The 144,179-nt window shown below is 42.2% G+C and overlaps 1 protein-coding gene, 8 non-coding genes and 1 pseudogene across 9 annotated transcripts; 6 read left to right on the top strand and 4 right to left on the bottom strand.

The window, feature by feature from the left end:
* Positions 1-36,957: 36,957 nt before the first annotated feature.
* trnar-ucu (transfer RNA arginine (anticodon UCU)) lies at positions 36,958-37,047 on the bottom strand. The gene is given in 2 exon segments: positions 36,958-36,993; positions 37,011-37,047. It is a non-coding gene; the product is annotated as a tRNA-Arg (tRNA).
* Positions 37,048-49,769: 12,722 nt separating this feature from the next.
* LOC132896137 (U5 spliceosomal RNA) lies at positions 49,770-49,883 on the top strand. The gene has a single exon (XR_009655944.1). It is a non-coding gene; the product is annotated as a U5 spliceosomal RNA (small nuclear RNA).
* A 145-nt stretch (positions 49,884-50,028) lies between these two features.
* Positions 50,029-50,202, top strand: LOC132898876 (U2 spliceosomal RNA; annotated as a pseudogene).
* A 4,822-nt stretch (positions 50,203-55,024) lies between these two features.
* Positions 55,025-55,097, bottom strand: trnaf-gaa (transfer RNA phenylalanine (anticodon GAA)). Its single transcript has one exon. It is a non-coding gene; the product is annotated as a tRNA-Phe (tRNA).
* A 5,162-nt stretch (positions 55,098-60,259) lies between these two features.
* Positions 60,260-60,332, top strand: trnat-agu (transfer RNA threonine (anticodon AGU)). Its single transcript has one exon. It is a non-coding gene; the product is annotated as a tRNA-Thr (tRNA).
* A 15,770-nt stretch (positions 60,333-76,102) lies between these two features.
* Positions 76,103-76,175, bottom strand: trnar-acg (transfer RNA arginine (anticodon ACG)). The gene has a single exon. It is a non-coding gene; the product is annotated as a tRNA-Arg (tRNA).
* Positions 76,176-93,325: 17,150 nt separating this feature from the next.
* LOC132887048 (uncharacterized) lies at positions 93,326-95,366 on the top strand. The gene is made up of 2 exons (XM_060922375.1): positions 93,326-93,533; positions 93,809-95,366. The coding sequence occupies exons 1-2, from the start codon at positions 93,341-93,343 to the stop codon at positions 95,293-95,295; spliced, it is 1,680 nt and encodes a 559-aa protein (XP_060778358.1). The 5' UTR covers positions 93,326-93,340; the 3' UTR covers positions 95,296-95,366.
* Positions 95,367-103,275: 7,909 nt separating this feature from the next.
* trnas-gcu (transfer RNA serine (anticodon GCU)) lies at positions 103,276-103,357 on the top strand. The gene has a single exon. It is a non-coding gene; the product is annotated as a tRNA-Ser (tRNA).
* A 31,656-nt stretch (positions 103,358-135,013) lies between these two features.
* Positions 135,014-135,086, top strand: trnat-cgu (transfer RNA threonine (anticodon CGU)). The gene has a single exon. It is a non-coding gene; the product is annotated as a tRNA-Thr (tRNA).
* Positions 135,087-141,020: 5,934 nt separating this feature from the next.
* trnaf-gaa (transfer RNA phenylalanine (anticodon GAA)) lies at positions 141,021-141,093 on the bottom strand. Its single transcript has one exon. It is a non-coding gene; the product is annotated as a tRNA-Phe (tRNA).
* Positions 141,094-144,179: the final 3,086 nt, after the last annotated feature.

Here is a 144,179-nt window from a genome sequence, read left to right as displayed (position 1 = left end):
TATCTATCCTCTGCCTCCTTAGTTTTCTGCTTTATGAACTCTCTATACAATGTATTTTTCTTTTTACAGGCATTTTGTAAACCCCTTGTAATCCATGGGCATACTGTATATTTGACTTTTTTACTGTATTGAACAACTGGGCAATTTTTATTATATAATGATATAAATATTCTCAATAATTCCTCATATGCTTTATTTATGTCTTCAGTATATTTCATCCCAATTTTGTGCCAGCAAGTCATTTCTAAAAGTGTTAATTGATTCCTCTGATCTAAGTCATCTGAAAAGTTTTGTGTTTTCTGGTTTATTATTCCCAAATTTTGTTTCATAAACTGAGAAACTGGTAAATGATCACTGATATCATTTATCTATAGTCCACTTACTAAATTGTCATTAAAACTGTGAGTGAATATATTGTCTATGAGGGTGGCTCCGTGTGAGGTGATTCTGCTGGGTCTAGTAATTTTCGGGAAAAAGGCCATACTGTACATTGTGTTGATAAAATTGTCTGTCATTTTGTGTTTATTTGGATTGAGCAGGTCAGTATTGAAGTCTCCGCATATGAAGACTGTTTTGTGACTCACTTCTGAAAACATTTCCTCTATCCAGTTATTGAAGACCTCAATACTAGAATCTGGAGCTCTATATATACAACTAACAATTACATTTTTATGTTTCTCTCTGCAAATTTCAACTGTTATACATTTCAGTGTGTTGTCAATTACTGTTGATATACTTTCCATCACATTGAATTTCAAGTCCCTATCCACAAATATGGCCACGCCCCCTCCACTCTTGTTTTGTCTATTTATGTAGTTGAATTCATAGCCCTCCAGCTCAAAGTCCGTGCCTTTGACATTATGTATCCAAGTTTCAGATATTGCTATGATGCTGAACGGATGCGAAAACTGATGTAGATATTCCTTGATGAGATTTAAATTTGCATACATGCTTCTGCTATTGAAGTGGATAATTGAGAGTTTGCCATCTGCTGTAATGCTCCGATTGAACTGTTCATCAGTGTAATAACAGCAGTTCTTGTTAATGGCGGAGAAGAAATTATTGTCCCGGTCTATGTCATATTCCAAATCCTGTGATTTGTAATCAGTGTACTCAAACGATTTTAGCTCCAGTAAATCCTGTTCTGTAATCCTCTGAGATGTGTGGCTTATGGTCCCGCTCATGTTGGTCACTGATACTTTTCCAGGTCCTCAATGTTTTTCACAACCAATATTTTGGCCTCCTCAGATGTACCGTTTAGTTTAATAAACACTTTACAGTTTGTAGTCCAAGTGTTCTGAATTTTCCTCTGTTTCTTTAAAATGCGTGCACTCGTGGCTATACCCGCATTTTGTTTGATCAGATGCTCATTTATGTAGACGCTGGATCCCTTCAGCTTGTACCCCTGCTTTAATAGTGCGGTCTTATGTTTCCTGCTGACAAACCTCATGATGATGGGCTGCTTGTCGCTGGTGTTCCTCCTTGGTAGCGTGTGGCAAGCCTCAATGTTATCGCAGTCCAGGTGAATTCCCTTGGACTGCAGGAAAGCAGCTACCTGTTGCTCCGTGGAGCTCACATCCAGCTCCCCGGGCTCCTCCCCGCTGATAGCGGTCACCGCCCGAGCGTATGACCGAGGTTTTACCTGCAGCCCGGTGACGACAACGTCATTCATTCTGGAATATTGCTCCAGGTCGGCCACTCGGCTTTCCAGGTCGGCAATCCACTTGTCTTTCTCTGCATTCTGGATCCGCAATGTTTTCACTTCCTCCACCAAGTCCAATATGCTCTTCTGCTGCAGCCTGAAAACAGAAACTTCTTCGGTTATGAAGTTGAGTGACTTTTTTATGTCTTCGACTTCCTCAGCAGTGGGGATCTTCTTTGGGCCCATGTAGCCCGGTAGCAAGTTGCTGGGACAACCAGCTTTTGCCGTCAGCTGTTAGCACAGCCAGCTGTTCGCCTCACTGTCTTTCTGCAGTACAGTGAGCGGCTGCTCGCTAGCAAACTGTCCTTGAGGAATGTAGCGTTAGATTAGCTTGTAAAATGAATCAGTGAACAACAGTTCAGATTCAGTGTGTGAAAACGACAACATGCGAATATGACTGTTTTCTAAGTTTGTGTGGCCTGTAAATAACAATCCGACTTGATACCGACAACAACTGGAGTTCAATAAGGTCACAAAGACATTATTAAATCATATCAGATTGTGCTAATGTTGGCTAATATTGCACCGAGTCTTGCTTGTGAAGTGCCTGCAAACTTTAGCAGCCCGCTAACCCTGAATTTGAAGCGCTTCAGTTAAGACCTGCAGAGCCCTGACCAAGTTCCTGTAACATGACACATGTAAACAACAACAACAAACCGATAGTGATGTGGACATTGTTCGCGGCCCAGACACCTTTTAATCAAATCAAACATTTTCACGGAATCAGCAAAACAGCCTCGGCCTTCTTGATCAGAAATGTTTAGTTCCTCCGCCTCTCTTTTGAAAACTTTTTTAAGCGTGTTCTGAATTGAAGAAACACATTTTACACAATTTCCCTCGACCAGAACACTATGTGTGCGCTTCAGCAGAACCCTGTCCCTCCCTCCCCCCTCTGCTCTGGGCTCAAGGAAACAATAATGTAACAACAACCAATCAGAATTCAGATGCACTCTGTTGCCAAGTAAAATTGCAACCTTTCAACGTATCAAAAAAGTTCTCGAGCGCTCGTGCTGTTTTACCATTAGACCAATCACATCTCAGCTTAAACTAGCATTCTAACCTAGTTGCAGCTCCCACAGAAGAGAGCGACTCCCCCTGCAGCCTCATGGAACGCGGTGTTTTAGGCTCCGGATGGGCTTGACTTCCGTTTATGAGGGAAAGGAACATACACCCTCCTGACAGTCAATGCGTTATTCGCTTAAAACACATCTGCAAATTGGTAGAATGAGTTAATCATCGCATACAAGATTTGCAATTAATCAAATGAATTGCATATTATTATCTCATCTCATTATCTGTAGCCGCTTTATCCTGTTCTACAGGGTCGCAGGCAAGCTGGAGCCTATTCCAGCTGACTACGGGCGAAAGGCGGGGTACACCCTAGACAAGTCGCCAGGTCATCACAGGGCTGACACATAGACAACCATTCACACTCACACCTACGGTCAATTTAGAGTCACCAGTTAACCTAACCTGCATGTCTTTGGACTGTGGGGGAAACCGGAGCACCTGGAGGAAACCCACACGGACACGGGGAGAACATGCAAACTCCACACAGAAAGGCCCTCGCCGGCCACGGGGCTCAAACCTGGACCTTCTTGCTGTGAGGCGACAGCGCTAACCACTACACCACTGTGCCACCCAGCATATTATTATTATTATTATTATTATCAGGGGTCTCAAGTTTTGACGTTTGCTTGGAGTGAGATTTTTTTGTTTGTTTGTTTTTTGGTGGGGTGGGGGGTCCCTCCTTGTGTCCCATCGACCCTCCCTCCCTCCCAGTGTCCCATCAACCCAGCTACTTAAAAAAAGAACAAATTCGATTAGACCAATTACACTGTTTGTTTATTCTATAACAAATAATAATACAGTAAAATATGTTTTGTTCTTTATTGTGCATGAACATTTGCATTTCAAATTAAATAAAGGCAAAAAACACAAATATAGCCCCAAACAGCCCCACTGAACAATGGTGGATATTGTGTGTGTGTGTGTGTGTGTTTATGAGTGATGCTGTGTGTTGTAAGTGTTTGTGGCAGATTTAGATGCCTTAATTACTGACACTGGGGGCTCCCATTTAAAGCAATGAGGCTCAATGCCAGCCATTTTCACTGTCATGATTGCTGAGAGGGTTCCGTCCAGGGCCAAGGCGTTTCTTGTTTTGGTCTTGTTCAAGCCCACCATGGGAAAAAACCCTCTCAGCATCTGCATTGGAGTGGGGGAGAATTAAAACTAATTTGGCAATTGCAGACAGCCTGGGAAATCTGCTCATTCCAGTCACCTTTGGGGGAAAAAAAACAAGGAAGCCTAATTACACCCCTACATATTTTACACTTATTAAATTGGTCATGTCAGTGTGTGTGCGCTGGATATTTATTACCCTATTCGTAAGTGAACTCATGCCTTCCCAGAAAGCCTCAAGGTCAAATTCCGTTTGGTGTTCGGGCATTGGGACCTCCATTAACTGGTAGTCCTGAAACTCCTCTGCAAGTTGGTCTTGGTCTTGGGGTTCATGATATGGAAGCAGTTTGGTGAATCTAAAGAATACAATGTGTACTTAACCAGGAGAAACAAAGGGCTAGTTTTTCAACAAATGTGATCAAACTTTGCAATAGATTTGAAATGTTAAACCCTTACCGATCCACAAAGTATGCAGCATCATTGACTTCACAGTCTGCCCTCTGCTGCACATCCACAAACCTGGCGTGTTTCAGGAGACTCTCTTTAAGGGGCAGTTTTGCCATGGCATATTCAACTGCCCCTATCAAAAATGCCAAGACAGCCTGGTGGAATCTTTCCACCTGCTGTGGAGTGACATCTCCAGCCTATAGGAGCCGGTTGAGGGTTGCCCTGGTTGTAAAACCCACATTCAGCTTTTGTCCTATTAGAGTTATGAATAGAATAGAAAGCCTTTATTGACATTATACAGAGTATAAAAACATTTAAAGCTGCTCCATAAAGTGCACAAATAAATATACTGTTCAATAAAACTACTAACTACTGTACATAGACTGCAAACATACAGTAAACATCAGACACTTAAACCACAAAGGCAAACACCTCCCACAGTTTTAACAGAATCTTCACAGACAAAGTATCATAAAGTATCTCTGCTTTCACATTGGTGACATCCTCACTGTCAAAACTGAATAAGTCATTTGTGGTCAGTAAACAGAGAGTTTATGTATTTGCATATAGGGAGAAACTTGGGGAGCATTACCAGACAGTTGGTTGGATGAATCTGTGTAATTGATGTCCTCCACCGCTCTGCTCTGCAGTGCCTGAACTTGCAGGAAACTTCCGCAGAACTTGCGAATGAACTTGGTCATCTACAAAGTTGCAATCCATTACATTACACTGAAGAGACGGTTTTATCCCAAGCGAGTACACAAGCATAACAAGGCTAGTGAAGATGAGTAGGGTTAGTAGTTATGAAGGAAAAATTCACTGAAGATGTTAGTGACAGCAGATGAAAAACCAATGGCATAAACAAAGCTGAACCCTCATATATTTTACCTCTTCATAGAGAAGGAAGACAGATTATTTCTCTCTCTGAAGGAGGAGATTAAGGGAGGAGAAGGCTGGCAACGTTGCCTGATAGAAAAGCAGGTAGACTTCTGTTATTGGGTTGAAGAATGCATGCACAAGCCATGTGAAGTGTGGTTGTTTCTCATCTGAAAAGGAAAGAAAACACAATTATACATAGTATTCATTCACATGGCAATCTCTTAAAGAACCTCAAATTCATGTTAGTAAAATATGCAACTTACTTGCTGACTTGAAATAGCTGGAGAGTGCCTTGTATTGCTGCAGAATCCGATTCAAGCAGCGTTCCAGGCTCAGCCAACGGATGGAGATATGTGAAAGTATCTCCATATACTCCGACTTGTGCAAGTCACAGAATTCTGCAATGTGAATATTACATTTCAGTGTCATGAAAGTTTTTGCATTGCATTCACACACTATAGTACTGCTGAAAATCACAAACCTGTTAGGTAACCTTTATGGTTCGTACTGCCTCTGAACCAGTGCCCAACATCTACTGCCAGATCTTCGGGGTCAAATCCAGTCGCCTACAGATTAGATTATGTTACAATTTGGTCACAAATTCATTACACCACAGCACAACAAGCTATCTAAAGGTTACTGAAAGAATACAAACTTACTTCCAAAAAACCCTGCCCAGCATGTTTTGCTGTGTTATGCAGAATATGGCATGGGCACCCATGGATGTACACGCTGGGATTCTCTGCCAGTATCCTAGAGGCAATCGAGTTTCTTGCCCCCATATTGACTGGGGAATTGTCAATAGACAAAGCAACACAGTTACTCCAAGGTATGTTGTGTTTTTCGAGGACATCATTGATCTTCTGGAAAATGGCTTCGGCAGTGCCACAGCGTTGCCCGCTTGTTGTGCACATGTCCAGAAATCGGTGAACAACCTTGCCGTCAAACACCCTGACAGTGAGGGGGTTCATTTTCTTACGTCCTGCAAGGTAAAGGTTTAAGCATCACATTAGAAACATTACACACATAGCCTAAACCACTGATGTGTAAAAAATGTGTACTGGAAAATGAGGATGTCTTAATTGGTTGTCAATACAACACCTGTATCATTTGAGCCGTCTGTTATGAGAGTGAAGGGACTGGTCTTCATTTTGGTGACCAGCTCCTCTCTGAAATGCGGTGCCACAGCTTCATTTATTATGCAAGTTGTTTTTGTGCTGGCACACTTATATTGCTGTGCTGTGGGGGAGTCGCTAAAGCAATTCCTTAACAAAGGACTAAAATGTTCTGCCGTGGCAAATGGCATATTGTGCTGCACCATGGCCACAGCCACTTTCACCTCAGCTCTCCTTGTCTTAAACAGAAAAGAATGATAACCATGTTATCAGCAGAAAGGACATTCAAGACAAATTTATTTGTAGAGGTAATTTATGGTAAACACAGACACAACTCAATCAGCTACTGGGTAATTGTTCATAATTATTTAAAATATATGGTAATTTTTTTTTTTTATATTCGGAAATTATGAAAAACAAGATTTCATGCAAGAATCTGAGCTTCATGTAGTCCTTTTGACCAGGACAATACCTTGGATTCTTGTGCAGTCATACCACCAACAGTCACTGGGGGATAAAACTGTCCAATCCTACTTGTGGACTGAAGTGCCTGCTCTTTAGACTGGTGTGCTTTACTCTTAATGTGTCGCCGCACATCTGCGACACCTTGATGGCCACAGGAATTTTCCTGCCTACATACTGAGCACCAGTAGTAGGAGTTGGTGGTGCCTACAGTTATAAATGGCCATTTTGCAGTCCATTCACTTTTGAATGTGGATCGGCAGGTGGCAGCTCCAGTTAAGGCCTTTTTTTCACCACTACCCTGACCTCTGCACTGTCTTCCTCGGTCACCCTGCCTTCTTCCGTCACCCTGTCCTCTTCTGGCACTCCACCTTCTGCATTCACCTCCATTCTTTCTTCGTCTTCCACTGTCTCTTTGTCCACCTCCCCTGTCTCCTCTTCTGTCACTTCCTGCACATTCACTATCTCACCTGATGTCACAGTCTCCCTCTCAGTCTCTGGCACATCAACTGACCTCCCTGCCTTTGTTTTCTGAGCCTTGGCTTCCCAGAAGGAAAGGAGGCTCTTCTGTTTCTTCCCTGACATGCTAAAATAAATGACACAAACAATTAAAAAAAAAGAAAAACGCCTCTCTGTTCATGACAGCTCCTAGGTGACTTAACCAAAGTTATTCATTCTATAATCCCCAGAAAAACGGTCTTTGACTAAACGAACATTTAAATCGTCGTCAGCACAGTATGCTATTTTAGCTGGTTTACATCTAGCTTGCTAGTTAGACAGTTATCTACGATAGCTTGAAATGGACAGGTTTTCGATACTGAACAAGGTGTAGACCAGAAATATTGGTCTATCGAGTAAAACTACAAAGTAACTAAGTAAATATTGGTATAAATTAAGTTATTACCTGATGGTCCTGAGTCCCAACAGTTCTCCAGGTCTTTCAGTTCTCCCGTTCGCTCCAGGTCGCTCTCTAGTTCACTCACAATTTTGCAGGTGCAGCGCGCGCTTGTAGCTGAAACTCACGTCTCCTTGACAACAGAACAATCTATTTTCTGATTGGCTGATGCTGCTCCGAGCACACGGGCGGGTTCAAGACACATGAAACGTTTCAACACAGTTGCAGAACGGTGCACGTTTCGGCCAATCAATAAGGAACAATTCTGTGGCCCCATGCATGAACCTGATAACCCACATATTTTTATCTGTATTTTTCTTAGCTGTTTAAAATTTTCACCAGTGCAATTTTCAGACTAACTGGAGACATGTTAATGAAACCCTTCAAACCTCAACTCTATGTCTGGTTGACTGATATCAAATTTACGCATTATTATATTCAGATTCAATTTTCTCATTTTTAAAAATATGTGGGTTATCAGGTTCATGCATGGGGCCACAGAATATAGAAAAATGTAGCAAACCGTTACAGCGGTTGAACTCGTCCCAGGAGCGCTGTGACGTTTGTAGATAGCTTGATGGAATTTCTGTGTGATTATTGGAGAAGCTCAGAGTGAGAAATGCCATGTGTGGCGTGTGAACTCGTTGAAATGAGTGTGTCTCACTCTCAATGCGTGAGGCTTGAGAGCCCTAGCACTACATCATAACCACCCATTTCATAATTCTTCAATTTTATTTGATAATTCCATGCACTCCCAATTCAGGCTGACTTGGATTCGCCCAACGACTCCATCTCTGCATAGTGTTTCCACCTGTCCCGGTTTTTCCTGATTGTCCCAGATTTTCATAGTCTGTCCCAGAAAAAAAAATAAAAATCCGGGACACTGAATGTCCCGGTTTTTTGTACATGATGGGCAAAATGTGCATTTCAGTTTAATCAATACTAAATTGAAGCGTGCCTACGTCCATAAACTTATGCACAGCCTTATTGGCTCTAGAAAAATGACGTAGCATACTCATGTGTGGTGGGGCTGGCGGCTCATTCGGAATGGTGAGGTGGAGAGTGTGTTGGGACAAGGACAACGAAAGGATCCAGTAACTAAAATCAGAGAAGTTTTAACGTGAAAATGGGTGGAGAGACCGAAGACGAGGGTGCTACAGGAGGTGATGACAGTGACAGGCCAGTAAAGAAAAAATGTAAAAGGTCGACATGCTTTAACAATGAGTGGTTAAAACAGGAGAAATATGCTATGTGGCTAAGACCATGTCCAGGCGATCCATTTTATGCTAGTTGCTCCCTGTGCCCTCCAAACAATTTCCACGTTCTTTTACCCGACCCTTCTGATAGAGAGAGGATAACGAGGAAGAATTATGCTACCAGGTATGTACAAAAGTTTAAGACCGCAAAGGGTTAGAGATTATTTCAGTCAAAGATCATTTGAGTAAAATCTCCAACGGAGTGGAGATTCTGGTAAACTTAAATCTAAAACTAAACATGGGGGAAAAAAAGGCTAAGGCTTGGGACACCTTGCACAATCTCCAGATGGCTAATGCTAATTGCCTTTGCTGCTATGGTATGCGGTACATGTTCGCCTTATGTGGTAACCTCGCATGATTTATTGTACACAGCTAATTACATTTTATACATGCATATGCTGTCTTTTGTTGGCAACGGTCAGGCAGAATAGCAGCGTGAATCCCTTAGAATAAGCTCTAGGTTTTGCCTTTGGTCTGCATGTTAGCGAGTTAGGGACCCATCTGAATGACACGTGACTTCAATCCGCTAGTTTCCCCACACACACACACACACGGACATCACTCCGCTCAGAGACGGACTCTGCTCTCGGGTTTGCAAATGGTGCTCCACTGGTCAGTTTTATAGTAGGCCTATATATAGTGAGTGTTGTGTTCGTGCCTTATTACAAGTAATTGTTCTTAAGCAAAATGGTAAATTCCTAGACTAATTTTTGTGCTTACAGCATGCTAAGCGGAGATTTATGTCCCATGTCCCATGTTGACAAACCAGAGCCATTCTGTGATTACCTACAATAAACATGTTAATATCACGTTGAGAGCAAATTAAGCCAGTTCATGGCGAAACTTCTTCAGCATCCTTGACCACGCTTTGGTCGTTTTCGGTCTGAACATACAATTGATTGTTTTGAGTAACTGTACGTATACACCAGAAATGACCAAAGCGACCAAGTAGCTGAGGTTGTTGAAGAAGTTTTGCCATGAATTTGCTCTGGATGTGATATTGACATGTTTGATTTAGCTAATCAGCTCTGGCTTGTCAGCCTGGGACATTCGAAGATATGAACATTCCAATTGGGTTTCGCTGAACCGTGTCATAGTTCATTACATAATATTAACTGACTTTTAACTTCTGAAATTCGCTCTGGTCGCCCATTTCGCTTCGCCCCCGGCGAATTCGCTTTGGTTGCTGAGTTCGCCGGTCCTCCATAGAGAAATAATAACTTCCGTCGCTTTGGTCGTTTCTGGTGTACAGTAATGCGGCTATACTCCGACTTACAGACATGCTGTATGTGTCAAGTGCTAATTGGATACTTTCCCCAAACAATAATTCTGCCTGGTTAAAAATCTGATAGGGTGACTTTGCATTATTCTCCGCCCAATGTATGGCTTGCATGTTTTGAAAAAGATGGTAAATTAGTGTCTAAAATGAGTTGTCGAAAATAAACTGCTTTGCTCACAACAGGAATATGGGTGTCATGGAAAAATTAGACAGTGTGGCCATCAACATCTTAAAAGGTAAGAATGATAATGCTTGAATGTAAATTAAGTTAATGTGGTGTAGCTTTACTCATCTCTGTACCTGCTAATTTCATTTAAAATTAATGTTCATTACAATTATAGCTCTGTATGTTAAAACATGAGTTGTGTTTACCCACGTTTTTTGCAATAAAATGCCTAGGTTCTTGATGAGCTGCGACGAATAGTTGCGAAGGACAACATGCACTACGTGAAAGAGCTGAGGAAGCGTTGGGCAGACTTCAGAACCAAACTCACCTTTTATGGGGTCTACAAGAAGGCACTGAAGCCCCCGCTGGGACTTCCTGCTGGTAAGGGTTTGGAATCCTTCTGAAATGGCCAATTTCATGATGATGGCTTGCCACTGATTATTGTTGAGTAATTGTGAGTAATTCAAATTACTTCCCCCCCCATAGATGAGCAAGCCATCTAATCATCTCACTGCCAGCTATGTTCCCTTCCGGTTACCCCACACCAAAGAAGATGGCATCTTTATCAGAGGCACTCATTCATGTTCTACCGGTAAATAAAATTTATTCCATAACCTTCTGCAACTTTCTATTTGTTATTTCTATTTGCAGGTTTGAGTTAATCCAGTATGTGTCTGGAGGAGGTTGGATTTAAGTAATACTGTGTGTTAATGTTCAGCCCACAGAGGACCCAGGCGTATACCTAAGAAGACGGCCACTTGCCACACCGTTTGTCCTAGTGGGAGAGGGAGACTGCTTTTTCTGCGCTGGAAATGCTCCTGTCACATCATTCCCTAGGAGCAGTCTTGAGGAATCCGTCCTATACATCATGGCGTACTACTACGCTTTTCATATGACGTACCCGAAATGTGTGGCATCTGTTCTTTCGATCCTTCAGACCGAGGTCTTGGGTGATAAGATTCATGAGAAAGACCAAACCACGGCCTTTAAATGTGCCAAAGCTGACTGGTAGGCCTTTCTTAGCTAGTGCATGTGAGTGAGGTGTGCGTGCCTGAGACATTCATTGTGTGAAACAGAACAAAGTTTTATTTTTGTGTTCATTGAAGGCCCTCTTCTAATTCCTTGCTGCCCCACAGCCTGCTATGCCTCTCATGCCAACTTGTGTTTTGCACCATTTTGTTGATATAATAAAAATAAAAATGCAGATCTGAAGTTCTTGTCCAGTCTATTTTTCCCCTACATTCATCACACCTATACAGGAAATTTATTCTAGATAAGAAAATAAGTATTCTAGCTAAGAAAAACCAACTTGTTTTGAGCCTTTAAATAAGCTGGAATCAAGCACATTTGCCTTGTTTTTAAGCCTATTAAATTCTAATTTTGAGCAATATTTGCTCAGATGAAATTGGTTTCTAAGCAATAATTACTGAAAATCAGAAGAAATGGCTTAGAATAAGAGAGAAAATCTTAACAAGTAAAATAAAAACTAGCTTTTTATGCTTAATTTAAGATTTTTGGTATGCTTACTACTTGCATATGTTTTTCTTGTTTTAAGAAATCTTACCAAGTCCCATTATCTTGCTGCACTGGCAGATTATTTTGCTTAAAATAAGTGATTTTCCCCCTAAAACACTATATATTTTTCTTATTTTTTAGAGGGCATTTTTTGCAGTGCTGGGCCTCAAATACAGAAGCAATGGCACTTAGGCATGTGTCCCCAGGGTAGGCCTGCAGCGTTGGTGGTATAGTGGGTGGTATAGTGGCTGGCATAGCTGCCTTCCAAGCAGTTGACTCAGGTTCAATTCCGGGCCAACGCACACCTGTTCACGCTTCGTTGCTCTGATGAAAGGCAGATAGTGTGGCGAGGCACTTGGGAGGAAACAGCAGGAACAGATTGGGAGCTGACTGAGGGCTGCTCCTTCTGCTTTCCGCTCGCATTGCATGTAGTCGAATAGCATCAGTTTGCGCAAACCTGGGTGTGTTTGAAGGATATGGGCACCTGCGTGTTTGTCTTTTGTTGGCAACAAGCTACTTTGCCTGTTTTCCACAAACGGAGAACTGCACAGTCACGGCTTTAGAGTTAATAAGCAAATGTGTCTGAATGTTGGCTGGCAAATACTCGTTGATACATGATGAAGCATTCCAGAGTCAGTGCCACTTTTCAGCGTTCTGATGCCGTGTGCAGCCCTGTTGACCTGACCTCACTCCGTAAACGAGCAACCAAGTGGTATTTGAGAACACCACCTCCTTGTGACCAATTGCAACGTCCATGCTTCCACAGTCAACAGAAATGTAGATTTAATGCTCGACTGTGTTTTTAAAGCAGCCGTCACGGACCTTGACGGAAAACCAGAGAGGCAGGGAAACCGTTCAAATGAGGTTTTGTCCCGACGGTCGTCTGCACGTAGGAGAACATGACAACCACTAATCCACAGAAAGCAATCCGGTCACATTAAGGGTCTGTCTTTCTGGCTGTTTCGAGAGTACCTGATTTTAGCAAGGCGATAACTGGATGTTAACGAAAGCAGAGCTCAAAAGGCAAAGCATGGCTCTGCCAGGTTTCTCAGGAGTGTCTATTTGCTTGTCAGGTGAAAGGGGAAACCACTGCACAGCAGAAAACACGCAAAGCTTTTTCAGCGTCTCGGTCTGGGATTGTTCCAAAAGGCATGGACGGAGCAGAGATGGCAGCTTGACATTTGTTCGCTGCCAAGTTCAAGAAAATCAGCACCGTTTCCGCCCAGTTTCGAATCGCGGACCGCTCTCGTGTTAAGCAAACGTGGTAACCAATACAATACGGAAACCACGCGTGTGTTAGCTCTTGCCTGGGCCTCAAGAAGAACGCGGGTCACACTTAAGCAATTGTCACAAGAATAGGGGCACGGCCTTGGCATCGTAGAGATGAGCTGGTGGTTGAGTGTGACGAGGTTCAGCATCAAAAAGCGCTGCAACAACATCACGGTAAGAAATCGAATGCCTTGTTTGGATGGGCCAAGGAGGTGATTGAGGACTGTTCCTTCCGCTTTCCACGAGCAACGTACCGTAAGTAGTTGTTTGCAGGTTTGAATGACATCAGTTTGCCCCTGCGCACGGTCGACCCATGAAGCCGTGAACAACACAGGCTCCTGTGTGTTTTCCTTTCGTTGGCAACAAGCGACAGGTGTATGTTTGTCCACAAACAGAGAACTGGAGAGTCACTGTGTAAGATTTGTTCAGCAAATGTGTCCATACCTTGGCTGGTGAAAAGCAAACACTTGCTTCTGTAGTTGGCACGGTCAGAGCAGAGATCACAGCTCAGCAGTCGCTCAAAAAATTAATAAACCAACCCACTGCTGTTTCTGCCCGGTTTCAAACCGGGGACTTTTCGCGTGTGAGATGAATGTGATAACCACTACACTACAGAAACCTCAGCTCTTGGGCCGATCAGCTGTTGCCTGGGCCTCAAATACAGAAGCAATGGCACTTAGGCATGTGTCCCCAGGGTAGGCCTGCAGCGTTGGTGGTATAGTGGCTGGCATAGCTGCCTTCCCGGCCAGGCGAGGGGCATAATGGACTGGAAGAAGGGGGGAAGAAAAGAAAAATAAGAAAATGGGGGAAAGAAGGGGGAAAAGAAGAGAAAAAGAGGAAAAAATAGTGTCAAGTGTCTTGTCCCCTTTCTCCACCCCTGACCCAATGTTGATGTACAGTTGCACTCCTGGTGGATCCTGGATGCAGGCAAGGTGTTTCTGCTGTATATCCCACACTCGAGGCATGCTCTTGTGATTGATGAGGTGCAGTCCAGTGCTGTCCACCAGCTGCCACATGGAGTCAAGCAGACTTTTGATGAGTGCACGGGTCTCTTCTACCCCTCGGGTTCTCCTGCGGCAGTGCCTCGCTAGCTCACTTGTGCTGATGGTTGCCAACACCTGAGCATCTGTTGGCTCATAGCCAGGATGTTTCTTCTTCAGCTCTGCCTGCTTGGCCTCCTTCAGATGACAGATATCCTGCTTGTCCCACTCAAAAATTGTGCTTGACAATTTAGAACAGAACGTACCATACAGTGGATGGTGTTCTGTGGTGAGACCGTCCGCGAACCACCTCATGAAGTGGAACATATTCAAACGCACAGTGGAGGTCCACGGCCGAAACCATCCTTGGCATGCACTTCCTCAAACCACTGGGCCAGGGGCAGGGGATGGAAGGCTGGTGGTGGCGCACAAACATCCTGGGGCTGGCTGAGGCAGGATTTCTTGTGTAGCTGGCAATCTGTTAAATAATCAGAACATCTCCTTGCCCACTCCTCGCCTGCAATAGCTGTCTTCTGGAAAACATTGGAGTAATAAGATCACTAGCTAGCAGAGGATGGTTTCGATCCATCAGCCTCTGGGCCCAGCACACTCCCACTGCGCCACTCTGCTGATCTCACATGCCAGATGGGACTCAAACATACAGTCCCTGGCTTAGGAGACCAGTGCCTTATCCATTAGGCTACTGGGTCTCTGCCACAACAGGATGAAAAAGGGCAGCCACTCAAAAATAGCTAGGCTCGTTCCTCGGCCGTCTCTCATCTCTGCGACAGAAACTTCTTTTGTGTTTGCTCAGTTTGAAATAATTTGCTGGGTCTGCACCAAAGTCAAATGCTTGCAACGTCCGGCTTTAATGTCAGCACGTCCTCATTCCAGTCACAAATTGCTCACAAGGCATTTTACCCTGACTTAAGTAAGTAGACTTTTCTTTGGAAGCATGTACACTGCCAGTCGTAGCCAAGCAATTTTACACTGGAAAGCACAGCTTTGTACTGAATTTACATAGGCCGCATAATGTTGTGGTGGTTAGCAGTGTCAACTCACACCGAGCAGGGTCTGGGCTTGAGCCTAGTGGGTGACCGGCAGCCTTTATGCCTGGAGCATGCATGCTCTCTTTGTGCCTGTGAGGATTGGCACCGGGTGCTCCGGGTTCCTGCCCCAGTCCCTAGACCTAGAGAAGGTCAAGCAAAAACTCTGAATAGCCCAGAGGTGTTAATGTATCTGGGTTACCCCTGAGATAGCTCATGGGTACAGAAAATGAACGACTGTATGTGTACAATTCAGGGCATTTGATTAATTACGTTTTATGTCTTGTGCTTAAGAAGAACATGTGGAAAAAAGTTAGAAAACCATGAAATCACTCTGATTTTTCCTGATTCACTGACCAGGATCTTTGCTGCCCAAAGAGCTCTGATCTGTGAGTTGTAGACATGGTTAACATACTGTGACAACAATTGGTAGATGCGGTGGGCCTTATTTCACTCCCATAATGCCTATGTGCCTGTCTGCGTGATACAAAGCACTGACCAGTGGCAAACTAGTGACAGAGCATTGAAAATCAGGCCTCCTGATGGACAATTTTCGAGGCCAGCCACCAAATTTCTAGTAAGACAGATAGATGACATTTATTGCCTCTGCTGGGAATTTTGGGAAGAAAAGTGGCTAGAAAGAGCAGCGGACTCTGTCGGCGTCTGAGCTCTGGGCCCAGCGTGCTTCTGGTGCACCACTCTGCACACCCCACACGGGTCTCGAACCCACAATCACTGGGTCACGGAAAACGTTGGAGTAAAATTTGGCAGACTTGCCAGAAGATGGTTTCGATCCATCGACCTCCGGGCCCGGCATGCTCCCGCTGCTGACCTCTCACTTTCTGTGGGTCTGGAGCCTGCAATAGCTGTCTTCTGGAAAACGTTGGAGTAAAAAGACCAACAGCTAGCAGAGGATGGTTTCAATCCATCAGCCTCTGGGTTATGGGCCCAGCACGCTCCCGCTGCGCCACTCTGCTGATCTCACACCCCAGATGGGACTCGAACCCATAGTCCCTGGCTTAGGAGGCCAGTGCCTTATCCATTAGGCCTTCCTGGTGCCTTTTCACGACAGCAGCTTGCTTTTCACCAGCAGCTTTAAGAATACAAGCAGGTAAGCATCATATTTTCAGTTTGTAAAAGCTGTCTCAGCTGACTTTGCACTCGAGTGAGAGTTAGAATTTCATAGTGGATGGTGGGACTATGACAAGCCTGTTGAAAAATGTGAGTTGGAGATTCTGAGGTCAGTGGGCAATTCAAGAAATAAAGCCAAGCAAACTGAAAGGAATCTGTGATAGCTCACCTTCAGAGCTCATCAGAGGAGCATATCAGCAGAAAAGCAGTGTGCAGTTAGTTGATTTGGTCATTGTTGCAAACAGTGCCAAGGTTGTGGGTTTAATCCAAATAGTGGCTGTTTTCACAGATGTGCTGCCTTTGAATGTGGCGAAAGAAATTTGATCTTGACTTGGCTGAAAGTGCAGATGATTCGGCTGGTTTGCAAGATGACAAGAATGTTTTTCTCTGTAAAATGCAAGTAAGCTGGCGGCTTTGGAGAATGTGGGCATCAATCCCACTACCTCTTACATGCGAAGCAAGCGCTCTACCACTTGAGCTAACTCCCCTGCTGTGTTTGAGGGTTTGTCCAACTAACTATGGCAAGCCCTCCAAACTGCCCTTCCTGGCCTGCTCGCTGCTGTCTGGAACCATGCCTGAGTTTCCATTGGTTTGTGCAAAACCTGCACACTTCTAAAACAATATTTTCATCTTTTACAAACAATCTATAACTTTAGAAAACTCTTTAATGGTCTTTCTAGTTTCATCACAAAATTTCTTAATATTCGTTTGCTGATAATGCCGATGCTGAGTGTTTTAAATATTTCCTCAATTGCACTTTTTTTTTTAAACAAAACCTCGATCATCTTTTCAATGTTAAAGCTCGAATCCCCAGAGCTACATTTGCTGCATTCGGACAAGGAGTCTGTTCCCGGGAGGTTCTAATCCCACTGGGGGTTTATCCCGAGGTTTCGTACCAGGCAGCGGATTCATTGTATTATATTTAATTTTCAAAATGATATTATTTTTCCAAAATGTTATTTTTTTGTATTCTTGTCTCAGCAATGGTGAAATCGAATTTGTAAATAAAATCACTGCCCTGACTCTACTCATCAGGCCAGAGCTATTCTCTTTCTGTGTATGTTTTGTACAACATAAGGAAACAGTATAGTAACTATAACGGTAAAGAAATAAAACAAAAGAGGCTGGCTCTGATATAAGAAAATTCTACAACCCAGAAACAGATGGAGCCAGGCCCATTTCAAGCTCTTTGGGGGCCCTAGGCAAAGGGGGATCTGGGGCCCATAATTATTCCCCCCCTCGACGAAAGGCCTTATGGCCACCTACCTACTGAAGGCTTAATAAATAAACATCACACATATTGTAATCATTCTTACGATTTTTACTTAATAAATGAACTCTTTACATTATTATAAATAATTATCAAACCCAATTAAACACAAGAATAGACAAAATATACACATACACATACACACATATATATCAAATATGAAAATAAGACAAAGTAATATAAAATGTGCAAATAACACAACAGTAAATATGTACAGTATATACACAAGTAGAAATAACTTCAAATGGCGATTAAATGATTACAAACATGAATAAGAATCTTAATAAGAACCAGCACACACAGAAAAGTGCAAAATGTATAGAAAAACACAAAAATTTAAGAATACACAACTAGAATCATGGACAAAATGTCTAAAACTGCTGCTTGCGGGCTTTGGCTTCAGCAAAGGCAGCCAAAATACCCTCCATGTCCAAAGACCTGCGGACATCACATTCAATTGACATCAATGCCAGTCCGGAGAGCCTCTCTTGGCCCATGGCGGACCTCATATAGTTCTTAATAAGCTTCAGAGCTGAAAAGCTCCTCTCACTTGAGGCAACTGACACAGGAAGTGTAAGAAGTAAACGTAGTGCAATGCTTAAATTGTTGGCCGCTTGGTATTAATGAGTGTGTACATTCTCACTTACCAGTGTCTTGTTTTTTTTTGTCTTCCTCTTCCCTTTTCTTCTTTCTCTTCTGGCTCCCTGAGGGGTAATTTCGCTTCATATTTGATTTTGTTTTATTTTTTTGCCGCGGAGCTCTGCAACCACTTGACTGGACGGAGATGGGCATTGAGGGGTTGACAACAGACTGTCATTGCACTTTTCAGCCAAAGCATGTAGGGAGGCGCTGTTGTGCATTAGGGGGCCCCCCTCGGAACTTGGGTATTTCAACAAGTGTCATTAGGCGCTGCGCTGCTGCGCTCAAAAAGTTGTCATTGCTATTGAATACATAACCAGTCATTCGGCAGCGGGGGCCCTTTGAGGGCTGGGGCCCTAGGCAATTGCCAAGTCTGCCTACCTTGTTGCAACGGGTCTGCTGTATGTGATGCAGTGCCGTCTCAGGGCCCGAAGATCACGGGCACACAGTATGGTTTTCCGGCCTTGACCCTTACGCACAGAGATTCTTCCAGATTCTCTGAATCTTTTGATGATATTCTGCACTGTAGATGATATGTTCAAACTCTTTGCAATTTTACACTGTCGAAGTCCTTTCTGATATTGCTCCACTATTTGTCGGCGCAGAATTAGGGGGATTGGTGATCCTCTTCCCATCTTTACTTCTGAGAGCCGCTGCCACTCCAAGATGCTCTTTTTATACCCAGTCATGTTAATGACCTATTGCCAATTGACCTAATGAGTTCCAATTTGGTCCTCCAGCTGTTCCATTTTTGTACCTTTAACTTTTCCAGCCTCTTATTGCCCTTGTCCCAACCTTTTTGAGATGTATTGCTGTCATGAAATTTCAAATGAGCCAATATTTGGCATGAAATTTCAAAATGTCTCACTTTCGACATTTGATATGTTGTCTATGCTCTATTGTGAATACAATATCAGTTTTTGAGATTTGTAAATTATTGCATTCTGTTTTTATTTACAATTTGTACTTTGTCCCAACTTTTTTGGAATCGGGGTTGTATTTTTTACAATCTTTTTTTTAACTTCCTTCTCCAGAGTTCATCGGGTTTCTTTGAAACTTGCTTGGAATAAACTTCACACACATGTAATGATAAATTGCAAAGGAATAGTGGATATCTCGAACAAAGACACAGTTGTGGGAAATTGATTTCCACGAGATGCCAATCCAAAAGAGGAAGCAGACATTACTTGGTGATGCTTGGTTTGATCAGCCTCAAATTGTGAGAATGGCACTACATTGAGCATTGTTCAAATGTATCATGTTTCAGATTTACTATTTTATATTTTGCACTTTCATATGTGTTGTAAATAGATATTTTTGCCTCCTAAATTCATTGGGACAACAGTGCTGACAATGTTTTCCCACCTTGAAATCCACTTTGTCGGCACTTTCACTCACTGTTAGCAAGGTAGATTTAATGACGATTGAAAGACTGTTGTACCTGCTGGAGCAATATTCCCTCAATGTTGGCCAAGTGGATTTAAATGTAGTGTAACCAGGGTTCCCACTAGCACTCGTCACGCTTGTCACTGATGAAAACAATCCATCAATGACGAAGAGAAAATTACTAGCAGTCATCACTGTGACAAATGTATTTGCCATCATTATCATATTTCATCTTTTCTAGAACTCCCTCCACAAATCCCTCCGTTTGCCAAAATCCAACCCCAGTGAAGAGACGGCGGGAAGCCAGAGTGTAAACAATGAGCACATGCTTGTGACCAATAAAAATCGACAACACATAATGCCCAAATAAGCTCCAAGCTTTTGACCAATCGCAGTGTGTCTTAATCGGTCTGGTGTTTTGGTGGGATTATCTCTGCGTGAACCAAACAATGGCATAGTCGAAGCTGATAAAGTTTTTTGGGTGGGCTTCATAAAGCACTGAAGATGATTTAAGGACTAAAACAGCCATGAGGGAAGCACACTCGGAGTCCCTACTGTCCCCCAACACATCAGACAGTGTCAGTAATAGAGGAGTCAGTTAAAAAAAATGCCAAAGTGAAATTGCTGTCAGCTACAGCAAGAGACTGGAGGGAGCTACATTTTGGGGTGGCATGGCATGTTGACCTCATGCATGGGCCATGCGCTTGGCTAACTACTGCAATACTCTGTATTGGCAGTGCTTTTACAAGCAACCTCTGCAAACATTTTACGACAGTGCTTTGACTCAACCTGCCAACCGTTTGTGGGCAGTGCTGCTAAATAAAGCCAGTGTTGTAAAATGAACCCTAGAATGGACTGCAATGACCAGTTTTCATCTATCGTATAGCAAAGAGAATCTCAAACTTACTCGTAAGCATTCTAAATTACATAGGGGAACATCAAGGCATCCATTTCAGTACCTTAAGATGCAAAACTGGAGTTCAGCATGGTATCAGTACACCATCCCAAACATCAGTAAACAGGACTCAACAAACATCAAGATCAAGATTGAAGAACGCATCTCCACTGGATACCACAAGCCAAACACTGCTCCTTAGTCCGCTTGGCCAGACCGACAGCCAGGCACCAAAGCGAGATGCATTGTTCACCATACGCAGGTCTTATGCTGACCACATGAGTTGGCAAAGCACACTGTTCAAATACCTATGTGCAGTGACCAAAAGAAGACTGCCACCCTGCTTATCTTCACCAAGAGCGAAAGGCTAAATGCAAGCTTGACACTTACTGCGCGTTGAGCTCTTTGGGATGGCACGTCTGACTTTTGTTTCTAGATCGTAGGAACTGCTCCACGTCACTCAAATCCTTCTATGTGAATCTGCCTCACAACTGTAACTTTTTCAAAATGTATGGAGCAGACACCAAACCGTCCTGTTGGCTTGAAGTTACCTCTCTTTGTTGGTACCAATCAAACCCATTCATTCTGCAAGTGTCCTGCCGACTTTGGGCTACAACAGATCAAAATTCTGCCTTTTTTTTAATGGCTACACTTGAACAGCTTTGAAGGACACACCCCTTAGGAGCCATGCTTTGGTTTTAGTTTTGTTGCGGAATAAAAAAAAAAATTGTTGAAAACGTGCTACAGTTTGCAAAACAGACGAAGCCAGAAATGCCAACAAACTTTTAAGCATTTTGCATACTGTATGATGTCAATTCTTTGAATGAACAGTAACTTACAGTACCAGGAACGTGTTCGTGTAATGGCGGACTCAAAGAGCCAAACTTTACCAAATAAATAGAACATGTTCCTGGTCTCGTAGTAAAATACAATTTAGACAGTAAACTATTAAACATGTCTAGTTTTATCAGGTATAATTCCCAGGGGTAATGTAATTTTCGGAAGACTGGCACTTTAATGGAAACAAAGGGTTTGGGACGTGACAGCTTGCTTGACCAAAAGGAGCATGCAGTTGAGTTCAGAAACCACAAACAAAGGCTCCACTGAGATTTAACCTCAAATCACTGGAGTCAAAGTCCAGGGTGTTAGCCATTACACTATGAAACCAAGACAGAGCTAAAAGGGTTGTTTTTACTATTAAACCTTTGAATGCTATAATGAAATTCCAGCAGCACATAAACACGATTGAAGGTTTTACCTTAAATCGTCACCCTGTTGGAAAAAAAAAAATTAAAGGAACCCTGGACTGCTGGCTACATGGTTAATCATTCATTGTTGTTTGTATTAATTTCTAGTTTTGTAGTTTATCAATCAATGTCAACAGGCAATTGGCATTGTAGCCACATGAAAATCCAGGTCAAAGGTCGCATGCCGTTCCACGAACTAAAACTTTATATTTTCTCATCTCATTATCTCTAGCTGCTTTATCTTTCTACAGGGTCGCAGGCAAGCTGGAGCCTATCCCAGCTGACTAGGGGCGAAAGGCAGGGTACACCCTGGACAAGTCGCCAGGTCATCACAGGGCTGACACATAGGTGGTGTTTACATTAGACCGTATCAGCGGATCATCAGATTAACGTTTTTAAAACGATTCGTGTGCACACAGCAATGCCAATACACGATTCGCATGCACACAGCAACGCCAATACACGGATACGCTAATCACATGACTAATTAGACGGCATGTCACATGATCCCAGTGCATACTGGGCATGTGCAAGTCACTCACCACTTGCAAGTGGAAGGATGGCAAGCGAACACCTTCTCCAGCAGATAAACACACCTGGCTGTGATGTTCATGTTCTCACTGAGTTTAAGCGCCTGAAGGAGGTAAATAAGTTGAAATGTGTAAATAAACCTCAGTGCGGCTCAGCGCTTCCTCCTGCGCTCCAAATCACTCCACCCTGAACAGCGAGTGCCCTCTGGAGGGTGCACACTCCGGCCCTGCGCAGCTCACAGAGCGCGCGAGTGAAGCGCACGAGCAGTGATTTGGGACTGAGCTGCTGTGTGCGTGATCCCAACGCCAGCGAATCAGGAAGGTGGATGTCACAGTGACGTTGTCTAATGACGACGTCAGCTAGAGCTCAGCACTGCGTTTCCTCGTTCCTCAATGTTTACACAGCACCGGATCAGATACGAACTGGGTTGAATACGTGGGCCCTGGCGGATTCAAGTTGTTCCACCTGTGGAGTCGTTTCTATGTGCACGGACAGTGCATCTGCGACGAAAACGGTCTAATGTAAACACCACCATAGACACAGATAAACATTCACACCTACAGTCAATTTAGAGTCACCAGTTAACCTAACCTGCATGTCTTTGGACTGTGGGGGAAACCAGAGCAAACCCACGCAGACACCGGGAGAACATGCAAACTCCGCACAGAAATGCCCTCACTGGCCACAGGGCTCGAACCCAGACCTTCTTGCTGTGAGGCGACAGCGCTAACCACTACACCACTGTGCCACCCCACTTTATAGTTTTACATCTAAAGACATAAAATACCTACTGATATTGTAATATGTGGCAGATATTTACAACAAACTGAAAAAAAAATTATCTGAAAAGAATTTAAAAATCTGAATATTTCAAGCATGCAATTTTTTACAGGTTAAGAACTTAATTCTGATCTAATTTTATTTATTGCAGTAGGATTCCAAATACTTTCAAAGCATTTTATTCCAAAAGTTTTCAAGCTTATTTTTGCAAAGGCATGCTAGCTGAAGCTTCCATTTTCACTCACATGCTAGCAAAGCTCCTTACAAGCTTTTACCAAACACAGACCATGAGTATAGAACCCATAGCTCATTAATAAACCACAATAACAAACATCAGAAGTGGGATTCAAATCTACACCCCCAGAAAAAAACTGCAATTTAAACACAGCACCTTAAACCACTCAAAATCTAAGTTACACTGAATCAGGTTAGTGACATGACACTGTATTAGAGGTGCAGAAAGCTGGTATAGGGTAAGGTGGCCTGGGCCAATCTCTTCCACCTTTACAGCTTTATTAGCCATTGCACACAGGCAGAGAAATGTCTGACCAACGAGCATTTTTGATAGAAAGAAAGAAAGAAAGAAAGAAAGAAAGAAGGGGTGGGGTGTTGTGTGATCTGTCTAAGGAGAAAGCAGGGGAAAGAATTAGTGCAGATTAACGGTCCAGTTGCTTGTTGAGCATGGAGGAAAATGGGGAAAAGAAAGGCCAAGCAAAGAAAGAAATGTTTTATTCTTTACTTATTTTTTTAACAAGACAATTCCTAGAGCTACTACAATGCCATGTGAACAGATAAAACAGAAAAAGCTCTATTCCAGCTCATTTCTTTAGAAAGTTCATTCATCATCTTTATTTAAAGAATACATCAAATAAGAAAGCCTCCTTATTGTTTTTAGAATAAGGCACAATTCCTGGAAATACAATCCCGATTCCAAAAAAGTTGGGACAAAATACAAATTGTAAATAAAAACAGAATGCAATGATGTGGAAGTTTCAAAATTGCATATTTTATTCAGAATAGAACATAGATGACATATCAAATGTTTAAACTGAGAAAATGTATCATTTAAAGAGAACAATTAGGTGATTTTAAATTTCATGACAACAACACATCTCAAAAAAGTTGGGACAAAGCCATGTTTACCACTGTGAGACATCCCCTTTTCTCTTTACAACAGTCTGTAAACATCTGGGGACTGAGGAGACAAGTTGCTCCTCCTACATCTACATTCAACATTTCAAATTAACCTTTTGTTATGCAAATAAAATTACCTAAAATAATACTAAATGACTTACCAACATTGATAACAACCATGAAAACAGAGAGGAAGAGTAACATGGTTGTTCTGAGTGTGTCTCTTGCAGTCGATATGAATGGGAGTGTTGTCTCTGTGAAACTGTGTAAACTGTATCTTACACATCTCGCTCCACCCACTGAGGATTAGATGGAGTCCTACAGATTGTGTTATCAGTCCCTTAACTAACAATATTGTAAACTCAAACCTCATTTTATCTGATATTGCTTATGTGGTGCAACAAATCCATTAAAGAAAGTAATTAATTAAAATCCTGATAATGTAGTTAATGATGCTTTGTGTTGTTAATTGTGTTTATGTTGACTTTGCTGAATTTGATAATATTACACTGTTCGTTAATATAAGGTTTTCTGAGCACATCCCTTAATTTATTCATTTATCTTCAGTAAGTGCTTTATCTTGGTCTGACTGCTGTGGATCTGGAGCCTAACACTACGTGTGAGGAATTCACCCAGGAAAGGACACCACTCTGGTGTGTGTGACACCACTTTGTATGTGACACCACTTTGGCCTCTGATCAGGGCCGTCTCCTATGGGGTGCCAAGTGTCACCGGGCCCATTTCATGGACGAAATGCATTTTGTCTGACGAAATGCGTTCTGTGATGGACGAAATGCATTTTGTCCACGAAATGGGCCCGGAGACACTTGGCACCCCATACGCACAGTTCCCCCAATTCATTCCTGACATGATGCCCCAACTCCCCTACATGCTGCTCAAATGCTCTGCATGTTTGGTAGTACAAACCTGTGTGAGCAACTTTTCTCTGTGATGAAGATGAACAAAACCACACAAAGAAGTCACTGATGCACATCTCCACTCCATCCTAAGAGTTTCCACAGCTCAGAGCCGAACTCCAAACATAAATGACCTTGCAGTCAGGAAAAGATGCCAAGCATCTGGCTCAGAGAAATGAAATAAGAGAGAAAACTAAATAGCTTTTTGTTGCTTGTTTCTGGACTTTTTGCTGATACCACATCACAGTTTTTATATGAAAAAAATTGCAAATTTTCATCAGCTTACAATATTCTTATTTAGCCTGATGTCATTTTTGAAGAAAAATATAATTTTATATTTTATTTAATGTGTTGAGGAAAAAGTTGTATTCTGGCTATTCTAATTCATATTGCTGATTAAAATATTGTCAGTTTTAGACTGTTCAATAAATGTTAATCCTGTTTGGCCTGTGACTGAGACTGTGTTTTCAATTTTGGCTTGTTCTGTGATTGGGTTTGACACCCCTGCCCTAGACCAACGAGCCAAACAACCCAAAAAATAAAAATAAATAAATAAATAAATTTGTCCGCCTCTTTCTCCATGGCTATAGGTTCTAAATCATCCTCAAACAAAAAAAAACAAAACAAACAAAACAAATAACGTCATGCGTGCAGCCCCGCCGACGCTGCGATCTAATAATGATGGACAAGCTTTTAGTGATTTTTGGAACAGAATTCAGATGCAAGAAAGCATTTTTCAAACCAATTTTCTATTTATACGCCAACTTTACAGTGTATCTGAGCACATCACACACAGAAAACCAGGGATTTTCTGATGTATCTTGCATGAAACAAGCATTTTAAGAACAATGCAGCTCGGTGAAATCCATCTAGCCAGCAGTCCAGGTTGACCATTAAAGGTAAAACCTGGGCTCATTGGGGATTTGAACCCAGAACGCCCCACACCTAACGCAAGAATCATACCCCAAGACCAATGAGCGCAGCAGCAGCAAAAAATAAATAAATAAATAAATAAATCCACCTCTTTCTCCATGGCTATAGGCTCCAAGTCATCTTCAAACAAAAAAACAAAGATTGAGGATGAATTTGAAGAGCTTTCATGTCTTCTTCAAAAGAATTGGTATCAAGAACCGACACACCACTGCAGAGAATAGTATTAGAGTCCGTGTGGAAACAAAAGAAGGTACTGGCGCAAATAACGTCACGCGTGCAGCGCCGCCACCTGTGGCGATCTACAGTTATTTTCAGTTGCTAACAAGCGTTCGTCCACTCATTTGGCACATTTTCAAAACTCTTCACACAATCACCACACCACCACACTTTTGTGGCCATACCATTCAGACGTTTCATGACATTTTCACACAATTTGCAGTCAGTAAACACATTTCCTCATTGCTTACATTTTCATAACAGACAAGATATGCCTCTTAACAAAATGATAGACTATTTTTGTATTATTTACAATTGTTAACACACAACTTCCCAAAATAGCAAAAACAATATTCCAAACTATACATACAGCATAAATACACTTCCCTCAGCAATGATATCAGTTCAAAAACTATATATCTCAGCTGATTGACAAATATGTAATTGAATAATTGACAGCAGATATTTACTGGGTAAATTGGACCAACCACAGCTGATCATAGTATGGCTCAAATGTAGACACTTACAAAAGGAGGCCTTTGTGGAGTAATGCTTGTAATCGAGTAAGCAGAAAGAGAATGTCTGGATGAGGAAGACTAAGAGTGAGGGGCCAAGGGAGAGGTGCAGGCCCAGGAAGGGATGCAGGAAGAGGGGTAGCTGCAGGAAGAAGGGCAGATGTTGCAAGGTGCCGGTGCAGTGAGAGGTGCAGCCCCGGTAATAAGTGTGGGCCCAGTAAGAGGAGCAGGCCAGAGGAGAGGGCATGGTAGAGGGGTCAGGATGCGTGGTGGAGGCATTAGAAGAGCTGCACGAATGGTGGTGACTGATGAAATCCGTGCCACTGTCATTGACCATGTGGTAAATCATGGTCTGTCCCTAAGAGAGGCAGGTGAAAGGGTGCAGCCCAATGTGCCAAGGTCAACAGTTGCCAGTATTGTTCGCATATTTCAACAAACCAACAGGTACGTATTTACATGGATTGTGTCTATTTTCATTGGTAAATTACTGTATACAGTAAGTATTTGTGGTAATTTTGTGTTTTTACATGCTGTGTTTTCCCTTTACTGTATTTTACTGTAAAGGATGGAATGCCTTCCTCGCTCTGGGGGAAGAGGAAGGCTCCTGAACAATGACCAAGAGCTGGCCATTGTGGCAATGGTTGTTGCAAACAACGAAATCAGACTGCGCGAAATTCAGGCCAGAATTGTTGACGAAAATGAAGTGTTTGAGAACATCAACAGCATCAGTCTCACTACCATTGCACGCACACTATCAAAACACAGAGTGAGAATGAAGCAGCTCTACACTGTACCGTTCGATCGGAACAGTGATCGAGTGAAGGATCTACGAAGGCTGTATGTGCAGGTATACTGTATTTTCAATTCTATATTCAATTCTGTTTGCTGACCACTACTGTAATCATTACAATACAGTATGGTATACAGTAATACTGTAATTTGACTTACGTAAATGAACTTTGTTTCAGAGAGTCATGGAATTGGAGGCCAACCAGGTCCCTCACGAATTTATCTTCATCGACGAGGCTGGCTTCAATGTGTCAAAAAGGCGTCGTCGCGGAAGAAATGTAATAGGAAAAAGGGCTACAGTTGATGTACCAGGGCAGAGGGGTGCCAACATCACTATGTGCGCAGCAATAGCACATACAGGCTTACTTCTGCACAGGTCTCAGGTCGGGCCTTACAACACAGAGCGCCTCATTGCATTCATGAATGACCTTCACCAGCAACTGGTTCCAAAACAATATGATGAGGGTGACAACATCAGCACCTTCGTGATCACGTGGGATAACGTTGCTTTCCACCACTCACAGGCAGTGACGGCATGGTTCAGGGACCACCAAAGATTTGTACGCCTCTTCCTTCCACCATATTCACCATTCCTAAATCTGATAGAGGAATTCTTCTCGGCATGGAGGTGGAATGTGTATGACCATCGGCCACATGATCAAATGACCCTCCTGGATGCCATGGATGCTGGCTGTAGGGACATAACAGCGGAAGACTGCCAAGGCTGGATCCGGCACTCAAAGCGTTTTTACCCTAGGTGTATTGCCTTGGAAGACATAAGATGTGATGTAGATGAAAACATGTGGCCAAACCCAGATGATAGAAGAGATTAGAGACGGATTTTTTTGCTGTATTGTTTGATTGTTTCTCTGCTTTACGTATCTGGGCATTTTTATTTGGAAGTATTGATCTTTTGTGTTATTTTTTTGTTTGTTTGTTTTTTTCTGTTCTGTTACAGCAGGGGTTCTCAACCTTTTGCAACCTGGGCCCCACCAAAGCTGGTTCATTGCAGTTGGGGGCCCCTCTTCTCGCCCCGCCCCCATCCCCCCCCCAAACACACTCACCCGCAGTGACACCACCCGACCTACAGCACCTTATATCGACCGATAGATAGATAGATAGATAGATAGATAGATAGATAGATAGATAGATAGATAGATAGATAGATAGATAGATAGATAGATAGATAGATAGCCCTGGGCTAGATTATTATTATTATTATTATTATTATTAGTAGTAGTAGTAGTAGTAGCAGCAGTAGTAGCATTATCCATTCCATAGAAATACATAGGCCTATTATCATTATTAGGCTATTGTTATAATTGGCAGTAGCACCACATTTCTAATCTGCTTTCGGGCATTATTATAATTATAATTATTATAATTATTATAATTATTATTATGGCCTATTATCATTACTAAGCTGTTGGCAGTAGTACAAGACTTATGTTCTTTCAGGCATTATTATTATTATTAGGCCTATTATTATTATTATTATTATTATTATTATTATTGCTGTTGTTGGTTGTTGATATTATTATTATTATTATTATTATGCTATTATTATTAATAGGCATCATCATCATTATTATTATTATTATTATTATTATTATTATTAGTGGTTTTATTAGGTATTTTATTAGGCTTATCATTAGCTGGCTATTGATATCATTGGGAATTGGGACCAGGCGTGAATTTAGGTTTTACTTTTTACTGTACCTTTGTGATCTGCATTTGCGTTAATGCGAGACCTGAGCCTGCTTTGCCTTACAAAGATCCTCGATTCTTGGCGAAATGTTTGACAAGCACAGTCTCAAGTCATCCTCAATTTGCGCACGATTGCGATATTTCGTTTTGAGCGCAGTCATTTTTGAAAATCCTGCCTCACACAAGTAGGTTGATGCGAATGGGATGAGCAGTTTCAAGGCTACGTCACACAGTTGCGGGTACTCCTGCATCAATACTGCCCAGAATGTCGAAAGAGGGCATGAGGTGAAGACTGCCTTAAGTCTACTGTCACTCTTCAGCTCAATAAGCTGTTCCTGCATGTCAACTGGAAGTTCGTCAGCAGTACACACAAATGGATCTCGAACCCACGCAAAAGAGCGATAATCCTCTGTGAAGTATGCCGCAAACTGTTTTCTCATTACCGACAGGTGCTCTGACGCTGCTTGAAAGACAGATGAGAAATCGTGGGAAGTGCCTGCATTACTGATAAAGTCTGCAAGGCTTGGGAACATATCACAGTTCCCCCGACTGATGCGGCCACACCAGAGGTCAAGTTTTTGCTTGAAGGCATCCACTTTCTCTGCGAGAAGCAAAATGTGAGTTTCTCGGCCTTGCAAAGACAGGTTCAAGCCATTCAAGCGGTCAAATATATCGACCAAATAGGAGAGACACGCCAGCCACAAAGGGTCATCCAGATTTTTCGCCAGGTCTGAATTGATTTGTGTCAAAAACCGCTTCACCTCATCTCACAGCTCATACAAACGTTGTAACACCCGCCCCCTGGACAGCCAGCGAACCTCAGTGTGCAGAAGCAGCTGTTCGTGCTCTGACCCCATCTCCTGACAGAGGACCTCAAACAAGCGAGAGTTTAGCGGCCGTGACTTGATGAGGTTGATCATTTTTACTGATTGGTTCAGCACGGATTCCAACAGAGACGGCATTTTTTTTGCAGCGAGTGCTTCGCGATGAACCATGCAATGGGTCCATTTTACAAGTGGAGCTACCTGCTTAACGCGAGCAGCTAGACCTTGCTCACGGCCCATCATTGCTCGTGCGCCATCCGTGCACAAGCCAACGCATCGGTCCCACGCCAACCCATTCTCGCGAATAAATGAATCAAGGACATTGAAGATGGCCTCTCCAGTTGTGTGTGACTGAAGAGGGCGGCAAAAAAGGACATCCTCCTCAATTAATTTATCCCTGACATACCTGACATATGTAAGAAGCTGTGCCTGTCCAGCAATATCGGTAGACTCATCCAACTGCAAGGCATAGTATGGACTATTTTTAATAAACTGTATTAATTGCTCTCTGATATCATTGGACATATCAGCAATTCTCCGAGCAACTGTGTCATTTGAAAGTGGCACGGTGCCTAATTTGGCTGCTGCACTATCCCCGAAGAATATTCTGCACATGTCCTGCGCAGCTGGCAAAATGAATTTCTCGGCATCAGTGTGCGGTTTGCCTAGCTTACCTATTCTTTTTGCCACCACATATGATGCCTCCAGGCACTGCTTAGATACAGTGCTGTGCACGGAAATTGTTGCCTGTTGCTGATGCAGGCCATCACACTTTCTTTGAAAGTATTCAAGCGGTTTGTCCTTCAGGCCAGCATGCTTCGTTTCGAGGTGCCTTTTAAGTTTGCATGGCTTCATGCTTTCGTTTGCCAGCACCTCGGCACACACGACACACTGAGGACGAAGATCAGAGGTGACAGTAAAACCAAACTGCAGGTATGATTCATCGTACCTCCGAAGCTTTCTCGCAGCTGGTGGTAGACCTACGTCAGTTGTCTTGGGTTTTTTGACAAGAAATCTATCCATTTTGTTAAAGTATTTGTGAATAAACGTGTGTAATAAAGTTGTAACGATAAGTCTGTAGTAGGCTAAGTCTGTAGTAGGCTAAGGGGGCTAACCAGAGGGAACGTATGGGGCTTATCAGTGAGAAACACGATCGATATCTTTATTCGGGGATTTTATAGTTGCAAATTTTAACAAGGTGTGAATGGTGTACTTACTCGTGTGAGTGTGTGTGTGTGTGTGTGTTAGTGTGTGTGTGTGTGGGACAGTTGGATTTTTCACACGCAGGGTGAAAAAGGCAAAGGGGTAGTAGACTAGCAGTAAGAAAACAACAAAAACAACAAATTATTTGGGTAGAGCTGAAATGGGGAAAGCAAAAATACAGTGTGGGGTAGTAGTCTTTAAAAAGACTGTTTGGGTTTTGCGCTGTATCGATGGATTGATGATAGTAGACTAACGAGAGTCGGCACGAGTTAACTCGGCAAGAAACCAGACTAGTGTGTGTGTGGCAAGCACTCACACGGTGGCCACGGTATGCAGACTCACTCACGTGATGTTGCGTCATGTTCGCGTCACGGGCTTAAAATAACCTACACACAAGATTTTATGATAGATTGACGATAGATTTTATAATAGTATTGATTTGTATGTAATAGTCCAATGTCCTGCATTTTGACATGGGTAAATGTGTTGCATCTGCTTAGCTACTATAGCCTGTTAGCCCCAGATTTTTTTTTTCCTCCATACATGAAGCCTACTCGCGACCCCCCTGGAGTACCTCCGTGCCCCACCAGGGGGGCGCCCCCCCCCCGGTTGAGAACCACTGGTTTAAAGTGATCTTCATTGAAAAGAACAGTGCTTTTCTTTCAAAAATAAGGACATTTCATAGTGACCCCAAACTTTTGAATGGTAGTGTGTGTGTGTATATATATATATATATATATATATATATATATATATATATATATATATATATATATATAACATATATATATACACACACACACACACACACACACATATATATATATACAAAATGGAATCATTTGCTGACAGCTCAGTCCCCCCCAGTTCAAAAATCCTATCTGCGCCCCTGAGTATACATTTAACAAGGAAAACGAAGATCTATGTTATAAGATATACACACAAGATCATGTTGGTTAAGAAAAATAAAACTAAAATTTGGTTTCTGAGATGGCTGATGTCAGAATCCGATGTCATTACTGTGTAACTTTGAGTGTCTTTGACATAACATTTGTGCTTGGTAATTGCTCTTGATAGCTGTGTAGTCACTCAGTACGTTTACATGCCCGTCCAAATCGAGCTGCTGTCGGTAATCGAGCAAAGGGTCCCAGCAGGGGTGCCAGAGAAATCCAATCCTACATGCACAAGTGAAATCGGGCTATTGTGCAAGGTGCATTGTGCACCCGAGCCACACGTGGCGCTACACGCCCCATCGTGTTGGTACACTTCCGGTTGTCGTCATGAAGAAGAGCTTATAGTGTTGCCAGATACTGCTGACGTTTTCCAGCCCAAAACATGTTCAAATCCGCTAAAATGCACTTAAAACCCCCAATCTGGCAACACTAGCAGTTCCGTGCTCAAGCTGTTAGGCTTTTTTTTTTTTAGACTATGGCTACAAACTGTCCGGCGCAGACCACTGTTTTGTAAGACAACTTATTTTGCACAATAATATTTTTCTAAAGTCCATTTTTTGCTTACAATTTAACTTATGTCTTAATAAACACACAAAAAGTTCAATTGTTTTGTTTTTATTGACATTCTTCAGATGTTGGACATATAAACACACACACACAAATACAATGACTTGTTTATGTACACAATTCACAGCTATGCAACAGCTGTACAGATGTATTTGGTGATACAGTAAGTGAGCTAAATTTTAACAGTGCAAACAATGCCACAAAAAGAATCGATTCATGCCGTTGTCATGATTCGTTGTCATGCCGACCGAGGCTGTTGCGTTTCCCGCTTGTGGTCTCGTCACTCGTCACTTCCGGAAGTAGCTCGACAACTAGCTCGATAGGGTATACATGCACAAAGTGGCTCGGCAGAAATCGCATAAACTAGGTCGTGTAGCTCGATTCCGAGAAATCAAGTTCGGTTCAATTTCAGCCGAATTAAGGTGTATACATGGCATTTTGAACTTCGATTTCAGTCGAGCAACGGCAGAAATTCGATTCTCTCTATGTGCATGTAAACGTAGTGACTGTAGTGTGTTTGTCTGTATGGTGACTGGTGAACCATTTTGCCTCACAGAATATGCCGCAGCGGTGCAGCCACATGGACTCTGGGGCCTGTGATTGTATTGCCCAGACCAGTTGGTCTCCTAGTGGAAAATCCTTTAAAAAATGCTCTGGATCATGATATGTTACCGCTTAAAACTATTCCTATGCCATTGTAGAGGTCTCAAGGCATTTAAAAACAAAAAGTGAGGCCATGGTTCTGCATATCTCCTTGAAGTACCTTGCTCAAGGGCACTTCAGCCCAAGACCAGCCTATGTTAACTTAACTACAGAGCTGACACAGGGAGAACATGCAAACTCCACACATGCCCCTTTTCCACCAAAGCAGTTCCAGGGCTGGTTCGGAGCCAGTGCTTAGTTTGGAACCAGGTTTTCTGTTTCCACTGACAAAGAACTGGCTCTGGGGCCAGAAAAAACGACCTGGCTCTATTTCTAATAGCATGGCTGTGGAGCATGGGTTGCATAGTATCAGAACGAACTGGTGTTGAGGTAATTACTCTTCTGTTTTTATTTTTGGGCCTGCCACCCATCGTGTGCCAGTTTTCTGTACTCACATTTTGCTCTGTTAGATTGATGTATTCATCCACTCAATCTGCAATGCCATCGGCCTGTCGGGGTGCAATCTCTGCATTCTCAGCCACTGTTTCTGTACTCCTTTCGTGAGATATCACTCTTAGTTTGTCCGTCTTTGGCAGGGCATCAATCTTTGATTCCAGGATAGAAATCCTCTGTTCTAGTTCTGTGCATTTTCTGCAGGATCTCTTGGATTTTTTGCCAGCTGGCATTTTGTTTTAAAAGCTAACTTATCTTGTAAAGGTGAAAAATAAAATGAAGAAATAGTGGAAATTAAGTGAAAAAGTAAAATAAAATAAAGATCAAGCAGAAGCAAAGCAAAGAAGCATCCTACTCGCTTGAGTAGGCTCTTCATGTGGGGCCATCCTCAGCAGCAGCCAGTGGTTTTCAGGTGATGAGAACTCCAACCAAAAAAAAAAATGACCAGTGGTTTTGGTTCTTAAAAAAAATGTAATTTTCTCAACCTCATGCTTTTTCCATGCATATCTCATAGTCGTCTTGTCCCAAGTTTCCTAGCACTACATAGTCCAAAATTTTAATTGTGTCACCAGGAACTTACAAATATGTGCAGCATGATAAGAATCCATTAGAGTTTTAGCTGTAGTCTTTTTTTATATCAACTGGCTCACTGATAGAGAATTGAGCAGAACTGTTTTGAAGAAACAGTGAGAACTCACAAGCAATGAATGATACAGGCACCACTTTTCCTCAGTCCCAATATCTCAGATCAGAACTCTCTACCTTCAGAAGGAAGGTCAAAGGCCCCAGTAAGAATTGAAATCACCACCCCTGGTTTACAAGACCAGTGCTCTAAACAGGCACCTATCTATTGTAGAGTCAGCCTAAAGCAGAACCTTGAGGACCCTTTGCTGATCCTCAAATACCACTTGTCCACCAAGTCACCACTTTTCCACTGAGGGCTGGTTCTGAGCTGGTGCCTAATCTTGAGCCAGTTCTTGAAGTTTCCACAGCCAAAGAACCAGCTCTCAGCCAGGAAAACTGGTCACAGTGTGCCACCAAATCCTTGCTGGTTTAGAACCAAGAACTGCTTATGTCAGTGGCTAGGACTTGTTTTGCTGGGAAACAATCTTGAAGGAGTTTTTTTTTTTTGTACAACATTTAAGGGTTCATCTCTGAGAAACAACCAAAAACTCCATGAGATGACATGAGTAAGAAACCTTGAGAACAACCAGACTCAAAAGAGAACCAATCCTCATCTGGGTCACACCAGATGCTGAGATTATAAATACGTTCCCTTCAATAACTTTGTGCCACATTGCCAAAATTTGCAACAGACCCCTTGCACCGATGTCACACTTACATTCGCAACCGTTACTGCCCTTGTCCTGGGGGACAAGCGAGCTTTGTTTACATACTGAAGGCAAGCGATATTGAAGATGTCAAACATCTTCATGGAAGGAATCGGTCTTGCACCGACAGAAGACTTTTGTCTCAGGCACTGCTGGGATACCATGGCTCCTGTTTACTGGCAGTCCCTTTTGGGCCAGATTCATCATCTTGGCATGGCTTTTCATCTCACGCTCTTCCACAATTATGGGCGGCATACTGCTTGCCTGTACTTCTTGATTGTAGAGGTGCATTTTTGTCAGCAATTGAAAGAAACCTTCAAGAGAGTCTCGAGAGCAAAGACCTGTGGCAGGACCTGAATCGGCAAGCCTTTAAATGCAACAAGCCTTCTCTGTGAGCAACTGAAATCAACATTCAGTAGAGTCTTGCATCAGGCGCTGCTGGGTTTTCTCCCACATGGAGAATGCAAGTGTTGGCTTTGGAGGTGTAAGCACAAATTATGGCAGGAGTGAATGTCATGAGTATTGTGTGGAACTGGAATTTCAGGTACAGCTTCCTTTTGGCCAAATTCGTAGGAAGAGGTGGAACATGGTGATATTTCTGTTTGACTGGGGTCAAGAAAGAATTGCATCTCGGATGGAAAAGAGGGAATGGCCATATCCAAAGGATTTCGCCTCAGGTCGACGATTTCGGTTGGAAGAAGCTTCCCTGCAGAGCGTATGCAAAAGGAAGTGACTCTAGTGGGACTTGAACCCACAACGTTTGAATGGCTTCTCTGATGACCCTAGAAGTCCAATACACTATCCATTGCGCCACAGAGCCCATTTTGCCCTATCTGTGTGGTGTTTCCTCTCAGATTCTTTCAAATTCCTGGCTGGCCTCACGTTTCCTGTTCTGTTCCAGGGACAAGTCCTTTTCTCGTCATAACAGTTGAAATGAACATGCAGTAAACCTCAAAACCAATGAACTCTGGGAGGATCTCAACCCACAAGCATCAGCGCAAGGCCTGCAATTCAACATCCAGTGTGCCACCATGCCGTCTTCGCTCGTTTTTCAGCTCAGAAAGTAAGATGGGCACGGAAGGAATCGGTCTTGCACCGACAGAAGACTTTTGTCTCAGGCACTGCTGGGATACCATGGCTCCTGTTTACTGGCAGTCCCTATTGGGCCAGTTTTATCATCTTGGCATGGCTTTTCATCTCATGCTCTTCCACAATTATGGGCAGCATACTGCTTGCCTGTACTTCTTGATTGTAGAGGTGCATTTTTGTCAGCAATTGAAAGAAACCTTCAAGAGAGTCTCGAGAGCAAAGACCTGTGGCAGGACCTGAATCGGCAAGCCTTTAAATGCAACAAGCCTTCTCTGTGAGCAACTGAAATCAACATTCAGTAGAGTCTTGCATCAGGCGCTGCTGGGTTTTCTCCCACATGGAGAATGCAAGTGTTGGCTTTGGAGGTGTAAGCACAAATTATGGCAGGAGTGAATGTCATGAGTATTGTGAGGAACTGGAATTTCAGGTACAGCTTCCTTTTGCCCAAATTCATAGGAAGAGGTGGAACATGGTGATATTTCTGTTTGACTGGGGTCAAGAAAGAATTGCATCTCAGAAGGAAAAGAAGGAATGGCCATATCCAAAGGATTTCACCTCAGGTTGACGATTTAATTTGGAAGAAGCTTCCCTGCAGAGCGTATGCAAAAGGAAATGACTCTGGTGGGACTTGAACCCACAACCTTTGAATGGCTTCTTTGATGACCCTAGAAGTCCAACACGCTATCCTTTGCGCCACAGAGCCCATTTTGTCTTGCCTTTGTGGTGTTTCCTCTCAGATTCTTTCATATTCCTGGCTGGCCTCACGTTTCCTATTCTGTTCCAGGGACAAGTCCTTTTCTCATCATAACAGTTGAAATGAACATGCAGTAAAGCTCAAAACCAATTAACTCTAGGAGGATCTCAACGCACCAGCGCAAGGCCTGCAATTCAACATCCATTGTGCCACCATGCCATCTTTGCTCATTTTTCAGCTCAGAAAGTAAGATGGGCACGGAAGGAATCAGTCTTCTGGGTAGTCCCAGAAAGAGTTATTTTGTTCAAAAAGTAAAGAAAAAAATTCTTTTTTTTGCCTTGTCTGACTCTTTCTTGTTTTCTCCATGTTTAACAAGCAACTGGACTGTTAGTCTGCAGTAATTCTTTTTCATGAGACAGATCACACAATATCTCCTACCTTCTGCTTTCTTTCTTTTTATTTACTTACTGGCTTATTTATTTCTCTGCCTGTTTGCAATGGCTAAGAAAGCTGTAAAGATGCAAGAGATTGGCCCAGGCCACCTTACCCTAGACCAGCTTTTTGGACTTCCAATAGTGTTTTCACCAACATCACCAAAGCATGAAAGTTCTAGATGTGTACCATATTGGAGGTTTTGATTCCGGTAAACAAACAGTGCTTTTATTTCACCCAAGAAACCCCCCCCCACACAATTTTTGTAATGGAATTGGTTAATGAAATCAACTTATTTTTGCAGGCTTTGCTCTGGTAGAGCTGTACATTTTTGGTAGTCAAACATTAGGAATATCAAGCTTTTTGCATGGACCCCCCAACACACACACACACAAAAGCCCCTTTCACCGTAAATTTTTATTTATACGACTTTGATCTATAGCTCTCAAAGGCTTCGGCCTTAAAACCAGTTACCGCTGTGACGTCACGAACTCAGGGCGAGCTAGCTCAACAGGGCAGCTTGAATGGCAACTTTGTGGTCAATTTTAATTCTCAAAAAGAGGTTTTTTTTAATTCCCATTTTTGCAGTATACAAGAGTCAAGGATGGATATATTATCCACTCAGAAATTTATTTAAAAATAAAGGTTCTGCATATCTTCTTTAAACATGGTAGAGGATATATATATTTTTTAAAATTAATATGAAGACCTCGAGGGCAGTACGGTGGTGTAGTGGTTAGCACTGCCACCTCACAGCAAGAAGATCTGGGTTCGAGGCCGGTGAGGGCCTTTCTGTGTGGAGTTTGCATGGTGTCCATGTGGGTGTGCTCTGGTTTCCCCCACAGTCCAAAGACATGCAGGCTAGATTAACTGATGACTCTAAATTGAGTGTGAATGGTTGTCTGTGTCTATGTGTCAGCCCTGTGATGACCTGGCGACTTGTCCAGGGTGTACCCTGCCTTTTGCCTGAAGTCAGCTGGGATAGGCTCCAGCTTGCCTGCGACCCTGTAGAACAGGATAAAACAGCTAGAGATAATGAGATGAGATATAGATTTAGGCACTGCCTAAAAGCGGAACTCCCATCTGTTTCTGGGTTGTAGAATTTTCTTATGTCATAGCCAGTCTCTTTTGTTTTATTTCTTTACTGGCCAGCACTGGTGGTGTGTGACTGGTAATTACTAACACTGGCCACTAGGTGGTGTGTATGACTGGTAATTACTAACACTGACCACTAGGCGGTGTGTATGACTGAGGGGGTGTCAGTATATGGCAGTAATTTGGTGTTGAAAACAATCCACTAGCGACAGCTGGGTTCCATGGTTTAATGGCTAGCACTCTGAGTTCAAATCTCAGTGGAACCACTGAAGTCTTTGTTTGAGGCTTCTGAACGAACATGCACAGACTGTCTCAACTGCATGCTCATTTTGGTCAAGCAAGCTGTCACGTCCCAAACTCTCTGAGTCCAATCTCAAACTCCAATCTCTCCAATGTCACAGCCAATCGCTATGCTTCTGTCCAATCTCACAAGCCAATCGCTATGCTGCTTTCCAATCTCACATTGGATTGCGTTGCTAGCTTCTGCCTGCGTACCTAGCAACGGAAAGTGCAGATGATTTGGCTGGTTTGCAAGATGACAAGAAAGTTTTTCCCTGTAAAATGCAAGCATTGGAGCAGTTGGTGTTGTGGAGAATGTGGGCATCAATCCCACTACCTCTTACATGCAAAGCAAGGGCTCTACCACTTGAGCTAATTCCCCTGCTCTGTTTCAGGGTTTGTCCAACTAACAACCGCAAGGCCCCCAAACTGCCCTTCCTGGCCTGCTCGTTGCTCTCTGGAACCATGCCTGAGTTTCCATTGGTTGTTTGTTTATTTTCAAGTGGGCGACTGCCCGGGTGGCATGGTGGTGTAGTGGTTAGCGCTGTCGCCTCACAGCAAGAAGGTCCGGGTTCGAGCCCCGTGGCTGGCGAGGGCCTTTCTGTGCGGAGTTTGCATGTTCTCCCCGTGTCCACGTGGGTTTCCTCCGGGTGCTCCGGTTTCCCCCACAGTCCAAAGACATGCAGGTTAGGTTAACTGGTGACTCTAAATTGACCGTAGGTGTGAATGTGAGTGTGAATGGTTGTCTGTGTCTATGTGTCAGCCCTGTGATGACCTGGCAACTTGTCCAGGGTGTACTCTGCCTTTCGCCCGTAGTCAGCTGGGATAGGCTCCAGTTTGCCTGCGACCCTGTAGAACAGGATAAAGTGGCTAGAGATAAAGAGATGAGATGAGGGCGACTGCCCAGAAGTGGACTTTTGTTCTGGGGGAGTGTATTCTGACTCCCATTTGCATGAATACTAGTCAGTGAGCTTCAAGGGTTTTGCCACTAAAACAACTCAATCTCCTCACATGGAGTCCCTGGCATGCTTCTCACACTTTTGGGACATGCCTCAGGAAGCATTTGTTGCTTCATTGTTCAATGAGAGCAGTTGGGTGGAAGGTGGTGAAAAGTGCCTTTTCAGGACAGCAGCTTGCTTTTCACCAGCAGCTTTAAGAATACAAGCAGGTAAGCATCATATTTTCAGTTTGTAAAAGCTGTCTCAGCTGACTTTGCACTCGAGCGAGAGTTAGAATTTCATAGTGGATGGTGGGAATATGACAAGCCTGTTGAAAAATGTGAGTTGGAGATACTGAGGTCAGTGGGCAATTCAAGAAATAAAGCCAAGCAAACTGAAAGGAATCTGTGATAGCTAACCTTCGGAGCTCATCAGAGGAGCATATCAGCAGAAAAGTAGCGTGCAGTTAGTTGATTCAGTCATTGTTGCAAACAGTGCCAAGGTTGTGGGTTTAATCCAAATAGTGGCTGTTTTCATAGATGTGCTGCTTTGAATGTGGTGAAAGAAATTTGATCGAATTCACATATTAGCAATAGTTATTTACATCTCATCAATCTACACTATTATTTGCATTACTTGTTTACATCTCACACCATCAATTCACATAGTAACAATAGTTCTTTACATCTCACACCATAAATCTACATCAATCAAATCAATTTTTTGCTAAACTTACATGTCACAACATCAAACCACATATCAGCAATAGCCAGTCATTACAATTTAATTTACAACTTTCCAAATAAGACTTAGATCAAGTTTCTCCTGCCTTTCCTGTCTCTGTCTACATGCTCCCGGGGAGACTCCCAGAGTGTCCAGGAGACTAGGGATGTCTGAATCATTTAATTTTGTTATTTAGTCTAGTCTTAGTACCCCACAGCAACCTCATAACTTTGGCCGACCAAAGCAACATTGGATTGGGGGTCGAGCGCGCGAGCCAATGGAAAAGTCCAGGCTTCCAGTTCTCACTATCACGAGGGAGGTTTGCTAACGTTCCATGCACAAAGATAGGTTAGCAGGCATCCATTAAATTAGCTAACTCAATTTTCTGATATTTACCTAAAAGCTAAAAACACAGAAAACAGCTACAACTTAGTAAATGAAGATAAAATATGACAGGACTACAGACAAAAAGATCTTAACTTCAGCAAATGGAGCCGTGAATTTTTCGACTGGCATCCTGTCTGTCAGTGTTAGCTAACGCTACTTATGTCATCTGCTGCACTAGTATATTTTGCCTGAGAAAGTTTCTCATCTAAAGATAAAATAAACAAAAGAACCATGACTTACCTCTGTCTACTTTGCTAAGGCATCGTGTTTAGCAGATAGTTACAACTTCGTATGACACAAATCCTCATAAAATATAAAGTATGACGGACTGATAGAAAACAGTGGCGCCAATTTCTCGAGCTGAAGTCCATTAACGTTAACATTAAACGTATGATGATGCTGTGTGATGTCACGCATTCTCGCAGTGCATGCGCATTCAATGATAATTCCAATGAAACTGTTTTTTTTTTTTTTAATTGATGGGTGTAATTCACTTTAGCTTGTTTTTTTGTTGTCTAAATCATTATTGATGAACTCTCATATTGATGGTGTTTTTAGAATAGATGAAAATGAATAAAAGTATTATATTATAATAAACACTGAAGCAGAGGGAGCTCAGCTCCTGCTGGCTGTACTGCCGAGGCGAGGAGGCGGAGCTGAGCTCCGGAGGGCTCTGGCCCAATTTAATCTCTGGTCACGGGTGCAACGCCGCCTCCCCGTCAATCGTTGTGATCTAATAATGGCGGACAAGCTTTTAGTGATTTTTGGAACAGAATTCAGATACAAAAAAGCATTTTTCAAACCAATTTTTTATTTATTCGCCAACTTTACAGTGTAATTGAGCACAGCACACACAGAAAACTGGGGGTTTTCTGACGTAACTTTCATTAGACTAGCACATTCGGAACGATGCAGCCGAGTGAAATCCACCTACCCGTCAGTCGCTGCGATCTAATAATGGCAGACAAGCTTTTAGTCATTTTTGGAACAGAATTCAGATGCAAAGAAGCATTTTTTATTTATTTGCCAACTTTACGGTGTATTTGGCACATCACACACAGAAAACCAGGTATTTTCTGATGCACATTTCATGAAACAAACACTTTCAGAACGATGCGGCCAAGCAAAATCCGTGTAGCCAGAAGTCCAGGTCGACCACTTAAGGTAAAATCTGGGCTCGTCCAGGATTTGAACCAGGGACTTTTCACACCATAAGCGAGAATCATGCCCCTCGACCAAAAAAAAAAAAAAAGCCTCTTTCTCCGTGGCTATAGGCTCCAAGTCATCCTCAAACAAAAAAACAAAGATTGAGGATGAATTTGAAGAGCTATCGTATCTTTTTCAAAAGACTCAGTATCAAGTACACACGTCACCATAGAGAATAGTATTACAGTCCGTGTGGAAACAAAAGAAAGTACTAGCACAAATAACTTCACGCGTGCAGTGCTGCCGACCTGTAAATCATTGCGATCTAATAATGGCGGACAAGCTTTTAGTGATTTTTGGAAAAGAATTCAGATGCAAAATAGCATTTGTCAAACCAATTATTTATTTATTTATTTATTTATTTATTATGATCCATTTACAGGATGAGTAGTGAGCAGATGTTGAGGTGAGGAAGTGTCATAAAGTGACAAGTGCTTTATTACTTTACAATACTACAGATGAATTTTAGTAACAGACTGAGTTATTTGGAGATAGGGGAGAGAGAGAGAATTCAGCATCCTGACAGCATGGTATATAAAGCTGTTCGCCAGTCTGGTGGAGCTAGCTTGGAGGCTCTGGTACCTTTTTCCAGAAGGCAGGGAACTGAAGAAGGTGTGTGAAGGGTTAGTAGGTCTATGTTTTGGTTGTACATGGCTGCCTGCATCACTGTCCCAGTCTGTAATGTCAAAACAGTTTTGAAGTGCAGAAGTAGCACCTCTGGCTGCACACGTATCTCTTTCAGAACTGATTTGGTCACTTTCACCCTTGGCCTGTATGCTGGCTTTAGCATAACTGTGATGTGGTCAGAGAGTCCGAGGTGGGGGAGGGGGGCAGCCTTGTATGCTCCTTTGTTGTTAGTGAAAACAAGGTCCAGTGTATTATTTCCTCTTGTCGGGAAATCAACATGTTTGTGTAGCTTGGGTAAAACAGACTTTGGATTGGCATAGTTAAAATCCCCAGCAAGAATAAGAAATCTATCTGGGTGGGCTGGCTCTTGCTCACTGATAGCTTGGTACAGTTCACTTAGTGCTGCCTCTCTGTTGCTGTTATTAGTGCTGGGTGGAATGTATACAGTTACTAAAAAAAAAGCTGTAAATTCTATCAACAGGTAAAAAGTTCAGCACTTCATGATCATAAACTCCACCAGAGCTGAACAGTGTTTAGAAACCACTATCATATCCTGACACTGAGCATTGCTTGGTCTTACCTCCCACTCCCCAGGCTCCGTCAGCAATGTGGCACATTAGCCAGTCTAGCTGTATGGCGGAGTCCGGGATGATGTTATTTAGCCATGTTTCTGTGAAAATACAAACACATTTTCTCGTGTCGCACTGGGTGGCTCTCAGAAGGTGTACATGGTCCATCTTATTGTCTATGGAATGAACATTGGCGAAGATGATGGATGGTACTGCCGGTCTATTCGGATGAGCCGCTAGCCTAGCCCGTGTCCCTCTGCACTTTCCCCTTTCCTGCTTCCTCTCACAATGCCTGCAGTGCCCCCTTTCCTGATAGGAAACAGTACTTGAAGTCAGCGATGTTATGATCTGGCAGAGTCGGCTGAGGCTCTCGAGATTTTGTTCTTGTGCTGCTTGTCAAGCTGTGTTCACTTGTTCTGCCAATATTCAACAGAAACTGGTGACTGTACTTGTGTCTTAACGTATACAGACATGTAGACATAGATGAAGAAACATTTCAAAATACAACCCTGATTCCAAAAAAGTTGGGGAAAAGTACAAATTGTAAATACAAACAGAATGTAATAATTTACAAATCTCAAAAACTGATATTGTATTCACAATAAAACATAACATATCAAATGTAAAAAGTGAGACATTTTATGCCAAATATTGGCTCATTTGAAATTTCATGACAGCAACATCACATCACATCACATCATCTCTAGCCGCTTTATCCTTCTACAGGGTCGCAGGCAAGCTGGAGCCTATCCCAGCTGACTACGGGCGAAAGGCGGGGTACACCCTGGACAAGTCGCCAGGTCATCACAGGGCTGACACATAGACACAGACAACCATTCACACTCACATTCACACCTATGGTCAATTTAGAGTCACCAGTTAACCTAACCTGCATGTCTTTGGACTGTGGGGGAAACCGGAGCACCCGGAGGAAACCCACGCGGACACGGGGAGAACATGCAAACTCCACACAGAAAGGCCCTCGCCGGCCCCGGGGCTCGAACCCAGGACCTTCTTGCTGTGAGGCGACAGCGCTAACCACTACACCACCGTGCCGCCCGCATGACAGCAACACATCTCAAAAAAGTTGGGACAGGGGCAATAAGAGGCTAGAAAAGTTAAAGGTACAAAAAAGAAACAGCTGGAGGACCAAACTGCAACTCATTAAGTCAATGGGCAATAGGTCATTAACATGACTGGGTATAGAAAGAGCATCTTGGAGTGGCAGCGACTCTCAGAAGTAACTGAGACGTAGTAAAAACGTTGCTGGTAGTCCAGAATTTTACGTAGTAACTACGTAAAAACACTACGTTGTAAGTATGTAGTTACTACGTAAAATTGTTACCTGGTATATCAGAGAAAAACTGAAATAATCTCCATAAAAATAATTATAGTAGTAAAAGAGCCGTTTAAAAATGATCAAAGACTGAACTGGAAAAAGAAAATAAAAGAATAAGAGTGAAGGGGAGCGCTATAAAGATATGTAAGGAATGCGGGTAAAGTTGAGAAAATAAGAGGAAGTAATGAAAGGGGGGAAAAATCAAGAAATCACACACATCACATCACATTATCTCTAGCCGCTTTATCCTTCTACAGGGTCGCAGGCAAGCTGGAGCCTATCCCAGCTGACTACGGGCGAAAGGCGGGGTACACCCTGGACAAGTCGCCAGGTCATCACAGGGCTGACACATAGACACAGACAACCATTCACACTCACATTCACACCTATGGTCAATTTAGAGTCACCAGTTAACCTAACCTGCATGTCTTTGGACTGTGGGGGAAACCGGAGCACCCGGAGGAAACCCACGCGGACACGGGGAGAACATGCAAACTCCACACAGAAAGGCCCTCGCCGGCCCCGGGGCTCGAACCCAGGACCTTCTTGCTGTGAGGCGACAGCGCTAACCACTACACCACCGTGCCGCCCGCATGACAGCAACACATCTCAAAAAAGTTGGGACAGGGGCAATAAGAGGCTAGAAAAGTTAAAGGTACAAAAAAGAAACAGCTGGAGGACCAAACTGCAACTCATTAGGTCAATGGGCAATAGGTCATTAACATGACTGGGTATAGAAAGAGCATCTTGGAGTGGCAGCGACTCTCAGAAGTAACTGAGACGTAGTAAAAACGTTGCTGGTAGTCCAGAATTTTACGTAGTAACTACGTAAAAACACTACGTTGTAAGTATGTAGTTACTACGTAAAATTGTTACCTGGTATATCAGAGAAAAACTGAAATAATCTCCATAAAAATAATTATAGTAGTAAAAGAGCCGTTTAAAAATGATCAAAGACTGAACTGGAAAAAGAAAATAAAAGAATAAGAGTGAAGGGGAGCGCTATAAAGATATGTAAGGAATGCGGGTAAAGTTGAGAAAATAAGAGGAAGTAATGAAAGGGGGGAAAAATCAAGAAATACTTTAGCCAAATACACGCGATGTGCGTGGGTATGTGCGCGATGTGCGTGGTAATATGGCGGCCAGATGACTTCACTCATCTGTACAGCGCGGATTGGACAATGAGCTCTCCAGATATGTTACATCAAGCAAAAAGGCTTTCACCGGCCAATCAAGTAGCACTTTCCGCCTGCCTAAGTCTTGAATATTAATGAAGTCCCCGCCCACCCCGCGTGTTTTTAAATGTTTATGTTTAAATCGTCGCTGTGTTATTTTTCAACAACCTTCATTCGTGAAACCGGAGAAATCAGGATCAGACCAGCGACTCGGACACAGAGATTATTCCTGAAACACTTCTGGATTTATTCCTGCAACACATCTGGATTTATTCCTGTCTTCAATGGTGCGCTTCAGGAGAAAAGCCCCTCAGGCCGGATGGAGCGGACTGACCGAGCCCTGCAACAGTGAGTTACCGAGTTTCCCCTTCAACAACAAGCGCTTTAAACACCGCCTTATTACAGAAAAGGGTCAACAATAGCAGTGAACAGCGGAAACGCTCTCAGGAATAGAGTTCACAGCGTTCAGAGGGTTTTTTGCTCAAAGTGACCTGTTCCGTATTGTTGGGCGAATCGGTTTATATCCATGATAATGAGCCTAAAGTTAGCGGCTAGTCAGAAAAGTCGGATCCGGTTGCTCAGCTAATTAGCTGTTAGCATTAGCACATTACTGTGTGAGTATTAAAGCTACAACGGATACAAACACTGCAGGTAATCTAATGAGTGTTAAAAACAGACAGATGCGCTCAAAATGTCATTAAATGTGTTGAAGTACAAACAGCAAACGAGCAGAAAAGAAAAATAAAGTGTTGATGTTTTCATAAATGTTAATGTGGGCAGAAATGAATCATTCGGCTAAAGTTTTAAGGGAAAAGTATTTCTCTAACTTAATGTTAGTGTGTTTGTTGGAAAACTCTGATAGTTTACTTTAAGTTTATTAAAAGTGAAATAGTTACTCTGAGGAGGAATATTAGCGAAGCTAAGGTTAGCTAGCCGGCTAATTACCATAGTTACCATCGTAACAGTTAGCATAGTTAGCATAGCTAATGTGACTAAATTATTGTTTTTCAGTGTTCAGGATTTTATTTGTGTTTTTATTGGGCTGTGAAACAGTGAATAGACCCTCTGGGAAATAATAACCGAGTTAAAACAGATAAAATGTTTTCAATAAGATGAAATGTGTCGGAGTTTATGACTGTATTGAGTTGTTGATTGGTGCGGTTCAGAAAAGTGCTGTAGAACTAATAGGAAAGAAAACTGTGTGTCAGTGAGCAGAAATGAGATGATAAACAGTGGGACAACAAGCGAAAGAAAGCATTTAGTCATATTTTTAGAAATATCCACAATGTGATAACGGAGTGTTTAAATGCTTTAATTGAGGGGATGGTGGTATTGATTCGGGTTTAAAATCACACAGGCCGTTGGTGAAAAGTGAAGGGAATGTTTATTACAGATTCTCTGTACAGAATTGTCTTTGCACATCTTGATGTATTTCTCACAGAAGGAAAGAAAAAAAAAGATAAAATTCCTGAATTGTTCGTGTGTCGGAGTTTGCAGGAGCATCACTTGTGTAAATGTGTTTGGTGTAAAGGATGATTCGAATGAGGATTTCCTGCTGTACAAAACAGACTGTTCTAAAAAGAGAGGTTTCTGATTCATTAGACGAGACGTGCAGATGTGTCTAACTTTTCTTTTCTCCATCTCTTTAGACACAGAAAGGACGTTTCCTGTCCTCATGCTCGACGACAGCACAGAGGAGTGTGACGACCAGGATGAAGACCACAGGCCTGATCAGTGGGAGAAAGAGGATGGTGACGAGTGTGGGGTGATTTTGAGGACCCCGTCCCCTTTATGGACCCCGATGAACACCCCATCCCCCTTACGCAACCAGTCCCCTTTTAGGTCTCTGTCCCCCTTATGGAACCTGTCCCCTTTGGGGAAACGGACCCCAACTCCTTTGCGGGAACCGATCCCCTCATGTCACCCATCTCCTTTATGTGACCTGACCCCCTCACATGACCCGACACCCCCATATCACCTGCCCCCTTTATGGACCCCGACACTCTCGCATGACCCCTCCCCTTTATGGGCCCTGACCCCCTCATGTCACCCACCCCCTTTATTGGCCCCATCCCCCTCATGTCATCCGCCCCCTTTATTGGCCCCATCCCCCTCATGTCACCTGCCCCCTTTATTGGCCCCATCCCCCTCATGTCACCCGCCCCCTTTATTGGCCCCATTCCCCTCATGTCACCCACCTCCTTTATGGGCCCCATCTGCCTCATGTCACCTGCCTCCTTTATGGGCCCCATCTGTCTCATGTCAACTACCTCCTTCATGGGCCCCGACCCCCTCATGTCACCTGCCCCCTTTGAGGACCCCAAACGCCGATATTTTGAAACCTGTAGGCTACCAGGTGATGATTGTCCAGTGTCCAGGGATAAGGAGGAGGTGGGATGAGACTGACTGCAGTGAAGCCCCTCCTCGTAAAAGGCAGAATTTGGACCCTCATTAAGATTCTGAGGAGGCTTCGTCAGGAGACCCATCCCAATCCCAAATATTGAGCGAGCTGTAACCCTCGACACTACACTTTTATTTATTTATTTATTTATTTATTTAATTAAATGGAAATATTAATTTATTAAAAACAAGAATGTATTTAAATATTGTATAAATAATAAATTAATAGTAATTTTAGAATAAAGCAGTTGTGGCATTTATTTTTACAAATCAGTCTGTAGGTTTATATATTATAGTGTTAAAAATCCAGGTGTTTAACAGTAGGATGTTATTATGTCACTCTTTAGTATGATCAATATTTATAAATTAATAGTCATCAACTTTATACATGGTAATGGTAAAGTATAGTATATTTTATGTATTCTTTATGTAAATATGTACATATGTCTATCAAATTTTTAAGATTAATAGGTTTAAGATATATAATAAAGTATAAATATTAGTCTAATAATATCTTATAAATGTATAGATTAGCATATGATTTTTTACTTTTAAATAATCAATAAATAAAAATAAAATGGTTATTTAAAATTAACAATTTATTACAACAACAATAATTTAATAAAATAATCATTTTTGAATAAAGCGGTTTTAGCAATTATTTAAAAATATCAGTCTGTAGATTTATATTCAGCAGATGCTGCTAGAAAGTCTGGAGTCCAGTGTAAGAGCCTGCTACCCAGAGAAACTGCAGTTAATTGACAGCCTGGAACCATACGAAACGGGAGAGGAACATGAAGACAATGCATTGCTGCCCGCTGTAACATACCCAGACATCAACTACATGATTTTTTCGCGAAGTCCACACACTGCTGAGGATCTGAAGTGTTTCAAGGGACTAGAAGCCTATAACCAGATGTGCTGTGGCTGGGTCAGGGAATGAAAAGCACGGAAATTTGGTGACAAATGTCTGGTGAAAGCAAAGGTGTGTACTGTGTACATTAGATGTACAGCGATATACTGTAGGTCATGAGTGCACATCCCCTGTGGGCCGACCTCAGCTGACAGCAGATGGCTGATTGTGATTTTTAACTTTAGCTTCCTCTCAAGAGAACATACAGAAGCACCATCACGGCTAGACAGGAGAAATATAATTTTGTGCTTAATTTTAAGACATAGATCAAAACTTAAAAAAAACTCATACCTGATACAAAGTGAACTGAACACACTCTTATGTTGTGCGGATTTTTGTCAGTCAGATCCTGGTTTAGTTTGGCAAGCCAGAGATGACGACGCGCCTCTGACAATTTTCTGGTTTCCTCCCCCTGAGTTTAGATTATTTTAGGTAATCGGTAGAAGTGCAGATGTTTCTCATGATCTGAGCGATTGTGGCAACCCAAAACTGTGCAGTAATTCACCATTATTTGGTTTGTTTATCGAAAAATTCACAAAGATTGCTTTGCTGTTGTGTCCAATGCCTCCAATATGGCCGACTTCTGGTTTGATGATGTCATGTGAAAACACTCTAGACGGTGTCACTAACCTGATCCAGTGTTAAGTGTAGCTCAGGTTTCTCTTCATTGACACATAAATCTTTTCCTTTTACTAAAGATTTCCGGGGAGAGGAATGTTAATGAGTTCAGCTTATTTTTGTAGGCTTTGCTCTGGTAGAGCTGGACATTATTGGTGGTCAAACGTTAGAAATATCAAACTTTCTGCATGGAAACACTCCCCTACACACACGCACGCCCCCAAGATGATGCCTCTCTTCAAAAGGATCCAGCTGTGTTTACCTTTCTGGATTTTAATATGTGGAAGTGGTGTATTTAAAGCCATTGACTTGATTATAGTATCCGTTCTTATCAATTTATTATTGGATATGTTTTTTATATGAGTGTTTTATTAAACAGATTCTTAGAGCAGGGAGTTGTAATTAAGGCTTGCTCCATGCATCAACCTGGTTTTGCAGTATCTCCAGAAATAGTGCCCTTATTCAAAAAATGAAGAAAAAAAATCTTTCTTTAATAGTGGAACTCCATTGGTGTAGAGTGTGGATACATAAAGAAACCCACTTGTCACTTGAGTTGTTTTCTGATGGCTTTGGTCCTTTGTGTGCCTTCCACCACAGGAAACCCAACAACGAGTGAAGTCAGGACAGTACAGTAGAGAGTAACTTGTCGCTGTTGTCGCCCGATGTTTTGTACAACATAAGGAAACAGTATAGTAACTATAACGGTAAAGAAATAAAATAAAAGAGGCTGGCTATGATATAAGAAAATTCTACAACCCAGAGACAGATGGGAGCTCCACTTTTAGGCAGTGCCTCAGTCTATATATTAATGCTGAAAACTATTCCTATGCCATTCTTGAGGTGTCAAGGCATTTAAAAACAAAAAGTGAGGCCATGATTCTGCCTATCTCCTTTAAGGACCTTGCTCAAGGGCACTTCAGCCTGAGACCAGCCCATGTTAACCTAACTACATGTCTTTGAACTGTGGGGTTAACCAGAACACCGAGAGGAAATCCCACACTGACACAGGGAGAACATGCAAACTCCATACAGAAAGGCCAGAACCCAGAACCTTCTTGCTGTGAAGCTACAGTGCTAACCAAGTTAATAAATTTTTAAAGCCTCCCCATCAGGGAATCTAACCCCAGTCTTCTGCGTGATAGGCAGAGATACTGTCCACTATACTAACGAGTATGACACAATAACACTCATTTATACATCTGACATAGAAACCAGCACAAATCAAAAGTAGAAATCCCCGTATGACAGGGTTCACATGTGATTCATGAAACGTTTGTATCTTGCCAATCACAGCGTAAGAATGATTGGGCATTGATAAATGTGGTGGGTGAAAACCATTGTCATTGAAATATCACAATCCTAAATATTATCGGTTTAGAGGCCTTGCTCCTTGACTTTACGACATGGAGAGGCGTATTATGGTCAAAAAGAGAAACTTATCTGCCCTCAGAATAGAAGCTTTAACATCACAAATCCAATGGAATAAATTATTTCTATTTGGCAGCCTGAACAGTAGCATCACAGGAAGGTAGGAAAATGTGGTATGGAAAGCACTTACTGCTGTGGTCAACAGCGTTCCTGTCAATAACCAAACTCCAGCTGATGGTTTCATATTTAATTTATAGGCCTACAGCCATGATATGTATAGCTGAGATACTGTATATAATAGTAGTCTATGATAATAGCTTCCATCATAAATATTTACATGTCGGAAAAGAAAAAAATGTTCAGGTCTCAAAAAAGTCACGAAAAATTAAACAGTTGGAAAGTTTAGTTATTTTCTCATTTTAATGGTACAGGTGGGCAGTGCAGTGATGTAGTGGTTAGTACTGTTGCCTCACAGCAAGAAGGTCCTGGGTTCGAACCTAGTGGCCGACGAAGGCCTTTATACGTGGAGTTTGTGTGCTGTGTCTGCTCTGGTTTCCCCCAAAGGCATGCAGGTTAGGCTAATTGGTGGCTCTAAATTGACTGTACGTGTGAATGTTGTCTGTGTCAGCCCTGGGATGACCTGGTGACTTGTGCAGGGTGTACCCTGCCTCTTACCCCTAGTCAGCTGGGATAGGCTCCAGCTTGCCTGTGACACAGAACAGGATAAGCAGATAATGGATAGATAGATGGATGTTACAGGTTAATCAAAGTCAGGCACCAGTGGTGTTCAGCCTTTGGCTAGACAAACTGGCCTGAAGCCACCCCACAGAGCCAGGAAATGGTGAGCTGTGTGAGAGAGAAGGAGATGAAAGTGACTGAATAACTACTTATCACTCTCCATAAAATAAAAAACAAACCCTCTCATGCAGGCGGCACGGTCGTGTAGTGGTTAGTACTGTTGCCTCACAGCAAGAAGGTCTGCGTTCGATCCCCGTGGCCGGTGAGAGCTTTTCTGTGCGGAGTTTGCATGTTCTCCCCATGTCCGCATGGGTTTCCTCCGGGTGCTCCGGTTTCCCCCACAGTCCAAAGACATGCAGGTTAGGTTAACTGGTGACTCTAAATTGACTGTAGGTGTGAATGGTTGTCTGTGTGTCAGCCCTGTGATGACCTGGCGACTTGTCCAGGGTGTACCCCACCTTTTGCCCGTAGTCAGCTGGGATAGGCTCCAGCTTGCCTGCGACCCTGTAGAACAGGATAAAGCGGCTAGAGATAATGAGATGAAACCCTCTCATGCCTTATGGATGTGCAGAAGTCTTTTAACACATATTTGTATCTGAAGAATCAAGGCTGAAGGATCTTATTGAGCTGTTGCAGAAAGGACGTCCACTAATTTCCCTGCTGTACATGATGGTTTGTCCAACTAACAACCGCAAGCCCCCCAACCTGCCCTTCCTGACCTGTTTGTTGCTTTCTGGAACCATGCCTGAGTTTCCATTGGTTGTTTGTTTATTTTCAAGTGAGCGACTGCCCCGAAGCGGACTTTTATTCTGGGGGAGTGTATTCTGACTCCCATTTGCATGAATACCAGGTGGTACCAATATCAGCAATAGTGAAGAAAAGCAACAAGAGGGGTGATATTGTTATCCTGAGTGTTTAGTTCAGACCTCGAGCTTCAGAAATAACATGAAGCTCACAAGTAGCTCCACCCACTTCACGTACATTTATTCATATTCATGACAGCTTCATTGCATACTACAAACTTATTTTCCATGAATAATAAAATATAATCCTAAGAAGCCATGGATTTACATATTTCTTTGACTCAATTTTCCTCTTAGGTTAAGTTACATTTATTTTCTTTCAATCTCAGATTCTTCTTGGAACCATTTTCTTGAGATCTTGACATAATGAAACTTTTCATTATGAGATCGCACCATCATTTGCGATCATATCATTCTGTGTAATATTCAGCACAAAGGAATTAATGGTTTAAATCAAAAGAGTTGACTGTCTACATACCACATTCATCATATTTTACATAAATAATAAATAAGGGACTGTTACATCTCTGGACGTATTTCTCTCTCTCTCTCTCTCGATACCAGATAATTGAATGCTGTGAATGTTTGGAAACTGTGGATATAACTGACATTTATTTTGGAATGCTACTCCTGGATTTCATAGACATTTCTCTTCATGAAATGTAAATATCTTTTGTTCTGTGTTGAATGAGAGTGTCGTCCCCCCCCCCCCCGTTTGCCAAGACGCAGGAGAACAATTTTTAAAAGCCAAAAACCTTTTTGGGAGCAGTTGGCTCACTCAAGGCCATCCCATATTAACCTAACCACATGTCTTTGAACTATGGGGGAAACCAGAGCACACCCACACCAGGAGAACATGCAAACTCCACGCAGAAAGGCCCCCACTGGCCACGAATCTAGAACCTTCTTGCTGTGAGGTAACCATGCTATCCACTTCCACGCTGTCTAAAATTAAGCCTACTCAGGTAGCTTTTTTTTTTGCCATGACCCAGATTCGAACCAGGGTTGCTGCAGCCACAACACAGAGTACTAACCACTATACGATCACAGCAAACTACTCAGAGGTAGTCACAGCTAGTATTAACTTTCAAGACCATACCACTCATATGGCCCTTTTCCACTACCCTTTTTCAGCTCGCTTCAGCTCACTTCAGCCCGACACGGCTCGCGTTTTGACTATCTAAGAACAGCACGACTCAGCTCGCTTCAGCCCTGCTCAGCCCCCAAAACTCACACCGTTTTGGAGTGGGGCTGAAGCGAGCCAAACCGAGGTGAGTGAGGCTAGGGGCGTGAGGAGACACTCCCCTGTGCACTGATTGGTGAGGAGGAGTGTCCTCACACGCCCACACACGCCCCGCGAGCACGCTGGGATCTGTAAACACCATAAACCCGGAAGAAGGAGAATTACGAATTACGAGAATTATGAAGCCTTATGCGCCTCGTCTCATCTATACGCTCTTGCCAGTATCTGTTGGCGTTGTCGGTTACAACAAGCCACAGCACCAAGACCAGCAACACTAACGACTCCATGTCCTCCATGTTTATTGTTTACTCTCCGGGTTGTGAGACTACCGCTTAAAAGGTCACTGATGTCACTGTTTGCGCCGCCTAACGACATCACCTGACGTCCACCCACTTTTGCTAACTCCACCCAATGTGTCCACCCACTTCCAGCCAGCACGGTTCAGCGCGATTGTAGTCGAAATGCAACGGCAACAGCCCCGCTCAGCCCGACTCAGCCCAACTCAGCACGGCACGGCTCAGCCCAACTCAGCCGCATTGGTAGTGGAAAAGCAGCAATAGTTTTCAAGTTCTGCTCCGGAAACAAAACCTCCCTCTCAGACTAACCTGAGAGACCAAGTCTGAAATTGTTTCCATGGAAACATGAAAAATTTAAGTTTCTCAAATTTCTTAGTATGAAAAGGCACATCTACAACACCTTGTTAATATGTATACCATGTTTCAAATCCGTATCATGAATAGTTTTGGATATAGAGCATTTCGATGTGACGTCACAGGTCACGTGACCCCCCGGTGTCCGCCATTTTGAAGGTCAAGCTAGCTAATGTCAATAACATAGTAGCTGGTATGTTACTGTAGCAATGTTTACGTTCAGTCATTTGGATGACTGTTAAAACCTTTCAGTCTCAAGTTTTTCCTTTACTGTATTTACTAGTTTACTGAGCTAGCGTGCTCAGGCAGGCTGGGAGCGAGCGCGCTAGCTTGGGCAGGCTGGGAGTGAGCGCGCTCGCTTCATTCTGCAAGTGTCCTGCTGACTTTGGGCTACAATGGATCAAAATTCTGCTTTTTTCCATCAGCTACACTTGAACGACACACCCCTTAAGTGTCAAAGACTTAGATGAACACACCCCTCAGTGCCGAAACCCAGGATTGAACCAGGGACCTTTAGATCTTCAGTCTAACGCTCTCCCTACTGAGCTATTTCGGCAAGATCATGCCACCATCTGAGCAGTCACGTCACCGATATAAACATGAGTAGTTGCTAAATCCAATCGTTAAGGTTACATGGTGTTCCTTTTGAACCAAAATCTAATGAAATATAAAGTGTTTAAAATAATAGATAGTATCATCTGGAAGCATTACATATGTAATGTGGTAATTGATTAATGAAACTCTTTTACGTTGTTGGCAATTTGTTTTATTCCAAGCATGTTTTTAATTAAATGAACAAATGTTCACATGAAAGAATGAGCAAATAATAAGCTAAATAATGAGGTAAATGTGTTCTCTGTGCTCGCTCATTTCACTGTTACCCCCCAATCATGCAGTCTTGATTATTTCACTGTTATCCACAGTGTCAAGTGGGTAATGATCTCCCTTATAAGTGCACACACGCACACAGAGGGAGAGAGAGAGAGGTTTTGATCTGTGTGTAGTGTATAAAATAGATTGTGAAATAAAAAACTGAATAAAGAATAGGGAGATTTTGATTATATGATCAAAATCTTTGTCTCTCTCACACACACACGCAATGTTAGATGTGCAGGAGAGATGGCATGAGGTCGTTGCAGTGCAGGTCGAGGACAAAGCTGCACACTGGTGTCGGCTCTACTCTCCCGTTTGCTGCCCTGTGTTTGGTCTGTCTGGGGTCCTGGAGGTGGTGATGTGGCCCATCGGTGGTTGCTGTGTCTGTATCGGGCCCCTGCCTGCTTTGCCGGGGGATGATGGGGTTTTTGCACTATGTTTTACTGTTCTTTTGTATTGTGATCATTGTGTAGGTATTGTGTAGGTTTTGTCATTGCTCTTTTCTTTCTATTGTCCCTGTTGTTCTAATTTTTGTATCCCCTTGTTTCTTATGCGGTCTGTCATTCATGTGGGAATTTTTTGTAACTTTTTTGTATGTCACATAGTTCTGTGTGTGTTCCATATGTTTTTTTTTTTTTTTTAAGTTTTGGTGTCTCCAGTATTGTTCTGCGGTGTAGAAAATGGTAATAGAAAAAAATGATAGAAATCACTGATACTGTATGAATCACATAATGATTTAATTTGCACTTTTGAAAATCTACCTATTCATTTGGTTCATTGCACATCTTGTGTTCATTGTTTGTGCACTGTTGTCTTTATTTTGTTTTGTTGTACTGTATAGCTTTTGTGTTGGTATAATAAAAAAACAGATTGTGTAAAAAAAAACTGAAAAAAGAATATAAACCCCAAATATCCAAACTCACTTTTAACAGAAGTCATCAAGGAATCACTGAACATTTTTGTGAAACAGTATTTTTCATTGAAAAACTGTCATTAAACATAAGCTGTACATTAAAAGGATGACTTACAATCCAACAATCAAGACAATGATGGAATCAGTTTTCATGCTCTCATTATGTTAAAGAAGAGTTTTGCTTATGGAGCCTCTCAGAAATGAAAGTTCGTATGAACAGAACTGGTAACTGGTGCCAATGTTCGGCTGTTACCAATGTTGCTGAAAGATTTTCTCCCATCATTTAGTCTTTGTTTGCAGAAATATTTTTACAAGCCTTGAGACATATTGAAGCATTTAAGAATAATTCACCAATAAACAGGTTATTATAAAAAGAGGAAATACTGAAAGTAAATTGCACACAAGCATGACAATTTTCTCATTTTTAAGTAAATATATAAAAGGTATAAGATTATATTATGTGTAATAGCTGTTCCTAGTTGTACTGTGTATCCAGCAGGCTAATATATATCAGAAATTCTCAATAATGACTTCATTTCACTAAAACACACCTCACTGTGTAAAATCACTGTGGATTACAAAAAGCTAACACACAAATATCATTGTAAAATTCAGACTCTGCAGGATCTTGACTTTAGAAAGTGGGATGTATATGAACTTATTGAAAACTTGTTTAGTGCTTTTAGCAAGGATATAGCAACTCACAGCAACTCTTTACAACCACGGTGAGCAGAAAAGCAGCTCAGCAATCAACAGCAGAAGACCACACTGGGTTCCACTCCTGCAGCCAAGAACAGGAATCTTCAAATCAAGAACAAGTTCCAATTACACTGGCAGGTGAGTGTATATTTTTATTGACCTCTCAAACCATCCATTTATTTATTTTTAACTGAATATATCATTGATATTATATCATCTGGAATTGTGTAACCTTAGCAGTTGATCAGCCTTCAGAATAATATAACTGTGTGAAAGTTTTTGTACAGTGCAGTTGGATTTCCTGTCACTGTGGGCTGCAGAGCACAGTAGTATAGTGCAGAGTCTGATACAGCAGCAGAGGAGATGAGCAGATCCACTTTTTTATTCTTTTCATCCACTTCAGCAGAGAGACGTGGTGGGATTGAGTCACTTTTATGTCCACTTTGGGATATAAAAAGAAGGAACTCCAGTTTAGATATTGTCTGTACCAGTGCAGGTAGTTTCCTGTATCACTTGATTTGTAGCTGCAGGACAGAGTAACATCACTGCCTTCATCTATAACTGTATGTGTGAAAAGTGGCTTTATTGAAGCTGCCATGGAGTCACCTGTCATGGAGAAGAGAGCATGCACATTCTCATTTTTCTGACCACCACACAGAAGAATAAATCACTAATTCAACATTTAATCTTTCTGCAGTGACAAAAAGTCAAAGTTAACTCACCGAGTGAAAGCCACAGACACATGAATATAACAGTGAACATGATGAATGGTCTCAGCTGAGTGAAAGTATTCTTTCTGTACTATGATATGTTCACATCATAAAGGTTCATGAAGCTCCAGCCCACAGCACCACATGACAGTGTCACCATTGTTACTGACAGATTGTTGATTCTTACTGAAGCATCCTGGCTTTACATTCAGCCTCACATGGGGAACCTGTCTTCAACTCCGACTGTCAGCAGAATTCATATAATTATGAAAAATCAGTTTTTCTAATCTGTAAAAATATAATCTAATCAATACATTATTAAATGTTTAAATTCCCTGTTATATTTGTTTTATAAGTGGTTTTGCTGTATTAGGAGATTTAGCCTGATCTGAAATTGCTGTAAATAAGTATAAATCATGACAAATAATTTAGTATGACAAGTTATTATTATTATTATTATTATTATGTGATTGATTTATTGACTTTGTAAAAATGAAGCCTGTTATTTCACTGAGGTGAGGAAAAAACCAGCTGCTGCTCTTTGTAATATTATGAAAGATGCCACCAAGCCATTAGGCCTTAAGAGGTGTGATGCATTTTGTGTGTGAAGTTTGCTGGATCGAGTGAAGGTTGCACAGAGAGAGAGAAAGAAACTGGGTGTTTTATTTATTTGTGTTTCTTATTTCCTCCTTCAATCCTCATTGGGGCCTTTGACAGACCTGAAGGGAGAAAGATTACGTCTCACGTTCTGATCTAAAAATATTGGGACCTGAGAGAAGTGGTGCTTGTGAGTTCTTGCTGCTGAGGAAGGAGAAGTTTCTTCAAAACATGTTACACTTAAGTCTCTATCATCGAGCCTTTGACACCAACAAAAATACTTCAATTAAAGCTCTAAATGATTCTTATAATGCTGTAAATATTTGTAAGTTCGTGGTTACATAGCACTAGGAAACTCGGGACAAGAACTTCATGAGATGTACATGGAAAAAGCATGAGGTTGAGAAAATTACAAGTTAAAAAGAAAAGAAGACAGAGTCATCTATATCCCCCACCCTATATACCAACTATTTCAAGATATTATTTGTCACATTTTTCAAATTCTGCTGCAGGAAACCAACCCTACCTCTTTATACTGACCTCAGCAGCCCATGGCATAAGCCCACCAGACCTTTGGTCCAGGTGAGCTAAAAATTAAAATTTCTCACATTTCTTAGTATCAAAAGGCACATAATACATTACTTAATCAACACATAAAGAAAAGAAAGAAAGCACAACTTTATTCATCACACACTTGTGAAATTTCCTCTCTGTATTTAACCCATCTGAAGCAGTGAACCCACACATGCACATACCTAGAGCAGTGGGCAGCCGTGCTAACAGTGCCTGGGGAGCAGCTGGGAGTTAGGTGCCTCACTCAAGGCCATCCCATATTAACCTAATCGCATGTCTTTGAACTGTGGGGGAAACCAGAGCACCCAGACACAGGGAGAGCATGCAAACTCCATACAGAAAGGCCCCCTCTGGCTGCAAAACCAGAACCTTCTTGCTGTGAGGCAACCATGCTAACCACTTACACCACCATGCCACCCAAAATTATGCCTACTCAAGTAGCTTTTTTTTTTCTTGCCATGACCCGGATTCGAACCGGGGTTGTTGCGGCCACAACACAGAGTACTAACCACTATACAATCATGGCGAACTACTCAGAGAGGGGCATAAGCTAACTTTCAAGACCATACCACTCATAGTTTTCAAGTTTTGCTCTGGAAACAAAACCTCAGACGAACCTGAGAGACTTAATCTGAAATTGTTTCCATGGAAACATGAAAAATTTAAATTTCTCAAATTTCTTAGTATGAAAAGGCACATCTACATCACCTTGTTAATATGTATACCAAGTTTCAAATCCGTATCATGAATAGTTTTGGATATATGCTCCGCAAACAAACATTGCTCTGAGAAACTAAGTCAAAATCTATTTTTTATGTAAAAATTTGAAAGATACTTGAGAAAGTAGCCAGACAGTCCATTGACACACTGCATTATTTAAAATGTGTGTCCTTTTTTTGTGAGGCAAATAGTAATTCTAATTATAAAATAAATTTATTGAAAGATGTGTAAAGTACTTTTATATAACAATAAATTGCTTAACAATTGTTGTAATAATAATTATAATTGTTAAGTAATACTTAATTAACAATTATAATTATTATTACAACAATTGTTAAGCAATTTATTGTTATATAAAAGTACTTTACACATATTTCAATTAATTTATTTTATAATCATGATTTATTTCTTTAATATACATGTATTTATCAAAAGTGAGGTGATGTTGGGTGCGGGAGGTTTTTGCATGACCCAATAAAAATAACTTCAAAAAAGTAATATATGAGTAAAAGTTCACCAAATGCAACATCAGGAAAGTAGAAATTTTGAAAACACTTTCACAGTCATAAGCCCAGTGCAGGGGCTTCAAGGTTCTGCTGTGGCCCCAAGCTTCAGCAGCTGCAAAAGAGTTAAGGCTCCATAGCTCAGTGATAAGAGCGCTGGTCTAGTAAACCAGGGGTTGTGAGTTCAATTCTCACTGGGGCCTGCAAGGAATGCTTTGAAGGTGGAAGGATGATCTAGGTAAAAGAGGGGATATTGAGAACACTGACACCAGAAAGTGCTGCTCATGATTTCTCATCACCTGAAGACCACTTTCTGCTGGTCAGAAGGGCCTCATATAGACAGTTTGAAGATCAGTGAGATTGCTGAGGATCTGAAGTTGTCTTTGGTGTGTAATTTCTGCAAAGCACTTTGCCCTCAAGTCTCCATCAATGCCCATTGTCAGGTGGTATTTGGAGGCTACTTTGCAAAATTTACCAAGTCTTGCTTTTGGTAATAATATACAAGTTCAGATATGAATTCATAAATCTGGGCTTGTTGTAATGTTTGTAGGCTGCTGTTTCATAGTTAATTATGCAGGGGAACTTTGCGCAGAAAAAGATCCCTGAAACCACATATAGGAAATTGGTATAAAAGTATTACATAATTAATATGCAATTATTATATCCATAATAGGTGTTATTTGTGGCACGCAACCTTTTTACTGAGGTCAAAAGCAGGGTTCATACATTAGATACCCATTTAACCCTAAAAGGGCCTAAACTACTGAGTGGGATCAGTTAGAACCTCAGAGGTGGTGTGCTGCTCAGTCTATTCAACTGACATAACTTTCTGCTTTTAGGAGTTTGTTACTCTATAGATTCTTTATCTAAAAGTATGTTTGTTTCAAGATTGATGAAAAAAAGTGTTTAACAAGGTGACTGATTTTCTGTTGGGGTCCCATAACTGTGAGATTTGTTGCAAAAAATATTTCAGCAAGTTAGTCGCTTCGCTGTGTGTCGATCTTTGCCTGTCTGTACGTTTGCATGCTTGTGTTAGATGTCTGCCATAATTAAGAATATAACTATTTCTTACAAATTGTAGATAACTAGTGAACCTGTTAGTTATAGAGTTACTGAAATGTCTGATGCTTATCTGTCCATGCACTCTCCATACAGAACAACAGACAGTCCAGCAGATACAGAGGAAACTGACATTGTCTAGTTGTGAAAGTGACATTGTTTGCTTTTGAAAATAGTTCAGTGGCTGTTCTGGTCATAATATGTGTTACCAATAACTGCTTTTATCTTCGTGTTTTGTGTTTGAATCCTTAGGCAAAGTGTTATTTCTTGATGTAGTTTGGACATAAAAAAAATAAAAAATAAAAACTGCGAGCAGCTTAGTAATAAATGTATCACAGAAATTTCTAAAATGAGAGATTGTGAGCTGAGTTCTGGAATGTAGATAAGCTATAAATATTCTCAAGTTCTGTAGCAATAGTGTAAAATATTTCTGGCTTTTTTATGTTCTCTATGTACTTAAATGTCTCATTTTAATCTTAACTTGATAATATCATGTAAATATATGATTTCTATTCATATAAAGTTAGTAAATGGGTAATTAAAAAAAAATACAGATGTTATAATGGACTTAAGTGATACGGATATATGGTTGGGTTTTATTTTTTACATTTTTACATGCGATATTTAGCATTTCCTTTTTTTGGTGAAAATGGTGATTGCTGACATTACAACAAGTAAAAATAATTTGTTTGGGATGTAAATAAAGGGTTAATACTGAGAAACCAGACTTGGCAAATTTTGTAAAGTAGGTTACATATGCTCCCTGACTATAAAGTTTCTTCAAAACATGTTACACTCAAGTCTCTATCAGTGAGCCTTTGACATCATAAACAAAGGACTTCAATTAAAACTCTAAAGGATTCTTATCATGCTGCAAATATTTGTAAGTTCCTGGTTACACAATTCCGACCCCGTCCACATGTAGCCGGGTATCTGCTAAATCGAAGATATTTTTCTATGTTTTGGCCTGTCATCCACATGAAAACACCTCAAAAACGAATATTTAAAAAAACTCCAGGCAAAGTGAAGATTTTTGAAAACTCCGTGTATGCCTTTTCGTGTAGACAGAGATAACCGGAGTTTTGCGTTTTAGAACATCACAATCTGCGCCAAAAAAAAATGACAACAAATCTGCCCTGACGTCAAACGTGCGACCTTTGTTTACTGCAGAAGCCAGATTAAGCATGGACAAAGAGTAATGGATCGGAGTAGTGCCTTGAAAGCGTTAATTATTGTGCAGGTGCTATTTATAAGTTTAATTTTAGAAGCCCAACTACTGCTCCAAAAACAGGGTCAATATGTCCACATATTTGCTTTGACAAGATTCCCAATCAACGTTTTCTTGCGTCTTTTGAAGTTTATACTCCAAAATTGTGTTTAGAAGCAATTCTGTCTCCGAGTCTGTCCAGACGAACGAGCTTGGCGCAATGTTTTATGTTTAGGCGGAAGTGACGCCAACAGAGGGCTATTCTGATGTGATTAGGGGGTAGGATTTGGGGAAATAATGCCATCTACAAGTCTGGAATGCTTATGAATGTGATTGAAAACGCAGATGTTCGGTTATGTGTGGAAGGGATTTTTTTCGAAGACGAGGTGGTGTGGATAAAACATTTTTATAAACGGAGGGGGGGGAAATGTTCGGTTTTAAAAATACCCGGCTACGTGTGTACATGGCCTCCAACTTTTAGCACTAGGAAATTTGGGACAAGAACTCTATGAGATGTACATGGAAAAAGCATGAGGTTAAGAAAATTACAAGTTAAAAACGACAAGAAGACAGTCATATATATCCCCCACCCTATATGCCAACTTTCAAGATATTGTCACATTTTTCAAGTTCTGCTGCAGGAAACCAACCCTACCTCTTTACACTGACCTCAGCAACCCATGGCATAAACCCACCGGACCTTTGGTCCAGGTGAGCTAAAAATTAAAATTTCTCACATTTCTTAGAATCAAAAGGCACATATACATTATCTTGTTAACATACATACCAAGTTTCAAATCTGTATCATGAATAGTTTTGGATATATGCTCTGGAAATGAACATTGTTCTTAGGAACTAATGCAAAATCTATTTATTTATGTAAAAATTTGAAAATTAATTTTTTTCCAAAAATCCAAAATAGCAAAACACAGCAGTTCACATGTTGCTTGATACGTATACAAAGTTTCATGAAAATATCTTCAGTAGTTTTAAAGATATGGCCTGGAAATTAAAACATGACCAGATGGAACCCGTTTCTATATCCCCCGCCAAACTTCGTTTGGGTGGAGGATAAAAAAAAGAACCAAAAATACTGTGGGTGGTAAAAGAGAGCAACAGGACTTGCTTGAAGATTCTTGAAGACGTTTCACCTCTCATACGAAAGGCTTCTAAGACAGAAGAAGTATTCGGATGAGAGGTGAAACGTCTTCAAGAATCTTCAAGCAAGTCCAGTTGCTCTCTTTTACCACCCACAGTTTACTATGACCTGGATGACTGAGAATCTTCACAGACATGCAACCAAAAATACTGTTTGGATTTTTTTTGGTTGGAGTTCTCATCACCTGAAAACCATTGGCTGCTGCTGAGGATGACCCCACATGAAGAGCCTGAAGATCAGGAGGTCACTCATGGTGCTTATGGTTCATCTCTTGAGGGCTTGGCCTGTCCAGTGTTTTTGTTAGCTCAGATGAGAACGTAGCCAGAATGTACAGCCCACAGCCCATTCTACGATTGACACACCACATTATTTAAAATGTGTGTCTTTTTTTGTGAGACAAATAGTAAACAGAAGCTAACTGCAGCTAAGAACTAAAGTTGTGAGTGATGTGACACCAATTTCTGTGGGCTGTTTTGAGGATCGGTGCAGGGGCTTCAAGGTTCTGCTGTGGCCCCAAGCTGCAGCAACAGTGCAAGAGTTAAGGCTACATAGCTCAGTGGTGCGAGCACTGGCCTTGTAAACCAGGGGTTGTGAGTTCAATCTTCACTGGGGCCTGTAAGGCAGGGCTTTCAAAATTACTTAGAGTGAGATTTTTTTTTTGGGGGGGGGGGGGTCGACGGCAAAATTTTTCCTCACACCATGCAGTAAGTGGGAATTTTGTATTCAGTTTGATATTCACTTGTCCCCCTGCATTTTGTTTTGTTTGTGGGTCATCCAGCTGGAGATGGACAAGGGGGGGGTTTGAGATTTTGGATTTAGTAGATGTTCCTGCATTCTGGTGGATTTTTGGAGTGGGCTGCTGTGCCATACCTACATTCTTACACACCCTGACTTGCCAGGCTTTCAGTTTGTGGCCAACAAAAGCACCAAGTTTTGGCTTAAAAGCCCCCACACTAGAAAACTACAGATGACTGCCAATGTTCCTGTAGCCCTATAGACCTGTGTTTCAGATTTAAAGGCAAGTTCATGTTTGAAAATATTTCATCAGCTAAGCCTAAATACCTTCTGAATTGAAACTAAATGTTAAGTTTTTAATAACTGTGGAAAAAAATAAGATTGTCCCTCACTGACAATTCATTATGCATTTAAGGGCTTTCCCCACCACTGGGTTCAGCAGAAGATTGGCATGGGGAAAAATATCAACAGCAAAAGAACAAATAAAATGCTTAAACAGTAAGCAAAATGTGCAAGAAACATTAAAATGATTAAGTTTGAACAGTATTGAAACACAAAAAGCTGAACCTTGGCCATAGGTGGGAATGTGCACACAAAGTTGGGCTTAAAAATTTGGGTCATACTTAACTAAGCTATATTAATATATTTCTTATTAATTTATTTCTTATCTATGTTTCTTATTAGTAATAGAGCATTCGTCAGGGCCTGTTATCTGACAAATATTCTCTACCTGTCTTGCCCTCTTTGAAACCCTGTCTCCTCAGTATATTGTTCTCTGTCTTTTTTTTTAATTATTCACAAGTTCAAGTTCTCTGATATTACAGGTGACCATGCTTTATTTACTTTAACTGAGCAATTACATACAACATAAATAATTAAAAATAAATACCCTGTAAATAAACAATAGGTATGGTGGCTAATGGCTCTTCTTGCATTTGTAATATTATCTCTTACTTGCTTTATTTTACAACATTTCCAGTATGGCTTCAAATAAAGTCATAAAGTATGATAACATACAGTAAACAAACTAAAAATGCACCTTAATAAATGTGTGCTAAGGAGGTGCTCTCCCGTGCTGCTTGTTGGGGAAGATAGAGGCTGTGGCATGGCAGTAGACCTATAATGATTTAGCATGCCTAGTACACAGCTCTCAATATGGCATTAAATATTTTCACAACACTTATAGGCTAAAACAATTAAGAAACTTTATATGAGTTCATAATTACGCCAGTAATACCACACATTGGCATGCATACTGTATGTACAAACCTGTCTGAGACACCCGTCTTCAATTCGAATACCTTCTTCTCTCTCCTCTTCCTCTAAATTGACGGTAGGCAATTATCCAACTTCCGGCGAGTGCAGCATTATTAGATGCACCACCTACCATAGGGGAGCGTGTACAGAAGGGAACACCTCTCTGCCTGTTTAGCCGTGCGTAAGGCGTAATTGATTGATCGCAAGTGGTTGGCGCGACGCAATGGGTAGCCTAGATCAGATAGATAAAATATATTTTTTTCTAGCGTGAGAAATCGGAGGTATGGTGTGTGAGCGTGTGAAGACAATCAAATGCGTGTGTCTCACGCTCATTGCATGAGAGTTGGCAGCCCAGCATTAACATGACTGGGTATAAAAAGAGCATCTTGGAGTGGCAGCGGCTCTCAGAAGTAAAGATGGGAAGAGGATCACCAATCCCCCTAATTTTGCGCCGACAAATAGTGGCGCAATATCAGAAAGGAGTTCAACAGTGTAAAATTGCAAAGAGTTTGAACATATCATCTACAGTGCATAATATCATCAAAAGATTCAAAGAATCTGGAAGAATCTCTGTGCTTAAGGGTCAAGGCCGGAAAACCATACTGGGTGCCCGTGATCTTTGGGCCCTTAGACGGCACTGCATCACATACAGACATGCTTCTGTATTGGAAATCACAAAATGGGCTCAGGAATATTTCCAGAGAACATTATCTGTGAACACAATTCACCGTGCCACCCGCCGTTGCCAGCTAAAACTCTATAGTTCAAAGAAGCAGCCATATCTAAACATGATCCAGAAGCGAAGACGTCTTCTCTGGGCCAAGGCTCATTTAAAATGGACTGTGGCAAAGTGGAAAACTGTTTTGTGGTCAGACAAATCAAAATTTGAAGTTCTTTATGGAAATCAGGGACGCCGTGTCATTCAGACTAAAGAGGAGAAGGACGACCCAAGTTGTTATCAGAGCTCAGTTCAGAAGCCTACATCTCTGATGGTATGGGGTTGCATTAGTACATGTGGCATGGGCAGCTTACACATCTGGAAAGACACCATCAATGCTGAAAGGTATATCCAGGTTCTAGAGCAACATATGCTCCCATCCAGACGACGTCTCTTTCAGGGAAGACCTTGCATTTTCCAACATGACAATGCCAAACCACATACTGCATCAATTACAGCATCATGGCTGCGTAGAAGGGTCCGGGTACTCAACTGGCCAGCCTGCAGTCCAGATCTTTCACCCATAGAAAACATTTGGCGCATCATAAAACAGAAGATATGACAAAAAAGACCTAAGACAGTTGAGCAACTAGAATCCTACATTAGACAAGAATGGGTTAACATTCCTATCCCTAAACTTGAGCAACTTGTCTCCTCAGTCCCCAGACGTTTACAGACTGTTGTAAAGAGAAAAGGAGATGTCTCACAGTGGTAAACATGGCCTTGTCCCAACTTTTTTGAGATGTGTTGTTGTCATGAAATTTAAAATCACCTAATTTTTGTCTTTAAATGATACATTTTCTCAGTTTAAACATTTGATATGTCATCTATGTTCTATTCTGAATAAAATATGGAATTTTGAAACTTCCACATCATTGCATTCCATTTTTATTTACAATTTGTACTTTGCCCCAACTTTTTTGGAATCAGGGTTGTACCTCTGCAGATGGACATCAGGAAATTCTTCATCCAAAACAGAGGCAGGGAGAGAAGCAGTAAGGAGAGATGTGGATAAGGTGGAGGGAGGTAAGATGATCTAGCTGTATGTTAATATTATCATCATTGATCTATGCTCGGTCAGCTGGCAACAGTGATGCTACTGTAGTTGTTGATGCTGTATGCATTTGATTTACGGCTGTCAACCTTCAGTAAGTTCACTGCATTGTCAAAAGTAGTTAGTTAGTTCTAATCTACAGAATCCCGTAGCACTCAAAAGTCAGTGCATACTAGCATTTATATAAGCTACAAAAACTATGCAGTCTTGCCAGGGTGAAAATCAATAACTACCATAAACCTTTGATATGGGGGGGCTGTGACCCAATAGAGCTTTATGTCTAGCAATGCCCCGGGTCTGTATTCATCTTCTCAAAATTAAAAGTGGAGCATAACTTGGTTCCATGGTGTAACGGTTAGCACTCTGGCCTTTGAATCCAGTCATCCGAGTCCAATTCTTGGTGGAACCTTTAAAAGCTTTTGTCCACTTTGAATGATGGACAAAGAAATAACTTTTGTTAAAGATGAAAATGGGTCATGGCTGTGAATTTTGGTCCATGCAGTTAAAGAAATGTGTGCATTGGGTGCAACATGGTGGCTCGGAGAGCATTAGAACAGAGCTCTGATGGTGGCATGGTCGGGCTTGTTCTACGAACGTGGTTATCAGATAAAATGGGATTCACCTTGCTCCTGGACCAAGCGTCTGATTTTTGCCTCATACGTTACTGATTTTCAGGTAAAGCAGCTCAGTTGGGAGAGCATCGGAACGCTATATGGACGAAATCTCAGCAAAGCTGCAAAGTCACATAATTCACTGTCACAATATTCATGTAGCTTGTGACCAATAAATACTGTTAAAACCTGACTGTAAGAATGAAGTGAAAATGGCAAATAACATGAGAAAATATTCCTGTTTCAACAGCTGTCCTAAACAGAAAGGAAGGATAGCCTTTGTGTTGGTATTTAAATAAACAGATAGAAAGGAAGGAAGAACTATACAAAAGAAAAAGATAAACTGAAATAATGTCTGTAAAAATAATTATAGTAGTAAAAGAGCTGTTCATAAAATGACCAGAGACTGAAATGGAAAAGAAAAGGGGAGCGCTATAAAGATATGTAAGGAATGGGGGTAAAGTTGAGAAAATAAGAGGAGGTAATGGGGATGGGGGTCAGGAGAAACTTGTCTTGGGGCCAGTTTGATCGGATATGACGGTTTAACACACAAACCAAGTCCACGCGATGTGAGGGGTAAGATGGCGGCCAGATGGCTTCACTCTGACGAGCCTATGAGCTCTCGGTCCGGGAGAGAAGATGTAAAGCCGCCCACACACAACACTGAATGGGCTACTGAGCAACACAGAGCCATCAGGATGCTCTCTCTCTCTCTCTCTCTCTCTCTCTCTCTCAGGGAGCTGATGTCACCTGGTCACATGACCTGGGTTTTCCCCTAAAGCAGGGGTTCTCAACCTTTTGCAACCTGGGCCCCACCAAAGCTGGTTCATTGCAGTTAGGGGCCCCTCTTCTCGCCCCGCCCCCATCCCCCCCCAAACACACTCACCCGCAGTGACGCCACCCGACCTACAGCACCTTATATCGATAGATAGATAGATAGATAGATAGATAGATAGATAGATAGATAGATAGATAGCCCTGGGCTAGATTATTATTATTATTATTATTATTATTATTATTATTATTATTATTATTATCATCATTATTATTATTATTATTATTAGTAGTAGTAGTAGTAGTAGTAGCAGTAGCAGCAGTAGTAGCATTATCCATTCCATAGAAATACATAGGCCTATTATCATTATTAGGCTATTGTTATAATTGGCAGTAGCACCACATTTCTAATCTGCTTTCGGGCATTATTATAATTATAATTATTATAATAATAATAATAATAATTATTATTATTATGGCCTATTATCATTACTAAGCTGTTGGCAGTAGTACAAGACTTATGTTCTTTCAGGCATTATTATTATTATTATTATTATTATTATTATTGCTGTTGTTGGTTGTTGATATTATTATTATTATTATTATTATTATTATTATTATTATGCTATTATTATTAATAGGCATTATTATTATTATTATTATTATTATTATTATTATTATTATTATTATTATTAGTGTTTTTATTAGGTATTTTATTAGGCTTATTATTAGCTGGCTATTGATATCATTGGGAATTGGGACCAGGCGTGAATTTAGGTTTTACTTTTTACTGTGCCTTTGTGATCTGCATTTGCGTTAATGCGAGACCTGAGCCTGCTTTGCCTTACAAAGATCCTCGATTCTTGGCGAAATGTTTGACAAGCACAGTCTCAAGTCATCCTCAATTTGCGCACGATTGCGATATTTCGTTTTGAGCGCAGTCATTTTTGAAAATCCTGCCTCACACAAGTAGGTCGATGCGAATGGGATGAGCAGTTTCAAGGCTACGTCACACAGTTGCGGGTACTCCTGCATCAATGCTGCCCAGAATGTCGAAAGAGGGCATGAGGTGAAGACTGCCTTAAGTCTACTGTCACTCTTCAGCTCAATAAGCTGTTCCTGCATGTCAACCGGAAGTTCGTCAGCAGTACACACAAATGGATCTCGAACCCACGCAAAAGAGCGATAATCCTCTGTGAAGTATGCCGCAAACTGTTTTCTCATTACCGACAGGTGCTCTGACGCTGCTTGAAAGACAGATGAGAAATCGTGGGAAGTGCCTGCATTACTGATAAAGTCTGCAAGGCTTGGGAACATATCACAGTTCCCCCGACTGATGCGGCCACACACACAAGATTTTATGATAGATTGATGATAGATTTTATAATAGTATTGATTTGTATGTAATAGTCCATTGTCCTGCATTTTGACATGGGTAAATGTGTTGCATCTGCTTAGCTACTATAGCCTGTTAGCCCCAGATTTTTTTTTTCCTCCATACATGAAGCCTACTCGCGACCCCCCTGGAGTACCTCCGCGCCCCACCAGGGGGGCGCGCCCCCCCGGTTGAGAACCACAGTTTAGGGGAAAACCCAGGTCACATGATTCAGACAGTTTAATTAGTTCAATTAGTTTAAAAGAAGACAGTTTAATTAGTTTAAATGAAAACAGTTTAATTAGTTATGTTTCAAAATCTGCAGCTATATAAGAGCCACACATCCACACAGAGCTTCAGAGCGACACAAACCTTCACAGCGAGTAACAGCGAGTTTCCAGCGATTATCAGCAATTTATCAGCAATTCATCAGCGGCTATCAGTGATTTAATCTTCTCCTTCGTAGTAAGTCACCTTGTACTAAGTGAGTGATTTGTATTTTTTTTTTAGTTTTAATAGTCTACTAACACGACACACACTAATCGCATGACTGTCTATTCTCATTCCTTCTTCTTTACCTTCATACTGATCAGGGCTGGGTTTCTCATTTGACTGGTAATTACTAACACTGGCCACTAGGCGGTGTGTCTGACTGGTAATTACTAACACTGGCCACTAGGCGGTGTGTCTGACTGGTAATTACTAACACTGGCCACTAGGCGGTGTGTCTGACTGGTAATTACTAACACTGGCCACTAGGCGGTGTGTCTGACTGGTAATTACTAACACTGGCCACTAGGCGGTGTGTCTGACTGGTAATTACTAACACTGGCCACTAGGCGGTGTGTCTGACTGGTAATTACTAACACTGGCCACTAGGCGGTGTGTCTGACTGGTAATTACTAACACTGGCCACTAGGCGGTGTGTCTGACTGGTAATTACTAACACTGGCCACTAGGCGGTGTGTCTGACTGGTAATTACTAACACTGGCCACTAGGCGGTGTGTCTGACTGGTAATTACTAACACTGGCCACTAGGCGGTGTGTTTGCCAGTTACTGTAATCTTCCAGTAAATGTTCCAGCTTATGGTGAGCTGGGATAGGCTCCAGCTTGCCTGCGACCCTGTAGAACAGGATAAAGCGGCCACAGATAATGGATGGCTGGATAGACACCTGCTTTGAAATTTCCTGTGAAAGAAAATAACATTCACAAATGCAGTAATTTTTTTATATATATATAAAATATATATACATACAGGACTGTGCAAAAGTCTTAGGCACCCTATTTTTTTTCATACAAACTTTGTTATAGATTTTTGTTTTATGATTTCTACATTATCGAGTGAGTACAAAAACATTTTAGAGTCCCAAACATTCATTTTCCAGCACAAAATTAAATGTTACAGAAAAAAACAATGTTTGAACAGCATATTACATAAGAGCACTTTTCAGATTAAAAAAGAAAACGTTATGAAGGCTGCTGGGTTTTGGTGCAAAATGAAGAAGTGAGTGTGACAGTCAAAGTGTCCAGAAGAACTGTGGCTGGTTCTGTAAGATGCTCAGTAAAACCTACAGCTCATTTCCTTATAAAACTGCACTCATTGTACCTCAGACTACTATTTTTTTTTTAAGCCAAGGGTCATCTCACACCAAATATTGACTTTATTTCATTTATATATATAAATGAATGACTGAATTATAGTGAAGTGTATAAATTACACCTATTCTTTGCCACTTGGCCACCCAGCTGTCTTCAGGACTCATAATTGTAATGACACTGTAAGGAAAACACACAGAACGCAGCCTTATTTATTCAAAAATAAATAAATAAATTAGTTAATTCGTTGGTTACTTAGTTTAGTTAATAAATAAAAAGGATTTATTAGAGGGAAAAAATCCAAAGGAATGCTGCATACCCATCAAAAAAGGAGCTTGTGCATCATAAACCATCTCCCGGTTCCCCTTCATTTGCAGTAAGACTCAGTTATCACAGCCATCGGACTCGAACTGGTCAATAGTCTGGCGAAGGAGAGAGAGAAAGTGAAACCATATCATGTTTCACTCCTCTGCCCTTTAACTCACGACAAAAAGACGTCAAACTTGCACATGCATTCTAAATACAATCATTTACCTCAAAGATTTCATGATTTGTAACTGTTATTCTATATTCATATACAGTACCAGTCAAACGTTTGGACACCTCATTCAGTAGTTTTTCTTTATTTTTATTCATTAAAACACACTTCATGTCTTAAAGTAATGATGAATGTCGTTTCTCTTTACTTAGCTGAGCGGTTCTTGACATAATATGCATTACTACAGTTGTGGAGCAGGGCTGTTTACTGTATTTTTATTATTTGCCTGTTAATTGAAAAGCATTCCAGGTGACGACCTCATGAAGCTGGTTAAGATAATGCCAATAGTGTGCAAAGCGTCAAGGTAAACGGTGGCTACTCTGAAGAATCTAAAATATGAAACATTTTGGGTTTTTTTTTTTTTTTACACTTTCTGTTTACTACATAATTCCATCTATGTTCCATATATTATTTGATAGTTTCCATCTCTTCAGTATTGCTCTACAATGTAGAAAATAGTCAGATATTTTACAGAGAGATCAGGGGGCCGGATGAAGTTGCATGCGCTTGTTACTCTGATTGGACAAGTCCACGCGCGCGCTCATTGAATATTCATGTTTTTCCACAGCGCGTGCTAGAGAAGAAAATGCGCATGCTTGTCTCCTTTTGAATGTAAACACGCGAGACTGGCGCGTGAGTAACGGTTCCCGCATAGTTTTAACGGTTCTGAGAAGAGGGGAGAACAGAGAACCTCCAAAAGGAACCAAAATAACAGGTGTACATTTCCAGATATCAGACAATAAGCCACACATGATCATGTAATTCAAACTGACTTTGGGTCTGTTTTTATTTGATTATTTTAAAACAAACAAAAAAACAACAACAAAAAGGAGGCTGGTCAAGTCTCCACTGTCAGAAATAGTGTTACAGTAAGAGTCCATTTCTGTTCCCCAAGGTACAATCTACACTAATGTACCCTTAGGGCTCATTATTGGGCCTCAAGGTAACTATGGGTACTTCTTAGGATCAGAAAGGTCCATATGCGTTCCCAGGAAGTATATAAATGGGACAAATAAGCACATTAGAGGGTACTGTCCCAATGACCATGCATAATAGGACTACTACTGCACTTTATTTTCTGAGAGTGTGACATGTTGTCGTCTCCCCCCCCCCCCCCCCCACGCCTTGCTAACTAGTCAACACTAAAGAGCAACTGTTATAATCAAGTTAGTTTACAAATGTCTATATAAATCAATAACTCCAGTTCACTAACCCTGAGCTCCTGTCCGTTTTCACCAGGTGCTTGCAAATTCTTCAGCTGGTCTGGAAGTCAAAGAAACATGCTTCACCATCCCGATCAACCCCAACCATTTCCCCAGCAAGTTGTGGCGTTTGGTGAACAATCCTCAAATTTGCTCAATCTGCTGGGACTCCAGTGGGGAACTCATCTATCAGGAACCCTTTGAAGAAGAAGTGTTAGGTTCTCCTAATGAGCAGACGAGAGCGTACTTCAAAACCACTTCCATCATCAGTTTCTTTCGCCAGCTAAACCTGTATGGTTTCAGAAAAGTGCACCCAGATCATGACAGCTCAGAGAAGCAGCAACTCGGCAAAGCTTTCGCCTTGGCCCAGCGGCATCACTTTCACAACGAGTACTTCAGACGGGCAAACCCAGAGCTTCTGGTCAAACTAAAGCGACTCACGCCTGGCAACAAGGCCAAGATTGCTGCTGGGATAAAGGTGACCAGCAAGTCAACAAAGTGTTTCTGTTATCAGATGGTGAATTCACCCAAGGAAAACTCTGCTACGATGAAAAACGGTTGGTAGTTTAAAATATGTATTTATTCATCTACAGTACATCGTTTCAGTATAATCGCCAAATGTGTGGTCTTGCACCTTGAATGAATCATCTGGTGTGTGCATTCTTACGATTAAAATACAAAAAAAAATTATTAAATCTGTCTGTGGCCCACATTTTTAAACTTGGCTAAGATTTGAAAATCCTCAAATGTGCACGAGACATAAGATAACAGATAAGAGAGTGGACTAAATTCCTTGAAAGGGGCATGAATGCTTCACGATTAACATTATGCCAACAAATATTGCAAATCAAGAGGGATCACCTTCCACACGCAAGTATTCTAGTTGAAAACATATTTTTGGGTTATTTATGGTATTTTTTTTAATGATATTTATGGTAGTTTGGGTGTGGAGATTTTCATATGGTACACTGATAAAGGGCTAGCTACAGTACCAATAAAAAGTTTGGACACACCTAAAACTACTATTTCACTAATCGGAGCATAGCCTTGAAAAAAAAGTGAGTCATCTACAGGAATTTGTAGAGACAATAGACAGAGAATAAGAAAAGGAAAGTCATCTTGCTTGTACAGTGCCAGCTAGCTAAGTTTTTGGTCTCTAGCAATCATCTGAATTTTTAGTACTTTTTATTCATTAATATCTGCCCTGTCTCTGTGTTTAGATTCATTCTTGGTTGAGGAAGCTCTTCACAACAATCATGGTGATGGCTCACAGAATGTGACGGATTGTGACAGGACATCCGAACCCTCCCAAGCATCCGTAATGGGCCATGGCAATCCAGGCTCTGGGTTCCACCACTTCCCGATGAACTCGCAGTGTTCAACATATTTTAGATTCTTCAAAGTAGTCACTGTTATCTTGATGACGCTTTGCACACTATTGGCATAATGCAATGTTGATGTTCCCTGGTCTATGAACAGAATGATAAAAACCACATTTATCATCCATATCGAGATACTTTTGTGCAGAGCTGTACAAGTGCTACGGTGCTAGACCACTGTGTGTTAGTCAATTTTATTAAATGTAACATAGCGTTTACGTTTGCTTATCATTTATATATTTATATATTTATATATTTATCATAAATAACATCATAATAATTAGCAAATTAATCAAAACAGACACTGAAACGTACATGCACAAAGCAAACAATTAAACAAATTACTATCAAAAGAACACGACCAAAATATAACAAATATAACAAAAAATATAAACTAATGTAAACTAATGTAAAATCATAATAATACACACTATTATTACACAATACACAATAACACATTAATTAACAATTACCACTGTTCAAAATGAATAGCTCCAACATTACAAATGCAGTAGTAGGTCTTGTTTAGTTAAAAATATAACGTAAATATTTGTGTCAGTGGTTGTAAATGTGTAGATATCATAGTTTATTGGGTCAGCTTCTGTTAAAACATTGCATAAGTCTAGTCTAGTCTTCTTGTCTAGTTAAGTCTAGTCTAAATGCAGAATAAATGTGGAAACACTGTCGTTCAAGCCAGGTGCCTCTGTCAGCTCTGGGGGCTAAGCACCCCCAAAGATCAGATGCTAGAATCGCCCCGGTATAGAGTCCATGTGGACACAAAAAAAGGCATTGGTGCACATGATGTCACGCATGCAGCACCGCTAACCTGTAAATCGCTGCGATCTAATAATGGCAGACAAGCTTTTAGTGATTTTTGGAGCAGAATTCATATGCAAAAATGTATTTTTGAACGAATTTTTTTATTTATACGCTAACTTAGAAGAAGAAGAAACCTTTATTTGTCACATGCACACTTCAAGCACAGTGAAATTCATCCTCTGCATTTAACCCACCTGAAGCAGTGAACACACGCAAACACGCCCGGAGCAGTGGGCAGCCACACCAGAGCACCCGGGGAGCAGTCAGGGGTTAGGTACCTTGCTCAAGGACACTTCAGCCCAAGGCCACCCCACGTTAACCTAACTGCATGTCTTTGGACTGTGGGGGAAATCAGAGCACCTCGAGGAAACCCACGTAGACATGGGGAGAACATGATCCACACAGAAAGGCCCCCACCATTCACTGAACCCAGAACCTTCTTGCTGTGAGGCAACAGTGCAAACCACTACACCACCCTTTAAAATTTTCAAGCCAGCCAGGAGTCGAACCTAGAATCTTCTGATCCGTAGTCAGATGCGTTATCCATTGCGCCACTGGCCCTATGACTTTGCAGCCTAGTTGAGCACATCACACACAGAAAGCCAGAGATTTTATGATGCAATTTTCATGAGACTAGCACTTTAAGAACGATGCAGCCAGCATTCCTTTAATTTTTTTTTTCTAACAGGTGAACAATTTAAGGTCAACCCTGGGCTTCTCCAGGATTTCAACCTTGGATCTCTCACAAGCGAAGCGAAAATCATACCAGACAAAGCCAGATGACCCACACAAAAGTGCTTATGTGCTACTGGAATTTCATTATATCTTTCAAAGTTTTGACTTTTCATGTCTGCAGGATCCTGCTCAACGTTTGAGATGGTTGCATGAGATGTGTGGAGGAAAGCAGGTTCATGTTACTTTTGCTTTCTTCAGAGAATCTCTATGGCTAACCTGTCCAAAGTGCCAGGCTCACTGGTATGGCAATTAGAGCACATACTGTCACGCCCGGCTTTGCCTTGCTGAGAGTGCTCACTCCTTCTGCATGTATTGAACTTGAACTTGTCCGGGTCTCCCTCCAGTCCAAAGGGGGAGCTGTCTGGTACTGTAACACCTGGTCTAGACAGCCGGGATAGTTCAAATACATGGCCATTCAGTGTTCGCGAGCTGGCTATCGGGGCTTTTGGTTTGGGTAACTCTTGCTTTGTGCCATGGAGGCCCTGCATGGGCCAACCAGTGCTTTATTATTTTCCTTTAAATGCTTATTATTTCTTATTTCTTAATTATATTTAACTAAAATACTATTTAACCCGAACAACGGTGTGGACTCCCTTTATGTTGTGCTTATTTTGAGCCAAGTAGGCACGACAATATGGGGGCTCGTCCAAACCTTTGATAGTGAATTGGATTTTGGCGTTTTGGTAATGTAAACTTCCTGTGTTTGTTTGTGGGGAGTTTCACATCGTTTGGAAGGTTCGGGGTTAAATATTGTAGTTGTTTTGGTAAACTTCCTCATTTTGATAATACTTTTTGGAATATTGTTTTGGAAATTTGGAGCCTTTTGGCCTATTATTTTGATTGTTTGGAGTGGCAGTGTGTTTGTGCTTGCACTGCGGGGTGGCAGATCGCGGAGCTGCATTTTCCCCAATCAGAACGTGCTGCGTTGGGTTTAGGCTGCTGTGTCACTGAAGCTTGGGTGAGGGCACTGCCTGGGAAATCCAGCTGAATTGGCATCTGTTGGGACAGTACGGGTCCAATGGTATTGGTGAGTAAATGATCCTTGCTCTGGGGCCCAGTGTGAAGACAGGTCAGTTTAGTGGGGGGTGAATGTTTAGGGGGAATCTCCGCTGCTGTCTCGTAGTGCGAGTGGCATTCCACTTTACCAAAATAATTTGGATTTGATTGTGTTTGGTTATCGGATTTGTTTGGTAATTGTTTGAGGAAGTGTTTTGTTTGTTTGAGCCATGGTTAGTATTTGTTCGGTGGCACGCGCTGGTGCCTATTTGTGGCCAGTTTGAATATTGTATTGGTGGCTTGGATTTGTTGTAGCAGGATGAGTAATCTTGAAGCGTTTTTTAAAGCTCCTTCGGAGGCATTGTTCCTCATGCTCACCAAGGATCAATTATATAGTGTTGCTGACCACTATGAAATTGATATAGCGTTGCCGAAGACCGCATTAAAAGAGGACTTATTTTTTTTTTATTCAGGGGATGTTGATTAAGGGTGTATTCAGACCAGGATAGTTCGATAGTTCACTTGCTTTGGTCTGAACCAAATGTTTTTGTTTTTTTTTTCATTTTGGTGCGGTTCGCTTTCACACTGTACATTTTAGTAAGCGGACCAAAATCTGTCAACAAAGCCACGCGCCCTGAGGTCGTTCAGCTATTGGTCAGAGACGACACGTGCACAAAGTGTTAAGTTCAAAAGTAGTCATGTAGGCTTTCCGTGCTGTTATTCTTTTTAATGTCATCAGAGCTATATGTTTTTTCCAGTTTTCACAATTGTGCGATTACTATGCTGTTGTACAAGTAATTTATCAACGACGACTTCAAAGGGCAAGGTGGCTACGGAGGATAGCGCTGATGAGCGCACATCATGTTGTGACAGTTCTGGCTCTTCACGCAAGACAGAGGAGGTATGTGTCGGGATATTCGCCTTATCCATCGTAATAGATGAATTTCTTTTTTTGCGTCGCTAGTACCGCCACTTTTTGAAAGAATGTCCTTGATTTTAATGTAGGTCTGACGGAGTTTCTTCACTTTTAGCCGACATTGTTCTGGGGAGCGCGTGAACCCCTTCTCCTTCATTTTCTCACTGAATACAGCAAACACGTCAGCATTTTTGTGTGTTCTCTCCAAAAGCTCAGATATGTGGACATCTGCCCATATATCTACAAGGGTACGCGTTTCTTCTTCGGCCCACGTTTGCCCCCTACTCATTTTTTGTACTCTGTAGTCTAGCCTACCACTGGTCTGAATGACTGAACGGCTGTTGTAAGGTTCCCTTGACAACCGAAACAGTGTTTGCACTTTGCAGTGGAGTGTCAAGACTCTGTTTCCCATAATGCTCGACAAACGACGGAAGCTCCCAAGGTACAAAAAAGCAAAACTGTCAGATTAGGTCCGGTCTGCTTTCACACCTCCAAAAGGTCCGCACCAGGGTTCCTTTGGTCCGGACCGAGTCCGACCTTGCAGCTCGGTCTTGGTCTGCTTGTTTGGTCTGGACCAGAGTTCGGTGGTTTGTATTCAGACCAACCCAAAAGGTCCGGACCAAGGGAAATTTGGTTCGTTTGGTCCGGACCAAACAACATAGGTGTGAATACGCCCTAAGAAGCAGGTGTTGCCTGCCGAGGGGCGGGAGGGACCGCGGGCAGAAAGTGGAATTGGGCCTTGATGCGAAGCCAACTTTGCCAGCTGCGCACTCACAGACGGTGACCTCGCTGTCGTATGAGCAGCAAGTGGAGTTGTTAAAATTGCAACACGAACCGAAAATGCAGCAAATTAGAAATGCAAGAAAAGGACAGGGAACGCGAGTTGGAGATGCATAAACTCAAAAATGCAGAGCAGCAACGTGAGTTTGAGCCGCTAAATTCCAGCTGGCGGCTGAGGGGAACCTCGGCAGCTCTACACCAACTTCCAACAGCTTGGCCAATATGGTAAAGTTCCTGCCTAAGTTTAACGAGTGGGACCCAGATGTCTTTTTCTCATTGTTTGAAAATATTGCATTTGAGCAGCACTGGAGTGATGAGGAGAAAACTTTATTGTTACAGACATCTTTAATTGGTCACGGACAGCAGGCATTTGTGGCTCTACCTTCTTCGGAACGAAAGGTGCACAAAACTGTGAAAGCGGCTGTGTTAAAGTGTTATGAGTTGATTCCTGAAGCGTACAGACAGCGTTTTCGTTCATGGAAAAAACTGTCAAGCAAATGTATGCAGAATGGGTCAGGGATTTAACCAGTTACTTCCAACGTTGGCTTACAGCCGAAAGCGTTAATACTTTTGAAAAGCTTTGTGACCTTTTGGTATTGGAGCAGTTTAAAAACACACTGCCTGATCGTGTAGCCACTTATCTTAGCGAACAGAAGGTTGACACCATCTGATGCTGCTGTCCTTGCCAATAATTTCTTGCTCACTCACAAAATTCCATCGCGTGTTTCTAGTTTGGGTTTTGACACTTGCAAGGACCGTCGTCCTGGCAGTGGTAGCACAAATACTTCTGTTAATTCCAACACCAATTCCGTGCATTTCAAACCTTTTGGGTTTGATCCTAAAAAAGATTGCAATTATTGTTTTGGTAAAAACCACTGGAAGGCAAATTGCCCCGTTCTATTGGATAAAATAAAGAATGACAGAGGCAAAGTTGGCCTCTGTGCTTCCTCTACTCCTGCTGTACGATCAAAGGGTAACTCCAAAAATGTTCCAGTGAAAATGTGTATCAGTGCTCAGTGTACAACGCCAGTTGATCACACAGTAGCTGTGTAGTGTGATGCATCTGAGTTGGTTACATCTAGTCTAGCAGATTATGTGCCATTTGTTACGGAGGGGTTTGTTTCACTGGTTGGTGGCTCTTCTCGTGTTCCTGTAAAAATTCTTCATGACACAGGGGCATCAGAAAGCTTTATTTGTCAGTCTGTTTTGCCATCTGATACAGGTAATTTCGTATTGATTAGAGGTATTGGTTTACAGTCTTTCCCTGTGTCATTGCACAAAATTGAGTTGTATTTTGGTTTTGTGAATGGCGAGGTAACAATTGCTGTTTGTCCCTCCTTACCCATAGAGGGAATTCATTTGATTGTAGGAAATAATTTAACCACAGCTGCCTGCATTTTACCATAAATTACACTGCACAATTATCTTTAATGGACAGTAACATCACATATTTCATGGCAATATAATAAAAGCAAACAGTTTGCTGTTAATTTGTTCATGTAAAAGGTTTGGCTGTTAATTTACAGCAAAAGTCTGGCCTTTGATATCAGTTGTACAACAACAACAAAATCTAGATATACAAAACATTTTGGTAAATTAGGAAATGTTGCAGAAAGGAAGTGGAAACTGGTTATTTAAACCATCCTGAACTCTGTTTCTTCCTCATGGTGTATTCATTTGTAAGTTTCACCTGTAAACTAATAAACTGGCCAATTTGCTGCACTCACTTGAGGAAATGAACTCTGACCTCTAAACAGCAAAACTGCACCTTGAGATTCACCTGTTATTTATTTAATTTATTTAGCATGACAGCACCAGATTCTATATATTTAACAGGTTCAGACTGTTGGCTGGAGTGTATTTGCCTGTGAGGAGAAACCAGTAGAATTCCTCCTGACCACAAGGTTTCAGCTGAAGGAGAATTTCTTCTCCACTGTAATTATCAGAATGACTTTGTTTCACAGATAATCATTAAATGTGACATTTTTGTTAGCAGACAAACATTTATAGACAGACTTTCAGTTATAAAGTTTATTTTATGCTGAGGGAAGCCATGGCCTCCCAGAGGAAAGGAAATTTTAAAATGAGATCTCTTCTCTTTCTCAATTGTTTCTCCTATACAATAATGAGATCATAGTGATATTAAAATGAGATTATTGCTTTTGTCTCCTGCTTCTCAGGTTTGTCTCTGGAGCAAAAGAGTTAAGTTATCACATTGTAGACTCCCTTTAATCTACAAATGAGTTTTCAACAATGTTTTAAATAATGCTCAGTGTTGACCAATTTATACATCTCATACTTTACTCAGGCTGATCCACCAGAGAGCTCTCTCTGTAAACTCGCACAATTCTCATTTCAGATCTATTTGGTGAGTCTCAGATTAGGCTCCGTCAGTTTTGTAAAAGAGGTCTCTACACAATCTTGAACCATTCTCATTCTAGTCATCTCAGTTTAGTCCTTTTTTGATTTACAAAAGAGATCTCAACAAAGGCTTAAACAATACTCAGATTAGAGGTCTGCACGGGACAGAATTTTCAGTCCCGCTCCCGCATTGTGCAGTCCCGCTCCCGCAAAGAATTATGATTTTCAGTCCCGCCCGCGCCTGCCATATTTTGTCCCGCTCCCGCCCGCAAATCCTGCATGATGCAGACGTTCGTGTTATTTCTCACGAAAGTTGAAATTAGTCAACTAATAAAATAGTCTTAGATGTGGCTCAGTCAACTAAGGCGCCATACCATAAACCTGGGGACCTGGGTTCGATTCTGACCTGAGGTCATTTCCTGATCCTGTCTCTACACTGTCCTATCCAATAAAGGTGAAAAAAGCCCCCCCCCCCCAAAAAAAAAACCCTAATATCTCTTTTGTGACTCCTACTTGTCTCATTGCTATGTCTCATCTTTTGCTTCTTTTATTTCTCCTAAGGCAAAATTAGGAAAAAGAACTGTGACAAAAGTAATACTTAAATGATCCTTAAAAGAGAATCAGCATTTTGTCTCCTGAGCAACAGAAGGGATACAAATGAGAAACCAAATTTTCCTCTGGACTGAAGATTAGAGAAGCAGCTTTGGGACCAAAAGGTCACTAGTTTGATTAACCAGTAGGAATGGCTGAAGTGCCCTTGAGCAAGGCACTTGACCCCCAGCTGCTCCCCAGGCTGCCCACTGCTGTGTCTTACAGTGCCATGAGAAAGTTTGGGCACCCTGTCTGAGGTTGTACAATAATTGACTCTGTCTCCACAGAAAAACACCCTAGTGGCATGTCCTTCCTTTGCCCATCAGAGCCAAGTGCTGGGTTGTTTTGCAGACACTGATTTTAATTATTGGTGTATTCCTTTGTATGAAATTAAATCAAATGTGAAAAATAGGCTGTGCAAAAGTATGGGAACCCTTGACATTTTGTTGCTTTGAAAACCTGTAACTAATCATCACAGAGTAATTGAAAACATCAAGTTGGTTAAGTGAGCTCATTAAGCCTTGAACTTAATAGGCAGGTGCATCCAATCATGACAAAGGCTATTTAAGGTGGCCAAATGCCAGTTCTCTTTCTCTTTGACTGTCCTCTGAAGAGCTGCAAGATGGGGGCCTCAAAACAACTTTCTCATGACCTCAAAACGAAGATTATAGAGCAGTATGGACTAGGGGAAGGCTACAAAAAACTTTCCAAAAGATTTCAGCTGTCAGTGTCTACCGTGAGGAACATTGTAAGAAAATGGAAAGCCACAGGCACAGTCCTTGTCAAGGCCAGAAGTGGTAGGCCAAGAAAAATTTCAGGGAGGCAAAGACGAAGGATGCTGAGAATTGTTAAAAACAACCCACAGACCACCACCAGAGACTTGCAAAGGGATCTAGCTGCAGATGGGGTCACTGTGCATAGGGCAACAATACAGCGCAATTTGCATGAGGAAAGACTGTACGGGAGAGTGATGAGGAAGAAGCCCTTTCTTCGCAGTCGCCACAAATTGAGTCGCTTGAACTATGCAAAAGCACATTTGGACAAGCCAGTATCCTTTTGGAATAAGATCTTGTGGACTGACGAAACAAAAATCGAGTTATTTGGTCACAACAAGAGGCAATACACATGGCGTAAAAAGAACACAGAATTCCAAGAGAAACATCTGCTACCCACAGTGAAATTTGGTGGAGGTTCCATCATGCTGTGGGGCTGTGTGGCGAGTACTGGTACTGGGAACCTTGTTAAAGTTGACGGTCGCATGGATTCCACTCAATACCAGCAGATTCTTGAGGATAATGTGCTAGAGTCTGTAACAAAGTTGAAGTTGCGCCGGGGATGGATGTTTCAACAAGACAATGACCCGAAACATTGCTCAAAATCCACTCGGGCATACATGCAGAGGAACAAGTACAATGTCTTGGAATGGCCATCCCAGTCCCCAGATTTGAATATCATTGAAAATCTGTGGGATGAATTGAAGCAAGCTGTCCATGCTCGTAGACCTTCAAACCTCAAGGAATTAGAGATGTTTTGCAAGGAGGAGTGGGCCAAGATGCCTTCGTCCAAGATCCATACACTCATTGGTGGCTATAGAAAGCGTCTAGAGGCTGTAATTTTTGCAAAAGGAGGCTCCACTAAATATTGATGGAATGTTTCTGTTAGGGTGCCCAAATTTATGCACGGGCCTATTTTTGTTTTGCTGCATATTGCACTTTTTCTGTTAGCCCAATAAACTTCTCTTCAATGCTGAAATATGTCTGTGTCTTTTATTTATTTCATATGTCAAGACTAAGTTGTAGAATCAAACACCCAATTATATATGAATGAAAAATACTGGGATTTGTCAAGGGTGCCCAAACTTTCTCATGGCACTGTATATCATGTGGTATGTCAGGGTCCTGCTGTACATCGCTCTGGATAAATGCCTGTAATATAATGTAATGAAACCAGTGAGAAAAGCTTATTGTGTGTTACTGTATAAGAAAAGACACTTGAGACAAGAGTGTTCAACAAAAAGATTTTTAAAAATCCTATCATAACCTAGCAAGCCAGACTAAATGTGAATATTTAGTCTGGTCTCGGTCGTAGACATTTCCGAAGGGTGTGGGTAGGAACAACCCGTTGTCTTTCAAACTGTCTCTGTGCGTATAGGCCAACGCTCTGACCAATCAGCGCAACAGTGACTGTGACGTAGTCAGAGCGACAGAAAGCAGTGGGGGAGGCCTTGAAATAAATAATTTTTCAAAATGCATATTAATTAATAAACAGGTTCTAGATATTAAGAAGTTTGGAGATAATGACCACAAGTTTGGGGTCTGTACCACATATACTTAACATACACTCATTTTTTTTCAAGTGTTTTTCAAGGGTTTGCTTAAACTGTTTTTGAGAGTTTTTATTTAGTGGTGTTTGGTGAAATAATTTCCCTTAAATTTAAAATAACGGGAAAATAAGAAACAATCAAAAAGTAATGTTTCAAAGCTGTTTATTAATTCTTCGTACTGCACAAACTAGCCCCATCCTTTTGGCTACCAGCGGAGCCAGCTGGTAGATCAGACTTTTGCCATAGCCGGTCGGCAAAACAGCGAAAACGTCCTTCTTGAAAAGGAATGAGCAGAGAGCCTCTTCTTGCTCATGTTTCAACGAAAACTCCAAGTCTAATTCTTCTAAAACTGATTCCAAAGCAGAGTTAAACGAGCGCTGTTCACTAGCCATAGCCATCTTTCCTGTTGTGCTTTCTCCAGCGTCGCACAGCCTTGTCGTCACTCCTGCAAAAGCCCGCCCAAAGAATCCAAACAAAAACCTTGCGTTGTGATTGGCGGGCACGATTTGATGCCCGGGGTGTTTTGTTGATATGGTGCGAGGCTAGACCCACTCGTAGGCAAAAATATTTTTGGCTGCTAGGCGGGTGGGTCTAGTTTACTAGGCTAATCATAACCTATACATTTATATTATTACACTTTATACGATTTATACTTTTACAGTGAATACTCGAATCCGATTGGATAAAGGTTTGCATTATTTTAGTATAATTTATCACAGGTAGTTCTAGCTGTAATAATAGGTTAATATTAACATGCTCGTTCGAATATTATTTCTACAGCAACAGCTCATAAACAGGGCAGATATAAATGGTGGACATAATCTGAGACTATTAATAAATGGATGTTTGTTGAACAAAATCATTCTAACAATCATTGCTGTGACATAAATTTAACACTTCTAAACAGAGTTTCAGTTTGAATGAGAGTTTCTTTTACGTTTCAGAAAGCCATTGATAAAACGTGCAATGTATCGTTAATACAGTCAACATTGCTGTCCTTGTCAAATTGCTGTGGTATAAGTGAAATAACACACACTAGACTGTGAAGGGTGGTAGGGGTGTGCACAACTTTTGTAGAATAATTTTGCATCAGTTGTCGGTCATGTGTTATTCCTTAATTTTAAACGTATTAACTTTCATAAAATTTTATTAACCTTAACAACCTAATATATTCACATATTTACATGAATATAGAAAATATATGATACTTAAAGAATATCATGTATTAATTTGATTACTATGAATTTATATTCATTATACTAAAGCATAAATCCATAACATCCTACAGTAAAACACCTGCATTTTTAACAAGAACTAGAAATAGAAACTTACAAACTTTTTTTAATAATTGCTGTAAGTGCTATAACCTCAGGCTCTTCATTGGGATTCAAACGCTGCCTTCTATGAGGAGTGGCTTCTTCACTGTCATCTTCATCGTCCCTCCTCCTCCTTATCCCCTGGTGAGGGACAGGAATACAGTCTACAGGGATCATAGATGGATCCTTGAAGGGAACAGGGTCATCAAAGGGGCCGGGGTCCTCAAAGGAGATGGGATCCATACAGGAGTCGGGGTACAGTGGGGGGTTGGGGTCCTCAAAGGGGTCGGGATACAGCAGGGGGCCGGGCTCCTCAAAGGGATCCGCATACAGCAAGGGGTTGGGATACAGCAGGGGGTCGGGATACAGCAGGGGGTCGGGATCCCCAAAGGGGTCCAGGAACAGCAGAGGGTCGGGTTCCAACCAGGGGTCGAGGTCCCCAAAGGGTTCAGGGTCCCCAAAGGGTTCAGGATACAGCAGGGGGTCGGGCTCCAGCCAGGGGTTGGAGTCCTTAAAGGGTTCAGGGTACAGCAAGGGGCCGGGTTCCAGTCAGGGGTTGGGGTACAGCTGGGGGTTAGGGTCCTCAAAGGGTCCAGTGTACAGCTGGGGGTCGGGTCCTCAAAGGGTTCAGAGTACAGTCAGGGGTCAGGGTTCTCAAAGGGTTCAAGGTACAGTCAGGGTTCGGGGTACAGCTAGGGGTTGGGGTCCTCAAAGGGGTCAGGGTACAGCCAGGGGTTGGATGCCTCAAAGGGGTCAGGGTCCTTGAAGGAGATGGGGTCCGGTTCCCATAAGGGGACAGGTTCCATAAGGGGGACAGTGTCCCAAATGGGGACTGGTTCCGTAAGGGGGATGGGGTCCTTGTAGGGGTCCATAAAGGGGAGGGGGCCATCAAAGGGGATTCAATCCTGTTCCCTAAAGGTGATAGGGTCCTCAAAAACACCTCACACCCATCAGCATCTTCCTCATGCTGATGAGGCTTGAGGTCTTCATCTTCTTTCTCTCTCTCCCCTGTGCTGTTGTAAAGCTCGCTGGAAGGAAACATCTTTCCTGTATACAAGGACATAAAAAGACAGTGATGCACATCTCGTCAAATGAATCAGAAACCTTTTTATAATGGAGCGTCTGTTTTGTCCAGCAGGAAATCCTCACTCGAAACATCCTTTACACCAAGCGTATTTACACAGTTTTCTCTCCTATTAGTTGTACAGCAGTTTGCTGAACTACACCAATGAGCAACTCATTGGTGTAGTTAGATTTTACTGGGAAGTTACAAAGAAGTTAGATTTTACTGCGGTTGAAAGACTGTTGTACTTGCAAGGATGTGTATTGTAGAAATGTTAATGTGGACAGAAATAAGCCATTCAGCGAATGGTTTAAGAGAGATTCTAATTTCTCTAACTTAATGTTAGTTTGTGTGATAGTTTGTTAGAAAAGTCCAAGAGTGGAACAACACATGTTGTTGAAACATTTTATCTGTTTTAACACGTTAATTGTTTCCCAGAGTGTCTATTCACTGTTTTGCAACCCAATAAAAAACACAAAAAACCCTGAACACTGAAAAGCAATAATTTAGTGACATTAACCATGCTAACTAGCCGGCCAGCTAACCTTAGCTTTGCTGATATTCCTTCTCAGAGTAACTATTTAACTTTTAATAAACTTGAACTCTTGGACTTTTCTAACAAACTATCACACAAACTAACATTAAGTTAGAGAAATTAGAATCTCTCTTAAACCATTCGCTGAATGGTTTATTTCTGTCCACATTAACATTTCTACAATACACATCCTTGCAAGTACAACAGTCTTTCAACCGCAGTAAAATCTAACTTCCTAAAACTGGGTGTAAAGGGGGCAAAACCAGCCTGTCAGCACTGCTGTCACAACAATTTTAGGAGGCAAAAATGACTATTTATAACAATTATAAAAGTGGAAAATAGAAAACCGTAGCTGCGAAACATGCAACATGCACCAACTTGCTTCCACATTTGCAAGTTCTAAAACTGATTGTTCCAAGCTGAAACTCATGACATCTTATCTGCTCCAGTTTTGAGCTCCACTTTTGAGCTTTGCTAAAAGCAAAAGATACAGTGCCACACTCCAGGCAAAAATGCGGCACAATAGTCGATGTGAAAAGGCAGTGCCGTGCTTCATGTGCCATGTGAAAATTCAAAGTTGACAAAAGGCCATCAGTCCTGCGGGGAAAATGTTTGCTGAAGCTTGAAAAGGTCACCGAGAATCTTGAGCTAACCATGTGCCACCACAGACCTTGTGCCAAATCTTGCTATAGACATTCCTCTGCCTTTAAATTCCCCTTCCCAAAGTTACACAGGGTTCCCCTTGAGTTCTGGAAAAAAAAAAATTCTCCACTTTTTTCCTTGAAAAATAAAGTCAAATAAATATTCTTCACTTTTTCTTAGTCTGTATTTTTTCTTCATTACCAACTTATCAAAGTAGACTTAATACAGGTTTATAGTACCAACCAAACTGACACAGTTCAAATATTTGTACAGGCCTCTTCATTACATATAAAATTTGGGCTCCACTCCAGCCTCTAATAAAAGAGACTTGATTTTGGGCACCCTGTGCACCATCAAGCTAAAATAAACCTCTTTAGTTTGTGCTTACTTCATGTTATTTGAGCACAGAATTATTCAGAAGAGGTATTAGGACTCTTAGCTTTTACTTCAACAGAAAACTTGATTTACAATTGAACAGCATCAAGAAGACTCTTGGAACAACCAACAGTGAAAGAATTAAAATTTTCTGTTGATTTACAAGCTGAACACATGCATTTTTTCATCGTATGTTAGCCCAGGGGAACTCAGCACGCCATGCTGCTGCGAAACGTAGCTCCTTCCAGTAGCTCCTTGCTGCGGCTGACAGCAATTTCACTTTGGCATTTTTTGACTCCTCTATTACTGACACTGTCCAATGTGCTAGGGGACGGCAGGGGCTCCGAGTGTGCCTCCCTCATGGCTGTTTCAGTCCTTAAATATTCTTCAGTGCTTGCAGAATCCCACACAAAAAACTTTGTCAGATTAGACTGTGCCTTCGTTTGGTTCACGCAGAGATAATTACATCACCACACCAGACTGATAAAGACACACTGCGATTGGTCAAAAGCTTGGAGCTTATTTGGGAATTATGTGTTGTCGATTTTTATTGGTCACAAGCATGTGCTCATTGTTTACACTCTGGCTTCCTACCGTCTCTTCACTGGGGTTGGATTTCGGCAAATGGAGGGATTTGTAGAGAGATTTCTAGAAAAGATGAAATACGATAATGATGATGAATACATTCATCACAGTGATGACTGCTAGTAATATTCTCTTCATCACTGATGGACTATGTTCGTCAGTGAGGAACATGATGAGTGCCAGGGGGAACCCTGGTTACGCTACATTTAAATCCACTTTGTCAAGGTTGAGGGAAAATTGCTCCAGCAGGTCCAACAGTCTTTCAAATCATCATTAAATCTAACTTGCTCACAGTGGGCAAAAGTGCCAACAAGGTAGATTTCAAGGCAGGAAAACATTGTCAGCACTGCTGTCCCAGTGAATTTAGGAGGCAAAAATATTTACAAGACATATGAACATGCAAAATGTAAAATAGTAATTGTGAAACATGATACATTTGAACACTGCTACATGTTCCAAGTGAAAATGCTCACAATTTGAGGCTGATCAAACCAAGCAATGTCGTCTACTTCTTTTGGATTGGCACCTCATGCAAATCAATCTACCACTACTGTGTCTTTGTTTGAGATCTCAACTATTCCTTTGCAATTCATCATTACATATGTCTGAAGTTTATTCCAACCAAGTTTCAAGGAAATCCAATGAACTCTAAAGGAGGTCAAAAAAGACTAAAAAATATGTGAATAATGGCCCTTTTCCACTACCCTTTTTCAGCTCACTTCAGCTCGCTTCAGCTCACTTCAGCCCGACACGGCTCGCGTTTCGACTACCAAAAACCAGCACGACTCAGCTCGTTTCAGCCCTGCTTAGCCCCTAAAACTCGCACCGTTTTGGAGTGGGGCTGAAGCGAGCCAAACCGTGCCGACTGAGTCTGGGGGCGTGAGCAGACACTCCCCTGTGCACTGATTGGTGAGGAGGAATGTCCTCACATGCCCACACACGCCCCGCGAGTGCGCTGGGATCTGTAAACACTACAAACCCGGAAGAATAATAATTATGAATTACGAGAATTTCTGAAGCCTTATGCGCCTCGCCTCATCTATACGCTCTTGCCAGTATCTGTTGGCGTTGTCGGTGACAACAAGCCACAGCACCGAGACCAGCAACACTAACGACTCCATGTCCTCCATGTTTATTGTTTACTATTCGGGTCGTGAGACTACCGCTTAAAAGCTCACTGAATCAGTGACATACAGAGCATCGTGGACGAGTTCGCGGAGCGCAAGGCTCGCCGTATGCCCTTCAAATAATGCGCGCAGTAGGCTATTGATGTTTTATTATGAGCCATGTACAGTATGTCGCCTAATGTTTTTTTGTTTCTGAGTTACATGTTCGTTTGAAGGACTTAATGTACAAACTAACATAGTTGCACCCCGGAGTGTTGAAATTGGTAAACACAGTGCATTCAGTGAGGTTTGCACCGCCCTCCTTTTATTTCTGACTCTTCCTGTCAGCGTTGCAACCTCTGAGCGCTCATTCGTATGCCCTTCAAATAATGTGCGCAGTATAGGCTATTGATGTTTTATTATGAGCCATGTACAGTATCCTAATGTTTTTTGTTTCTGAGTTACATGTTCGTTTGAAGGACTTGATGTACTAAATAACATAGTTGCACCCGGTAGTGTTGAAATTGGTAAACACCGCAGTTGCGGACATTTTGTAGCCTAAAATGATGTTATGATAAGCTTTAATAAAGGGCCCGGTCATTTGCCCCGCCCCCGGCCCGGCTCTGACTTGTTCCGCCACTGTCACTGATGTCACTGTTTGCGCTGCTTAACGGCATCACATGACGTCCACCCACTTTCGCTAACTCCACCCAATGTGTCCACCCACTTCCAGCCAGCACGGTTCAGCGCGGTTGTAGTCGAAATGCAACTCCAACAGCCCCGCTCAGCTCGACTCAGCTCGACTCGGCACGGCACGGCTCAGCCGCGTTTGTAGTGGAAAAGCGGCAAAATACACAAATTCCAAAATGGATGACTTCCTGTTGGGCAGAGTCACTCCATCCAATGTTAACAAGATCAACTGTGAGTTACTTACGTATACCCCCGCTCCCACTTATATCAGAATGCAAGCAATTGAAGGAATAGGACACTTATTATGAATGTTGACTTCAACAAATAATTAACCCTGAAACAAATAAGTAAAGGGCAGTGTTTAACCCAAGTATTTCAAATAGCATCCTGGTAAACTGTAATTTTGAAAAAGCATTTTGCTTCTTGAAATACTGTCAAAATCCACGCTATACATTTTATAAATACATTAAGTTGGTAAACAGGAAGTTGACATGCGACAGATGTGAAAATGGCATACATGGTATAGAACCCCAAGCTGAAGCTCAGTACCAAATATCAAGCAGTTGTGATTTGTAGTTGCTGATTAAAGTGTTATGAAAATTTTGTAAATCCACGCTACATGCTTTGTAAATACACTCAATCGGTAAAAAGGAAGTTGATGTGGGACAGAGCTGAAAACAGTATAGAACCCCAAGTTGAAATTTGGTACCAAGTGGTTATGATTTGTGGCTGCTGAGAAAAAGAGTGTTTCGGACAGAGGTCAATAAACCAGTACCCCTTTTTGGAGTGGGGGTACATAAATTTCCAGAATGATGAGACATGCTCATACCAAATTTAATAGATCTCAAAGGAACCGTGTCCTGACAATGAAGACCCTTCTGAGTTCGCATCTGATTTCATGTTGCGTCTCAAGCAAATGGATTGTCTGCCATTATGTCCTCATTTGAGATATGGCCCATTAAAAAAAAACAAAGGCTCATTTTTGTAAAAAATGCAGTGTTTCCCCTACCATTATATTGGGCCCCCCCACACACACACACATCCGAAGGTGCAAAAAACACAGGACTGCAGTTCTATTGTAAAAATTGTTCTAATTATTGTTCCAAAATAAACATGAAGCCTTAAAATTCATCTCATCTCATTATCTCTAGCCGCTTTATCCTTCTACAGGGTCGCAGGCAAGCTGGAGCCTATCCCAGCTGACTACGGGCGAAAGGCGGGGTACACCCTGGACAAGTCGCCAGGTCATCACAGGGCTGACACATAGACACAGACAACCATTCACACTCACGGTCAATTTAGAGTCACCAGTTAACCTAACCTGCATGTCTTTGGACTGTGGGGGAAACCGGAGCACCCGGAGGAAACCCACGCGGACACGGGGAGAACATGCAAACTCCGCACAGAAAGACCCTCGCCAGCCACCTGTGTGAAGTTGGCACCCCATATGTTGAAAATTTGAATAAAAACCTTTTCATTCGTTTGTGCATCGTTTGTGCACGATTGTGCAGGCAAAATGAGCATTTGTGCACAAACCGTCTTTAAGATATTTCACTTTTAAGAGGTTGTGTCCTTAGGTCACTCAGCACCCCATTAACATCCAAATGACTCGAAAATGGTCTGAATCGTTTGTGCATCGTTTGTGCACGATTGTGCAGGCAAAATGAGCATTTGTGCACAAACCGTCTTTAAGATATTTCACTTTTAAGAGGTTGTGTCCTTAGGTCACTCAGCACCCCATTAACATCCAAATGACTCGAAAATGGTCTGAATCGTTTGTGCATCGTTTGTGCACATTTGTGCAGGCAAAATTAACGTTTGTGCACAAACCGTTTTGATGTTATTTAACTTTTAATTTTTTGAAAGTAGGTCACGCAGCACCCCATTAACATCCAAATGACTCGAAAATGGTCTGAATCGTTTGTGCATCGTTTGTGCACGTTTGTGCAGGCAAAATGAGCCTTTGTGCACAAACCGTCTTTAAGATATTTCACTTTTAAGAGGTTGTGTCCTTAGGTCACTCAGCACCCCATTAACATCCAAATGACTCGAAAATGGTCTGAATCGTTTGTGCATCGTTTGTGCACGTTTGTGCAGGCAAAACTAATGTTTGTGCACAAACCGTTTTGATGTTATTTAACTTTTAATTTTTTGAAAGTAGGTCACGCAGCACCCCATTAACATCCAAATGACTCGAAAATGGTCTGAATCATTTGTGCACGTTTGTGCAGGCAAAATGAGCGTTTGTGCACAAACCGTCTTTAAGATATTTCACTTTTAACACCAGAAGTCCCAGCATTTTTCTGTCTACCTAGAAGACCCACATAGGGGCCATTTGGCCCGACCGCTTTTCCCTAATACACTAATCACTCATTTTGTTATGATAATGAGGCTGTTAGAATGAGGAATGAGAATGAGGAATAAAAACACATTCTATTCTAAAATGTGAACATGTGAATGTCCCATGTAGAAGTCCCAGCATTTTTCTGTCTACCTAGAAGACCCACATAGGGGCCATTTGGCCCGACGGCTTTTCCCTAATACACTAATCACTCATTTTGTTATGGTAATGAGGCTGTTAGAATGAGGAATGAGAATGAGGAATAAAAACACATTCTATTCTAAAATGTGAACGTGAATGTCCCATGTGACCATAACGACTCATGTGACTGCAACCAGACAATTGTTTGATGGATAAATACCTCAGTGCACATGCACTATCGCTTCAGTTCCCTCAAGAATTTTGTGGTGAAAGAAGCTCCTCTCCAAGGAACGAAGATGCAGAGATTCAACATTCAACAGGCATTGGAAATGATCCTGGATGGAGCAAACCCTTGCGACTCGGATGGAGAAGACATCAACCTTCAGGTGGATTCAGACTCCGAGCTGTCTCAGTCGTCTTCAGGTAAGATTTCATTTCATATTATTTCCTATTTTACATTTCATTTCAGTGAGGAAGTTGGAAAATATAGCACCATGTGAATAGAGCCTCCATTTTGTTTCTGAGTGCGGACTGCCGTCAGTTTTGTTTGATTCTACTTCTCCTGAGGTGTCTGCACCTTAGCCAACCTATTTGAGATGTTCTGGGATTATTATTATTAGCTTCTATGCTTGCATTTGTGATATCATTTGACTTTCCCATTGCTCATAATTACATTTTTTTTCACACTACATATGAAGAGACTGCTCCCCAACCAAAAAAGAGAGCTCGGCTGGGGACTGATGTGACAGAGACTGCGAAAGACGGCACAGTATGGCATGAAGAACAGGTGGGAACAGGTCCACATTTCACCCCGCCATTGCCATACAACGCAGATGGAGAGCCAACAGCTAAGGCCAGGAGATCAATCACAAGTCGTCTTCAGAGCTTCCTGTGTTTCATCACTCTGGACATGCTTGGTATCATTCAAGAATGTACAGTTCAACATGCAAAGCAAACGGAGCATGTGGATTGGTTCATGGGCCTCCCTGAACTAATGGCATTTATTTCCATCACCATTATGCGGGGAATCATCAGGGTGCCATCACTGCGTGACTGCTGGTCGAAAAACCTGGGAAGCCCACAGATCATCGAAACCATGTCCCGAGGGCGTTTCCAAAACATCATGCATCACCTGCGCTTTGATGACAGAGACACCCGCAGCGAGCGAGCACAGACCGATAAGTTTGCTGCAATTTCGAACATATGGGGATTGTTTGTCACCAACTGCATCACATCCTACATCCCTGGTCGACACATCACCATCGACGAACAACTTTTCCCGTCCAAGACTCGCTGCTGTTTCCTACAGTACATTGCATCTAAACCAGACAAGTTTGGGATCAAGTTTTGGGTGGCATGTGACTTGAAAACCAAATACGTCTGCAACATCCTCCCATGTCTTGGCAAGGACCCCACTCGGCCTCATGGGGAGAGAGTGTCTGAGAGTGTAGTCATGAGGCTGATGGAACCATTCCTGGACAAGGGCAGAAATGTTACCACGGGCAATTTCTTTACATCACTGTCACTTGCAAAACGACTACTTAGCCGGAATACAACCATCCTCGGCACAGTCAACAAGATTCGCCAAGAAATTCCACTGTCAACTAGACAGATGCACCGCAATGAATTTACCACCCAAGTATTTTCAACCACTGGTGCCACACTGACGGTGTATGCGCCCAAGCGGAAGAAGACTGTATATGTTCTCAGCAGCATGCACAGCATGATTCAGACACAGGATACCACCAAAAAGAAGCCTAACACCATCACACTCTACAACACAACAAAGTGCGGCGTCGATGTCATGGACCAGATGGTGCGGGAGTACACTGTCTGCGCAGGAACACGGCGCTGGCCAGTAGCAGTGTTCTATAACATGATAGATATGGCAGCACTGAATGCACACGTGCTCTATCAATTATGCACCGGGAGGCAGGAGAGACGGGTGGATTTCCTGCTGGAGCTTGCAAGAGAGTTGGCTCACTCCCACGTGGGTATGAAAAAGGCCCAAAAGGAACAATTATTTCGGCAACAACCCTCCACACCACAACTAGGAAAAAGAGCCAAGTGTCAGGCTAAAATTAAATGTAAGGACAATCATGCAACTGTACGCTGTGTTGACTGCTACCGATATACATGTGGGAAATGCCGAAAGGAGCAATGGCAGTGCCAGGATTGTGAGTGACTGCTCTAATGTATTTCACTCATAATGCATGGTTTTTCATTCTTTGTAAATATGCTTGGGTTTCTTTTTTTTTTTTTTTTTACTATTTTTAGCACACAAAAATAATTACTTCTGCAACAACCCTCCACACCAAAACTGGGAAAAAAGTTGCTTTTTCATTCTTTGTAAATATGCTTGGGTTTCTTTTTTTTTTTACTATTTTTAGCACACAAAAATAACAATTACTTCTGCAACAACCCTCCACACCAAAACTGGGAAAAAGTTGCTTTTTCATTCTTTGTAAATATGTTTTGTTTTGGTTTTTTTTAAGAATAAATGTCAGTGTGTTGATCCCTTCCTTCCTGTTGATCCTTTCCACTGCATACAGCTCAGTCCAGTGTCTTTATGGCTATGTTCACTGAGGTATTTATCCATCTCAGAACTAAAGCTTGCTCTCAAAAGAACCTCCTAAGCTGTAAGGTGTGTCCCCTCCCCCACACAAGTTCAAGTGGCTCCGGCCGTGTGCCACTAACAGCCACATTTCCATAACAAAATGAGTGTCCACAATATTTCCATAACAAAATGAGTGTCCACAGGGTGGACTTGGGGCCAATTGGCCCTCTTGTGGGTTTTCTAGGTAAAAAGGCCAAATGGCCCCTCTCTGGGACTTCTATGACAAAATTGAGAACATCTGACAAAAAAATCAAACTACTAATTTAAGGTCAGACAATGTAAGTGACCCTGTAGTTAACAATATAACTGTATCAGATCATCAATTAGAATGTTTTACTCTCCTAAAAGAAACTGAATTACTTTCATTAATCTTGGCATCAAAAGCCTCAACTTGTGTACTAGATCCTTTACCTACCGTACATGTCTATTCAAATAGATAATACCTGAAGTAATTGAACCGCTTCTAAAAATAATAAATTCTTCTCTTACGATTGACTATGTACCCAAATCCTTTAAACTAGTAGTTATCAAACCCGATTAAAAAAAAAACTGACCTTGATCCCTGCCAGCTGTCCAATTATCGGCCAATATCAAACCTCCCCTTTATCTCCAAGATCCTTGAAAAAGCTGTGTTACAGCAGTTATGCTTATATTTACATAGGAATAACATCCATGAAATGTATCAGTCAGGATTTAGATCTCATCATAGCACAGAGACAGCTCTGGTTAAGAGGTTGGTGACTTTAGGTCACTCAGCACCCCATTAACATCCAAATGACTCGAAAATGGTCTGAATCGTTTGTGCATCGTTTGTGCAGGCAAAATGAGCGTTTGTGCACAAACCGTCTTTAAGATATTTCACTTTTAAGAGGTTGGTGACTTTAGGTCACATAATGTCCAAGACCTTTTTTTCTTGTCCCTGGCTGAAAAGCAACAATGCCCCTGAGTGTGAACTGATCCTGTTGCAGCATGATGTTTACTGGGAATTGATTTAGCATAATGTGCTGCGTTGTTCCCAACTCCACAAAAAGGATTTCTCCACTGGCATAGGTGTGTGTGACCACACCATCACACCTTTGCACATCAGATGAGGAGTCGGCTTCATCATTATCGACTGGCTGATGGCACTCTACGGGGTGGAGATGGAGGCCATCTTCAATTGCTGCCTGGAGATCCCTTCTGCCCAAAGTTTTGAAATTCACAGGAACAAGTGGTAAGCTCCTTGAATCATTGCGCGGGCAGGTAGGAGAAGAGCAGCTAGTGGTGAAGGTCAGCGTGTCAACATCTTTCATTGTGTCTGTTACGATTCGAGACACATTACATGCTGCATTAATTTGGTGTGCCCCAGACTTCAGTGAATCATGAGAGAACATCTTCAACAAGATCCAGTACAGGGTGATTGGTCCCCTGTACATATCTGCTGAATCTTGGACTGTCACAGTAGGCACAGCAGAGGCACTGTAAAAAGGAGTCAAAAGCACAAGTGTTGACCACAGACAGCTGTGCCTTTCCAGTGTTAACTGCATGACTGGCAAAGTGGTTGCCATTTCTCAAAAGCCCAATTTGTGTTTTCTTTTGTTTCGTGGTGAGATCCATATGTTGCCATTCAGGACATGGTGTTAAGTATGATGTTCTTTTTTTTGTTGAGGCAACCAGACCTCTCCAGTTCTCCACTGGTTCCTCCTGCTCTTCCGTCTCCTCAGAGTCCTCATCTGACAGCTCTATCTTCATGTTGGCCGAAGACAACTTCATCTGACCTTCAATGTGATCCAGATGGCGTCGCACAAAGCGGTCCACACGAAGAGGCTTGTTGTCATGCTTGAAGAGGCCTTTCTTCAAGTTTTTAAATTCAGCCTCAACATTTGCTGAACTGGCTGTTATGTGGACACTTTTAAAGTGTGGAACCATGACTGCAGTCCAAAGTGGCAGATAAGCTGCCATTCGGATCAGGTGAGGAACAAGGTCAGGGAGAAAGTGCAAGTTGTCCCGGTCACCATCACTCGATGCCAAACACCGGCTTTCCTCACATATTTCCGATGCCCACCTCTGAGCATCAGTTTGGCACTCCTTCATTTGACTCATCTTCTCATCCTCTCCACTTGCCATTGGATCCTTGGTCTCCTTCTCCTCAGCCGATGAACCTTTGGCAATGAGATCTTTGATGGCCAGCTTACAGGTTTCTGAACTGACAGGCATACCTTGCTCATCCATTCCCTCAGATTCACTGAGTGCAACAACAGCAATTTGACTAATCAGCTGTCTAGCCTCATCAAGAGATGTGATCTGGACGAGCTGGCCCATAGCCCTCAAGTAGAACTCCCTCACACGGTTACTCTTTTTGCGGAGGCACTCTCATCGGCTGATCAATTTCACACAGTGGGCAACATCCACTCTAATGTAACATGGGGGAAGTGTGTTGGACTCTTTTCCCTGCAGCACTCCAAAGCACTGATTGATGTAGGACTTCAGATCAGGGAAGGTCGTGAATGCCTTGACAAGTCCTCCCTGCACAAACGTGCCCAAACGATGCACAAATGATTCAGACCATTTTCGAGTCATTTGGATGTTAATGGGGTGCTGCGTGACCTACTTTCAAAAAATTAAAAGTTAAATAACATCAAAACGGTTTGTGCACAAACGTTAATTTTGCCTGCACAAATGTGCACAAACGATGCACAAACGATTCAGACCATTTTCGAGTCATTTGGATGTTAATGGGGTGCTGAGTGACCTAAGGTCACAACCTCTTAAAAGTGAAATATCTTAAAGACGGTTTGTGCACAAATGCTCATTTTGCCTGCACAAACGTGCACAAACGATGCACAAATGATTCAGACCATTTTCGAGTCATTTGGATGTTAATGGGGTGCTGAGTGACCTAAGATGCCACAAAGTCAGGAAAATCTGTTCGTAAAATTACATTATAATGACCAAATACAATGAAAAGTATTTTTCCAGTCTCACCTGTGAAAGGTAATCCCATGTGATCTCGTTTGGACGGCAAACCTGTTGGTACAGTTAAACGCAGCTAATCTTTATTCTCCGCTTTGACCTATCCAATATGGCGGCGAGGATGACGTATGATTCTACGCGGAAGGCGGCGTCTTTAATGGTCCGGAATAAATTGAATGCTACACGTTGATGGAATTAATTTGTTGTTTCTCACCTGTGAAAGGTAATCCCATATGATCTCGTTTGGACGGTAAACCTGTTGGTACAGTTAAATGCAGCACATGCAGGGGCGGTTTTAGGAAATCTGAGACTCTGGGCAAAGGACAATTTGGAGGCCCCCCTCAACCCCAACCCATGCATCTGTAATAATAATAATGAGATGATGAATCATACGTACTGACGAACAATATTTATTGTGAACACATGGAAATGATTGAAAAACCCCAATAACGATCACTGAATATAAGCTGTGTGTGTGTCTGCCTGTCTGTCTATGTGCGCTGCTGTCGATGTGCCCATCTATCAGTCTCATGGGTGGTGGAAGAACTTGTGTGGAAGAAGGTTGTTAATTTCGGTAGCTTTTCAACAAACTGTTCGCTATCCTTTTTCCTCTTCCTTTTCTCACTGCCACTTAGAAATCGTTTCATTCTGATTTTACTTTAACAAAACATTGTACGAGGGCTCTGCAGCTAGAGCTAGATGGTGCTGGTGCATGTCTTCAGCCTGCTCGCGTTGTTGCCTAGGTTACTTCAGACACTACGGCTCTGAGAAAGAGCGAAGCCAGATAGCTGTGACATCACGTCACATACTGGTGGTTTTGCTTGTGAATCTAGCTGTAGGATTACACGTGAATCATGCTTTATTGCTTTTATTATTTTCATAGCAAATGTGGTTCATGTTGAGTGGAAAATATGTATAATCACAATGAATTATTACATAGTAAATTATGATGTATAGCATGCAGGAAAACAGGAATACCGTAACGCGACGACGAGGCCCCTGATTGGACGAGGCTCAGGGCAATTGCCCGACTTTGCCCAATGGAAAGACCGCCTATGAGCACATGAATCTTTATTCTCCGCTTTGACCTGTCCAATATGGCGGCGAGGATGACGTATGATTCTACGCGGAAGGCGGCGTCTTTAATGGTCCGGAATAAATTGAATGATACATGTTGATGGATTAATTTGCTCTTTTACGCCCTTTTTGAGGAATGTATTGTAGGACTTAAACCCACATCTGAAGAGGTGAGTTCCCCCCTTTTTTTACCTATTTTTGCTGGCGGGATTGACTCTGCCCTAAGGGCAGAGTCTCTCTCTCTCTCTCTCTCTCTCTCTCTCTCACTTTGCACCATTACACAATAAATATTCACAGTGAAAATATTTTGTAAGCGCGTTTCATGAACCAAGTTATAGGATTTGTTGACAACTCGCATCGAGTTCGTTACACTTCTACCCGGCGTGAAGCACTGACAGTCATGTGGTTGTGACGTCATCGTAAACAAATCCGTTCTACTCATCCAGACGACTTCGCAACGGCAACGTTGCCAGATCTTTCCACTCTGGAACCCGTTCTCAAAAAGATTGCGTTTTGGGCACCCAAAACGCCGGTGCCGTGTGGATGCCAGGCCTAAACGATAAGCAATTGTATCAGAGTCACCTGAATCCGTTGCCGTGTGGACAGGGCCTTAGAGTGACAGGTGTTTTGCAGATGTTGTTGATAACCTTGTTACACCAGCTGGCACTGAATGTGTTGACTTGGAACAAATTTGACTAATTTGTCTTTTTTTTTTACCAAGTACAGCATCATTGTTGCTTGAAAATTAGCCTAAATACTAAACCTGTGACCGTTTTCTCAATTCTATATTTTTTCTTCTCACAATTTATGTCGCTAACACAGTGGCGGTGGGCTGAAAGCTTTTTAAAGCACTTCAAAACTGTCAGGAGTATGACAGTAAAATTACTTATTGCCCTACTGTGCATGCGCTTTGCATTTTGGGGACTTGGCTATGTAGTTTACCTGAAGGACATGCAGTCTGTACCAGGATATGTTGTTGGATGTGCTTTTTCTCAGTACACAATGAGGAAGTGACACGTGTCAGGAGTGTTACACTTTCCAAGTTCCTATATGTTTTTTAGCTTCGCCCATCAAGGTCTATCCTCTTTGTGAAAGATATTTGCCTGCCTCACAGCAAAACTAGTGCTTCATGAGTTAAATGGACATCGTTTCGGAAACTGTGAACTTTGTAGCACACAGGAAACACAAAATGTAATTTGAGCGTAGTTTAATTTTTCACCCTTTCGTCACACTCAATGAGCTATTTTTTTTTAAAACCATGCCATATTCACTATACCTTCGCAATTTATTTTCACGTATTTGGAGTTTATACCAGCCAAATTTCAAGGGAATCCAAGGAGTTTGAAAGAGTACATACTGTACGAATTTTTGTTTTTAATGCAAAACTTTCAAAACAGCTGACTTCCTGTTGAGTGGAGCAAATATAAGCCAGTGTGAAATATGTCTGTCATGGTGATGATAATGTCCCCACCAAAAACCATGGAGATCGAACAAATTCTGTGGCAACGACAGAAATAAACACACTCAGACATCAGCCCATTGCCTGCATTCAGGGCGATATGGAGCTCCTCAGTCACACCCAAACCCATGCGCTATGCACGTTTTTGATTTTTCACAAGTATGAGGCCTGAGCCAAAGATGCATGTGCCACTGGAGGTGTAGACCCTCAGGCCCTCAGCCTGCACCTCCGCTTCTCGGGCCCTAAAGGAAAATGAGCCATTGATCGCGAAATATGACCAACCCTGATTTCAGAGTAATTATCAATATACTTGGACTAAATTTAAAGTAAAATCATGTAGTTAAAACAGACAATCATGCCCATTCTGTCAATTTGTGCAAGTGGGTGTGATGTGTGGAGATGATCGACACTGTCATTTGTGTTTAGCCTGAGGGAAATGAAAATAACTACTGACCAAACTAGAACAATAACATCCTCTTTTTATTTTCATCCCTCACTGTCCTTCTTTCATTTAGGTTCCTTAGGCTAATTTACTCAGTTCATTTTCTTTTTGAATTTATCTGCAGTGTTTGTATCCGTTAGCTTTAATACTCACACAGTAATGTGCTAATGCTAACAGCTAATTAGCTTAGCAACTGGATCCAACTTTTCTGACTAGCCGCTAACTTTAGGCTCATTATCATGGATATAAACCAATTTGCCAAACAATAAGGAACAGGTCGCTTTGAGCAAAAACCCTCTGAACGCTGTTAACTCTATTCCTGAGAGCGTTTCCGCCTCTTCACTGCTATTTTTGACCCTTTTTGTAATAATGAGGTGTTTAAAGCACTGAAACTGAGAAACCTCACCGTTCCAGGGCTCGGTCAGTCCGCTCCACCCGGGCTGAGGCGCTTCGCTCCTGAAGTTCATTCCTGCCGGTGCGGGAATAAACCCAGCGGTGCTGTGGGAATAACCGCTGTGTCAGAGTCGCTGGTGGGATCCTGATCTCGCCGCTTCTACAAATGAATGTTTTTCTGGGGGGAAAAATTCTAAAGATTTAAACACAAACATTCCAAATTCTGAATGCATCTTTCAATTTTTGTGAGGTAGGCGGGGAAATCATGAATATTCATGAGGAAAGTGCCGCCTGATTGGTCGGTGAAGTCTTTCTGTTCCACCCCGTTGCTTTATGAGGAAACGGTTTTGTTTGGTTCTGAACCCATCAGTCCGAGTCCAATAATTATTCTACCATCAGGAAAAGGAGCACAGAATTTACTACGATTGGTTTCAAATGCATGTTGTTGTGGTTCGTGGATTATTATCCGTGAATAAAGTTGGACTTTTCTTCAAAAGGAGTGAAATAAAAGATTTGTACAAAACACAAGTTTATGGCCCAAACCAGCATTATGTAATAATCCATTTACTGTGTTTTGATCCAATCCTGTAATTAGCCTCTGATCAGGAAAAGGAGCACAAAATTTACTGCAATTGGTTTCATCTCATCTCATCATCTCTAGCCACTTTATCCTGTTCTACAGGGTCGCAGGCAAGCTGGAGCCTATCCCAGCTGACTACGGGCGAAAGGCGGGGTACACCCTGGACAAGTCGCCAGGTCATCACAGGGCTGACACATAGACACAGACAACCATTCACACCTACGGTCAATTTAGAGTCACCAGTTAACCTAACCTGCATGTCTTTGGACTGTGGGGGAAACCAGAGCACCCGGAGGAAACTCACGTGAACAACATGCAAACTCTGCACAGAAAGGCCCTCGTCGGCCACGGGGCTCGAACGCGGACTTTCTTGCTGTGAGGCGACAGCGCTAACCACTACACCACCCGCAATTGGTTTCAAATGATTATAATTTCATTTTCAGTCAGACTTCAGATGAGCATTTTAGACGGATTTATTTGTGAATATGTAGTTTTCACATTTTCATAACAGGCTTATTAAATAAATATACAGCAATAATGTTCCAACAAATATTTTAATGAGTCTGAGTTTTGATGTTGACAGAGTTATGAACACACCAAAGATCATTGCATCATACAAAATAAATACGCACACACATACATGTAGGCGAGGTGGCTGAGAGGTTAAGGTGATGGACTGCTAATCCATTGTGCTCTGCATGTGTGGGTTCGAATCCCACCCTCGTTGCATGCCTGCTCTTTTGGGTGGCACGGTGGTGTAGTGGTTAGCACGGTCACCTCACAGCAAGAAGGTTCTGGGTTCATGGCTGGCGAGGGCCTTTCTGTGTGGAGTTTGCATGCTCTCCCTCTGTCTGCGTGGGTTTCCTCTGGGTGCTCTGGTTTCCCCCACAATCCAAAGACATGCAGTTAGGTTGATGTGGGGCGACCTTGGGCTGAGGTGCCCTTGAGCAAGGTACTGCGCTCTGGGCTGCTCACTGGGTGTGTGCGCGCGTGTGTTCACTGCTTCAGATGGGTTAAATGCAGAGGATGAATTTCACTGTGCTTGAAGTGTGCATGTGACGAATAAAGGTTTAACAAAATATATTAACATAGAGTATATAAAATGCAATTTTAACAAACAAAGGTTTAGGAAAAATGTAAACACCTGTAACTGAATTCATGACACTTTTTTTTGTTATCTGTGCAAAGATCTGTACTATTAATTCAGATTTATTCCCTTTGCAGACTTTTTAATTCAAATCAATGTCTTTAAGTGTCAGATAGAAACACATCCTGGCTGATCGCTTCATCAGGGGGAAATGGGGGAACTGTCCTTAAACTGCTCACACACACAAAATACATTATGATTTAATCCTGTGACAAAATACAGACAGACAATAATCAGCAATTATTGGTCGATAGTGATGGCCGTCTGAAGCCAAGGCTCTGAAGCGCGTGCTGAGTATAAGGGGGCGTGGCAAATGAAGCCCCGCCTCGAGGTGTGGCTCGTTCGGAAGAAAACTACGTGACCAATGAAAAACGAGGCCTCGGTTTGTTTGGTTCCCGTCAGAGTTTCACCCTGAGAGTCGATTCCCGGATAAAAGCGGGCAAAAGAGCTGCCACTTTGTGGGTTGGAGAGAATATCGGAGAGAATATTTCTTTTCTTTCAAACTTTTTTTGGAAAATGTTATACTGTATATCAATCCAACATTTGCAGTTTGTATTATTAAGTAGTAGTGATTGTGTTATCAAATAATATTAGTGCACTGACTGTAGTAGTGGTAATGTTCTCACCCCCCCCCACACACACACACTTTAAAAACATTTTTTTCTTTATTTCTTTTCTTGTCTTTATTCTAAAATGGATCCTGTACACAAGAGGAAATATTCACTGATGTGGGAACATTTTGAAATGGTTCCTCCCAATAAGGTCTTCTGGTCATATTTTATTAGAAGATTTTATCATCATCATGCACAATTATATTCATATTGCATATTCATGGTTGAAGGTAGGCGGCACGGTGGCGTAGTGGTTAGCGCTGTCGCCTCACAGCAAGAAGGTCCGGGTTCGAGCCCCATGGCCGGCGAGGGCCTTTCTGTGTGGAGTTTGCATGTTCTCCCCGTGTCCGCGTGGGTTTCCTCCGGGTGCTCCGGTTTCCCCCACAGTCCAAAGACATGCAGGTTAGGTTAACTGGTGACTCTAAATTGACCGTAGGTGTGAATGTGAATGGTTGTCTGTGTCTATGTGTCAGCCCTGTGATGACCTGGCAACTTGTCCAGGGTGTACCCCGCCTTTCGCCCGTAGTCAGCTGGGATAGGCTCCAGCTTGCCTGCGACCCTGTAGAACAGGATAAAGTGGCTAGAGATAATGAGATGAGATGAGACATCATCAGTGCTGAGGCATTATAGAGCTTTTCATGAGAATGAGCGGCCTGCCAACAGACCAGGCAAAAGTAAGAATTTTTTTTCTGTTTCAAATGTGTCATCAAAATCAAACTCTGTTTAACTGAAAGATATCATCTTTGTGTTATAGATTCCAGAAAACCAATGATAGATGAGGTCTTGGTTAATCATCTTCTTTCACCTGCTCCCATTAAGGGTCGACACAGCGGATCTGTTCCACACATTTAATTTGGCATACGGCATTTTTTCACTCAGGGTACACATTTGGAAAAATAAAATGTTATTCAGCTGTATTAAAAAAAAGATATGTCAAGTTTCTTGTATTAAACTGATATGTTTACATTAGTTTCATCGGATCACCACAGAGAACAGTTTTTAAATTTTGTTTCCATGTTGATTCTTTCATTTTTTTATGCCTTTTTGGTCCATTTTAGGGCTGTTTTGGCATGTTATACTGTTCCACTGTACATTGAACTATATAACATCATACAGAATCCCACATTTCTAGTGCATTTTGTGCTATAAGATTGATATGAAATGATAATGTAGTATCTCTGCTTAATTTAATATATGCATATAAAGGAGTCATTTATCACCTGGCAAAAATTTTGCAGTTCTTTAATAATGTGTCCGTCATTATGCCAAATCACGTCAGTGTTCTCAAAAAGGAACCCAAAAATTCAATCACTGATTCTTTTAATGGTATCCATTTTGGTAGTTTCAATCTCTATATATGTAGGAATAATGCACAGAAAAAAATTGTTGAGTGTAAGGCACCGACACCTTTCAGCGTTCATTGAAAATGTTCACTGGGATAATGGAAAAAGCAATGTAGTCTCCGTAGCCCTCTCTAAACTCGGGGTTTAATCAGGGTTAAAGAATTTCCCATAATGTTTTTATAATTACCATGAGAAGTAAAGGTATAAAAATGCCTTTAGTCATTACAGACTTGAAGGAATTGCACTGAGTAGTGGTTTAACTGAGAAATGTAGTCTCTGTAGCCCATGTAGTCTCCGTAGCCCCCAATTCTTCATTAGGCGGTTCTTCGTTAGAAAATATATTTGATTCTGTGCTCATTGCCATACAAATTGTATTTCATAATATTTCCAATAAAATATATCTAGTTATACCTTTAAATCTTTCTTTTTTTATTCTGTGGAAAAAAATATACACTGGTGTAGTCTCCGTAGCCCCCACCAATTCACCGAAACAGTGGTCTTGATCAACAGGCCATATCTTCTGAATCAGATGAGGATACCTCATGAAATTTTCACACTGTAATATTAAGATATGTGGAAACAAAATGCACTGAATAAAATCTGAAAACTAAACTTTCAAAAAATGACCATTTTGGAACAGAAATGTGTACCCTGAGTGAAAAAATGCCAATAGGTTTTACATCAGATGCCCTTCCTGATACAACCATCCCCAATCTATCCAGGTTTGGGACGAGCACTAAGTAGGCACTGGCTTGTACAACCCCAGTGGCTGGGTATTTTACCTAATCTGCATGTCTTTGAACTGTGGAGGAAACTGAAGCACACAGAGGAAACCCACACAGACATGGAGAGAACATGCAAACTCCACACAGAAAGGCCCCATCAGCTGTGAGGTTTGAACCCAGAACCTTCTTGCTTGAGGTGACAGTGCTAACCCCTGCAGGTTAATATGATTATTAAAGACACCCAGCCATTGTGAATGGTGGAAGATGTGGGCTTTAGGGAGCTCATGCACATATTGGAACCCACTTGTGTTCTCCCTACTAGGAAGGTGTGTATTTAGTAATGTAGTTAATTCATTAGTAAAAAGTAATTAATATAAACATTTAACAATATTTTTCGACATCATTCAGCATTAAAGGCCATGGTAGGTGGTAATGATGCAGCGAAGCAGCTGGGTTATAACCTGGTACAATGTGTAAGGGAAAATCTGTCTACAATGGAGTCACCTAGTGTAATGACAACGGCCACCATGCTTGAGCCAAGGTTTAAAACCACTGGGTTCCTCAGCCAAAATAAGATGCATGAAGCAGTAAAGTGACTGAAAGTAGAGTGTGCCAATATAATTATAATTGCTGAATCTGCCAGATCTAGTGAGCTCTTAGTCCAGCTGCCAGCCTCCTCTGAAACAGTTGGGGATGCAAACAGCTGTAGTAAGAATGGAATGATTCTGTTCATTTGTTTTGTCATACAAAAGATATCTAATAAAATATCTACTAAGGATATTTTTAAAAGTAATGTTGTAATGTGAAGTATTTTAACCACTTTTCAAGTGTTTTATATATATTCCTTACATGACTTGCGGCATTGGGCGGCACGGTGGTGTAGTGGTTAGCGCTGTCGCCTCACAGCAAGAAGGTCCGGGTTCGAGCCCCGTGGCAGGCGAGGGCCTTTCTGTGTGGAGTTTGCATGTTGTCCGCGTGGGTTTCATCCGGGTGCTCCGGTTTCCCCCACAGTCCAAAGACATGCAGGTTAGGTTAACTGGTGACTCTAAATTGACCGTAGGTGTGAATGTGAGTGTGAATGGTTGTCTGTGTCTATGTGTCAGCCCTGTGATGACCTGGTGACTTGTCCAGGGTGTACCCCGCCTTTCGCCCGTAGTCAGCTGGGATAGGCTCCAGCTTGCCTGCGACCCTGTAGAACAGGATAAAGCAGCTACAGACAATGAGATGAGATGAGACTTGTGGTATCTGCTGGACACCACAGTGAATCAGAGCAGAAGAAGCTCAAATGCCACTGCTGATGCCACAATAGAAGTGGAACGTTACTTGGGAGAAGCCAACCTTCCAAAAATTGAGGATCCACTTGTATATTGGAGTAAACAAAAACATGTGGATCTCCACCTCTACCAGCTGGCACTTCAGTTATGTTCACTAGCATCCTCAATACCATGTGAGAAAGTGTTCTACAAGGCTGGGGAGGGAATTTCTAAGAAAAGGAATCACCTAAATCCAAACACAGTGAAAAAAAATCTGTTCCAAAACAAAAATCAATAAAGGTTCCTCTAAAAGTTACTACGTGCACTGCACGGCTGCAGTAGCACTCACAGTCCCATCACACAAGCACTGAACACAAACACAAATGTTACCCCTCTTTATGTTTATGTACACCTTTTTATAGTGCAGACACAATTATACTGACCATAAATCCATAGAACGAGACAAAGAGTGTGTGCGTGTGTGTGTGTGAGAGAGAGAGAGAGAATTTAAAAAAAAAGTGTTGACACCAAATAACATTCAGGCACATAAAAAAAATATTACATCACAGTTATTTTCAAATGGAACACTGAGCAAATTCCTGTCCATGCAAATAATAATGTAAAGTGGCAGAACATTGATGTGATGAAATTAAAGCATGCTGCACATTTCTGTTCACAGTAGGCAGTGAGTGAAGTCTGCTGAATGAGACTCAGAGTAATGAACCTTTTAGTGAATCACAACTTGAAATGGGGCTTCATCTGCCACGCCCTCTTATTCTCGATACACACTTCAGAGCCTCATTTGGCCATCACTATTGGACAAGATTGAACAAAATATCGTGATTTGTTAGTGGCGAGCAAGCAATTAATTATTTGTTGATGCCAAAAGCAGAGGCAAATAATTGTTTGCAAGACACTAATAATTCATGATATTTTGTGAAAACTGAGTTCAATAATCATTTTATCATTCATTTTTTTGAAATACTGATTATAAAGTTTGTGTGACAATTCAAACGATAACAAGTAAATTGACGCACGTTAACAAAAGTGTGATGTACCTGCGCATGAGCAGACCATTATTTGTAGGCAGTTATTTGCAGTTCGCTCAGCCAATCAAAATAGCATAAAATGATTTGAATGATAATTAACAATTATTTGAACAATTATTCAACTTTGTCTGAGTTATTATTCACCGATATTCACTGAGCTTCAGGCGGATAATTGTTTTAGGATAAATACACAGGTGATTTTTTTTAAAAAAACTCATCTAAAAAATAATTTATTTCAAACTTCAAAAGCAGCAGGCAAATGTAATGCACACAGACATGTGTCACTTATCTATGCCGACTCACATAAAATACTTTATTTTGAAATAGATAAATAAATCACAATTCCACCTTACTTTTGAATAGTTTTAGACCAAGTTTCATTGCATCTTTAGTGTTTTAAGAACAGCAATTTTTTTCATAATCTGTAATTCTTCCTCACTTATGGTGACAAAGTGATTGGCCGCCATTTTGCCGAGTCTCTTGAGGTGATTATCGAGAAATAATCCAAGTTTTGTGACCAATCAGCGCACAATTTCTGATAATCACCTCCATATTTATACTAAAACAAAATACCCAACACACAATACATTTCTGGAGGTGCTGACTCAGTAAATATGAAATAAAAATGTCGAGAGCATATGACGCGGTACGCGGTGGTCCGGATCACCGTATTTTCCATACAAAACGAGGGCATTAATTAATTATTTTTCCTGGATTGTGGTCCGGTTCACCGTATGCTGTATTATATTACGATATAAATAAAAACTTACCAAAATCATACTGTGTTTGTCATTTAATACGAGTTTTTTTACAAAGTCGTACATCATTTGTTATTTTTTCTCAAACCGGAAGAGAAATGCATGCGTAAAACACACGCGCAATAAAAGATACCAGTTCTAACGCATGTAAAAAAGCGGGAGCTGCCACGAGGGAAGTGAAAAATAATTTTACCAACTTTCGTCATTATGTCTCAGGGTGGTTATGAACAGCTTCTAAGGAATAAGAAAAAATGTGCTAGAGACTACAAAGCAACAGAAGAAAGGGCAAAGGAAAGAATTTATTCTAAATTAGGGGAAGAAGTAGCTGAAAATTTAAAATTTATTTGTCTTCTGAACTTGGTGGTCCGGACCACACCTGAAAACGGCGTGGTCCGGACCACAACGGTAGTCCGGACCACCGCGTACCGCGTCATATTCTAAAGAAGCATGGCTTACTGTTTTGTTCAACCATTTTTTAATGACATTGTTGTTAATTTGGGACACATTTTCACCGATTTAAGTTTTTACTTTCTCCTCAGTGACACATTTAAAAAGTCATTTATTTGTTGCATTTTTATTAATGACATAAGCAAATCAAATTTCAAGAACAGGATTTAAAAAAAAAACTCCAATTTTACCATCAACATAGTCTAATATTGTATAAACATTTTAGAAATTTTATATTATATATTTTCCAAATTATTTTTTTCTAAAATAATGTATGAACAGATAAAATTAAGAACAAGAAAAAAACATGAATACAAAATAAAATTTTATGAACCTGAATTTATTGAGGAATCAGCTTTACAAACAGATAAACAAATGGTGCAATTGTGACAAGGAAATTAAAACATTAATTTTCTGGTCATAATTCACTCAAGTCAAAATACACTCCCCCAGAATAAAATCCGCTTCTGGGCAATCGCTCACTTGAAAATAAACAAACAACCAATGGAAACTCAGGCATGGTTCCGGAAAGCAACGAGCAGGCCAAGAAGAGCAGTTTGGGGGGCTTGCGGTAGTTAGTTGGACAAACCCTAACATGTTGGAGGGGAATTAGCTCAAGTGGGAGCGTGCTTGCTTTGCATATAAGAGGTAGTGGTATCAATACTCACTTTCTCCAAGACAGCAACTACCACCTTGCTTGCATTTTAGAGAGAAAAACTTTCTTGTCATCTTGCAAACCATCTGAATCATCTGCACTTTCAGCCAAGTCAAGATCAAATTTCTTTCGCCACATTCAAAACAGCAGTTAGTTGATTTGGTCATTGTTGCAAACAGTGCCAAGGTTGTGGGTTTAATCCAAATAGTGGCTGTTTTCACAGATGTGCTGTTTTGAATGTGGCAAAAGAAATTTGATCTTGACTTGGCTGAAAGTGCAGATGATTCGCAACATGACAAGAAAGTTTTTTCTCTCTTAAACACAAGCAAGGTAGCAGTTTTGGAGAATGTGGGCCTCAATCCCACTACCTCTTACAAGCACTCTACCACTTGAGCTAAATCCCCTGCTGTGTTTAAGGGTTTGTCCAACTAACTACCGCAAGCCCCCCAAACTGCCCTTCCTGACCTGCTCATTGCTCTCTGGAACCATGCCTGAGTTTCCATTGGCTGTTTGTTTATTTTCAAGTGGGCGACTGCCCAGAAGTGGATTTTATTCTGGGGGAGTGTATTCTGACTCCCATTTGCATGAATACCAGGTGGTAAGCTTCACGGGTTTTGCCCCTAAAACAACCCAATCTCCTCACATGGAGTCTCTGGCATGCTTCTCACACTTTTGGGGCATGCCTTAGGAAGCATTTGTTGCTTCATTGTTCAATGAGAGCAGTTGGGTGGAAGGTGGTGAAAAGTGTCTTTTCAGGACAGCAGCTTGCTTTTCACCAACAGGTTTAAGAATGCAAGCAGGTAAGCATCATATTTTCAGTTTGTAAAAGCTGTCTCAGCTGACTTTGCACACGAGCGAGAGTTAGAATTTCATAGTGGATGGTGGGAATATGACAAGCCTGTTGAAAAATGTGAGTCGGAGATACTGAGGTCAGTGGGCAATTCAAGAAATAAAGCCAAGCAAACTGAAAGGAATCTGTGATAGCTCACCTTTGGAGCTTATCAGAGGAGCATATCAGCAGAAAATTATTGTGCAGTTAGTTGATTTGGTCATTGTTGCAAACAGTGCCAAGGTTGTGGGTTTAATCCAAATACTGACTGTTTTCACAGATGTGCTGTTTTGAATGTGGCGAAAGAAATTTGATCTTGACTTGGCTGAAAGTGCAGATGATTCAGATGGTTTGCAAGATGACAAGAAAGTTTTTCTCTGTAAAATGCAAGCAAGGTGGCAGTTGCTAGTTTGACGCCTTTGCCAGTTGACGTTGCCTCTGATGTTCTGTTTGTGCCTCACTTGACCTTTGCCTGTTTTTTGATACTGTCTTTTACATCCTGATTTGGATCTGATTAACAGTGTGCTCTTTATAAACACCCCATTCTGATTTTACATCTGTCCGGTGCATGCCAATCTCTCTATCTCTCTCTCTTTTTTTGTGAATTTCACTGTCATACTGGAAAAAGGCATGTAACATTTTCATAGAAGAGAAAAATAAATAAGTTTTAGCTTCTTTTACTTCCTCGATCTAGGATATTCCAGCATGCTTAAACAAGCTTTCATTATGGTGCTCCAAACTCAATAGCTGTTTAACAGGAAATGTGATGGTCTTTTTTTTTTAAACAAATCTATTCTAGTAAACAACTGAAAAAAAAAACCTTCAAAATGTTATACCCATTGGTAAGAATGATGTTTAGGTCTAATTTAGAAATAAACTTCAGCAGATTACTACACAAATGATGGTTTATCTACAAAAGCAAACTGATATCATAGACTGAGGGTTGAGCCTGCAGAGGTAAACATGTAAAGAGCTCCATCGTGTGAAAAAAGCACGGCTCTGCTCCAGTCATGTGTAGTGCTTTTTGTACAGTGTAGTTGGGTTTCCTGTCACTGTGGGCTCCAGAGCGCAGTAGTACAGTGCAGAGTCTGTCACTGCAGCAGAGGAGATGAGCAGATCCACTTTCTTACTCGTTTTATCAAGTTTGATGGACACTCGTGGATGAGGTGGTTGAGCCTTTGTGACAAGATCACTTCTTTCAGCAATCAACAGCAGAAACTCTGGTCTTGATCCAGGTTTTTGTTGGTACCAGTGGAGACTGTTACCTGATCCAGTATATGTGCAGGACAGTGTGATGTTGCTGCCTTCAGTTCCAGATATAGTGGTTTGTTCTGGTTTAATGCTGTTGTCAGCAGCTTCTGCTATAAATACATTAACATAATATCATGACCATTTATTATTAATAAACTGTGATTAAAAACATTGTTCTTTTTGTTTGTTAAATACTTAAATATTTCATGTATAATGTATCTGACTTACCAATGTCAGCATGAGTGAGGAAAAGCAAGAAGAAGAGTAACATTGTTGTTATGAGTGTTTAGTTCAGACCTCTAGTTTTAGGAATAAATGCCAGTGTTGTGTATTTGAGATTGTCTCTGATGTCTCCACATGTAGCTCCACCCACTCATATGTATTCATATTCACCACGACTCTGCTTCAGCTTATAATACACAAGCCTTTATTTGTATCTCTGTGACTTTAATAAATTGCAACAACTTTGCATTTTATACAAACCCACTTGATCTTATAAGCAAAATAATATGTTCAATTACTGCTTTATTCTGGTCTTGGTTATGGTGGATCTGGCATCACTCTGCATGGAGCAAGAACACATTCTGAATGGGACACCAGTCCAACACAGGATACTGTACACACACAAATTCACACTTCCAGGCAATTTAGTGTAGCCAGGCCACCTAAATGCATGTTTGAATGATACAGTAAGAAAAAGTGTCATCACTAAATTATATTTTAGATTATATACATGACCCCATTCATCAACATTGTGTCTGATCAAATATTGTCATAAAACAAGGAAAAGTGAATTCGACTGACAGTTTCCTTATTCATCCATTTTATCTTTACTGTATCTATACAGCCAAACTCATATCTCTTCAGAGTTCATCAAAGCCGTTTGCCATAGCTTGCATCAACTAAAGTGACATGCATTTGTACATACATGCATCATAAAAACATAAATGAAAATTGATTACAGCAAATCATTGGGAAAAACTGAACAGAAATTAATTAATTCCACAAGGTGTACACCAATAACACCTGACAAAATGACTGTGATATTTTCCTTAAAATATATTTTGGAGCATCAAAAATGTAAATTAGTGAATTTACTGTGATTGATATGTCGTTGTTGTGTTAATCTTTATTCTTCTTTTCTGTTTCTTTCAGCTGCAGATGCTGCCATAATTGTTGTCTGTGTCTGACTGTTAACAGGTTGGAAACTTTAATCTTCTGTGGTTTTAGAAACTTCATATATACCATTTGTATGTTTTGTACAGCCTTTCATTGACTCTGTATTACTGTGCTGCTACTCCGAGAGCACAGTGATAGAGCGCAGAATCTGAGAGCTTTAGACCTCTGATAGTAAGTTCAGTAGAGTCTGAGGTTGTTGCTGTCTCTAATCGAGTATCAGTCAGAGTGCTCCCAGAACTATATGACCTCGCACCTTTATACAGTAAAAACTGTGGTGCGCTGTTAGGATATTGTTTGTACCAGTAAAGATCAATGTAGCTGCTGCTTGACTCATATGAACATTTCAGAGTAACGGTGTCTGTTTCTTTCCCCATAATGTTGGCATCTTCATCTGTCGGGATAATTTATAACAATAAATTTTCCACATTATGATGTGATACTGATTTTTACTTTTTTTTTTTCTGGTGTGGCATCAATATGCTTCCGTATTTTATACAGTGTCCTTCTTGTGTCAGGAATCTTCTGAACTTTTGCACATGCAAGGATAAAATAGTCACAATATTTCTGCTATTTGTTTTAGTCATGAGGCACTCAAGTCTTGCCCTAAAGGATCTTAAACAATGTTTTGAAACACACACTGGCTGCCAAAGGTTGCCAGTAAAAACACTTTTGTTTTTGGTTAAACAATCTATTGTGTCATTTTACAAACCCTAAAATCAAATCCTATTCAGAATTAGGAATCGTTGGTGAAATTTGGTGTGTAAAAATCCCTGTAGGGTTTAAGCTCTCCAGTGCTTGAGTTTCACTCCCCTGATGTGATGTATGCCAGGGGTTCTCAACCTTTTTTGCTTTGAGGCCCACCTATTCATACTTGTAATGAGTGAAAGGCCATTAAAAAAAATCCCCAATTATTTTGGCTCATCTATTCTATTAGACTCTAATAATCTATTGTAAAGTGTATTAATAGGATGCAACATCACTCCTTGGGGTGGTGTAGTGGTTAGGACTGTTGCCTCCCAGCAAGAAGATTCTGGGTTTGAGCCCAGCAGCTGATGGGGGCCTTTTTGTGAGGAGCTTGCATGTTCTCCCTGTGTCTGCATGGATTTCCTCCAGGTGCTCTGGTTTCCCCCCAAAACACGCAGGTTTGGCTAATTGGTGGCTCTGAATTAAGCATGAATGATTGTTTGTCTCTATCTAAATGACCTGGTGACTTGTCCAGGGTGTATCTTACATATAGTCACCTGGGATAGGCTCCAACTTGCCTGTGAACCTGCACAAGATAAGTGGTAATGGATGCATGGAACATTATTCCCTGTTACAGATGGAAGCCCAGGAATGAAATAAATGCAATGAAAAAAAAAATAAATGTAGGTATTATCCCCTGCCCAAATGAAGTTTGGACTGTCTGTTTGGTCACGTTTTTTATTTCCAGGCCATATCTTTAAAACTACTGAAGATATCTTCATGAACCTTTGTATACATATCAAGCAACATGTGAACTGGTGCCTTTTGCAATTTTGGATTTTTGAAAAAAGTATTTTTAAAATTTTTACATATAAAATAGATTTTGACTTAGTGTCAAAGAGCAATGTTCATTTCCAGAGCATATATCCAAAGCTATTCATGATAAATATTTAAAACCTGGTAAACACATTAACAAGATGACATAGATGTGCATTTTCAAGAAGGTCCATTGAAGGCCCAGATTGAACTCACAAGCCCTGATTTACAAGGCCAGTGCGCTAACCATTGAGCTACAGAGCCTTGCATAGACTCATAGCAGCAACCATGCATTCAGCCCAAAGCAGAACCTTGAGGACCCTCTGCTGATCCTCGAATACCACTTGCCCACCAAGTCACCACTTTTCCACTGAGGGCTGGTTCCAAGTTGGTGCCTAATCTTGAGCCAGTTCTTGAAGTTTCCACAGCCAAAGAACCAGCTCTCAGTCAGGAAAACTGGTCCCAGAGTGCCACCAAATCTTTGCTGGTCAAGAACCACTTATGTCAGTGGCTAGAACTTGTTTTCCTGGGAAACAATCTCGAATGTTTTTTTTTTTTTTTTTGCATACAACTTTTAAGGGTTCATCTCTGAGAAACAACCAAAAACTCCACGAGATGACAGGAGGAAGAAACCTTGAGAGCAATCAGACTCAAAAGAGAACCCATCCTCATCTGGGTCACACCAGATGGTGAGATTATAAATAAGTTCCCTTCTGTAACTTTGTGCCACATTGTCAAAATTTGCAACACACCCCTTTCACTGACGTCACACTTACATTAGCAACTGTTACTGCCCTTGTCCTGGGAGACAAGTGAACTTTGTTTACATACTGAAAGCAAGCGATATTGAAGATGTCAGATGTCTGCAGTTCGAAGAAAGCTACTGCTAAAAAAGCTTGACTACTTGATTGCTTGGATAATCTAAGTCAGAGAGAAGCAAAGGATAGATACACACAGAAGTTAGAGTTCATTTATGGTTATGATCTGTGCAAAATTGCTCGAAATGATTGGAGTGACGATGTCCATTTGTGGCCAAAGTTTACCTCCATGGATGTTGGAATGTACCTTCTCACTGCATTTTCTGTTTCAATTTAAAAAACTAATAAAAATAATAAAAAAAATAAAAAGGGCAGCATGGTGGTGTAATGGTTAGCACTGTTACCTCACAGTGAGAAGGTCCGGGTTCGAGCCCTGTGGCTAATGAGGGCCATTCTGCACGGAGTTTGCATGTTCTGCCCACGTAGGTTTCCTCCAGGTGCTCTTGTTTCCCCCACAGTCCAAAGACATGCAGGTTAGGTTAAGTGGTGACTCTAAATTGACCATAGGTGTGAATGGTTGTCTGTGTCTATGTGTCAGCCCTGTGATGACCTGGAGACTTGTCCAGGGTGTACCCTGCCTTTTGCCTGTAGTCAGCTGGGATAGGCTCCAGCTTGTCTGTGACCCTGTAGAACAGGATAAAGCGGCTAGAGATAATGAGATGAGATGAGTTGAAAAAATAAAAATTAAAAACACTAGTCGTTTACTGAAAGAGAAGCAGGGAGGATTGAGAATCCAGCAGCTGTGGTTTGTTTACACCTGAAACTAAAACTTGTAGCGTCCTAGCAACCACTGCAAAGACGCCTACAAAAAGCAAGATTCGGAGACAGTTTGACTCACTCTTTACATGCCAGCAGCCAAATCAGTTTGCCTGACCACCACTTCATTCACCGGAAGTAAACTCACAAGCAAAAGTCACGTGACCGAATACAACCTCTGTTCTATTCCAGGTTAAGCACTCGCAAAGAATGACTGAAAAACTTCTAACTCCGTGGATTGTTGGTGAATAAAATGGCAAGATTGTGGCCGCAAACTGCGACTGTATGGCAGGCCTTGGAGAGAACTTTTCTCACATGCCATCGCTGTTGTGGGCTATTGAAGCTGGAGTGAAACAAAAGGATTCACTGACAGTTACAGATAAAAACTGTCAGTGAAAAACATCTCCTACTCCCAGTTCAGAGATATTCCACTGGGAATTTTCTTATTTTTTGATTTCATTTTTTTTTTTGTATCTGTATGATCAAAGTCTCATCTGTTCATACATATATACCTACATGCATCATAAACACATGAGCAAATGAATGAGTGAATGAATAAACAAATGAAAATTGATTACAGTAGGTTATGGGGAAACCCAGAAAAGAGTTCATTAGTTTTATTCATATATACGCCTTGTAGCCACTGATGGTTATTACATAGCTTGTTTCCTCTTTTCTTCTCTTTTCCTTTTATCATAAAGTTGTATCCTTTTGTCATTGTGACGGTTACACACGTTACGTATCAGCTCTCTCCATCCTTGTCTATCTTCCACAAGCGTGTCCCATTGACTTAGCACATGAGCAGTCTTCAGGGCATTTTTACAAGTCTCTTTAAACCTCAGTTTAGTTTTATTCCAGATAGTGCAAACCAGCAAAACCTGACACAATGGATCTGAAAGTGTCATTAAAATATTTTGGAGAATGAAACATTTAGGTTTGTGAATTCGCTGTGATTAATGTGGAGTTGTTGTGTTAATCCCTCATTATTATTCTGTTCTATTTCCTCCAGGTGCATGTGTTACCACAAATGTTGTTTGTGTCTGTGGTTAACCGATGAGCTGGTAAAGGGAATATCTTTGATCTGTGGTTTTAGAAGCTTCATATATACCATGTGTATGTTTTTGTACAGCCTTTCATTGACTCTGTATTACTGTGCTACTACTGTAAGGCACAGTGATAGAGTGCAGAATCTGAGAGCTTTAGACCTCTGATAGTAAGTTCAGTGGAGTCTCTGGTTGTTTTTGACTCTAATCGACGATCATCAGGAGTGCTCTCCAAACTATATGACCTCGCACCTTCATACAATAAATACTGTGGTGCGCTGTTTGGATATTGTTTGTACCAGTAAAGATAAATGAGCTCACTGCTTGACTCATATGAACATTTCAGAGTAACATTGTCTGTTTCTTTCCTGACAATGTCGGCATCTTCATTTGTCGGCCCAATTTTGTCTGCAAAACTGCCTGTTGTTAAAAAAAAAATTAAAAAAGAATATGAATAAATAAATCAGTGAAGTATTTTTCAACCAAATACACTGAAGAAATTAAGAAATGACTAGATTAATACAAACATGGGTATTAATTAAAACAATGAATTGACAATTAAAATTTAATAATTAATGATTGTACTTGGGCGGCACGGTGGTGTAGTGGTTAGCGCTGTCGCCTCACAGCAAGAAGGTCCTGGGTTCGAGCCCCGGGGCCAGCGAGGGCCTTTCTGTGTGGAGTTTGCATGTTCTCCCTGTGTCTGTGTGGGTTTCCCCCACAGTCCAAAGACATGCAGGTTAGGTTAACTGGTGATGCTAAATTGACCGTAGGTGTGAATGGTTGTCTGTGTCTATGTGTCAGCCCTGTGATGACCTGGCGACTTGTCCAGGGTGTACCCCGCCTTTCGCCCGTAGTCAGCTGGGATAGGCTCCAGCTTGCCTGCGACCCTGTAGAAGGATAAAGCGGCTAGAGATAATGAGATGAGATGATTGTACTTATTAATGTAATGATGAGCTGATGAAAGTTAATTACCTGTTGCAACAGTGAGAATCAGTGGGATGTACAGTAAATTGTATGGTTGAGCCATTTCTGAACACAGCTCTGTGAGGACTCTGTATAATAGTGCTGTATGTGCTGAACTTTCCACATGAGGGAACACATCTGTAAGAAGTGCACACCCAGGAAGTGCTGCTGTCGAACACTGTATGGACTTCAATAAATAAAGTTTAAATTAAATCTGACTTCAGCCTAATCTGACTGAGTTTGGAGAAGGCCGTCTGTTTGAGTTTTGTGTCACTGTGGGCTCCAGGGTGCAGGACGACAGTGCAGAGTCTGATACTGCAGCAGGATTACAAAGATGGAGTAACAATACATTCATTAAAGCAAATATTAAATGCGGATAATATAGTTTATGATGTATGTTAATTCTGCTAATGTGCATGTTTTGCTGAAATTTGGGTAATATTGCTGAAAAAGAGTTATAGACTAATATGAGTGACTATAATATATTAATTAATTTATTTTCTAAAACGCTTATCCATTGTGGGTCTCTGGTGAGCTGGAGCCAATATCAGCTGATATTGGTGGCTGACAGGAGACAGGGTATACCTTGGACAGGTTGCCAATCTATCATGGGGCTAATGCAGAGAGACAGACAGCTATTTCCACTCGCATTCACACCTGGGGCAAGTAAGAATAACCAGTTGACTTAATCTGCATGTCTTTGGACTGTGGGAAGAAACTGGAGCACCCAGAGGAAACCCATGCAGGCACGGGGAAAACATGCAAACTCAAACATGAAGGTTCAAACCCATAACCTGCTTGCTGTGAAGTGATAGTACTAACCACTGCACCAGCATGCCACCCCTATAATATATTTCTTTGGATAAAATAAATAAAAATAAGTATTAACGATTCTGATTTAATTTATGATATTGCCTAGCCTGGCAAGCCAGACTAAATGTGAATATTTAGTCTGGTCTCGGTCATAGACATTTCCGAAGGGTGTGGGTAGGAACAACCCGTTGTCTTTCAAACTGTCTCTGTGCGTATAGGCCAACGCTCTGACCAATCAGTGCAACAGTGATTGTGACGTAGTCAGAGCGACAGAAAGCAGTGGGGGAGTAGCCTGGCAAGCCAGACTAAATGTGACAGCAAAACATCCTTCTTGAAAAGGAATGAGCGGAGAGCCTCTTCCTGCTCATGTTTCAACAAAAACTCCAAGTCTAATTCTTCTAAAACTGATTCCAAAGCGGAATCAAACGAGCGCTGTTCAATAGCCGTAGCCATCTTTCCTGTTGTGCTTTCTCCCATAGACATATAAACATAGACGCCGCATTGAGCTAGTGGCCCAGTTGCTGGGATACGTCAGAGTGTCCGCCGTATTTGATGTGGCAAATCTTCCCCATAAACCAATGCAAGTAAATGGACTGAACTTCATAAAGCCCCTTTCTACAATAATATTTAACTCGATGCCTTTTATTCACCTATTAAGACACACACGTACAGTATATATTTGGGAAACAAACAGGCATCAAAACAACATATATAACTTTTAATGTGATGGTTATAAATAGTGTGCGAAATACCCTGTACACTGCAAACTAGTAACAGATACGCGATAGATAGCTCAGGTAAGCTAATCAGTCAGCATACTGTAGCAAGCTACCAAAACCTGAGGCCAAAATAACCAACTGTAAGGTTCACGAGATGTGGGTGGAGCACAGAGGACGGCAGGACAGAGACTGAGTTCGCAAAAACTCTTTTATACTCACTTTTCAGCGGAAATAGGTTTCTCTCTCAGCCACACACGCACGCACACACATTCCAGTTGTCTGGTTGTGGAGAGAGCTCCTCTGCTCTCGCTCTCCCTCCTTAAATAGCCCGGTTTACTGGGGAGAACACACACAAAACATAGATTAATCACACTCAGGTGAAGCGATTCTGCCACTTACTTTCCCCAACTCCGCCCTCCTGTCACAGACCGGCGCTTGACCACGCCCCCGCTGCCACATACCCCCACCGCCCGACTCAGGCCGGGCGCCCGTCCGGCCCGCAGCCGACTCCCTCCCCCCTTGACGGGAGAGGAAGTCCGCCACGACCATCTGCGCCCCCGGCCTGTGGACCACCTTGAAGTTGAAAGGTTGGAGCGCTAGATACCAACGGGTGATCCGCGCGTTGGCATCCTTCATGCGGTGGAGCCACTGGAGGGGCGCGTGGTCCGAACAGAGGGTGAAAGAGCGCCCCAGCAGGTAGTAGCGGAGGGCGAGGACCGCCCATTTGATCGCCAGACACTTTTTCTCAATGGTGCTGTAGCGCCCCTCACGCACCGACAGCTTCCGGCTGATGTATAATACTGGGCGATCCTCTCCCCCCACCTGCTGGGACAAAACGGCCCCCAGCCCTCTGTCCGACGCATCCGTCTGTAACAAAAAAGGGAGAGAGAAGTCAGGGGAGTGTAAAAGTGGCCCCCCACACAGTGCAGCCTTTACCTCAGAGAAAGCCCGCTGGCACTGCTCCATCCACTGGACCGGATCTGGCGCCCCCTTTTTAGTGAGGTCAGTCAGCGGGCTGGTGACGTCCGAATAATTAGGTATAAACCTACGATAATAGCCAGCCAGCCCCAGGAACTGTCTCACCCCCTTTTTGGTCTTGGGCCTCGGGCAGGCCACAATCGCTGCTGTCTTATTAATTTGGGGACGCACCTGCCTGTTACCCAAGTGGAAGCCCAGATACCATACTTCCACCCACCCAATCGCACACTTCTTCGGGTTGGCCGTGAGCCCCGCCCGCCTCAGCGACCTAAGGACGGCCCTCAGGTGTTGCAGGTGCCGCTGCCAGTCATTACTATAAATGATGATGTCATCCAAGTAAGCGGCCGCATAGGTGGCGTGGGGCCGGAGGATCCGGTCCATCAGCCGCTGAAACGTAGCCGGCGCCCCAAACAGCCCAAACGGAAGTGTGACGAACTGGTGTAAGCCGAACGGTGTGGAGAAGGCCGTTTTTTCCCAGGATAATGGAGTCAAGGGGATCTGCCAATATCCCTTCGTCAAATCCAGTGTCGAGTAAAAGCGAGCCGTGCCTAGTCGATCGAGCAGCTCATCAATACGAGGCATTGGGTACGCGTCGAATTTAGACACCGCGTTGACTTTTCTATAGTCCACACAGAACCGGACCGAGCCGTCGGCCTTGGGAACCAAGACCACCGGGCTGCTCCAGTCACTGTGGGACTCCTCGACGATGCCCATTTCGAGCATGGTCTGAAGTTCTTCCCGAACCACCTTTTTTTTGTGTTCGGGTAATCTATAAGGATGGCTATGCACTACCACCCCCGGGGGCGTCTCTATGTGGTGTTCTATGAGGTTGGTGCGACCGGGCAGGGGCGAGAACCCATCCGAAAACTCAGCCTGCAACTGGGCGACCTCCGTGAGTTGGGTCGGGGAGAGGTGGTCTCCACAGGGGACCGGACAGGTGCAAGATGCCAATGACCCTTTTTGGACCTCCGGCCCCAGCTCCGCCTTCTCCGGAACTACCGACACCAATGCCACGGGGACCTCCTCGTTCCAGAGCTTCAGCAGATTGAGGTGGTAGATCTGTAGCGCCCCCTCCCTGTCCGTTCGCCTAACCTCATAGTCGACGTCCCCGACTCGCCGTGTGACCTCGAAGGGCCCTTGCCACTTGGCGATTAATTTGGAGCTCGACGTGGGCAGCAGGACGAGTACCTTATCTCCCGGAGTGAACTCTCTAAGGCGCGTGCCCCTGTTGTACAGGCGGGTTTGCCGTTCCTGGGCCTGCCGCAAATTCTCCTGAGTTAAGTGGGTGAGCGTGTGGAGTTTTGCGCGCAGATCCATAACGTATTGAATTTCATTTTTGCTCTGCGAAGGTCCCTCCTCCCAATTTTCCCGCAGTACATCTAAGATGCCGCGCGGCTTACGCCCATACAATAATTCAAACGGGGAGAACCCCGTGGAGGCTTGGGGGACCTCTCGTACTGCAAACAACAAGGGTTCGAGCCACTTATCCCAGTTACGTGCGTCCTCACTTACGAATTTTTTGATAATATTCTTGAGGGTGCGGTTGAACCGTTCGACTAAACCGTCCATCTGTGGGTGATACACGCTGGTGCGGATCGGCTTAATACCCAGTAGCCCATACAGTTCGGCCAGTGTTTGTGACATAAACGAGGTGCCTTGGTCAGTCAGAATCTCTTTCGGGATTCCGACCCGGGAGATGACGTGGAAGAGGGCCTCTGCAATACTACGTGCGGAGATATTGCGAAGAGGCACCGCTTCCGGGTATCGCGTTGCATAGTCCACCAGAACCAATATAAAGCGGTACCCTCGTGTTGACTGATCTAATGGCCCGACGAGATCCATCCCAATTCTTTCAAACGGGGTCTCGATTAATGGTAGGGGGCGCAAGGGCGCTTTTGGAATGGCCGCTGGATTTACTAACTGGCATTCGCGGCACGCCGTACACCACTTACGGACGTCGTCGCGAATCCCCGGCCAATAGAATCGGGCCATTATCCGGGCGAGTGTTTTATCCTGCCCGAGGTGTCCCGCCATGGGATTAAAGTGAGCCGCCTGGAATACCAATTCCCGGCGGCTCTTTGGAATTAACAACTGGGTGACACGCTCCTTCGTCTGAGTGTCCTGCGTCACTCGGTACAACCTATCCTTTAAAATGGAAAAATAGGGGAAGGTCGGGGTGGCGTCCGGCTGGAGCGTTTGACCATCGATTACTCTCACTTGGTCAAACGCGTGTCGCAGAGTCTCGTCTCGCGATTGTTCCAGTGGGAAATCCGCGAGGGATTCCCCAATAGAAAGAGGAGGGGCCGGGGGCTCCTCACTCTGTCGCGGAGATGACGTAGACGGCTCTGCGACCGCAGCGCCAGCCAAAACGACACCGGGACCTCCCCCTGCTAACCGGCAGGACCCACTCTTTACTAGGTGTGCCATCAACCCCCGGAATCCCGGCCAATCAGTCCCCAAGATCAAAGAGTGGGTAAGGCGAGGATTAACCGCCACCTTTACTATGGATTTGTCCCCTCTGAAATGTATGTGGACCGACACCAACGGGTAGCAGTGAACATCCCCGTGCACACACAACACCTTCACCCCTTGTGCTCCCCCCAATGCCTCGTCTTGCACCAGGCTTTGGCGGATCGTGGTCTGGTTGCAACCCGAATCCACCAACGCCTGATATGTCGCCCCTTGTACACTTACCGGTATGCGATACGCTCCGGCCTGATCGAGGGCAGCCTCTGGCGCGTCGGGGATCCGCACCACCGCCCCCACCTCCATCGCGACACACTGTTGCTGCAGGTGGCCCGGTTCCCCGCAGCGCCAGCAAACCGGCCCGGGCCTCCCCTCTGCAGCTGTGGTTTGGGGGTCACTCACCTGAGGGGGGGGGGAGAGACAGACACAGAAGGGAGAAACGGGAGGGCACCACGGGTGCGGCGGGCCGGCTGGGGTGGAGCCGGCCCCCGCCTCCGTGGTGGGGGAATGGGGCGAGGACGGGACATGGGAGGAGGAAGAAGAGAGAGAGAGAGAGAAGAGGAGAGAGAAGATGATGACATCCGCTGTCCTGCGCCGGGACAGCCGCCAGATGATCCTCCGCCAGTCCTACGGCCTGATCCAGAGACGCCGGGCGGTGGCACTGGACCCACTCCGCGGTTCCGGCGGGTAGGCGGGCGACGAACTGTTCCAGCGCCACCTGGTCGATGATCCCCTCGGCGTCACGATCTTCGGCCCTCAGCCACCGCCAGCAGGCGTCCCGGAGCTGCTGGCCGAACGCGAACGGGCTGCCAACTTCCTCCATTCGCAGCGCGCGGAAGCGCTGGCGCTGCTGCTCCGGCGTGCACCCCACGCGCTGGAGGACAGCCCGGTGAAGGTCGGCGTAGGCCAGCCGGTGGTCGGCGGGGAGCTGTAGTGCGGCTAACTGCGCCTCTCCCGTCAGGAGGGGGAGGAGGCGCGCCGCGCGCTGCTCCATTGGCCACCCCGAGGCTTCGGCGACCTGTTCGAACAACGCAATGAATGCCTCGGGGTCGTCCTGCGGGCCCATCTTAGTCAAGGTGATGGGAGATGGGCCCGCGGCCGGGGCGCTGGTGGACCCCGCCGACGCGAGGAGGCGCCGGAACGCCTCTCGGTCTTCCTGTTGAGCCAGCACCAGGGCTTCGAAGCGCTGCTCCTGCTCCTTCCGGAGCGTGACGAGTGCCTGGTGCTGGCTCTGCTGAGCCATGGCGAGGGCGTGGATCAAGTCCGCGAACGGGGAGGATTCCATGGGGCTGCAGGACAGGTGCTCCACGATCCCGGGTTTCGGCACCACTGTAAGGTTCACGAGATGTGGGTGGAGCACAGAGGATGGCAGGACAGAGACTGAGTTCGCAAAAACTCTTTTATTCTCACTTTTCAGCGGAAATAAGTTTCTCTCTCAGCCACACACGCACGCACACACATTCCAGTTGTCTGGTTGTGGAGAGAGCTCCTCTGCTCTCGCTCTCCCTCCTTAAATAGCCTGGTTTACTGGGGAGAACACACACAAAACATAGATTAATCACACTCAGGTGAAGCGATTCTGCCACTTACCTTCCCCAACTCCGCCCTCCTGTCATAGACCGGCGCTTGACCACGCCCCCGCTGCCACACCAACCTACAAGACTGAATATGATAAATGATGGAAATAGTGGAAAAACTGGAAATAGTGAATGAAAATAAAAATTTACTGTTTTATTTATTGAGTCACCACACAGACCTACTCTCGTTGAAAGTGAGCTGAATGACCGCCAAACTGAGTTCGGCCAGGTTCTAACGTCATACCAAAACAAAATACATCACTGATTCCTTCACATTCAGAAAGGTTAAAAACATTCATCATACATTCAAAAACGTTCATCATAGTGCGGCACTGGGGCGGCACGGTGGTGTAGTGGTTAGCGCTGTCGCCTCACAGCAAGAAGGTCCTGGGTTCGAGCCCCGGGGCCGGCGAGGGCCTTTCTGTGCGGAGTTTGCATGTTCTCCCCGTGTCCGCGTGGGTTTCCTCCGGGTGCTCCGGTTTCCCCCACAGTCCAAAGACATGCAGGTTAGGTTAACTGGTGACTCTAAATTGACCGTAGGTGTGAATGTGAGTGTGAATGGTTGTCTGTGTCTATGTGTCAGCCCTGTGATGACCTGGCGACTTGTCCAGGGTGTACCCCGCCTTTCGCCCGTAGTCAGCTGGGATAGGCTCCAGCTTGCCTGCGACCCTGTAGAAGGATAAAGCGGCTAGAGGTGATGTGATGTGTGATAGTGCGGCACTGTATTATCTAATTCTCTCTGTTTATAACTATACACCTACCCGGTGGAGATGAGCTGGGAAACTGAAGACTGAAGGAACAGTATTGAAAAGTATTTTACCAGTCTCACCTGTGAAAGGTAATCCCATGTGATCTCGTTTGGACGATAAACCTGCTGGTACAGTTAAACGCAGCACATGAATGAGGCATCTTTATTCTCGGCTACTGTCTAGCTGCTATACCAGAGACGGTTGAAGAATCTCCACTTTGTCACATCCAATATGGCGGCGAGGATGCCGTATGATTCTACGCAGAAGCCAGCGCCTATGTTTATATGTCTATGCTTTCTCCAGCGTCGCGCAGCCTTGTTGTCACTCCTGCAAAAGCCTGCCCAAAGAATCCAAACAAAAACCTTGCATTGTGATTGGCGGGCACGATTTGATGCCTGGGGTGTGTTGTTGATATGGTCCGAGGCTAGACCCACTTGTAGGCAAAAATATTTTTGGCCGCTAGGCGGGTGGGTCTAGTTTACTAGGCTAGATATTGCCTCTTTGTGATTTTCTTTACTTAAGAAAATTGTACAGTTTTCACCTACTGTGGTTCAAGTGATCTTAGCATGTAGTGTGATAATCTTTGCTCTGTGGCAATTTAGCATTATAGACTCTAATGTTGCACATGCATTGAAAGACTAAGCAGTTAATGAATTTAAATAAACCTGTTCATTTTCACTTTATGTAACTCGTCTATTCCATTGTATTTAAATGCAATTGCATAAAATTTTCTAAGACATGACATGCATCAATTACAGGAACAAAACAGGAAATGCACAATGCTTGCTCTTGAGGCCATCACTTGCATCATTGAATTTAACTACTACAATTTAAAGGTTTAGTTTCACTTTATTTTAACAAACTTATTTCATTTTTGTGGTATCCTGAATAATTATAGTGACATGCATTATCACCCCATGCCACCAGAGGGTATAATACCTGTTGGACCATTGAGTAAATACACTTGGAGTCAGATAAGAGAATACCTAGACGAGACAGGGAACGTGTATGTGAGTAGTTGTGTTCGTGTGCAATAAAGAGACAAACAACAGGCCTTGGATCCACCGAGTGATTTTATAATTTAGTACACGTTATCACAATTTTACATCAAGCTAACTGCCTCAAATTTCCTTAGGTGTTACCTGCATTAGACAACAGGTTCAGGAGAGACTGAAGGAGTATCGCAGGATGGAGTCATGAGGTATAGCATGGGATGGATGAGCGATTTAGTTGTAACTCCTCATTACTGGATTATAATGATGGCTGATACCTACATATCATAGACAGACAGCAACAAGACTTGACATGCTTTTGGACTTTCAAGCACTTAAAGCTGTTTATGATCACTAATCAAGTGGCTGTACTTGTGTGCATTATATAATTAGGGCTTGCATTGATATTGATCATGTTTAAATGCTGTATAGGCACCCTTTAATTGGCAACAGGTGATAATATCACAAAATACTGATGAACCTAGATGGGAACAAGCTGCCCCCCAACTTGCAAAAAACTGAAACCCAAGTTGTTTCAATAAAGACAAATGTTCTGGTCAAAAATTGCTGAGACAGTCACAGAATAAGCTATTTACAGCAAAATGTGCCTTATCTTAAGGATATTCATCACTGTATACTTGTCATGACTGGGTGTGAAAGGGACATCCTCCAAAGGCTCAGTTGTTCACAAGCAAGGATGGAGTGAGGTTCACAGGGTGTTAACCATGAAGAGGCCCAGACAGCAATTGTACAGACAGCCATGGGGATCTATGTTGTTAAACAGGAGAATGCAGAAACCTTTAACAAGCCTGCAGATGTTGAGGTTGTCATTGAGGGAATCAAGGTTCTAACTGATCTATGATGCATCACATTTGGACTTGTGATGTTATCTGGAATAATCTATGCACTCAACTTGAGTTATCCCCAGAGCTGAAAGGCACATTTGAGGTGTTTAAGAAGATACTGATGAACCTAGATGGGAACAAGCTGCCCCCCAACTTGCAAAAAACTGAAACCCAAGTTGCTTCAATAAAGACAAATGTTTTGGTCAAAAATTGCTGAGACAGTCACAGAATAAGCTATTTACAGCAAAATGTGCCTTATCTTAAAGATATTCATCACTGTATACTTGTCATTTGTTCCTCTTTCCCTCTGTTGTTAAAAACTGTTGCTATTTTAAATGTTGACTGGGTTCAAAATCTCATTTGAGGGGAAAATGGCATCAAGAAGACCATTAAGCGATAAAAGATAAATCCAGTATATCAGTTTGAGTTCAGGTTTTACTTGATTGCTTTAAAGCATTGTTAAAATATTTTGCATATGTTGGAGAAACAGCATTTGAGCACTCAAATTTTATGATTTATGTGTCTCCCTGTTAGCGCTGTCACCTCACAGCAAGAAGGTCCGGGTTCGAGCCCCGTGGCCGGCAAGGGCCTTTCTGTGTGGAGTTTGCATGTTCTCCCCGTGTCCGCGTGGGTTTCATCCGGGTGCTCCGGTTTCCCCCACAGTCCAAAGACATGCAGGTTAGGTTAACTGGTGACTCTAAATTGACCGTAGGTGTGAATGTGAGTGTGAATGGTTGTCTGTGTCTATGTGTCAGCCCTGTGATGACCTGGCGACTTGTCCAGGGTGTACCCCGCCTTTCACCCGTAGTCAGCTGGGATAGGCTCCAGCTTGCCTGCGACCCTGTAGAAGGATAAAGCGGCTAGAGATAATGAGATGAGATGAGACAGCAAAATGTGCCTTATCTTAAGGATATTCATCACTGTATACTTGTCATTTGTTCCTCTTTCCATCTGTTGTTAAAAACTGTTGTTATTTTAAATGTTGACTGGGTTCAAAATCTCATTTGAGGGGAAAATGGCATCAAGAAGACCATTAAGCGATAAAAGATAAATCCAGTATATCAGTTTGAGTTCAAGTTTTACTTGATTACTTTAAAGCATTGTTAAAATATTTTGCATATGTTGGAGAAACAGCATTTGAGCACTCAAATTTTATGATTTATGTGTCTCCCTGTTAGCGCTGTCACCTCACAGCAAGAAGGTCCGGGTTCGAGCCCCGTGGCCAGCGAGGGCCTTTCTGTGTGGAGTTTGCATGTTCTCCCCGTGGGTTTCCTCCGGGTGCTCCGGTTTCCCACACAATCCAAAGACATGCAGGTTAGGTTAACTGGTGACTCTAAATTGACCGTAGGTGTGAATGTGAGTCTGAATGGTTGTCTGTGTCTATGTGTCAGCCCTGTGATGACCTGGTGACTTGTCCAGGGTGTACCCCGCCTTTCACCCGTAGTCAGCTGGGATAGGCTTCAGCTTGCCTGCGACCCTGTAGAACAGGATAAAGCGGCTAGAGATAATGAGATGAGATAAGATGTGTCTCCCCATGAGCGGTCAGAGAGGGATGGATAGCAGGGAGGAGAGAAGCTGAGAGGGATGGGTGAATGAAAGCAGGATGAGCCCTAAGAGCCTCAGAGTCTGATACAGCAGCAGAGGAGATGAGCAGATCCACTTGTTTATTATCTCCATTAACTTTAGCAGACATTCTTGGGGGAAGGTTGGGACTTAGAGCTCCACTTGGAACAATATAAAGAAGGAACTCAGGTGTAGATTTTGGATGCTGTATGTACCATTGCAGGTTGTCGACTGTACCAGTGAATTTTCTGTAGCTGCAGGACAGAGTGACATCATCACCTTCATGTACAACTTCACGAGTGAAAAGTGGCTCTATTGAATCTGCCATGGAGTCACCTGTCATAGAGAACATAATGTTTTTAACCTTTACATAATCAAGCCAGAACTACACAAGTCAGACCCACATTCTGCTGTTTCTTAACACCACACAGACTAATTAATCATTAATTCAACAGATAATATTTTTAATTAAAAAAAAATCAAAACTCACCAAGTGAAAGCCATAGACACATTAATATAACAGTAAACATGATGAATGGTCTTAGCTGAATTAAAATATTCTGAGGACTTTCTGTAAGCTAATATGGAAACATCATAAAGGTTCAAGAAGCATCATGAAGCTCCGCCCCCACAACATCACATGACAGTGTCACTTACAGTGTTGTCAGATTGTTGAGTTGCTGCAGCATCCTGGCTTTACATTCAATTCAATTTTATTTGTATAGCACTTTTAACAATAGACATTGTTGCAAAGCAACTTTACAGAACTATATAAAAGCCAGATATAAATTTCTGCCTACTGAGCAAACCTGAGGTGACAGTGACAACTCCTGAGACGACAAAAGGAAGAAACCTTGAGGGAACCCATCCTCATTTGGGTGAAAACAGACAGTGGGATTATAAATACCTCACTTCTATAACTGTGTCCTATATAGTGAAATGGGGCAACTGGGTAACCAGGAAATTCATTGTAGCTTTGGCATGAAGTCTATATTGTTGACTTACTGATTGAGATTTGAATCCAAAACTGTTCATGGCAACTGCAGTCCTGAGCCATCATAGCAAAACTGTTTGTATTAATTCTCCAAAGCTATCTTCTAAGTGGATCTTTAGGCTGTCCATATGAGGTTATCCTCCACAGGAGTGAAGTGATGAGAACTCCAGCCAGAAGTAACGCATCAGGTCAGCATCACTGGTATCTCAGGAGTCACATGTGTAGCACGAGAGAGAGAGAGAACACAGATTTTTAAGTATGCTCACTGTCATGTAATGGTTACGAACAGTGTACATTGTGTGCTGAGTGCAAGTGGGGACTCCAGCAAGACTAAATATGACGGCATAACTAAAAGGGAGAGTCAGAACGTAACAGAGACTTGAGGGCACCATGGTACATAAAGTGTACATAAGGCCACTCTACCATCTACAAACCTGAGTAAATGTGTAAGGGGGGGCAGCATCCAAACATCCCATTTTACCATTACATTACATTACAGGCATTTCACAGATCAATGTACAACATACCCAGAGCAGCCTACAGAGCAGTTGGGGGTTAGGTGCCTTGCTCAAGGGCACTTCAAAACACTCTTCAAAACACTTATCAAAACACTCTCTGCCCAGGAACCCTCCAGATCTGCTACTTTATGTAATAAAAAGCTGTTAACAAAAGGCTTGACTAAACAAATATATTTTCAGCCAAGACTTAAGCACTGAGACTGTGTCTGAGACCTGAACACTACTTGTACGGCTGTTCCATAACTGGGGGGATTTGTGAGAGAAGGCTGTCCCTCTGCTGGAGCCTTCACTATTTGAGGTACCAACAGATAGCCTGCACCTTTTGATCTAAGTTGTTGTGGCGAGTCATAAAGGACCAGAAGTTCACTCAGGTACTGTGATGAGAGATAAAGCACATTTAGTGCTTTATAGTTAAATAGCAGTAGTTTATAATCAGTGCAAAATTTGATTGGGAGCCAATGCAGTGTGGATAAGATAGGGGTGATGTGGTCATATCTTCTCGTTCTAGTAAGGACTCTCACTGGAGCTTGTTTATGCACCTGTTAGAACATTCAGACAGTAAGGCATCACGATAATCCAACCTGGAGGTAACAAAAGAATGAACTAGGTTTAATGCATCATGAAGTGGCGTTATATTTCTTACCTGAGCAATATTTCTGAGATGAAAGAAGGCTATAGTGATATTATCTACATCCAGCCTCACATGGGGAACCTGTCCTGAGCACATTTAAGCAAACACATGCTGAAAGCAGGGAATTAATGTTTTTACATAATTACAGTCATTTTAATGTATAAACTACACTCGGGTGGCACAGAGGTGCAGTGTCACTGTCGCCTCACAGCAAGCAGGTTCCTGGTTTGAACATACCAGTCAATCAGGGGCCTTTCTGTGTGGAGTTTGCATGTTCTCCTTGTGCCTGCGTGGATTTCCTCAGTTTCCTTCCACAGTCCAAAGGATGAGGTCAACTGGCTTCTCTATATTGCTCGTATGTGTGAGTGTGAATGTCTGTCTGTCTCTCTGTGTTAAGCCTGCGATAGACTGGTGACTTGTCGAGGGTGTACCTGGCTTCTCCATCATAGTCAGCTAGGATTGGCTCCAGCTCACTGACGACCCACAATGGAAATGCAGAATAGAAAATGGATGGAGTGAGAGAAAAATATACTTTAATAAGTACATAATTGAATATTTTAATTATATGTTTTAGTGGCCCCTCTGCCCTGTTTTTGGTTGTTCCGATCGTTCAAACAGAGGAAAACATAAAAACTATTCCTGTCTCCCTGGAACTGTGTCTTGAACTTCTGATTGTGGCTTATTAACTTGACTTGGGCATTTCTTCAGAAAGGAAATATCTCTGAACTGGGAGTAGGAGATGTTTTTCACTGACAGTTTTTATCTGTAACTGACAGTGAATCCCTTTGTTTCACTCCAGCTTCGATAGCCCACAACAGTAATGGCATGTGAGAAAAGTTCTCTCCAACCCTGCTATACGGTCACAGTTTGCAACCACGATCTTGCCATTTTATTCATTGACAATCCACGGAGTTAGAAGTTTTTCAGTCGTTCTTTGCGAGTGCTTAACCTGGAATAGAACAGAGGTTGTATTCATTCACGTAACTTGCTTGCGAGTTTACTTCCGGTGAATGAAGTGGCGGTCAGGCAAACTGATTCGGCTGCTGGCATGTAACGAGTTAGTGAAACTGTCTCTGATTCTTGCTTTTTGTAGGCATCTTTGAGGTGATTGCTAGGATGCTACAAGTTTTAGTATTGGCTGTAAACAAACCACAGCTGCTGGATTCTCAATCCTTCCTGCCCTTCTCTTTCAGTAAACAATAAGTTTTGTTTTTTTATTTTTTTTATTATAACAGAGAAAATGCTGTGAGAAGGTACATTCCAACATCCATGTAGGTAAACCTTGGCCACAAATGGACATTACTCCAATCGTTTCGAGTAATTTTGCACGGATCATAACCATAAATAAACTCTAACTTCTGCCATCCTTTGCTTCTCTCATCCAAGCAATCCAGTAGTAAAGCTTTTTGCGTGGTAGCTTTCTTTGAACTGCAGATGTCTGACATCTTCAATATCGCTTGCCTTCAGTATGTAAAGAAAGTTCACTTGGCCCCCAGGACAAGGGTTGCTAATGTAAGTGTGATATCAGTGCAAGGGGTCTGTTGCAAATTTTGGCAATGTGGCACAAAGTTATAGAAGGGAACTTATTTATAATCTCACTATCTGGTGTGACCCAGATGAGGATGGGTTCTCTTTTGAGTTTGGTTGCTCTCAAGGTTTCTTCCTCATGTCATCTCATGGAGTTTTTGGTTGTTTCTCAGAGACGAACCCTTAAATGTTGTTAAAAAAAAAAAAAATCAAGATTGTTTCCCAGCAAAACAAGTCCTAGCCACTGATGGCTAAGTTTTCTTGGTTCCAGACCAGCAAAGATTTAGTGGCACTCTGGGACCAGTTTTCCTGGCTGAGAGCTGGTTCTTTGGCTGTGGAAACTTCAAGAACTGGCTCAAGATTAGGCACCAGCTCGGAACCAGCCCTCAGTGGAAAAATGGTGACTTGGTGGACAAGTGGTAGTTGAGGATCAGCAGAGGGTCCTCAAGGTTCTGCTTTGGGCTGAATATATGATAGATAGGTGTTTGCTTAAGGCTACATAGCTCATTGGTTAGAGCACTGGCCTTATAAACCATGGGTGGTGAGTTCAATTCTTATTGGGGCTTTTGACCTACCTTCTGAAGATAGAGAGTTCTGATCTGAAATATCGGGACTGAGGAAAAGTGTTATCTGTATCATTCATTGCTTATAAGTTCTCACTGTTTCTTCAAAACAGTTCTGCTCAATTCTCTATCAGTGAGCCAGTTGATATCAACAAAAAAACTGCAGCTAAAACTCTAAAGGATTCTTATCATGCTGCACATATTTTAAGTTCCTAGCTACATAATTATAAATTTGGACTATGTAGTGCAAGGAAACTTGGGACAAGAAGTCTGTGAGATATGTATGGAAAAAGCACGAGGTTGAGAAAATTCCTTTTTTTTTTTTTAAAGAACCAAAAACAGTGGTCAGCTTTTTTGGGTTGGAGTTCTCATCACCTGAAAACCACTGGCTGCTGGTGAGAATGGCCCCACATGAAGAGCCTGAAGATCAGTGAAGTCACTCATGGTGCTTATAACCATGTCTCTTGAGGGCTTGGCCTGTCCAGTGTTTTTGTTCGATCAGATGAGAAAGTAGCCAGACTGTACAGCCCACAGCCCACTCTATGATTGACACACTGCATTATTTAAAATTTGTGTCCATTTTCATCTCATCTCATCTCATTATCTCTAGCCACTTTATCCTGTTCCACAGGGTCGCAGGCAAGCTGGAGCCTATCCCAGCTGACTACGGGCGAAAGGCGGGGTACACCCTGGACAAGTCGCCAGGTCATCACAGGGCTGACACACAGACACAGACAACCATTCACACTTACATTCACACCTACGGTCAATTTAGAGTCACCAGTTAACCTAACCTGCATGTCTTTGGACTGTGGGGGAAACCGGAGCACACCCACGCGGACACAGGGAGAACATGCAAACTCCGCACAGAAAGGCCCTCGCCGGCCACGGGGCTCGAACCTGGACCTTCTTGCTGTGAGGCGACAGCGCTAACCACTACGCCACCGTGCCGCCCTGTGTCCATTTTTTGCGAGGCAAATAGTAAACAGAAGCTAACTGCAGCTAGGAACTAAAGTTGTGAGTGATGTTACAGCAGTTTCTGTGGGCTGTTTTGACGATTGGCACAGGGGCTTCAAGATTCTGCTGTGGCCCCAATTTTCAGCTGTTGTGAATGTCAGGGCTCCATAGCTCAGTGGTAAGAGCGCTGGTCTCGTAAACCAGAGGTCGTGAGTTCAATCCTCACTGGGGCCTGTAAGGGACATTTTGAATGGAGAAAGGTGATCCAGACGAAAGAGGGGATAATAAGAACACTGACACCAGAAGGTGAGCAAATGCTGCTCATGATTTCTCATCAGCTGAAGACCACTTTCTGCTGATGAGAAAGGCCCCATTTGGACAGTTTGAAGATCAGTGAGGTTACTGAGGACCTGAAGGTGTCTTTGGTGTGCAATTTCCACAAAACACTTTGCACTCAAGTCTCCATCAATGCACAGTTGATAAAGTCAACAAAAAATGACTTCAAGGGGGACCACATGATGATGGCTGATGAGAAGATGTGTTTGGATAGCATGCAGTCATCTTATCAGAGAGGTTTGCTTTTTATCCAGTTGTCTTTATATTTAAACTTTTTTTTATTTTTTTTTTAGTTCTAAAAAAAAAATTACTGAGGTCCAGACCTCAGTGACCTTATAGCTGGCGACAGACATGATTTTAATGCAGCCTAATTCCCAATAAAGCTGTTCTCATTTATATTTTTTTTCTGTTTCTGTTATCAGGCAATGGAATGAGTATGAAACAGTGACTAAAACGTGGCCTATTAAAACATGTTCACCAGCAGTCACATCCAAGCCATTTTCACGCTGCTGCTCTGCACTGAGAAAATTCTTATTTTATAACTTCAGTGTCATCTGACAAAATCAGCATGCACATAATTTTAAAGAAAACAACTGTGCAGTGATAGTTACTATATTTACATATAAAATGATTACTCAGAGAAAGTTTGAAGAGACAAGGTGTTTTCCTTATTTTTTCTCTCACACAGTGCACAGCCTCTGTCTGCCTGGGAAACCAACCACAAGAAGGATGTTTCGTTTTCAGTCAGGGATGATTCGGCCTCATCTGCCCTGTAGTGAATAAACCTTTTAATCCTCTGGAGACAAAGATATCGTCTTTCGAAAGTAGCTAAGATTTGTCCAAAAAGTCACAAGATTTGTCGCTAGTCGCTTTTTTTTATTTAAAAAAGTCACTAAGTTGGCAATAACGCTTTGAGAACTGACTGTTCACTTGTTGCCTAATATTTCCCACTTCTTGACAGGCGCCATTGTAATGAGATAATAAATGTAATTCACTTCACCTGCCAGTGGTGGTAATGTTATGGCTGATCGGTGAATATAAATGTACTATATATGTATGACTGAAGAACAGATCGAGCCTGTATAATTGTGTAAAGTATTATTTATATAATGACAGAAGTCTATATCTCTGGGGGGGGTGCAGGATCCTAGTACTTGGCCCACAGTAAGATAATGGACTATGCCATTTTATGTAGAAAGGAGAAAGACTTTAACACACCAAAGTTATTATCTACAGTATCTCTCTATCTGTTTATCTATCTATTTATTTTCTTTCACTCATCCCTACCACTTTGCCCCATTTTGCACAGATAAAAATGGATGGTGGGAAGAAGAATGACAATAAAATACAATTAAATTAAATTTTACCTGTAAAATGCTTTTAACAGTGGACATCATCACAAAGCAGCTTTACAGAAATATATAAATTCCGGATATAAATTTTACATACAGTATATAGAATTTATCCTGAAGGATCGAGCCAGAAGGCGATGGTGGCAAGACGGGGTCACTGGTATCTCAGGAGTCGCATGTGTAGTGAGAGAGGGAGAGGGTTGGGCAGATAGAAAGAGAAACCCTCCTCTAAATACACACAATTTCAAACTGAAAGTCTGCAATGTAATTGGACAGTCAATTCAAAATATTTTTGGTTGTTTATTTTATAACAGACATTTTCTGGAGTATTTCATTAAAGTGAGAGAAAAAAACAGCTGCTGGTCTTGGTAATACTAATATATAGATTGAGGCACTGCCTAAAAGTGGAGCTCCCAGCTGTTTATGGGTTGTAGAATTTTCTTATGTCATAGCCAGCCTCTTTTGTTTTATATCGAGAATTATTTAAAAAAATTAAAAATAAAAATTCAGGCATGACGTGTGCGCATCGTGCATGGAGATTCCCGCCATCATTGGGTTGCCTGTGATGGCAGGTACGTGAGTACACGACACACAGTGACATCGGGCGACAACAGCAACAAGTTACTCACTACTGTACTGTCCCGACTACTACTCTACTTCACACTTCACTACTCACTCCGCTAGTTGCTGGGTTTCCTGTGGTGGCAGGCACACACAGGACTGAAATCATCAGAAAACAACTCAATGTGTTTCTTTATGTATCCACACTCTATGCCTATGGGGTTCCCCTCACGCGGGCTGGAGCTCCGCTAACACATAGTCTGGTGGTTATTTCTCAATAGGGCACTCCATAACACTTTCATGCACATCTAGGGGTAAAAGCTGCCAACCGTTTTTTTTAGTCAGAAAGGGTTCTAACAAGTAAAAATAGAGTGGTTGGCATCTTTGAAAATGCATATGACCCTGCTTTGGCAGCCAGTTTGGAAACTGCCATAGATATTTAACAAAATAAGATCTTGGGAGCAATGAAGAACAATTAATAGGCTGCAAAGCACAATCCTTCTTGTACAGAGGACAAAATTGTACATTTTTTTTACATTTTCATGAAATGTCAGCCATGTTAGTATTCCAATATGGCTGCTGAAGAACGATATTATGAAATTAATTTTTTAAAGAGATAAAGAATTTTGTTGTTTAAACACATGTTTCAACAGCTAATAAATTTACTGGTGACATCAACAGTATAGACAACAATTAAGAATTAAGGAACATACAAGAACATTTATTTCTGCAAAGTATGAAATGATTATTGTGAACATCATAGCAATGTCTTCAATATTAACAGGGCTGAAGATTAATAACACTAATATATGCTTTTAAACAGCTTCAGTAATGTACATTTTATACAGTTAACACTTAATTATCACTGACCCAAGAGCATGTTCTTCGTTAGATACCCTACTCATCCTCAGGGTCACAATTGTTTATGCAGTTGGCGGACCATTCACATTCACCATGGGTTTTGACCTTGTTGCTTCAAACCGCTTCTTCAGTCTTGTTATTTCTGTTGCATTTGTGAATTGAGAATAGCATGTTTTATGCCACTTGATGCTGTTGGGGTCCAGATTCATGTGCTTTTGCAAATATTCAAAAAACTCAAAATATTCGTCATCTTTATATCTTATGCGTTCTTCAGCTTTGATCTTTAAAGTCATCATTCCTGATTCACTTGCTTGACGTAAAGTTTTGTCATTCTTGTTCCTTCCACAGTCTCGATGACATATGAAGCACTTCTGGAAGTCAATATCCCTTCCTCTTTTTCTCTTCTTGGAGCTGAATAAGGGTTCCATGACTGACTAAAAAACAAGGGATCCACAACACAAATAGTAGTGTCTCAGTGTACAGTTTTTAAAAATGTGAGACTTAGAAATGAGTGCAATAACTCATACTTAATGTAGCTTTGGATCCGTTAGCTCCATTCCTATAGAGACCTACTACTTTATATAAAATATATGTCTTCACCAAATTCACGTGTCCTTGTCTTTGTTCCAGCTCCAAGGTGTCTTCATCCAGACTGTGTTAAAAACTGTCAAGCAGGCAATCTGTCTAGTTTACACTGTCTTGTAAGGCTGTCTTGTACTGTCTTGTACAATATCACATCTGTACCTTGTCTCCCATTTTATAAATAATATGCATCATGTTACAAAACACATCAATGTTTAATTGGCAGAGGAAAACTACTTTCATGTTGAATAAAGCCACTGATTTTCTCTGTTTTCAGGTACACTGCCGCACCTTCTAGGATCTTCTAGATTGCTGCCTCTGGGACAAGTGACCTTATTGGCTGCTTTTTCCAGTTCTTCCAAGAAAAATCAAACCAAAATGTTTGAAGTATCATATTTTTAAGTGAATAAAAGCAGGTCTCTGATTGGACAATGTAACATATGTTGCACACTCATAAAAAACAATATACATTGCAGGTAATGGAGTGAAATTTCTTTGATACCCATAATGCTTCAATGGTCAACCTATAGGCAGTTATGAACTATGGCTTACACTTGTCTCATCTCCTACCGCTTTATCCTGTTCTACAGGGTCACAGGCAAGCTGGAGCCTATCCCAGCTGACTATAGGCGAAAGGCAGGGTACACCCTGGACGAGTCACCAGGTCATCACAGGGCTGACACATAGACAACCATTCACACCTACTGTCAATTTAGAGTCAGTCATATATATTTAGTCACCAGTTAACCTAACCTGCATGTCTTTGGACCATGGGGGGAAACCAGAGCACCCAGAGAAAACCCACACAGACAGAACATGCAAACTCCACACAGAAAAGCCCTCACCAGCCATGGGGCTCGAACCCAGACCTTCTTGCTGTGAGGCAACAGCACTAACCACTACACCACCAGGCCACCTGCTTGCACTTGTTATTTTGGTTATTTAAAGTTGTTAAATTATTCTTTTGAAATATTTTAAAACATTCTATTTGTAGGTTTTTTTTTTCAGTATGCTTGAAATGAATGGTGGACCAAATATATATATATATATATATATATATATATAATTTGGAATTTAGCATTATTTTATATTGGAAATGCTTCATTAATGATGTGTGGATGTTATTTAATATAACCACATTATTTCTAACCATCAAAGACATATAATTTTTGACACTAAGATCATGTTTGTATCTTCCTGGAAGGTAAAATTACATGTTTTTATTACATTTCTGGCAGCCATATTGAATTCCAAGAGGGCCACCAGATAAAATCCTTGTTGGTAGATACCAGAACATCTATTGAACAAAAAACTTAGGTTTAACCACAACTTTTATGGTGTAGATTGCTCCAGGAGTCCATACATTTAGGTATTCGAGATTGTCCAATAGTCAGTTTCAAAATGGCTGCCAAGGGATAGTCAGAGGCATTTCCAAAGATGCCAACCACCATATTTCTGTCTCTTAGGGACCATTTTAACTAAAAAACATGGTTGGCAGCTTTTACCCCTAGATGTACAGGGGGCTTTCGCCCGTAGTCAGCTGGGATAGGCTCCAGCTTGCCTGCGACCCTGTAGAGCAGGATAAAGTGGCTAGAGATAATGAGATGAGATGAGATGAGATGTGCGGGGGGTTATAATACCATTTTTATCCTCCAGACTAACAGGCCACGAGGTGGTGTGCATGACTGGCAATTACTATTATAACACTGGCCATGAGGCAGTGTGTATGACTGGTAATTACTAACACTGGCCACTAGGCGGTGTGTATGACTGGTAATTTCTATAACACTGGTATGGTGGCAGGCACGCACGGGACCGAAACCATCAGAAAACAACTTGATGAGTTTCTTTATCCATCCACACTCTATGTCTATGGGGCTCCACTCACGCGGATCAAGAATGCACACCAGTGCAGATAATAGTATAGAGTCCGTGTGGACACAAAAGAAGGCATTGGTGCAAATGACATCACCTGTGCAGCACCGCTGACCTGCAAATCAAGGTCCTTCCCATACCATGCAGCGCAAAGGGCAGCACCGATCTCCGTAGCCCTCGGCCTCTCGCCTATTACGGTACATAGCTCAGGTTACAGTGGGGGGCTAGTCCTCTGGGAACCGCAAAAGTTTGTCTCCCAACTCGCATCTGTATTGCAACGTGCCTTGCCAGACGGCAGTAGGTACCATTTTTATGATGGTATGACCCGATCGTGAGTAGAACTCGTGATCGACCAAAAGGAGCATGCAATTGAAAAAATCTGGGCATGTTAGCTCAGATACTGCAAAGAAAGTCTTCAGAATTTCCACTGAGAGTTGACCTCACATTACTGGAGTCAAAGTTCAGAGTGCTAACCATTACACCATGGAACCAAAACGTAGCTGTAGAATTGTTTTCAGCACCAAATTACCGGCATATACTGACATTGCCCAGGCAAAAAAAACAAGCACAGCCTTTGATATACATAAACCACACTTCTCAATGCTGAAACCCGGGATTGAACCAGGGACCTTTAGATCTTCAGTCTAACGCTCTCCCTACTGAGCTATTTCAGCAAGTCCATTATCAGTCACTCATTGTGCCGGATTCAGGCTAGGCGTGGCACATCAGGGCGGTGTAAGCAGCGGCCTTATCTGACATTTGTTGCAGTGGGTTGTCGACGGGCCTCGTGGCCCGTGCTTGCCACAAGCAGCAAACGTGGGTGAAAACGGAGGCTTCGGCTGACGTGGCTTTGCGAAAGTAAGCGCTGCAAATGGTTTTTTTTTGTCGCACATAACCCTTAGCTCCTCCGTTAGTTGTGGCTGAGTGGTGAAGGCAATAGACTTGAAATCTGTTGGGGCTTCCTTGCACAAAGTTCAAATCCTGCTGGTTATGTGTGGCATGATGTTTGAGGCCTGTCAAGTGCTACAGGTATTGATCTGGCTGCTGGTGGATTGTTTTCACCAGGGCCCCTGTGCTCTTGGTGTGAAACAGGGCGGTGGTCTTCTTTTGATCACCGCACATAGGTATTTGAGCAGTGACCCAAGTGCATCGCCAACTCATGTGGTCAGCACAAGACCTGCGTGTGGTCAACAATGCGTCTCGCTTTGGTGTCTGGTCGAGCGGACTACGGAGCAGTGTTCGGCTAGCGGTATCCAGTGAAGAAGCGTTCTTCTATCTTGATCCTGAGGTCTGTTAAGTCCTGCTGACTGATGTTCGGGATGGTGTACTGATACCATGCTGAAATCCAGTTTTGCATCTTAAGGTACTGAAACGGATGCCTTGATGATTCCCTTTGCAATTCAGCATGCTTATGAGTAAGTTTGAGATTCTCTTTGCCATACGATGGGTGAAAACTGGTCATTGCAGTCCATTGTAGGATTTCATTTTACAGCGCTGGCTTTATTTAGCAGCGCTGCCCTTAGACGGTTGTACATCCAGTGAATCAAGTACGCTAAGTCGTAGACTCGTTCACGTCCAACCTGAGGATTTTGCCTCCCTGAAGTGTATGCGTTTTGAAACGAAGTGCAGCAAAGCATCTCCTGACATTTGTCCATGCTGTCACGAGGCCCCGTGTGCAGTGGTGGCTACCTGGTTAAAGCGATGTCCTTGATGTCCACTCAATGTCTCCCACGCTGCTTTGAATGTGCTGCCGACTCCATCTGAAATTTGGTTTGCCGAAAGGCAGCCAAAGCCTTGGTTTGTGGTGGCTTTTACCCGAGCTTGTCTGGCAAAAGAGGGAGCGGTTCCAAATCCAGGTATCTGTCCTAAACAGAAAGGGCTTCTCTCCTGGACAGGTTAAGCCAAAGCACCGTCATAAAATGTTTGCAGAAAAGTCTGTCTTTTCTGCAAACTTGTAAAAGCACTGCCCAGAGTATTGCAATAGTTGGCCAAGCGCATGGCCCACACGTGAGAGCAACATGAGACCTCAGCATGTTCTATGCCGGATTCGCACTTGGAGTAGCGAGTCAGGGTGGCCGACAGGTCTGAGGTGCTGTGTTCAAGTTGTTGCCCCCTCTGGGGGTGTGGATTCGAATCCCATTTCTGACATTTACTACAGTGGGCTGTTGACAGGCCTTGTGGCCTGTGCTTGGTGTGAAAATGGAGGCTTTGGCTTGTGTGCCTTTGCGCAAAAAAAGTGCTCAAAGTAATTTTTTGTTGCACTTGAGTTTCAACACCTCCAGTAGTCATGGCTGAGTGGTGAAGGCAACGTATTTGAAATCCCTTGGGGTTTTTCTGTGCAGATTCGAATCTTGCTAGCTACGTGGGGTGTGAAATTTGGGGCCTGTCGAGTACTGCCCGTATCGGTCCGGCTGGCAGTGGATTGGTTTCGCCAGGGCCCCTGTGTTCTCGGCCTGAAACTGGGCGGCGGTCTCCTTTTGATCACTGCACATAGACATTTGAGCAGTGACCCAAGTGCATTGCCAACTCACGTGGTCAGCACAAGACCTGGGTGTGGTCAACGATGCGTTTTGCTTTGGTGTCTGGCCAAGCGGACTAAAAGCAGTGTTCGGCTAGTGGTATCCAGTGGAGAAGCATTCTTCTATCTTGATCCTGAGGTCTGTTAAGTCCTGCTTACTAATGTTCAGGATGGTGTACTGATTCCAAGTGTGTTTTTAATTAAATGAACAAAAGTTCACATGAAAGAATGAGCAAATAATAAGGTAAATAATGAGGTAAATGTATTCTCTGTGCTCGCTCATTTCACTGTTACCCCCCAATCATGCAGTCTTGATTATTTCACTGTTATCCACAGTGTCAAGTGGGTAATGATCTCCCTTATAAGTGCACACACACACAGAGGTTTTGATAGCCAAACTTTCTAGGAGGTTCCAATCCCACTGGGGTTTTATCCCGGGGTTTCGTACCAGGCAGCAGATTCATTGTATTATATTTTGTTTTTAATATGATATTATTTTGGGGTGGCACGGTGGTATAGTGGTTAGCACTATCACCTCATGGCAAGAAGGTCTGGGTTCAAGCCCCGTGGCTAGCGAAGGCCTTTCTGTGTGGAGTTTGCATGTTGTCCATGTGGGTTTCCTCTGAGTGCTCCGGTTTCCCCCACAGTCCAAAGACATACAGATTAGGTTAACTGGTGACTCTAAAATTGACCATGAGTGTGAATGGTTGTCTGTGTCTATTTGTCAGCCCTGTGACTTGGTGACTTGTCCAGGGTGTACCCCACCTTTTGCCTGTAGTCAGCTGGGATAGGCTCCAGCTTGCCTATGACCCTGTAGAACAGGATAAAGCGGCTAGAGACGATGAGATGATATTATTTTTCCAATATGTTTTTTTTGTATTCTTGGCTCAGCAATGGTGAAATCGAAGTTGTAAATAAAATCAGTGCCCTGACTCTACTCATCAGGCCAGAGCTATTCTCTTTCTGTGTATGTTTTGTACAACATAAGGAAACAGTATAGTAACTATAACGGTAAAGAAATAAAACAGAAGAGTCTGGCTATGATATAAGAAAATTCTACAACCCAGAAACAGATGGAGCTCCGCTTTTAGGCAGTGCCTCAATCTAGAGATTACAGATTTCCGGGGAGAGGAATGTTAATGAGTTCAGTTTATTTTTGCAGGCTTTGCTCTGGTAGAGCTGAAAATTTTTGGTAGTCAAATGTTAGAAATGGGTGGCACGGTGGTGTAGTGGTTAGCGCTG

The sequence above is a fragment of the Neoarius graeffei genome, chromosome 1 (assembly GCF_027579695.1).
Source record: "Neoarius graeffei isolate fNeoGra1 chromosome 1, fNeoGra1.pri, whole genome shotgun sequence".
NCBI classification, from domain to species: domain Eukaryota; kingdom Metazoa; phylum Chordata; class Actinopteri; order Siluriformes; family Ariidae; genus Neoarius; species Neoarius graeffei.
This window is presented reverse-complemented; position numbering and strand designations above follow the sequence as displayed.

Excerpts from the sequence above, each read along its gene's own strand:
- LOC132887048 (XM_060922375.1), top strand. The coding sequence starts at position 93,341 with ATGCACTATCGCTTCAGTTCCCTCAAGAATTTTGTGGTGAAAGAAGCT. Across the intron at positions 93,534-93,808 it reads GCTGTCTCAGTCGTCTTCAG|AGACTGCTCCCCAACCAAAA; the intron begins GTAAGATTTCAT and ends CTACATATGAAG.